Consider the following 123,128-nt stretch of genomic DNA (forward strand, 5'->3'; position numbering starts at 1 on the left):
CTCAATTTCAAGGGATTATGAGACCCATGCAAATCCAACCACAAAGAGGTATCAGCTCAAACCAGTCAGAATAAACATCAGAAGAAAGCTACAAACAATAAATGCTGAAGGGGTTGTGGAGAAGTGCATACCCTCAACTTTAAGTGGGACGTAACCTGGTAAGAGCCACGAATGAGAACAGAACGGACGTGCCTTTACGAGGCCAACATTGAGCTACCACATGATCCAGCAGGCCCACTCCTGGGCCTGTAACCTAAGAAGACAGAATTGGAAAGACACAGGGAGGCAAATCTGCATTGCAACAGTATTACAATAGGCAAGACATGAAAGCAACCAAGAAGTCCATCAACAGATGAGTGGACAAAGAAGAACTGGTATATGTACACACGGAATATTAGCCAAGGAAGAAAATGACACAATTCCATTTGCAGCACCATAGATGAGTCTAGAGGTAATCACACAACTTGTAGTAAGTCAGAAAGAGAAAGACACATGTCCTAGGATATCACTTATAGGTGTTACCTAAAAATGGATACCAGTGAAGATATTTCCACAGAGAAAGGCAATCACAGATTCATTCAACAAACTTATGGTTCACCAATGGAAAGGTGTGAGGATTGGATACATTAGGATATTGGGGTTAACAGACATATACAAACACATGTGAAATATATAATCACCAAAAACCTACGGCATACCAAGAGAAGGCTACTCAACATTGTGTCATAACCTACATGGGAAAAGGATCTGAAGAATATATATATGTGTGTGTGTGTGTGTGTGTGTGTGTGTGTGTGTAAAAGAGCCACATCTTGCACACCTAGAACAAGCAAAACATTGTAATCAAACTTGTTGTGATAAAAAAATAAAAATTAAATTAACAAAACGAACAAGAAGTAATGAGACATAATCTTAAGGGGCTTTTCCTGGCACATTTGGTTCTAATTTACAACCTACAACACAACTTCCATTATGGCTCTGTTGCCCTAGTAACCAGATTTGGTAAGGAGAAGTGCTGCTGCCTCCTGGCCATTTCACACAACAGTGCTAATGGTCACTTAATATTCAAAATAATTGCAGGCCTGTAAATGACACCTGCCATCACAAAAAATCCTGGGGTCGTAAATCGACCAGAAAATTCAAAAGACGTCAACATTTCAAGAAAACAATTTCAAGAGGCATATTTTATGCATATTTTGTCTTTTTTTTTCTTTAAAATGAAATGGAATTGAAAAATGCTCAACATCAGCAATTAATAAAGCCATGCAAATCCAATTAGAGAAATGTTCACCTCACAGCCGTCAGAATGTTCTTCAGCAAAAAGTCTACAAAGAGTAAATACTGAAGGGGTTTCAGAGAACTGTGTACCCTCTAGCTGCTGGGGGGTTGTAAACTGGTAACAGCCAGTAGTGAGAACATAATGGAGGTGCATTTAAGGGTAACAATTGAGCTACCATGTGATCTGGTAGGTCCTTGGATGCGCCTTTCACCTGAGCAGAGCAGAATGGAAAAGACACAGGCTGCCAAACCTGAACTGTAGGAACATTTAACATAGCAAAGACTTGGAAGAAACCAAAATGTCCATCAACAGAAAAATGCACAAAGAGGAAGTGGTCCATGTAAACAATGGAATGTTAGCCATGGAAAACAATGAAACAGTGCCACTGGCACCACCATGTAAGGACCTAGAGATAATCACCCAACTTGATGTAAGAAAGAAACTGAAAAACAGATATCCTATGACAACACTCCTAGGTGTTACCTAAAAATTGATACTCATGGACATATTTCCAAGAGAAGAAAAAGCATGGATTAAGAAAAAAATATTATGTTTAACCAAATGGAAAGGTGTAAGGAATGCATGAGTTAGGATATGGGGGTTAACAGACATGTATTAATACATACAAAATATATAATCACAAAATACCTATGGAATACCAAGAGAGGTCTACTCAACACTCTGTAATAACCTACACGGGAAAGGATCCAAAGATGAATAGACAGATACGTTGATATGATGAACCAGATTCTGTACACCTAGGAGAAACAACATTTTTATTCAATTTTCTCTGATACCTAATAAAAATTAAATTTATAAAGCAAACAAGTAAGGAGATATAAGCTCTTGGGGGTTTGCGCTGGCACATTCCACTCTAATTTGAAGCCTACTAACACGATTTCCAGGAAAGCTCTGTTGCCCCAAAACCCAGAATTGGAAATGTAGAAATGCTGCCGCCTTGTGGCCGTTTCCCGCAAGAGCTGCTTTAAACGCACAGCTAATGGTCACTTAGCATTCACAAGGACTCAGGGCTGTAAAGGACACGCCCTCAAATATTGTGCTGAGGGAGGGAATGGCGAAAAAATTCAAAACAGGCAAATGTTTCAAGAAGACAGTATGAAGACAAGTTTTACTCACTGTCTTTTAGAAAAAGGAAAATGGATAAAAGCTCAACCTCAGGAATTATTAGAATCATGCAAATCTAATCTACAAAAAGGTTTCAACTCACACCAGTCAAATGACCATCAGCAAAAAGTCTACAAACAATAAATATTGAAGGGGTTTTAGGGAACTGTGTACCCTCTCACTGCTGATGAGATGTAAAGTGGTAACAGCCAATAATGAGAACAGAAAGGAGCTGCGTTTAAAAGTAAAAATTGAGGTACCATTCAATCCAGCAATCACACCACTGGGCCTCTCACCTGAGAAGACCAGAATCGAGAAGACCCGGGCTGCAAAAGCTGCACTGCAGCCTTATTCACAATAGCCAAAACAGTAAAGCAACCAAAATGTCCATCAACAGATGAATGGTTAAAGAAAAAATGGTCCATATACACAATGGAATATTAGCCATGGAAAACAATGAAAGACTGCTATTTGAGGCACCATAGAGGAACTTGGAGATAAACACAGAACATGAGGTAAGTCAGAAAGCAAAAGACCTATATCCTATGATATCACTTATAGGCGTTATCTAATAACTAACACAAATGAACATACTTCCACAGAGAAAGATACTCACAGACTTAGAAATTAAGTATGCTTATCGAAAAGCAAAGGGCAGAACAGATAAATTAATATTAGTGTTACCGTATGTATACAAATACATATTATAAACATATATCAAAAAGACCGACCATATAGCAAGGGAGGTCTATGGAACACTCTGTAATATTTTACATGGGAAGAGGATCTGAACATGAATAGACATACATATTGTACAAATGAACCAGATTGTGTACACCTGGACAAACAATATTGTAATCATTACCCCAATTTAAAAAAAATTTAAAACCAAGAAGAAGTAATGAGACATAAACTTATGGGCGTTTCTCCTGGCACATTCCATTCTAACTTACAACTTAGGAACACAACTTCCAGAAAGGCTCTGCTGCCCTAGTACCCAGATTTGGGAATGGAGAAATGCTGCCTCCTTGTGGCCCTTTCCCACAGCAGCAGCTTTAAACCCAGTGCTAAAGGTCACTAAATATTCACCAAACTTGCAGTTCTGTAATGACAACTGCCCTCCAAAAAATCCTGGGGCCGAATATCGACCAAAAATTCAAAAGAGGTCAACATTCCAAGAAGACAATTTGAAGAGATATATTGTACTCACAGTTTTTCTTTTTAACATAAAAGAAAAAGGCGTGGAAAAATGATGAATTTTAGGAATTTTTAAAGACATGCAAACCAAAATTACAAAAACCTATCAGGTCACAGCAGTCAGAATGGCCATTAGCAAAAATGCTGCAAACAATAAATGCTGAAGGGATTGTGGAGAAATGCATACCCTCGGTTCTAAGGGGGATGTGGTAAGAGCCACTAATGAAAACACAATAGAGGTGCTTTGAAAAGGTAAACATTGAGCTACTAGTCAATCAGTCACACTCACTGCTGGGCCTATCACCTGAGAAAATGAGAATCAAAAAATCACAGGCTGGCAATCTTGCACTCCAGCAATATATAATATAGCCAACACTTGGAAGCAGCGAAAATGTCCATCAACAGAGGAATGCACAAAGAAGAAGTGGTCCATGTACACAATGGCATATGACTCCAATAAAAAATATAAATTCAGGGCTTCCCTGGTGGCGCAGTGGTTGAGAGTCCGCCTGCCGATGCAGGGGACATGGGTTCCTGCCCCGGTCCAGGAAGATCCCACATGCCGCGGAGCGGCCAGGCCTGTGAGCCATGGCTGCTGAGCCTGCACATCCGGAGCCTGTGCTCCGCAAAGGGAGAGGCCACAACAGTGAGAGGCCAGCGTATCGAAAAAAAAAAGAAAAAAAAATATATATATATATACACACACACACACACATATATATATAGTATATATATACATGTATATATATAAATTCAAATTAAAAAACAAACATAAGTAAGGAGACATCAGCTTTGGGGAGTTTATCCGGGCACATTCCACTCTAATTTATAATCGAGGAAGACCACTGGCCGGAAGGTCTGTTTCCCTAGTACCAGCATGGTGAACGAAGAAAGGCTGCTGCACTCTGGCCGTTACCTGCAAAAGCAACTTTAAAGCCTGTGCTAATGGTCACTTCATGTGAACACGTACTGCAGGGCTGTAAATGAAATCTGCCCTCAAAATGTCTTGAGAGAGGTAATGGCCAATACATTTCAAAATGTGACACATACTTTAAGAAAACACTTAGAAGAACTAAGCTGTAATCACAGTTTGAAAAATAAAAAGGACATGCCTTAAACCTCAATTTCAACGGATTATGAGTCACATGCAAATTCAACCACAAAGAAGTATCAGCTCACACCATTCAGAATATCCATCAGCAAGAAAACTACAAACAATAAATGCTGAAGGTGATGTGGAGAAATGCATACCCTCAACTTTAAGTGGGATGTAACCTGGAAATAGCCAGTAGTGAGAACAGATGCTTGGTGCCTTTAAAAGGTAAACCCTGACATACCATGTGATACAGGAGGCCCACTCCTGGGCCGATAACATAAGAAGACAGAATTGGAAAGACACAGGCAGGCAAACGTGCATTGCAGCAATATTACAATAGCCAAGACATGGAGGCAACCAAAAAGTTCATCAAGTGGTGAGTGGACAAAGAAGAACTGGTACATGTACACATGGAGTATTACCTAGGGAAAAAAATGAAACAATGCCGTTTGCAGCACCATAGATGATTCTAGAGGTCATCAGGCAAATTGTACTAAGTCAGACAGCAAAAGGCACATATCCTATAATATCACTTATAGGTGTTAGCTAAAAGTGATACCAATGAAGATATTTCCACAGAGAAAGGCAATCACAGATTCATTAAACAAACTTATGGTTCACCAAATGGAAAGGTGTGAGGATTAGATACATTAGGGTATTGGGGTTAACACAGACATAGAAACACGTATTAAATATATAATCACCAAAGACCTACGGAATACCAAGAGAAGACTACTCAACATTGTGTCATAACTTACATGAGAAAACGATCTGAAGAAGTATAGATACATGAATATGTGTAAAAGAACCAAGTCTTGCACACCTAGAACAAACAAAACATTTTAATCATATTTGCTCTGATAAAAAATAAAAATTAATTTAAAAAAAGAACAAGAAGTAATGAGACATAAACTTAAGGGGCTTTTTGCTGGCACATTGCATTCTACTTTACAACCAGAACACAACTTCCATTAAAGCTCTGTCATCACTAATAAAGTAGCTTTATAAGCAATGCTGAAGGTAGCTTAAAAGAAGTCTCACTAATTATTGATAGTAACAAGAAAACAAACAAAAGTAAAAATCACACTGCAAAAAGTATACATAAGAGTAAGGGTAGTAGATCAAACACTTATTCAACTTCTGTAAAGAATAAAAGACAACAGTAGTATGTTTTTTTAAAAAGAGCAAGCCCAAATAAATCAGAAATGAAAGAGATGATGTTACAACAGCCACCACAGAAATACAAAGTATCCTAAGATACACACAAAGTAACTCAGGGCTCAGACTGGACAGAGCTCACTCTCCATTCCCCTGTACATGACTTACAGGAGCCTCAGGAACTGAGGATGGGGTCCCTGAGGAGAGGCACAAGAAAGAAGATGTTAGGCATTAACATGACTGCATTCATCTTAAACATGCCTGAACTATATTCACAGGAGGTGATTTTGCCCTGTATGTACATCAGCACCTCTAGTCGGAACTGCAGATCTTTGGCTTCACCACCTCTACTGACAGCATTAGCTTCACCTGCTGTGGACCGTCTCTTATAGGATTTCTAGAACCACAAAGCATCGAAGCTTCACAGGACCCAGAGTCTGTGCGACTCCACTCCGACTCTCAGAGTCTCAACTGCACTCAGAGACTCAGAGTCTCAACAGAGACTCCACTCTTGGAGGGCACACACAAAGTAGTGTGCACATCAGGACCCAGGGGAAGGAGCAGTCACCCCATAGGCGAATGACCAGACCTACCTGCTAATTTTAGAGGGTCTCCTGCAGAGGTGGGGAGTGGCTGTAGCTCACCATGGGGACAACGACACTGGAAGCGGAAGTTCTGGGAAATCCTCCTTGGCGTGAGCCCTCCCAGAGTCCACCATTAGCCCCACCAAGAGCAAGGTAGCCTCCAGTGCTGGGTCGCCTCAGGCCAAACAAACAACAGGGAGGGAACCCAGCCCCATGCATCAGCAGACAAGCAGATTAAACTTTTTATTACATTTTATTTAATCCACAGACAAGCAGATTAAAGCTCTGCCCAGCAGAGCAACACCCAGCTCTACCCACCACCAGTCCCTCCCATAAGGAAGCTTGCACAAGCCTCTAAGATAGACTCAACCACCAGAGAGCAGACAGCAGAAGCAAGAACTACATTTCTGCAGCCTGTGGAAGGAAAACAACATTAACAGAAAGATAGAGAAAATGAAAAGGCAGAGGACTTTATACCAGATCAAGGAACGAGATAAATCCCCAGAAAAACAATGAAATGATGTGCGGATATGTAACCTTCCAGAAAAAGAATTCGGAATAATGATAGTGAAGATGATCCAAGACTTTGGAAAAAGAATGTAGGCAAAGATCGAGAAGATGCAAGAATTTTTTCATGTGCCAAGAAGCACATGAAAAGCTGCTCAACATCACTAATTATTAGAGAAATGCAAATCAAAACTACAATGGGGTATCACCTCACACCTGTTAGAATGGCCATCATCAGAAAATCTACAAACAACAAATGCTGGAGAGGGTGTGGAGAAAAGGAACCCTCTTCCACTATTGGTGGGAATGTAAATTGATACAGTCACTATGGAGAACAGTATGGAGGTTCCTTAAAAAACTAAAAATAGAACTACCATATGACCCAGCAATCCCACTACTGGGCATATACCCAGAGAAAACCATAAATCAAAAAGATACATTCACCACAATGTTCATTGCAGCACTATTTACAATAGCCAGGTAATGGAAGCAACCTGAATGCCCACAGACGAATGGATAAAGATGTAGTACATATATAAAATGGAATATTACTCAGCCATAAAAAGGAATGAAATTGGGTCATTTGTAGAGATGTCGATGGATCTAGAGACTGTCATACAGAGTGAAGTAAGTCAGAAAGAGAAAAACAAATATTGTATATTAATGCATATATGTGGCACCTAGAAAAATGGTACAGATGAACCAGTTTGCAGGGCAGAAATACAGACACAGATGTAGAGAACAAACGTATGGACACCAAGGGGGGAAAGCCATGGGGGTGTGGTGGTGGGATGAGTTGGGAGATTGGGATTGACATGTATACACTTACATGTATAAAATAGATAACCAATAAGAACCTGCTGTATAAAAAAATAAATACAATTAAATTAAAAAATTAAAAAAATAAAATAAAACAGAAAAAGTTCTTCCCTTCACATAGATGTATTTATATGAATGAATTATTTCCATGCTTATATCTATAAATACAAAAAAGAGGAAAAAAATCTACCTTGAACCAAAAATGAAAAAAAGAAAAAAAAAACAGAACCCACCAGTTACAAGGAAAACCCTATCAGGGCACTTGCTCCAGTGGTAAACAATTCTGAAGTTGGTCAGAGGTGGGGAAATCTCCCATGCAGCCAGCAGCCCCCCCCCCCACCGCAATAAGCGTCCTCATTGCAAAGCTGGGGGACCGTGCTGAGGCGTCTCTGAGTAAACGTGAGCTGAGGCCCACGTAGATGCTGCTGAACTGTTCCCACCCTTCCCAGGTAAAACACCTGAATGTGTACAAGGACTTGAAAGCCTAGAGGAAGGGCCGTGGAGCCACACCAGCGACAGCACGCCGGCCAACTTGGTGCCTGCAGGCCAGCCAGGATGGTCCTGGCCCCGGGCGCTCTTCTGGAAGCTTTCCATTTCCCTGAGGTACCCCTCCCGTCCCGGCTCCCACTGCTTTTTTCCTTCCTCACCTCTGCCCGGGGAGAAATTCCAGCGGCAGGTATGGGTGACACATCCTCTTCTTTAGGAGGTGGCAGCCTGGCAACTCCTGCAGAAAGTCCAGCAGAGCCCCACTCACACCAGGCCACCCAAAAAGCCATGGCCCCTCACCCCCTCCCACCAGCACAGCCCCGAGACTGCTGACGGAGCAGAGAATATGGCGTCAGGCACAGCTGCAGGGGCTCTTGCTGCCTGGAGCGGTGTTTATATTGACCTCAACCCAGGCACACCTGGGGAGGGCTGGCCGGCAGGGTCAGGCTGCCCAGGTCAGCCAATCCTCACCCTTCAGGGGCTCACAGTTGCCGAAAATGGACCTTGCTAAACTGGCCAGTTCCAAGGAACAGGTATGGGCTCCTGAGAGTCAGGATAGACAAGGGACTGCAGCTCCGGCTTGTTTTCTAATCATTTTATCTGACCCATGAGTGGAAGACAACTTCAAGAAGACCCTCTCCTAATGAGAGGAACCCAGGAGTCAGGGAGAGGAGGGGTGGTGGGTGGAGACAGAGGCCTGGTGCCCCGGCTGCAGTGGAAGTCTCTGGAACACCAGGCAGAGGGAGGCTGCACAGAGTGATGCCCAGGGTCACAGACCTGTCGGAGCTGCTGTTTGTTAGTTCAAGTTCTGCTCTGCGGTGCTCTTTGTCATCTCTGAGCGACAGGTGAGCTGGGGGTGCTCTGCAATGAGGGCTATGTGCACGGTTCCTGTGTGCCCAGCCCTGCCGGAGTACCTGCCCAGGGGAGCTCCGTATCCTGGGAGGGGCCTGACCACGAGAGCCCCATGGGCTGCTGGGTAGCTGCACAGGTGAGCTCCATACCCTGGGAGGGGCCTGAACGCGAGAGCCCTGTGGGCTGCTGGGGATCTGCCCAGGTGAGCCCCATATCCTGGGAGGGGCCTAACCACTAGAGCCCCGTGGGCTGCTGAGGACCTGCCCAGGTGAACCCAATATCCTGGGAGGGGCTTCACCATGAGAGCCCCATGGACTGCGGGGGACCTGCCCAGGTGAGCTCCATATCCTGGGATTGGCCTGACCACGAGAGCCCCGTGGGCTGCTGGGGATGTGGTAAAGGATGTCAGGACAGTCAGTGAAGCCACCGAGGATATACATCCAGTGGTTCCTAATTCCTACACCGTGCTGGTCATTCTACCATCCACCAGGACATGGTACTCTGTATTAGACTTAGATGATGCCTACTTCTGTATTCCATTAGTCCCAGAGTCACAAGAAATTTTGGCTTGTGAGTAGCAGGACTCAACATACAACAAAAACAATACTGCTGGCTGTCCTGCCCCAAGGTTCAAAAATTCCCACACCATCTTTGGGGAAACGTTAGCTAAAGACCTAAAAGTTCTACCTCTGGAAAAGGGAACCCTCCTTCAATATGCAGATGACATTCTGATCGCCAGCCCTACTAAGGAGGCCTCTGAACTACCCAGCCAATAAAGGATAGAAGGTGTCCAAGAAAAAGGCTCAAATATCACAGACTAAGGTGACCTGCCTGGACTTCATTCTCACAGAAGGTCGGAGAAGCCCATCCCAGGAAAGGGAAGAAGCCATTTGCAGCCTTACCCCTTCTAAAACTAGAAGACAGCTTAGGGGTTCCTGGGGAGGCCGGGGTTTGCTGCATCTGGATCCCTAACTACAGTCTAATAGCTGGGCCTCTATATGAAACACTGAAAGGAAAAGATGATGATCCTTTCAAAAAGAATCCAGAAGCGGCCTTTCAAGAATGGAAAGAGCAGTTAATTCAGATCCTTGCCCTGGAACTCCCGAATTTAGCTAAACCCTTTGACCTTTATATTCCGGGTCGAAGGTGAATCGCCCTTGGAGTATTAGTGTAAAAACTGGGACCACCTGAAATGGAACAATGCAAGAATGCCCTCCAGGTAGGATAAACTACGGTCATCAAGGGCTTGGCCCACTGCCCCATCTGGCCAGGATATTGGGGGTATCTAAAAACCTGGAAATCAGCAGCCCACAAGGCCAGCTCCCTCCTAAGGGAAAAGGACCCCACGTGGTGATCCTAACCATCCACCATGCCCTGAAGTTGCAGGGGTCACTCCGTGGGCACACTGACCTCGAGTGAGGAGGCTCTCTCATCAGGAAATACAGTTTCTACTTCCCTGTTTATTCTCCACATCCTGTAGTAAGTTAAGTTTCAATGAAAGATAAATCTACACGGCGAAAAAGAAAAGAAAACTTACATATGTTGATAAGATCATTCTGACAGGTTTTACCACATATGTCAGTGTTTCTGGCGATGGACACAAGCCAGAGCTCCCTACTCTGACATTTTCACTGATGTCATTCCCCTTGATCCTCAATTTGAAAGTGGAGAAAAATGTTTTCTATGTTTTCTTCTTTAAGAAATTAAATAAAGAATGCTTTCTAGACATGATCCTCTAATGATTTTCAGTCAGTGGTCATCAAGAGAGGAAAAGCACAGAATCTCATCCCCACAGAAGGGTGACATTCAGTCAGGTAAGAAAATTCTCCCCAAAATCAGAGCTTCATCTTTAACATGCAATCAGAGGCTTTCACAGGTCCTTCATCACTCTGCACTCAGCCCTACCATATGGGATTGGCTCTGAGAATCTCACATCAGATGACTGACAAACATGTCATAGTACACTGATCTAGTACCAGATCCTGCCTCTCTTAATGATCTCCCGCAGGGATATTGCAATATTCTAGGATATTTCCTGGAGCCTTCTACTCTATACAGGTACACTTCCAAGTAGAAACAGAAGCTTTGATTCTCACTGGGACCCCTGCTCTGTCCAACCAACCTCTCTAGAAATATGATGTTCTAATCTCTCCTGATTAGAACATTTCAAGGTCTCTCCCTGTGCTAATTTAGTAAAGGTAAAAGAGAAACAAGAAAGAGCAAACTATGCAGGGAGCAATATATAAGATTCTTTACTTAATGTATTTATCTGATATACCCAAATATTGAGAAATATAGATTCATTTCATAATGGTCAAGAAAAGAGGAGGAGGAACCTCCATGTCAACAGTATATATAAAATGCAATCAATATTGCATAAGCTCCAGCTTAAGCTTAGCTACGAGGTACTAACTCTTCTCATAAAGAAGCAATAGTTCTCCATCACTTGAAGCACACTGAGGACTCAGACATCTGGACACTGAGGGTGTAGTCTCCTTACTCGAATTCTGTACCTGCATCACAGAGCAATGGAATATTCCCAAAGAATTATTAAGGATGAGGTGGGGAGCCGAAATAAAAAAAGATGAATCCATAGTCTGCCCTACCATCTGTTCTGCTGGATATTACCCCCATCTTGGCCCAATATGATCTTCCCACTTTTCTCTGGGCCTCCCTACTTTCCACCTCCATCCTCTCATTATATCTTACCTACACTTGGAAACAACTCTAGTTTTTCCACTGATCTTTATCAACAAGCAATCCAAAGAGCAACTGTGTATATAACTCCTTAGAAACCTCAGGTCTGACTCAGGAATACATGACCTTCGAAATCCGAAGTTTTCCTAATTCCCTTTATTATTTTTTTTTTCTAATTTCCATGTAATTACACTCTCAGGACCTCCACTGTTCTCAGGTTCATCCTCCCAGCAAAATCTGTCAACCTAGACATAGACTTAAGTACCACCCTCTAATTATCTCCTAGGGAATCCAGTCTTTAAAAAAGCCTCAGCAAGCCTTATGGACTTTATTAAAGACTCTTTAAGATAACCCATGGGAGATAGCAGTACACCCACAGAGTAATTTTATTTTTCTTTTTTATAAAGTCTCTTCTGGCCATTGAAGACTCTCAGCTCTTCTTCTTCAACATCTGCAGTGTCTCACCCTTCTGATTACTCTCTGCTCTATCCCAGGGCCACTCCCTTTCCTGATATTACATTCTTTCCCAATTTTGTATGTTAGTAAAATCAAATAACATAAAATATAACATGCTAATGATTATAAAGTGCACCATTCAGTGATATTAAATACATTCATATTATTGGGCAATGAAAATCACCATTTATCTTTCTAATTCTTTTCTACATTTTAAAACTGTAACTCTATATCCTTTAAAGATAACTTTCCCTTTTGGTCCATAACCACATGAAAAGCATCACTACCCTGCCAATTTCTATGGTTTTGACTACACTAAGTATCCCATATAATTGAAATAAGTAGTTGTATAGTTATGACTCACTAAAAGCCACAAAAATGGCATTTTGGTAGCTAAATTTCCTCAAGATTCATCCATGTTGTAGCATATTCCTATATCTTTTCCTTCTTAACACTGAATAATATTGTATTATATGGGTATACCACACTTTGCTTATCCAGGAACTAGTGGATGAACACTTAGGTTGCTTTCATATTTTAGCTACTGTGATTATTACTGCTCTAAACACTGGAGTACAAATATTTCTTTAAGACCCTGATTTCAATTCCTTTGGATATACCTCATAGTAAAATTCCTGGATCATGCAGTAATTCTATTTTTCAATATCTGAAAAATTGCCATAATGTTTTTCAAAGCAGCTGCATCATTCTACATTCCCACTGACATAGCACAATGCTTCCAACTCCCTCACATCCTCACCAATACTTGTTTTCTGCTTGTGTATGTGTGTGTGTTCTTGTGTGTGTATGCATGCACACAAATATATAAACACGCATTTAGTGATATGGAGCATCTATTCAAGTGCTTAGTCATTTGTACATATTTTTGAAGAACCATCGATTCAAGTCTTTTATCCATTTTTGAATCAGTGTGTTTGCTTTTTGTTGAGTTGTAGGAGTTCTCTGTATATTCTGAATAGAAATATCTTGTCAGATAGATGGCTTTCAAATATTTTCTCCCATCTTGTGGGCTGCCATTTTATTCTGTTTACATTTCTTTGATACACATTTTTTAAAATTATGTACTGCAAATTGTTTATTTTTTTGTTAGCTGTACCTTTGTTGTTCCTTCGTTGCATATTGAGGAAAACACTGCCAAATCCAATGTCATGAAGCTCTTGTCCTGTGTCTTCTTCTAAGACTTTTTATTTTATTAGGTCTTATATTTAGTTTCTTGATACGTTTTCATTAATTTGTGCATATGATGTTAGGTAAGGGTCCATCTTCCTTCTTTTGCATGTTGACAACAAGACTTCTCAGCACCATTTGTTGAAAATACTATCCTTTCTACTTTGAAAAGTCGTGGAAACTTGTCAAAAATCATTTGGCCATATATCAGGGTTTATTTCTGGGTGTTCTATTCTATTCTATTCGTCTTGAATAAGGGAGAAAATAGTATAACCTATCCAGGTTGATGAAGAACATAAAGAAAGACCAGGACTGAGAATTAGGAGGGCAATATAAAACAGCAGGGAGTAAAAGACAGTGTGAGAGAAGATCTTGTATTTGCAAGTTCATGGAAATATGATCATGTTAAACCACTAAACGCCTGACTTTGAACAATACAGTAAATGTGCTAGCAAGAAACATAACAGTTACCCATCTCTGGGAAATACAGTATGGGCATAAAGATAAACTACACACAAATATATTAAAAAGGGAAGGGTTTTCATGGTGTGAGAATATTGTGGGATTTGAAATACAATTTATTTCTGTTCTACCATTGTCTCTAAAATTTATCAAAGTGTATATACAAGCAATTCCAATTCTGGTAATGTGCTTGACAGGTTTATATATGAACTTCAGCAGACCAGTAAATATACATTCATAGTAGGACTGTTCCCTAATCCAAAAAACAAAACACAAAAACTGGAAAGACTAGAGTTCACTTTGTCAACACACATACAGATGCAGTTATGGTTAACGGTCCAAAAACAGAAGGTGAGCATGGGTGCAAGAGGTTAATCCCCAGGCTGGGGTGGGGTGCAGAGTTTGAGGGTAACACAGGTAGAAAAGGCTTTTGTCCTATCCTTGATTTGTGAGGTATGGAAATTCACAGGTCACTACCTTCATTTCAAAATGAATGTATGCACTATTCAATTTTTTAAAACAGAAGAAGTAAACATGAGTGATAATAAATTTCAAACTGTCGCTAATCAAATAAGATACTAAGAAAAATTAAATAATATGATTTAAGAATCAAGTGGAGAGATTGTCCAAGACGGTAGCATTCAAAGACCCAGAGCTTGATGCCTCTCATGGGCACACCAAAGTCACAACTGTTTACAGAACAGCAATTGATGAAAAAGGCCGGGACCTACCATAAAAGATGTTTTACAGCTAAAGACATAAGGAAGGCACCTCGGCAAGACAGGAAGGAAGGGCAAAATCTCAATAGAGTCAAGACCCATAGCACCAGGTGGGTGGCCCACAAATGGGAGAATAATTACAGTTTCTGAGGTGCTCCCAGGTAGCAAGGGGTATGAACCCAACATCAGGCTCCCAAGCCCAGGGATCCCGTGCTGGAAAGAAGAGTTCCTAGAAAGTTGGGCTTTGAAGACCAGTAGTGCTTATTTTCCAGAGAGCCAGAGGGTTGTGGGAAGTAGAGATTCCACCTTAAAAGATGCTCACAGGGCTTCCCTGGTGGCGCAGTGGTTGAGAGTCCACCTGCCGATGCAGGGGACGCGGGTTCGTGCCCCGGTCTGGGAAGGTCCCACATGCCGCGAAGCGGCTGGGCCTGTGAGCCATGGCCGCTGAGCCTGCGCGTCTGGAGCCTGTGCTCCGCAACGGGAGAGGCCACAACGGTGAGAGGCCTGCGTATCGCAAAAAAAAAAAAAAAAAAGATGCTCACAAAATCCCACATGACCCAAGAATCAGAACAGAAGCAGTCATTTGAAAGGATTCTGTGTCACACCTACCTCCTGATCTTGGAGAGTCTCCCAGAGAGGCAAGGAGGCAACTACAGCACAGCCTCAGGGACATAGACACTGGCAGCAGCCATTTGGGGGAGCTCCTTCTACCACGTGGCCACAGGTACCAGCAAGCATAATTTCAGAATCCTCCCTCTATCTTTTTAGCGTCAGGACCTAGTCCTACCCATTTCCACCAGGCTATAGACACAAGTACTAGGATGCTGCAGGCCAAGCAACTAACTGAGCAGGGGCATAGCCCCATCCACCAGCAAACAGGCTGCCTTCAGACCCTCTCAATGCACACCTGCCCCTGTTCATGGGCCCAGCCACCAAAAGCCCCGGGACCAGCCTCCACACCTCAGTGGACAGGCACCAGCCCCAGAGTCCCTGGCCCCTCTGACAAGTGAGCCTGCTCTGGCCTTGGAATCAGCCTAACTGTCGGCAGGTGATTACTGCACAGGGACTGGATGGAGCTTGGACCTACCCAACAGCAAACCTGCTCTAGCAGTGGGATCAGCCTCATACACCAGCAGGCACACACCAGCTCCAGGAATACCACAGCCCAGCTGCCTGTGTGACCAGAACACTCACTTGCAGGCCAGAAGCAGCCATAGACTCAGCTGGGTCCTGACCCTGCCCATCAGAATGCCAACACAAGATTAGGGATACCCCAGACCCTGCAGATAGCTGTGTCAGGAACAGTGATCCAACACCAACTCTGCGACTCCTGGGCTCTGCAGCCAGAACTCAGGACCTGTGTCTTCCTCCCAGTAGCCAGCATAGCCCCAGAACCAGTGACTGCGCAGTAGCCCTGATATCACCTGGACTGCAATTCTACCCATAAGTAAACCAGCACTAGGTTTGGTGTCCCCGAGAGTTGTGCAGCCAGCTGCCTTATGATTTAGCCTCACCAAGCAGCACAGACAGCCTCCATACTAGGCAGAGCCTGGCAAACAAGCACTCGGAGGGCAGCCAAGCCTACCAGACTACCCACAGTAGTCAGCCCACCACAACAGAAGAGCCCAAGCAGCCCACATAGGGGGTACACCTAGAACATATAGCTCTGGTGACCAGGGGACAGTGGGCTGCTGGGACACATAGGACCCCTCCTACAAAAGGCCACTTCTCCAAGGTCAGGAAATGTAACGAGCCTACTACATACATAGCAATAAAAACAGCAAGTTAAGAAAAATGAGGTGACACAGAAACACGATCCAAATGAAGGAACAAGATAAGAACTCAGAAGAAGATCTAAGTGAAGTGGAGATAGCCCATCTCCTCAACAAAGAGTTCAAGGTAATGACTATAAAGATGATCAAAGAACTCAGGAGAAGAATCGACGACCAGAGCAAGAAGTTAGAATGTTTGAAAAAAGAGTTAGACCATTAAAGCACAACAAAACAGAGATGAGGAATACAATAACTGAAATGAAAAATACACTAAAAGGAAACTACCGTAGACTAAATGATACAGAGGAATGAATCAGAAAACTTAAGGACAGAGTACTGACAATCACTGAAGATGAACGGTAAAACAATCGATTAAAATGAAATGAGGAAAGTTGAACAGACTTGTGAAACAACATCAAGTGTACTAATGTTTGCATTATACTGGTCCCAGAAGCAAAAAGGAAAGCGAAAGCAGTGTAGAACATACCTGAAGACATAAGAGCTGAAAACTTCCATAACCTGGGAAAGAAAACAGACATCCAAGTCCAGTAAACACAGTAAGGCCAAAACAGGATCAACCCAAAGAGGACCACACCAAGACTCATTGTAATTAAAATGGCAAACAAATAAAGATAAAAAGACACTATTAAAAGGAGCAAAGGAAAAGCAACAAGTTACAAACATGGGAACTTGCATAAAGTTATCAGCTGACTTTTCAGGATAACCTCTGCATGCCAGAAGGGAGTGACATGGTATATTTAAAGTCATGAAAGGGAAAAGCCTATAACCAAAAATACTCTACCCAGCAAGGCTCTCCTTCAGATTTGACGGTGAGATCTAAAGTTTTACAGAGAAGCAAAACTAAAAGAGCTCAGCATCGCCAAACCAGCTTTATGAGAAATCTTAAAGGGGCTTCTCTAAGTGAAAAAGAAAAGGCCACGACTGAAACATAAAAATTAGGAAAGGAAACTTACTAAAGGAAAAATCTCATTGGATAAGGCAAATATTCAACAAAGGCAGTAAATCAACCATGTACATAGCTAATGAGAAGGATGAAAGAAAACAGTAATAAAATCATCTATATTCACAATAAGAAGTTCAGGGACACACAAAACAAGTAGATGTAAAATATAAGGTCAAATTCAGTAACTGTGGGGGAGCAGAGTAATAATGCAGGGTTGTTAGTGTCCACGTGAAATTAAGAGCTCAGCAACTTAAATAATCACACACACACACACACACACACACACACACACACAAAACTGAAAGAAATCCAAACATAATATTAAAGATAGTCCTCACATCACAGATGAAGGGAATAAAAGGGGAAGAAAGGAACACTGAAGAAATTAAAGAGGGATTCTAAAAATACCCAAGACAAATGAAAATGAACACACAATGATCCAAAATCTATGGGACACAGCCAACGCAGTTCACAGGGGGAAGCTATAGTGATACAAGCTTATTCTTAGGAAACAAGAAAAATATCAAATAAACAACCTAACGTTACACTTGAAGGAATTAGAAAAAGAAGAAAAAACAAAACTCAAAGCTGTCAGAAAGAAAAAAATTAAGAAAACAATACCATATGCAATCACACCGAAAAGAGTAAGATACCTAGGAACAAACACACCTAAGCAGGTAAAAGACTTGTACTCAGAAATCTATCAGCCATTGGTGAAAGAAGTTGAAGGCAATAGAAAAAGATGGGAAAATATAGCAGGTGCATGGACTGGAACAATTAATGCAGTTAAAATAAACATACTACCAAAGACAATCTACAGATTTAATGCAATCCCTATCAGAATACCAAAGCATTTTCACAGAACTTGAAAAAGTAATTTTAAAATTTGTATAGAAACACAAAGACCCCAAATAGCCAAAGAACCTTGAGAAAGAACAGACCTGGAGGCATCACGCGCCTTGACTTCAGATTATACTGCAAAGCGACAGTAATCAAAGAGAATCGTACCGGAGCAAAAACAGACACAAAGATCACTGGAATAGAATATAGATCCCAGAAATAAGCCCACACACTTGTATTTAATTGATTTATGACAAAGCAGGCAATACGGAAAAAAAACTGTCTCTTCAATAAGTGGTACTGGGAAAACTGGTCAGCTACATGGAAAAGAATAAAATTAGAGTATTTTAGTACACCATATATAAAATAAATGCAAAACTGAATAAAGACCTAAATGTAGGACCATAAAACCCCTAGAGGAAAATACAGAACATTCTTCAACATAAATGATAGCAACAGTTTTAGGTTCAGTCTACTAAGGCAAATGAAACAAAAGCAAAAATAAACAAATGGGACCTCACTAAACTTAAAAGATCTTGCACAGCAAAGGAAACCAAAGACAAAATGAAAAGACAACCTGCTGAAGGAGAGACAATATTTGCACATGATAAGAGGTTAACACCAAAAAGGTGACCAAGCAAGGGTTCATATCTAAACTACAGAAACAGCACATACAACTCAATATCAGGACAACACCCAAAATCTTTTTTAAAAAATTGAGAGGACCTAAATAGACATTTTTCCAAGGAAAAAATATAGATAGACAGCCAGAACTCACAAAGATGCTAGACATAGCTAATGAGCAATAAAATGCAAGTCATAACTATGAGATATATCACATCAGTCTTGTCAGAATGGCTGTCATCAAAAAGATCACAAATAACAAAGGTTAGTGAGGATGTGGAGAAAGGGAAACTCTTGTACATTCTTGATATGAATGTGAAGTAGTGCAGCTATTGTGGAAAGCAGAATGGAGGTTTCACAAAAAACTAAAAATAGAACTACCATAATATCCAGCAATTTCACTCTTGGGTATATCAGAAGAAAACAAAAACACTATTTCAAAAAAATAAATGCACACCAATGTTCATAACAGTGTATTTGCCATAGCCATGATATAGAGTCAAACTAAGTGTTCATCAATAGGTTAGGGGATAAAAAAGATTTTTTATGATGACTTCAGCAAAAAATGAAATTTTGCCATTTGCAAGAACATGGATGGACTTGGAGGGTATTATGCTTAGTAAAATAAGCCACAGAGAAAACAAGCATGGTAGGTTATCACTTACATGTGGCATCTAAAAAATTGAATACAAAAAAAAAATAGACTCACAGATTAAAGAACAGGCTAGTGGTTACCAGCAGGGAGAGACAGGGTGGAAGAGCAAAATAGTGGTAGGAGATTCTGAGGTATAATGCACTATGTATAAAATCAATAATCTACAGTGATGTACTGTATAGCATGGGGAATAGAGCCACTCTTTTATAATAAGTATAAATGGAGAAGAACCTAAACATTTATGAATCACTATGTTGTACCTCTGAAACTAATATAATAATGTAAATTAACTATAGATCAATCAAATATAAAGTAAGAAACAAAAAAGGGGAGACACCGATTATTAGATAGAAATCAATTAACACAAGTTTTGGAAATCAAGGAATTAAAAAACAACATGTAAGACACAACATTGGCATTTAAAGTGTACAATTCATTTAAAAGAAATCATTTAAGTGGTGAAAAATGGTACCCATTCTCACAATTTTGTATATCTAGGATAAATTATTATCTACAAAAATATGTTACAAATATTCACTCAAAAAGAAAGAGAAAATTTGGATTAACCCATTTTAGTATACAAATTTAATATCAAAGTCTCTATGTAAAATTGATTTGAATAAGTTCTGTTAGCCACTTCTAGTTTCTTTGTGATGTAAAATCTTTTAAAGCATAAAAATCAGCCTTTCTACATTATTCCATTAGACATACATAGAAGTTAAGAAATGAGAAGACAGAACAATCAACCAGGAAGGTGAATTTACTGAGAAACAGTCATTCCTTCTCCCTCCTTTTCTTTTCCTCCTTTTCCAGGTCTCTTTCGGTTCCAATCAAGAGAAGTCTTGAGAGTTCTGAGAATATTTCTTTGAGGGCTTCAAATCACCATACCTACATCCTCTGCCACAACTACACACACAGTAACAAAAATAAACCTCTGCTATCTACTCATGTACGAGGGATACATGCAAAATAAACTCCTACATAGAGACCAACAGGTGAATTTGTCCTTCCATTATAGTAAATTCCACACATTATGAGGCAGAAGCGGTTATGTGAGCTTTTCCTTGAAGGCAAAAAACTTGCATTCATTTCAAGTACCTGGTGATCATAGGGTACAGCCAGGGAAGGTGCCATCCCCCTTGGTGGCGGGGTGGGGGGGGCGGTGGCGGTGAATGGGTTCCCGCAACAATGCACCTCCTGATGTACAGATTCAGGAGAAACAAAGGGCGGTCACACCACAGTCAGCCTGTCAGACTGTCGGGCCACTGGGCAACCCGACCAGCCTGGAAGTGCCCAATCAGTTGCTGAAAGCAAACTCTGTGCCCCATGAGAAGCCAGGCAATTTGCGCGAGAGAGTCAGAGGAGACCGGTAATCAACTCCTCCTCTCTGCTCACCTCCTTGGGGTTACAGCAACCCCATCTCCAAACCCAAATCTGACCCTGGAGTGCCAAACTGGGAGTGGCAGGTGGTCTCTGCCGGTGCTTCAGCGCCCTCTGGAGGGCGTCTGCTCTAATGGCAACTCTCAGCCCTTCCTCCTCCTCCTTCCCTAGTCCTGGGGGCTGCCTTGGCCTCCTGCAGCTGCTGGCCTGATTTCATTCTTCTTTTTTCTCCAATTACAATGAGGCGTCTTACAGAGGTTTGGACTCTTGAAGAAGGAAGATCTTTTAGTCAATACACCTTAACAGTGAGAAGTTGGTTTCAAGAATGAACCCGAAATACTGTATTTTTCTCCTGATGATTCCAAGGAGAGACAGCTCAAGTTTTCTAAATCATAAGAAAAACCAAGGTAGATATGATATTCTGAGCCAGAGATGAAAAAGCAGTTTTTAGCACCCCCTCCTCATGTCATATGGCCGGGATTTAAATCAATCAACTGCCACTGGTTTTTAAAGCACATGACTCAACTTTAAATCAATCAGCTGCTTCCCTGTAACTCACATGACTTGGTTTTGAATAGTAAGGAATGCAGAGGCTTTAAAAATGATGCTCTGAACAATAAATGGAAAAACAACATTTTAGAAAATTTTTTTCTTTTCGAATGGACCATTCATTGCATACAGAATAAAGGATTCTCTTGTGGATTTCTTGAAATGTAAACACGTACAATGTCTCTGTTGGCTTGATTGACTTAGTTTTTTGGGGTTCTTTTTTGTTGTTGCTAACATCTTTATTGGAGTATAATTGCTTTAACATGTTGTGTTAGCTTCTGCTGTATAACAAAGTGAATCAGGTATTTGTATACATATATCCCCATATCCCCGCCCCCCCCCCCCCCCCCCCCCCTCCCCCCCCTCTTTTTGGGTTCCAAAAACCCAGCTGTTCTCCCTCTGCTTTATGCAGCTCCTTCCCACTAGCTATCTGTTTCACCTTTGGTAGCGTATATATGTCTATGCCACTCTCTCACTTCATCCCAGCTTACCCTTTCCCCTCCCTGTGTCCTCAAGTCTGTTCTCTACATCTGCGTCTTTATTCCTCTGCATCAACTCCTGCTAGGGATGGATACTTCCTTTTATGCTCAGGGAAATCCCCTAGTTTGAATATGATTTGAGTTTGATCCTGTGAAACCATCACAACTTCCCACCAGAGATAAATGAGGAGATTCTGGCTTTTATTAGTAGGCACGGTGAACACGGGTGTCCTGGCTGTACTTGTCAACCCTCCTGTTTAATCCACCTATTTTTAATCCACCTTCCTCCCTGTGAGTACCTTTGACCAACCCTGAGCTCAGACTCCTGACCTATTACAGTGACTTTGTCAGTCTTTCTTTAAAAATGGACAGGTAATAAAATGAATTTAACCTAGAAGCAGCAGCTCAGTAAGGGAAATAAAATCACCAGAAGTTATCTAATCACAGCCACAGCCATCCAGGGCTCTGTCTTATCTGCTGGGTCATAAGAATGAGACCTTCCTAAACTTGAAGGGCATCCAATCAAATAAGTAAAGGTGTTGCTCACCTCTGGCTCTTGGAGGGATTGCTAGGCAGTCTATCCAGTGTATACTAACTGAAAAACACTGTTATGGTTTTGAAACACCTATGTTCCAGGAAAGATTTTTGGGGTGCATGGGGAAGGTTTCTTTTTGACATCAAGCAAAATATAAATCACCAAGCTCTTTGAGCACAGGGGTTCTTAAGAGGGCAGTAGAAGGAAGGAATGGGCAGAAAAGACGATCTCCTCTGAAGTGAAGGTCACTTTTCCAAAAGAGTAGGATTTAGTCTCAGTTTATGGAAAACACTTTTAAATAGCTGGGACAGGTCCAAACTGCAGTTTAGGGAACGAGGGCTTCAAAAGAACAGTGCTTTAAAAGTCCTGGCAAGGCAGCAAGAGGATGAAGAGTTGGTTTTGCATAGTTTTGAACACAGGAGTAAAGAAGCAGAGGCATCTCTGACTAAAAGGCTCTGAGATCCTATGGCAGCAATGGGTCAGTTGCAGGGGGCAGGGGGTGTGGGGGGCGATATTTCTCTCTCAACGTCTCCCAGGGCATCCACCCTTCCCTACCCCACCCCCCTACTCCCTGCACCCTTCCACCCTCCACTGTTGGGTCCCCGGGGACAGCACTTCTTAAGCTGGAGCGCTCAGGCACCATCTCTGCAGTCTGGATTCTTCCTGGAGCCTAGCAAGTTCTGGGACAGGAAGCCAGGTCTGCAAGGCCGCTGGGGTACAGTTGGACCTGGAGGCCTGGAGGGGAACTGGAGCCCTGAAGCCCACCCACATCCTTGAAGCCGAGGGAGGAACACATCCTCCTAACAGTACTTCTCAGGGCTCAGTGTGTTCCCCACCCGACGGTGATCCATACTCACTTGAGGCAGCAAGGACTGCCTCTAACTGGCCCCCTCGATTCCGCCTTAAGGGTCCTCGCACATGTGTGATAGCACAAGCCCCGGATGTATTCAGTCAGCTGAGGCCAGTGCTGCCGGGGTCCCTCCAGTCCCATCCCCCAGCCCCTCCCTCTGGGACTGTATCTAATAGAAGAAAGAGCACAGAGGAATTGGCTGAATCAAGGGACCTGGGAGCCTGGGTATGAATTTGAAGACCGAGAACCTAAAGTGCAATTACATATTATTGGAAACTCTTGTGGGGTGTGTGGGGTGAGGTTAGGAGGCTGAGAGGCTGAGTCCCACCTGGTGAGTCCAGCCCCAGGATACCACACAGCCCCACCCCTTTCCCTGATATCAGACAAGGGGTGCCTCAACTACAGCCAGCATTCTGCACTTCCCCTCCCTGATTCTCCTCCAGAAGAGCAGGTGGCCCCCCTCTGAGGGCAGGGGCAAGACAACGGACCAAGTCCCCCTGCACTAAGGCGCTACTGGAAGCTCTTCCTGAACAGCAGTGCTGGCTTGGAACGAACCCGTGCACCGCCAAAGTTGGTCTTGTCCTGCAGCTGAGGGATGCAGGCTTTAAGTCAGCTGCCTTGGCTTTCAATCAATCAGCCCCCCCGCCGCTTTAAGTCAGGTGACCCGACTTTAAATCACTGTGTGCCCCTCAAGCCTGCAACTTCAAAAGTTGGGAACTTCACTTTAATTCCAGCACCAAACATAGCTGAATGCACACTGTAGTCACCCCCAAGCCTGGCTTAGAGGCAGGATATAAAGTAAGGGGATGGGCGTGCACACATGGTGATGAGGGTGTACTTCATGTACCAGAACGGTCTAGGCACTCTGGGGTACAGCAAGCAGTGCACGATACAGCAGCTCCCTGGCAAAGCTGGTGATGCACAGGGAGAGCAGGCACACGCAGGAGTGCAGAGGTTCCAGGGCGTGAGCTGGGGCACAGCCAGCCGGGAGGGTGTGAAAGCAGAGGATCTGAGCCTTCTTGAGACAGGCAGACACAGAGGATGGATGAGAAACAAAGACCAGATGAAATATGGATTTGAAAAACACACGCTGCTCTTCTAATTCGGGTGGGGGCACCCCAGATTTGAGTCTTCTTACTCCCCAGTACCTAGTGCTTTGGCATTTGCCCAATTACTTATAAAATTTACTGATAATATCTAACCCATAGAATACTGCATTTGTAGTGGTATTGCATGTTAATGTTTCTATAGTGGAATAAACTTTTCTACAAGAAAAATGTACACTATCTGAAATAAATTAAAACCCCTCTTTATAAAGTACTATATCGGACTTCCCTGGCACAGTGGTTAAGAATCTGCCTGCCAACGCAGGGGACATGGGTTTGAGCCCTGGTCAGGGAAGATCCCACATGCCGCGGAGCAGCTAAGCCCATGCGCCACAACTACTGAGCCTGCAGGCCACAATTACTGAAGCCCAAGCGCCTAGAGCTGGTGCTCCACAACAAGCACAGTAAGAGAAGCCACCGCAATGAGAAGCCTGCGCACTGCGACAAAGAGTAGACCCCACTCGCCGCAACTAGAGAAAGCCCGCACGTAGCAACGAAGACCCAACGCAGCCAAAAATAAATAAATAATATATTTTTTTAAGTACTATATCCTTCTGTACAACTTCTCTGGGAAGAACAAAGAGATGGCGTGGGAGAGTGAGAAAGACCAATATTTAGTGCACATCTCTCATGCAGGTGCTCTGCTGGCTCAGATAGATTTATCCCCACTTTACAAAGGAGGAAATAATCTCAGAGAGGTTTAGTAATTTACCCAAAGCCAAACAGCCATTGAGTGGCAGAACCAAGATCTGAACCAAGTGTGTTACCTTCAAAGCCTAAGTCCTCATCACAACAAAACTCAATTAATATTTACATTTATCAAATTATATTGCAACCTGGGGAGTTCTTGGCACAATCCTGAATAAGAGTGAGAAAGAAAGAAATAGCATTGTTCCTACAGTCAACCCAAATTTTTGGAGCGGTTGCTAGATGCCTGGCCCTTTTTGGGGTTCAGCAGTGATGAAGACAGGAAGAATCCTGCTTTCATGAACCATGTAATGGGGAGGAGAGACGGGTGCAACTTGGGTGAGGGATTTCAACTTGCTGGGCCTCTGTTTTCTCATCTGGAAAATGGGACAGGTGTTCCTCATTTTGTGGGATTGTCCAGCCCTCACATTCTGATTCCATAAGAAGCATTTGTTTTCCTGTTTCTTTAAAATTCATTCAGGCCATGAGCCGTGATGAATGTTGTTAGCTGCTCCCCAAATCACTCTATTCCCACCCTTTTCTTGTGATCAGGTCTTTCCCAAAACATGACTCACAATCAAATCAAGTCACAGAACCTAAGGGGCACCCAGGAGAAAAATTCCAACCCTTGCTTCCCAGGAGCTCTGCGGTCTACCTGCCAGGTAAACTTAACTCACCTGGCACAAGATGGCCATCCCTGGTTTCACATCAGCATGATCTCAGGCACAAACCTCCTTGTTTTTCCATTTTGTCTTTAAGTTACTTGTCGAAACAACTGCACAAATATGACAAAGATATAAAATCAGGCATCTTCTGCCCCCAGTGCCTACTAATAAGTGATTTTCTGCCACTTTAATGATAAAGGTAGAACATTTCAACATTCTGCTGCCCTTATTATTTGTCATTTTTGTTGATATTTCTATTGAATACATCTTTCAATATTTTAACAATGGAACATTTATTTAGGTTGTTCCAGACCCAGCCTTGAGTGGTAAAGGTTTTGTTGTTATATTTCTATTATGTTTCCTTTAAAAATCATTATCCTATTTAACTGGATTAAGACAATTCTATAGGCATTTATCTTATGATATTGATGAAATTAATACATAGAGGGCAGTAGTACAAGTTGATTGGACTTGAGAACCTCTATTAGCACAGTTAAGTATAAATATTATCTATATGTAAACCAAAGTACATGCTGAGTGAAATTCTCCGACTCTTTTTCACTGTCTGCCCCTCAAGCCTGTGAGAAATGGAATATTTCTTGCTATCTCAGTAAACAAAGGATGTCACAGTCATCAGCACTTGCAGCCCTCCAATGTGAGCCGGCGGGCCCTGAGGATCTCAGGTTATGCAAATACAGAATGCAGGCCCCAGAGAGCTGAGGTGCATATCAAAGGAAGTATTTCAGTGAGCCCAGACTCTTGCATCTTCCCATACAAAGAAAAGCGCTACATTCCTCACCTTGGGAGAGCTGGTTTTCCTTAGTTAACAATCACCTTTTGATGTTCCCCATTACCTGCGCCAGTCCCCTGCCCTGTCCCCTCTCCCCGGTACTTTAGCTCAGGGAGGAAGGAGCGCAGAGGGACTCGGCTGAATAAGGGACCTGCGATCCTCGGGAGGAGTTTTCAGCCGCTTTCTCCGCAGTCGGGAGGAGGGGCGCTGACGCTGCAGCCGGACCCTGCGCCTCCCTTGCCCCGTTTCCCCTCAGGACGCTCAGGCCGACCCCCTCCCCACGCCCCCCAGGCCCCACGAGCCAGGCCGAGGGCAGGGGCGAGAGGAGGGACCGAAGTTCCCCGGGATCAGACGCTGGGGGCCGCTCTTTCTACACAGCAGCGGCGGGTGGCAGCGAACCCCTTCCCCTCAGAAGCTGGTCTTGCGCTGCCGCCCGGGAACCGGACCAGGCGGAGGTTCGGCGCCCACTTACCCGGCCCGCCGTCCCCACGTCTGTCGCGGCTTCGGCCGCCGATCCGGGGCAGTTCCGTGACGGCGGAGGGAAGAGACTCCGAGCCGGGAGTTTCAGCTCTGCGGAAACGCGGGCTCCGTTCTGGGCGCAGGGGCTGGGACCGCTCTGCCCCGAGGCCTTCCGGGAGGGAGGGGGGCGCCGGGGGAGGGGGTCGCCAGGAGCGCAGGGCCCCGTCGGGGGTCCTGGAGGGGCGACCGGCCTGAGGGTCCTGCCCACTGTGGCCGCAGCCCAGGCCTTTTTCCTGGAATCCTACACAAAAAAAGTTAGAAAGATACACGGTCTATAATAAATATTCTCAGGTGATTGTTGCTGCTGTGCTTACTCTCCTATTAAAGGTGTAAAATCCATAAAACACTTTATGTTCAAAATTAAATATGAATTTTTACCTTTCTAATTATGTCTCTGCTATTCACAATTGTCGTTAATTAATCAGAGACTGTGGCATCACTAGTTAAAAATGAGCTTGTTAAAAAAATAGAACTCAGGCCCACCGGACCTACTGAATCACAATCTGCACCTTTACAATCTCCCCAGTGTACTTGTGTACCCATGAATAGTTGAAACGTACATTTCTACCTCGACATGTCTTTTCTGTCTGAGAAATACACACATTTTATCCAGTTTGATATAAATAAAACACTCAAAAATGCATATGCCTGTGTTGAAACCATCATTTTATCATTTCTTTTCCAGATAAGTATAGTCTCTATACTGGTTTTGTGGATCACATGCCATACTCTTTTCTTTTCTTTTTAATAAATTTCTTTATTTATTTTTGGCTGTGTTGGGTCTTCCTTTCTGTGAGAGGACTTTCTCTAGTTGCAGCGAGCAGGGGACACTCTTCTTCGTGGTGCGCGGGCCTCTCACTGTCGCGTTCTCTCTTGTTGCAGAGCACAGGCTCCAGACGCGCAGGCTCAGTAGTGGCTCACGGGCCCAGTTGCCCCGTGGCATGTGGGGTCTTCCCAGACCAGGTCTCGAAACCGTGTCCCCTTCATTGGCAGGCAGATTCTCAACCACTGCGCCACCAGGAAATCCCCATACTCTTTTCTTGTAGTTAGAAATAAGGTAGAGAAAGTTACTTTGTAAAAAAAAAATATATATATATATATATATATTACTGGATAATTGAAGACACTCTTCTAAATTAAAACCAGTTCTCTTAACTTGCTCTTTTCTTCTTGGGTCACATTATGAACTCTTCCCGTGGCCACGTGGCATGTGTACTTTTAATTTCAGGGACTGCTGACATTACAGGATATAGCCATAGATTTCTCTCAAGAGGAGTGACAATGCCTGGACCAAGATCATTGGGAATTGTACAGGGATGTGATGTTAGAGAAGTATAGGAACCTGCTCTCCTTGGGTGAGGATACCTTCCTTCCAGAATTCCTTATCCAACCACAGGGTTTAGAGTCCTTCATTTGTAGAATGTCTCCTGGAATCTTCTGCTTCCTACAATAGGGTTTCAGATTGCAACGTTTCAGGAAAGATTGGGAGTTTGTGGGTATAATTTATCTTATTCTTTTAAAATTGCAGCCTCCCTTTTAATATACTTTGTAACTGCTTGGGATGTGTCTATATGAACTGTGTACTATATGCTTCTGTTATAGTCCTTACAATATTTTATTGTCTTATTTTCTGTAACAATTTTCCATGGATTCTTTGGGCTTAAGGTATATTAAAAGGGAGACTGCGATTCTGGGACTTCCCTGGTGATGCAGTGGTTAAGAATTCGCCTGCCAATGCAACTAGAAAAAAGCCGCACGCAGCAACGAAGACCCAACACAGATTAAAAAATAAATAAATAGGTAGTAGGTTTCTCTTTTTTCCACACCCTCTGAAGCATTTCTTGTTCGTAGACATTGTGATGATGGCTATTCTGAGTGGTTCCAGGTGATACTTCTTTGTATATCTGATTTGCATTTGTCTAACATAAAGCAATGGTGGGCATCTCCATATATGTTTTTTTTTTTCCTTTGAACAGTGTGAGTAAAATTTACCCCTTGAAAAAGGGTTATTGAAAGGTCACCTGGTTTTGAAGTCTATTTCGATTATCTACCCCAGGACATTTTTTGAGAGCTGTTGTCATTTACAGCTCCCCAGGCATTGTGAATATGAAGTGCCTATAAGGTCCAGTTTTAGAGTTGTTGTCATGGGAAACAGAAGGTGGCAGGATTTCTACCGTCCCTCTCTGGTTACTGACACAACCTTAGATGTAGGGAAAGTCCTGTTCCTGGATTTTAAATTAGAGTGGAATGTGCCTGACCAAACATGTAAGGGCTTCTGTCCCATTCCTTCTTCCCCCTTACCCTTCATCCCCCGAACAAGTATAACCCCCTGCAAAATCACCTGTTGAGGGTGCTTTCTTGTAGAGTGGGATGACCCTAACGAAGGAGTCGGGAGGTTGGAACCCAAACACCAGGATATGTTGAGACCAGGTGATTTTGCAAATGTCCTCCAGCCCAGAGAGTCCACCATCCTTTGGGTGTCAGAGGGTTGGTTTAGTAGTATGAGGGCACACTTAGATCTGGAGATTGCGATCCCATGCAGGGGGACCAGGTACTACAAGTTCAAGGGGTCGAAGTAGCTGGCATATCCTCCCGAGGTCCTCAGGCCCACAACAGTCCAGCCTCGGGACTAAATTAGGTCTGTGTCCAGGGATGTGACACTAGCACATTCACCGTGACTAAATGAATTTAGTGATCATTTTTCTTTTCTGTAATTTAATTTTAAATTTATAATGGAGTATAGTTGATTTACCATGTTGTGTTCGTTTTTGATATACACCAACATGATTCATTTATAAAGAGATGACTATATATTCTTTTTAGAATTATTTTCCCATTGAGGTTACTAAAGGGTGTTGAGAAGAGTTCCAAGTGCTCTACAGCAGGTCCATGTTGATTACAAGTTTTCCCTCTGTAAATATGTGTATACTAACTCCAACCTCATGATTTATGTCTCCAACACAGCTTTCCAGTTTGGTAACCATAGGTTTGTGTTCTAAGTCTGGGACTCTGCTTCTGTGTTGTAAGATAGTACCTTTGTATCAATTGTTAGATTCCACTGATAAGTAATATCATATGATATTTATCATTGTCTGATTTATGACACTTAGTATGAATGTACCTAGGTCCTTCCGAGTGGCTGCAAATGGCCTTGTTTCATTCATTTCATGGCTGAGTAATATTCCATTGTACATATCTACCATAATTTCTTTAGCCAGTCTTCCTTCCAAGGACGTTTAGGTAGCTTCCAAGTAGAGGCTCTTGTAAACAGGGCTGCATAAATTTTGGAGTGCCTGGGTCCTGTCAATTTACGTTTTTTTGAAGATACAGGCCCAGGAGTGGAAGCGCCATATGCTCTGAATCTCTGTTTTCAGATTTTTAAGGAATCACTACCCACTTCTCCAGAGTAGCTGTTAGCAATTTACATTCCCACTATCAGCTTGTCAGGGTTCCCTTTTCTCCACACCCTGTCCTGCATTTCAGGTTTTACACTTGTGAGGTTGGCCATTCTGACTGGTGCGAAGTGATACCTCTTTGTAGTATAATTTACATTGCCCACCTGTTCTGTTGGGCAAATATGGAGTAAGGGTTTTTCCTGAATATATTAAGGAATAACGCATATGGCCTTTTTGGCCAACTGCATCATTGGCGATGTTCAGCAGCTTTGCATGTGCTTTAATGGCGAGTGCAAACTACCTCTTGAAATCCCTTTCCTGCAATTCTGCCTTGCTTGCAAGGCCTTTACGAATACTTGGCTCAAGAAATGACTCCATTAGAGGTGTCAATTACAACCCTGCATGTTTGTGAATTGCAGTGCCCCTGAGCACCAGTTTTCAACTTGTTGTTTAGGGAAGCAGCCACAAAGGAGCAGGATTTCTACCGACCCATTCCGGTTACTGGGGCACCTGAAGGATAGGGAAATTCTTCTTCCAGATTAGGAAACTAGAGTGGCATATGCCTGTCCAAACATCCAGGGCTTGTGTCTCATTCCATCCCCCACTTCCCCTTCTTCAGCCTTAAAATTCCAAGCTGTGCAAAACCGGCTGTTGAGTGTGCTGCCTTCCCAGAGTGGGGAGACTCTAAGGAAAGGAGCTGGAGGGGGGAACCCAAATACCAGGAGAAGTGGAGATGAGGTGACTTTTCGAAACTCTTCCCAAACAGACGGTGTAGCATCCTCTGGATGTCCCATTCATGTTTAAGCTGTAGGAAGGGTCCCCTGCACCTGGAGATATGGAACCCATGGGGACCAGGCAGTATTACTCTAAAAGTGCTGCATTTGCTGTCCCATCCCCACCAAGCCTCTCAGACCCACGAGTGTAGAGCCTTAGGTCCCATCCAGCTGTGTGGCTAGATGTCGTCAGTCCAGGTTGCATCACAGCCCTTGAACAAATTTTGTAAGAATTTCTCTCTCTCACACTGTCTTTTTGTTGTTGTTGTTATTTAATTTTATAATGGGGTATAGCTGATTTTCAATACTGTGTTTCTTCCTGCTCTACATCTATTCACTTGATTCACTTAAAGAGAGACATCAATAAATTCTTTTACAGATTCTTACCAGTCTTATATATCCTTTTCCGGTGACAACAGTGTGCTGAGTCCGGCTCTTTGAGCTATACAGTAGGTCCTGTCAATTACCTATTTTGTTTATGGAACAGTATCTATGCTAATTTCAACCTCCTCGATTATGCATCACCCTACCCCACCTTTCTCCTTTAGCAGCCAGAAGTGTGTCTTCTAAAAGTGTGACTCTGTTTCTGTTTTGTAATTGAGTTCATGTGTAGCCATTTTTAGATACCATCTATAAGTGATACCTTATGATAAGTCTCTTTTTATGTCTGACTTATGTCACTTAGAATGATCGTACCTAAGTCTCCAGAGTTGCTGCAACTGGCCTTATTTCATTGATTTAATGGCTGAGTAATATTCCATTGTACATAAGTACCACATCTTCTTTATCCATTTTTTCCTTCCAAGGACATGTAAGTTGTAGCAAAGTCGAGGAATTTCTAAACAGAGCAGCCCTAAACTTTGGGGTGCCTGTGTCCTGTCGATTTTTGTTTTTCCTAAGATATACACCCAGGACTGGAAGTGCCCTATGCTCTGTAGCTCTGTTTTTGTAGATGTTTTAGGAAACACCATACACTTCTCCAGAGTGGCCACTGGCAGTTTACATCCCGCCCATCAGGTAACAATGCTCCCTTTTCTCCATGGCCTGTCCTGCATTTCTGGTTTTTACACTTTTTCAGGATGGAACTTTTGACCGATTCGAAGTGAGACTTCTTTGTAGTGCTGATTTGATTGCCCACTTGTTTGGTTGGCCAAAAAGGGCGTATGTGTTTTTCCTGAATATATCCAGGAAAAAACGCATACGCCCTTTTTGGCCAACTGCATCATTGTCGAAGTTCTGCCGCTTTTCCTGTGCTTTAAAGGCGAGTCCCATCTACCTCTTGAAAACTGTTTCCTGCAATTCTGCATTGCTTTGAAATCCTCTTCGTTGCCCTACCTCAGTATATTTTTGCACGATAGTTATCTTTTATAACCCTGCAGGTTTGTGAATTGCAGTGCCCCTGAGCTCCATTTTTCAACTCGCTTTTTTGGGAGCTGGCCGCAAAACCGCAGGATTGCTTCAGGCCCTATTCTGGTTCTGAGGCGGCAGGCTGAGCCTTTGGTTAATTCTTCTTCCTGATGTGAAATTAGAGTGACATGTGCCTGTCCAAACACCTAGAGCTAGTCTCTCATTGGTTAAATAGCAAATTTTATTTAAAATTTAAATAGCAAATTTTCCTTAAAATAGCAATTTTACTTCATTATTTCTTAAGATTTCCTTGCTGTGGGGATCACCTCCTCGGAGCACTCCCCATCCACCCAACCTGCCACTGGGTGAAGAACTCATGCTTCACCCCAGGACTGGAGTGAGTGGCAGCATTTGGGGGAGGGGGTCCTTCCCCTGCCTCTCCCCCAGAGCTCTGCTTGCCTGACCCCTCTGGCCCTGGTGACACAAGGATGCTGAGTTCTGAACATCCTGGCTGGGAGTAAGAGAGGAAGAAGGCTTGTGATGCGTTTCTGACCACCAGTTACTGTAAGGGGCTTCTGGTCTCAATGCACAGGAGCACAGAGGTACACGCACACATACTCAGCATGCACGCCAACACACACCTTTAAAAAGAGGCCCCAGGAGCTTGTAGGGCTCCTTTAAGAGCTAGGGTACCAGATACTGGGCATTGGGGTGGGGTGCACCTCCGCTTTCCTAAGGCTGGGCCATTGCCTAGGATTTGGCTGAGGTGATGGTGGGCAGGCTGGAGGGATGGGGCGTGGTGGGGGAGAGACTGAGGGAGGGGTGCCTTGAGAGGGTGCTTTGGGTGAGGAGGGAAACCTGCTTGGCAGCGTCTGAGCTATGGGCAAATTTGGGGCGATTAGGATCTGTGGATTTTTTGGGTTTCCTTACTTATCTTATCTTTACTTATCTTACTTATCTTTAAAAGGTTTAAAAACTAACATCATAGATGTGGTAGAAGGGACAAAGCTTCTCTCTGTGATTGACAACAGGGGCTGATGGGGACCAGAAGCTCCAGGAAGGTTTTTTTTAATTATGCACATTTATATAGATGCCATTATTCATGAGTCCCAGAGAAGCAGGAAGCAGCAGCAGGAAGCAACTGGCACACAGAAACACACGTGTGTGCACCACACGCAGTCACTGCAGTTTCTTTCACTATGGAAGCAGCAGTCTCCACCCCATTCAAACCACTCCACCAAAAATAAAATGAAAAGGAACTTTCCTTCAGAATAAGGCCACCCAGTAATTTGTGACCTCTTAACTGGAAAAAAAACAAAAAAGATAACATCAGCTATAAGGCTGGCAGTGACCAATTTTTTTGTCCCCGCAGAGGCAGGACATGCTGTTTTGAACACTGAGGCAGGAGGGCCACATCACTGCCCCTCACAAACACTGCAGACGGTTGTCTTCAAGTCGGTGCAGTTCTCTGCCAGCTCCTACTTGGATACACAGATAGTAGTTGGGGTGGAAGGCATTCATCCCTCTCTTCCTCTAAGATGGCCTCTAGGCAGTGGGTTTAAGTAAGCCTGCAAAAATTCTGGAGCCAATCTCAGGTGGGGCTGAGCACCAGGTGGGACCTCAGGACCCAGGGTATCTGCTTTAATACTCCTGCCCCTAGAAATTATTGACCTCCAGAGATATTATTTTAACTCTAAGGAGAGGTACACTGTATATCCCCTTCCACTGGGATAAAGGGGTTCAAATTCCTAGCTACCCACCCCACACCCCAAACACATACACACACACACACACACCAACTAAAGCACAGCCACGGGCACAGGCATGCTTTGGCTGTGAGACCCCTCCGGAGGCCCAGGGTGTGAACAGCTGCACAGAGGGCTGTGTGATGTGGAGTCAGCACCTTAGGAGGTGGGAGGGGGGCGGTGGGCAGAGAAGGAAGAAGCTCAGGGTCCCGGTGCAAGGAAGGGGAAGAGGTAGTAGGGAAACAGGTAGAAAAGAAAACAAAGCACAACCAGAAAGAGACAGAGAGCAGAAAATGTAAAAAAGAAGAGAATGGAAAGCAAAAGAGGCAAAACAGAATGTGGGCAACCACACAAAACAGGAAGAAGACAGAGGAAAAGGAGGGAAGGAAACAGAAAAGAGAGTGAGATGATTGGGGAAGGATGTGAGCAGGGAGAGAGGGGACAGGATGAGGACATCTGAGGATGTCATGAAACTTCTGATGGTAATGAAACTTCTGTTAAGAAGAGGAATGGGCACTCATGGGCAGAGCCTCACCCTACAAAATACAAGGCCATGCACATGCTGTCAGCCACGTAAGCTAGCAGGTTCAAGGTGGTCAAGGTGGCCACAGCCAGTCGTTGGTCCCAGGTGCACAGTGTTGGGCAGAGCTCATCACTGCAGCTCACATCCCTGGACCACTTTGGCTGCCCGTCAAAATTCTCGTCAAACTGGTAAAGCGGCCAGAGGACCAGGCAGTACTGTAAAGGAGGACGGAGAGCACAGTCTGCTCCATCAGGAAACTGGGGTAGGGGATGGGCAGGATTTTTTCATTGTCGCAGTCACACCCGTTCACAATGAAGTTCACGGCCCCCAGGATGAAGCAGATAGAGTACACGGCCACATGCCATATCAGGGCTGGCTGGTGCATGTACAAGTCAGTGTTACTGATGAAGCCAAAGATGACAAAGTCCACATAGTTCTCCAGCCTCCTGATCACACCTCCCAAAGTGGGCAGAAATCAGTACATATCGCCAGGCTGGACACAGACCCAGGCCACTTCGGTGGCATGAAGCATAGATGCCATGCCTGAGAATGCAGTGGCGGTGATGGCATGATTTTGGGCAGGGCCCTGAGGCAAGTACTGGATTTAGGTGATGCCGAAAATGATGGAGGCTGAGAGGCAGATGAAGGGAAAGTAAAAGGCAAAGGAATGGAGAAAACCATCCCAACCGCCGGCGGAAGCGGGACTGGAATACACATAATTAATTATAAGGATGATGAGGGTCACGGTGAAGCAGAAGCATCAGACAAACATGGACCAGTTACCTATGTCCCCCTTAAGAGTGTCTTCACTGGCCACCAGCAAGAAGGGCACACAGGTGGAGAGCAGCTGCCCCAGGCAGAGGAAGAAGCCCATGATGGTCATGGAGCCCAGACCTGAGGACAAGCACATGGTCACTCAGGTCACCGTCACCAGTACAGCAGGGGTCTTCACTGAGAACCCACCAGAGAAAGATCCGGCTCCAGAAGCTGATTAAGTCAGACACCGGGAAACGGCTCAGGAGTGGCTGAGGCTCAGGATGTGTGGGGTTTGAACCACTGACTCAGACACTCGGGTAACAGCACAGCCACTCCAGAATGGTTTGCCTCACCTATCACCCTTGGCCTTGTCAGGAGACTTGTCTTACCCCAAACCTCATAGCTTGGTTGGGTCTGGCCTCAAACCATGAACATTTTAGGTCCTCTGTGCTGTGTGCCATTATCTACAGAGACACAGGGTAGGATGGTCCTTATCTATAACCCCAAAGCTTCAAGGCTCTGAAATGGAAAAAGAACTTTAAAAAAATTCATTTGGTAAGAAAATTTGACCTGAACAGACATGAGACAATTTATGGTCTGTACTTATTTCACTTAGTGTGAATGTTCAAAAGTTCAGTTGCAGAAATACTAACGTGTTTGATTAAAAGGAGCTTTCAGGCCCCGGTGGGGTGTTATGTCCTACAGAGTAGTTGCACCATGTTACATGATTGAAGCTGAAAAATTCTGAATTCTGGATCATATCTGACCTGAAATGTTTCAGAAAACGGATTGTGGATTGTACTGCTGACCCCATTTTACAGATAAGAAAACTGACTCTTGGGGTATCAAGTGCCTTCCCTAAGGTTGCATGGCTAGAAAGTGGGAACTCCAGATAAAAATGCCAAAGCTGTGGGTTTGAATGTTTTCTCTAAGCCCAGCATTTAAGCAGCACACATGGGTGGTAGCCCAGGACCAAAGCTCCGGGCTCTGGGACCCAGGACACACCTTCAGAGCCATGGGTTCCATCCACAGCAACCTGAAGAGACACATGTCCTGGCCTTTCCTCCCTGCAGCCATCACTAGAAGGAGCTGCCATCTGAGGTGACCCAGCCCCACCCAGAGGAGGGCAGCTTCAGAGGTGAACAGGGGTAAGCCATGGGGTGAAAGCAAGGCAGTGGGGACAAGATGATATGTGAAGTAGGAACTGTTTTGAATCCCCTCCCCCCAAAATTTTGCCTTAACATGTGACTCTTCCCTATTTGGGAGAAGACACCAACCCAGCATTACTACAAGAAGGAGCATCACGGGGGAACCAAACAACAAAATAATATGTTTGGCTGTTAAGTACCAAAGCTGCCATCCAGGTGTGCGTCTGGAAAGATCTAGGAGTAGTACTGCCTGAGCGAGGATTTTTCTGGCCTGGGAGACTGGTTAGCAGCTTTCAAGGTGGGAAGGAGGGATTGGAAATGAACAAGGATGTTGTGTCTGGATGCTGATGTGGAGCCTTTCAGGGCATCCTAGGGAGGGGATGGAGCATGGACAGATGATAGGCCCCCTTTTAAGGGCAGGAGCTGAAAGAGGAGGCACCTGCTGGCCCTCTGGCAGGTGACAGCCCTGAGGATGCACTTGGGACTGGGGCGGGGGCGGCAGAGTGGAGATGAGCTGGGGAGGATTCCGGGGTCCGAGTGGCCCCGAGGCAGCCAAGTAGGTGTCTTCTGACCCAGAAGGGATGCAGGCATGGAGCCAACCTTCCCCATGGAGGAGGGGCCGCCTGGAATGGAACTGAGAGAGGGAGGACGGAGGCCTAAAAGGGTTTCAGGGTTGGGACAGGGGACACGTGGCGAGCATGGTAGGGACCATGGAGACCAGGGAATCGGCCAGGTCACCTGCCCAAGACGGTCCCGCCAGCAGGGCTGCAGTCCTGCCTCACACAGGGCCTCCTGCAAGGGTCCCATGGTGTGGGGGACTGAGAGCTCCTCCCCGGCCCACTCCCTCCTCAGGGACAGCTGCCCTGTTTCAAAGGGACTCTTTGCCAAGAGGCGCCCCCAGGGCTTAAGGGCCAGCACCCTGAGCCCGCAGCCAGCTTCCTGCCATCAGGGGCCTTGTCACCTTTGCTGATAATAAACCCTGGGAAAAGCTGAGGCTGGAAAGAGAAACACAGAGCAAACCCCGAGAACCTACCTGGACTCACAAGGCTCCTTCAGCCCCAGTTGCCAGTGGAGCCCTGGAGCCTGCTGGCCTTCCAGTTGGCACTGCCAGGGGTGGGGTGTGGGCAAGAGGCACTGGATTTAAGGGAGGCTGGGGGTGTCACTCTGACTGTCCCCGAGTTTGTTCCCAACTTACTTCCCAAACTGACCCTACGATTTACACCTAAGGCTAAATGACAGATTTGGATGCATTTAACGCCACAGAGGGAGGGCTTGGAGAAGGAGAGGCATGGGGGTTCCAGCTGTGTGGCCCTGGGTAAGGCATGTGCCCTCTCTGGGCCTCAGTTCCCCCACGGGTGAAGCAACAGGTTTGCCTGAATTTCCCCCGAAGCCCCTCCTCCAATATAATCTGTTAGCGTGGAAATGGTGCCCCAGTCAGAGCACATCCAAGATGTGGCTGAGCCCTGCCTGCCCAACAGCCTGGCATGCTGGACTCGAAAGACAGTGAGACGGGTAAGTCATGGCTGGAGGAAAGGAAGGAAGGAGGAGGGGAGATGGACACTCAGAGTTACAGGGAGGCTGTGGGGCATGGAGGAGACACTTCATAGCTGGATGATCCTGGGCAAGTTACTTAACAAAGTCTCAGTTTCCCCATCTGTGCAGTTGGCTTAATACCTACTTTGTGTCAATTAAGTGTCTGAAAGAATGTGAAGGGCTTATCAGAGGGCCTGGCACATGGCCCACTCAGTTCATGCCAGCTGCCTGTTCCCCTCAAACAGGACCCAGAAGGCCCTGACCCCACTCTGGACATTAGCACATGCAAGCTTGATTTGCTTCAGATCAGGGGTTGCAAGCCAGTTTGTACTAGAGGTGGTCCGGGGATGTGTTTGGTTTTCCTTCACAGTGTTTTCAGGAAGAGATGGTGTAAAATCGGTATTATTTCTTCTCTAAGTGTTTGGTAGCTGCAGGTTTTAATTTCACATGAAAATCCAGATTTTCAGCTCCTTTTGAAGCGTCAGGAGATCTGGTGTCACTGCGCTGCGCTCCTTAGAAGGGGGGGTCAGTTAGAGCTGAGCAGCTTCTATGCCCTTTACGTTATAATGTTTTTCATTCTTCATCTCTGTTTAGTATTTTCTATATTTTCTTATTCTCATGTATACGTGACATAAAGCAGGACCCTGATCATATCTCATGTGCCCAGTTTCCCCTCTTCAGCGTGGCCAGGCTTCCTGCCTGCTCACAGGCGTGTCCACACCCCCATCCAGGGAGCATCCATGTCCTCAACCTCAGATGCAACCTTCAACACATTTCACGTGCTCTGAAACCATATTTAGACATGTGCGTACATATATGCATACGTTTGTAGGGCGTATCTGTAGATTTCTTTTCCCCCAATTATAATCATGAAACCATGTCATGCACACTGCATTGTGCTTTTCTACCATCCCCCAACAGATGCAGCTGGTCCTCTCCACTGGGCCTTGGTCCTCTCCATCTCCTTTACTTATCTCCTTCCCTCCCAGCTCCTGTGGACTGACCACCCTTCTCTAATCAGGGAATAATACTCTGCGAGTCTCAGACACTGGGGGACCACAGGATTATGACAAGGGGTCCCTTGGATCAATGTGCCCATATGCTCTAGAGCAGGAGGTCGGCAAGCTTTTCTGGAAACTTTTAAAAAATATGACAAAGATTATATTTTTCATTTCTGGAAATTAATCTTTTTCTCCTAGGGCTACTGCAACAAATTATCAAAAGCCTGGTGGCTTAAAACAACAGAAATGTATTCTCTCACAGCTTTGGAGGCCAGACTTTTGAAATCAAGTTGTCAGCAGGGCTTTGCTCTCTCTGACACCCCAGGGGAAGGTCCTTCCTTTCCTCTTTTAGCTTCTGGAGGCCCCTTAGCTTGTGGCACTGTTACTGAACTCAGGCTCAGCTGCTCATCAATCAAGAAGTCAAATACTGAGAGACAAGTGTTGGGCTTTGTCTAGAACAAGGTGCCGTTCATCGCTGTCAACATAATCGTCACCAACGCCTGTGAAACAGCCCGTGTTTGGCAGTGAGTTGAAAAAACTACTAATGAACGTCTCCACCATTTTTTGTGGATCATCTCAGTATGGAGGATTGGCGTTTTTACAGTTTAGTAGGTCTAAGGTGGAAAACGGAGTATAAGACCAATAACAGCCAACTGGCTGTCCTTGTGCATTCAGACCTCCTGCAAGGAACTGTCTTAGCGGAAATCCACCCCCCTACCCCTCCGCCTCCCCCTGTAGGGGACACACTGTGGCCAAACTGATCTCCCTGTGGGGTCTTAAAGGGACAGACTACTTCAGACCTCATTTCCTCCTCATGCTGTGAGGGCACTGAGGCTCTGCTCTGTGCACTAGAACTCTTCCTCCTTCCAGAGACCGGGGTTTTGGGGGGGGACCCTGGGTAGCCCCTGCTTCAGGCATCAGGAGAAGAACCACATCAGCTGGGGTGGATTCAATTCCCTAAGAAGCTGACCCCCTCTTCTTCCTCCCTTGCCTGAAAAGACCCATCTGTAAAGGGGGTGGACTTTTCACAGTGTAGTTTCCCTTTTTAAGGACCATTTTCCCTTTTTTTTTTAGGGCATTAAATTAGTGCCCTTGTTGGAAGAACCCTTATTATGGAGTAACAGGAAGGCCTGCACATGGAATTTCCTCCCATTTACCAGATATTTGACAAAACAGTTCTAACTACAAAATAGTGGAGTAATTTAGAGACCCATTCAGGGGCCACCATTCTTCAGAATCGAAAACATACATGGGCCAGGCTGCATTAAAATTAAAAAAATTAAAAATAACATTTTATTTTTCTCGGTTATAAGGTCATAGCTACAGTTTTGCCAGGCTGCCAAGATACATCCTAGTGGACTTCTAGAAGGGACGGATGTAGACCCCACTTCACTGGCTCCCCAGAACAGATTTCAAAACAAACAAACAAATTTTCCCTCGGGGAGATGCTGGTGCAGAGTCATAAACAAGCCATTACCCACTCCCGCGGTGTCCAAACTGATCCCAAAGTCCCAAAGGGCAAAGAATATGCCCAAACGGGTGGGAAGGGGGCTCCGGGGCGCACACCCCTGCACTCGCTCAAGAACTCGGCTGCTCCTTCAGAGGCCAGTTTCCTTCTCTCAACAGAAAGCAGAAGCAGGCTGTCGGCAAGGAGTGGGGAAAGACAGAGAAAGTTCCGGAAACGAACAAGTTCGGCAGCTGCTGACATGGCTGTAGATCCTGGCCAGAAGCAGCTGTCGCCCCGACATTCCCAGCTGAACTCCCCTCCTCACCCCAGGACAAGGTGGAGGGGCCGGAGCCTCGGGGACCTGACGCCTGCCTGGCTGCAAGACATTTGTCACCCAGCTCAGGCTTGGCTGTCGCTGGAGAAGCCAACACTGAGAGGTAAGTGTTGGGTAGAAGAAAAGTAGCTTTATCTTAAGGAAGCCGGCAGCCAGGGGAGAAGGAGGTTTACTGCACAAAAGAACCAACTCCTTACATGCAAGTTTTAGCCGGATTTATACAAGAAGGGAAGCAGGAAATGGCTGCAGGCTGCGTGCTGGGGGTGCCCTGCTCTTCTCTTTTGGAGACCTTTACATTAACCACGAGGTGCCTTGCTGGCTTTTAAACTTGAGTCTGGTCCTTACATTGTCCAGATCAGAGGGTCAGTGTTCTAGGGGTCAGTGGTCATATATTTCTGGAGAAAGAAGAACAAAGACAGAGCAAAGCAGGCAAAGCAAAATAGGAACCAGTCTATCAAACCCCAGAGCTGTGTTTAACTATTCACAAGGCTTTGGTTGTAAAACAAGCAAGGTTACAACACCAGTGATGGTAACCTGCCTGATCATCACCATTACTGTGTGCTCATCCTCAGACCTGGGCTCTGTGCCCATCGTGGGCTTCTTCCTCCACCTGCTGCAGCTGCTCTCCACTTGCGTGCCCTTCTTGCTGGTGGCCAGTGAGGACACTCTGAAGGGTGACGTAATTAACTGGTGCATGTTCATCGGTGCTTCTGCTTCACTGTGTACCACATCATCTTCATGGTGGGGTTTTGTGGGCTCCAGTCCTGCCTCCCTTGCTCCTGGGACGGCTTCTCTATTCCCACGCCATTTACTTTGCCGTCGTCTGCCTCTCAGCCTCCATCATCTTCCGCATCACCTACATCCACTTCTTGTCTCCAGGCCCCACCAAGAACCACGCCATCACCACCACTACATTCGCCTGCATGGCTGCTGTGCTTTACGCCACTGAAGTGGCCTGGGTCTGGGTCTGGCCTGGCGATGTATCTAACTGTGTGCCCACGTTGCCAGGCATGCTCAGGAGGCTGGAGAACTATGTGGCCTGTGTCATTTTCATCTTTATCAGCAGCCCCTACCTGTACCAGTACCAGCTGGCACTGGTGTGGTACGTGGCCAGGTACTCCATCTGCTTCATCCTGGGGGCCATGAACTTCATGGTGAAGGGGTCTGACTGCGACGAAGATAAAAAGCTGCCTGTCCGCTTTCCACGTTTCCTGTCGGGGCAGACTGTGCTCTCCATCTTCTTCTACATCACTGCCTGGTCCTCTGGCCTCTCTACAAGTTCAGTAAGAAGTTTGGTGTCCAGCCCCAGCGGTCCAGCAATGGGAGCTGCAGAGACAGACTCACCTCCTTGGTGTGCATCTGGGACCAACGACTGGCTGTGACCGTAATGACAGCCATCAACCTGCTGATTTATGGAGCCGATATGGCATACTTGGCCCAAGATGCTTTTGTAGGGACTAAGGATCAACCCAGGGGCTCCAGATTCCTATTCTAACTGGAAGTTTCTACACGGAGTTCTGATGTCCTCTTCCTGTCCCCTCTCTCCCTGCTCACATCCTTCCCCAACCATCTCGCTCTCTTTTCTGCTCCCTTCCCTCCTTCTGCTCTGTCTCCTTCCTGTTTTGTGTGATTGCCCAGATCCTGTTTTGCCTCTTTCTCTTTTCACTCTCTTATTTTCTACATTTTCTGCTTTTTGGCCCTTTTCTGGTCATTTTTGTGTTCTTGTCTCCTGTGTCCTGACCGCCTCTTCCTCTTTTCCTTCTTCTGATCCACCGGGACCCTGAGCTTCTTCCTCCTCTGCCCACCACTCCCCTCCCACCTCCTAAGGTGCTGACTCCACATCACACAGCCCTCTGTGCAGCTGTTCACACCCTGGGCCTCCGGAGGGGCCTCACAGCCAAAGCATGCCTGTGCCCCTGGCTGTGCCTTCGTTGGGGTGTGTGTGTGCGGGTTTGGGGTGTGGGGTGGGTAGCTAGGCACTGGGCCTCCGTTCTTCCAGTGGAGGGGGGTGTACAGTGCACCTCCCCTTTAAGTTAAAAAAAAAAAACTCTGGATGTCAGTAATTTCCAGTGGGCAGGAGGATTAAAGCCTCTAGATTCTAAGGCCCCACCTGGTGCTCAGCCACACCTGAGACTGGCTCTAGAATTTTTCCAGGCTTACAAAAACCCACTGCCTAGAGGCCACCTTAAAGGTAGTTGGTATGCCTTCCAACCCAGCTACTCTCTGGGGAATCAAAAAAAAGGACCTGGCAAAAAATCACAGGGTCTTGGAGACAACCTTCTGCAGTGTTTGTGAGGGGCAGTGATGTGGCCCTCCTGCCTCGGTGTTCAAAACAGCATGTCCTGCCTCTGCGGGGAGACAAAAACGGCCACTGCCAGCCTTAACGGTGATATTAGCCTGGGTGTTTTATTTTTGTTTTCTTTTTTCAGAAAAATGGTGAAGATAACACTATTTACTTATGACCTGATTAACGTCACAGGCTCTACTATTAGTACTCGGCCTTTTTTACAAGATTATTGTTTCTTGCATTAACAAATGTGTGACTGAGCCTCCGATAAAAGTAATGATGACCAGGAGGGCAAATGATGGTCAGGAGGGCAAAAATTACTGGGTGATCCTTTTTGTAACGGGGAAGCTTCTTTTCAAATTTTCTTGGGCAGGTGGCTTGGGGTGGGTGGGCCTTGCTGCCGCCACAGTCAAACTGCACTGCTTAAATGTGTTTCTCTGTGCCTCTTGCTTTCTGCTGCTGTTTCCTGCTTCTCTGGGACTCATGAATAATGTGACCTATAAAATGTATATAATTTTTTAAAAATTCCCCAGAACTTCTGTTTCCCATCAGCTCCTTCTTGCAGTAATAGAAAAAAAAAGCTTGTCCCTTATCCCAAATCCATAATGTTCTTTTTTTTTTTTACCATTTAAAGAAAAAGAAAGAAAAAACACAAACCCCACAAAATCATCAAATCCTATTTGCCTCAAATTTGCCTAGAGCTCAGAGGCAGCCCACCTGATTTCCCTCCTCACCCAAACTGCCCTTTCTGTGCCACCATTCCACCATCTCCTGCCCTCACCTCAGCCAGAGCCTATGGAGTGTCCCAGCCTTAGGAAAGGAGAGGTTGAGCCCCACCCGAATGTCCAATATCCTGTCCCCTAGCTCTTAAAGGGGCCCTGCCAGCTCCTGGATGCCTCTGTTTAAAGGTGTGTGTCTGTGTGCATGCTGTGTGTGTGTGGGCACACGTGCGTGTGTCTGTGTGCATTGAGACCAGCAGGCCTTTGCAGTAACTGGTGACCTGGAAGTCACACCAAGACTTCTTCCTCGATTAAGCGCATCCACAGAGGCTCAGAGCCCAGCATCCTTGTGTCACCAGGGCCAGAGGGGCCTGGGGGAGAGACAGGGGAAGGACCCTCACTGCTGCCACTCACTCCAGTCCTGGGGTGAAGCATGTGATCTTCACCCAGTGGCAGGTTAGGTGGAGGGGGAGTGCTCCCAGGAGGGGATAACTGCGGCAGAAAAATCTTAAGAAGCAATGAAATAAAATTCATATTTTAAGGCAAGACAAGAAAAATTTCAACATAAAAATTTTCTCTGCCCATTTGGGCCTCCTCCCTCCCTTCTGGTGTGCATTGTGCATCTGCATTGTGCCTTAACCAGACCTCCCCAAGGGCAGAAATACCTGCTCCACCATAAAGATGAATTTTTCTTTTTCTGGACCCAGCCATGTAACTCCTTAGAAGATAATACTACTTCCTTATGACCTGATTAATGTCACAGGCTATATTATTTGTACTCTGCTTTTTTTACAAGATTATTTTTTCTCGCATTAACAAATATGTGACTGAGTCTCCGATAAAAATAGTGATGACCAGGTGAGTTGAAACAATTGACCTGATGTATAGTCTATAAGAGCCATGACTGTAATAGTGTGATTCTAGATATGGGAAGAAGCAACAGGAGGGAACCATTTCCTGGAGCTGACAGACTAGTAAGACACGTGGTCCAGAGGCACTTGGCTACTGTTACCAGGACTAGATGAGTAATAGCACATTGACTGGTCTATCAGTGAAATCCTCAGCTGACCTGGGAATCAGCATTCCTGGGACAAAATGGTCAGGAAATGCCTCGCAAACCTTGGTCGAAATTAAGACCAAAATGGAGGGGATTGTGTAATAAAGTATGTTGCCCACCAAATGTAAATTGATACAGCCACTATGGAGAACACTATGGAGGTCCCTTAAAAAACTAAAAATAGAATTACCATATGACCCACCAATCCCACTACTGGGCATATACCCAGAGAAAACCATAATTCAAAAAGACACATGCACCCCAATGTTCATTGCAGCACTATTTACAATAGCCAGGTCATGGAAGCAACCTAAATGCCCACCGACAGATGAATGGATAAAGAAGATGTGGTACATATATACAATGGAATATTATTCAGCCATAAAAAGGAACGAAATTGGGTCATTTGTAGTGACGTGGATGGACCTAGAGACTGTCATACAGAGTGAAGTAAGTCAGAAAGAGAAAAACAAATATCATATATTACCGAATATATGTGGAATCTAGAAAAATGGTACAGATGAACTGGTTTGCAAGGCAGAAATAGAGACACAGATGTAGAGAACAAATGTATGGACACTAAGGGGGGAAAGCAGAGGAGGGGTGGTGGTGGTGGAATGAATTGGGAGGTTAGGATTGACATATACACACTAATATGTATAAAATTGATAACTAATAAGAACCTGCTGTATAAAAAATAAATTAATTAAATTTAAAAAAGAAGGAATGTTGCCCACCACCCAGCTCTAGAAGAATCAAGTCATTAGCCACTGCAGTCACTGCCCTACAAACCACCCTGAAAGGAATTCAGGACAAAGATCAGATTCAGACACTTTGTGATCTGGGAAAACTGGCAGAACTGGCCCTCAGATAGTTAGACATTTTCAGCAGAAATTTTTATGAACCTAGTTTCTTGCATCTTCTCATACTTAGAAAAACACTAAAACCGTTAACTAAGATATCTGCTCCTTGCAAACAACAGTAACCTTCTACCAAGCTGTGTGCTTAGTTGCATGTAACCCTTCCCCCAAGTCACATACATACTGGCCTCCCCCCTTACCTCTTCAGAACAGTTCTCAGAGCTTCCTGAGAGACTGTCTCCCCATTTACAATCCTCAGGTTAGCTAGAATAAAATTTTCCATTTCTTTCTTAGGTTGACTATTGACTAATTTTTAATCCACAAAAGCAAGTATGCATTGACTTCACCAAGTCTGGGTACAAGAATCTCATATTCCTATATTTTCCTGAATGAAATTGAACTCAACCCTGGGAGCTCATTTCCCAGGAGGTTAGCAATGCCTCTGTGGTTCAGTAAAAGAATTGCCAAGGAAAGGGCTCACTTGAGGTGCCCATTACTCAAGCCTCATGGTTCATGAGGGTGGCTACTCCATCCTTCCCTTTTGGTGGAGGTTAAGGGTCATTTGTCACAGTTCCAAGACAAGGTCTAGTCCACTCACTTTGGCATTCAAAAGAAAGCTTAAAGGTCCTCTGCTTAGTCCAACCCTCTTGCCATAGAGGAGGTGCGGCTGGACCCCAGGGAGAGGGCAGGACTTGTCCAGAGTCACCCTGTGTCTGGCAGAATCAAAGACAGGACACAGGTTTCCTGGTTCCCAGGCCAGCTGCTTTTCCACTGCCCCACGTTGCTTGTTACAAGTGTGGCAGCAGCATCCTCCAGGCTGGGCTTATGCCCCATCTACCCTAGTTCTGCCACAAACCTGCTATGTCACCCTGAGGAGGTCACTCACTGCTGGGTGAGTCAGTTTCCTCATCTACAAGATGTGGGGGGAGGGCCAGAGACCCCTGGTCCCCTCCTCACCCTGCCTCTTCCCTGAGCTCTTTCCTGCTGGGAGTACAAAGGGGCTGATTCCAAATAATGAAAGAGGAATTGGAAGGCCAGAGCGAGAGAGAGGCAGATCTGGAGTTCGTTCACAGCTGGGTCCGCAGTCACATCTGCTCTGACTCCAGTCAGGTGGCGCCACTGCCCTGGTCTGGTCCCCCAGGGGATGAACCGTGAGTAGTCTGGAGAGCGGAGCCCAAGAGATCTGGTTTCTAGTTCAATTCTTCCCCAGGGTAACTCGTGACCACATGAGTCTAGTCCCTGCTCTGAGCCTCAGTTTCCTACTCATAAGGTGAGCAGATTGGTCTAAAATTGTGGTCTGGAGCGCTAGGGTTCTGGTGAGGCAGTGGGGTAGCAAGTAGGGTGTTGGCCTCACCCAGCACCTTCTCTACCCCGAGCAGCCTGGCGTGAATCAAACTCCATCCAAGATCTCATTTCAAAATAAGATTGGACACAACCACTGCTCATCTTTATGATGCTGGTTCATAAACCAAGGTACAGACAGAAGAGGGAGTACTATACAGCTGGAAAAAATGAGGATGCTCTCCAAATATTGATAAGGAAATATCTCCAGGATATATTTACTCAAAACAGTAAGATACAAAACGATGCCTAGTATGCTATTTTTAAGTAATAAAAGGGGGAGAAATAAAAATAAATATACCTGTATATTGCTTGATTTGCATCAGGAGCACGGGAAGGACTCCCATGAGTGCAGTGGAGGAGTTACCTGGTCCTGGGTGGGGAGGGGAGCTGAGGAGAGAATGGATGGAGCCCCAGGCAGAGGCCAGGTTTCTCAATGTGTGGCTTTTTAGGACATTTTAATTTTGAGCCACGTAAATATATTACCATTATAAGAAAATTAAATTTAAGTTTGAAAAATATACCACTAGGAGAAGAAGGGTCAGGGGAAGGAGAGTTGGCCAGTTGGTCTCCACATTCCCTGCAACCTTGATGGACAGGCTGGGGGAGGAGCTAAGAGATGCCCGCACATGCCTATCTCCAAAGGCAGGGGGATGGGAGGTGACTTGGGCCCAGGGGTCTGGGGAGGGGGTTCTGTGGCCCCCAAGCCCATATGCTGAGTGGCCAGGGCCTCCCACTGCCTTTTAGCATACACAGTTGTTGGAGAAGCCCCCCTGTGCCCAAGCCTCAAGCCCTTTCCTTGCACCCTGCCTGGCCTGGGCTTTCTGTCTCCAGGGGCAGCGGCCAGAGGCAGCCCTCATCAGCTGGCCAGCTATAACCTCCTCCATGCTGGGATGACTCCAGCTGACGCCAGCCCCAGACTGAGGCCTGAGGTGCTGAACAGAACCGGGGTGGAGAGGTTCCCATTCTCTGGCTCTGGAACAGCTTCTTGGAAAAATCACGGAGCTGGCTTTCCTCAATCCACCTCTGAGTGGAGAGAAGAGGGTCTGTTCTGTCCTGTGGCCTTGGGCTACTGGCTGCCCTCCTCAGGACCAGCTGCTGACTGCCAATCCATGTCGCCCTGTCTATGCGGCTGGCTTCTGTCCGAAGGTGCTTGTAGAGATGCAGGTGGTCACAGGAGAGTCGGCAAGGCTTCATCAGCCTGTCTAAGGACTCCACACTCTCTCTGGAGTTTTCTGGCTGGCTTGCCAACAGGAAGTGTTCTGGCTGAGATGGGAGCGCTGCTGCAGGACCTCTGGGTGGGGCACTGCAGCCAGACCAGGACACACAGGAGCCAGGAGATGACTCCTGGACCCAAGAGAAGAGGGAAAGGGCTCAGCATTTACTGAGGTTTTATTATGTGCTGAGATTTGTAGTGAGACAGACTTGTATTCAAATCCAGGCTCTGTCAGGTGTTGCTCTGTGACCATGAGCAAACTACACAATGTAGTCTCTGAGTCTCAGTTTCATCATCTATAAAATGTGAATGACAATAATAATATCCCTGAAGATGAAATGAAATTAGCTATTAAATCACATGGTAAGATAGCTGGTGCTGAAACAATATTGGCTGCTCTCTTCTTCTTGGGTATAAGGTACAAAGTTAATACCAAGCAGGGTTTAAGAGCCTGAAGCCACATGCCTGGGTTCAAATCCCAGCTCGATCACTTACTACATGTGTGATCTTGGGCCAGCTAACCTCTCCGTGCCTGTGAAAATGGGGACAGTGAGTACATAGTTCACAGGGCTGCTGGGAAGAAAAAATGAATCCAGAGCGGTGCTTGACCTGCAGTGAGCACGACACGTGTGACCTCTTATAATTGTTGTGTCAACGACAGCCCAGCTGCAGCCCAAGCCCTCATGGAGACTTTCTTAGCTGACAAAATGTGCGAGCTGTAATCTGAGGTCTCTTCTGGAGCCAGGCTGGGCTGGTGAGGGTTTGTCCTAGTTGGTCTTTTCTGGGTCTACTTCTGACCAGGGGTGGTGAGATGGGGGGGTGGCAGATGCTCAGCTCAAGCCCATCCCCTCACCTCCGCTCCAACCAGCATCTGTTTCCCATAAATCCCTCCAGTGCTTTGCCTGGAAGGAGAATGATCTTCCTCAGGAAACAAAGTTCTCCAAAACCACCCATCTGGGCAACCAGGCTGCTCATGGCGTGGGAGTGTCCGTCTGGGCCTCCTTCCCTCCCTACATTGTCCCTAACAAATCTTAGAACCAATGACACCCTTTTAGCACTACTGACAAGGGAAGTCACTCCCCTTGTCCCAGCTGCAGGACGCCTGTCCCTCGGGCTCCCGACTGCCCACTGCTGCCAGCAACATGCCATCTCTCAGGTCACATGGTGACCACAGTGGTCCAAGTCCGTGCTGATCTGGGGCCAGCTGCCCATCAGCCCAGACCACTGCCCCCAGGAACACATTGTTGCTAGTCTGGGATTATTCCTTATTCAAATCCCTTAAAAGAAAGCCCGTGGTTCTTTCTGCTGCAGCTGACAGAAGGAGGTGCTTCCAGAATATTCTGTTCCTGGACCCTGGCAGAGGCTGGCAGGGCCCCAGGTCCTTCCATCATCTCTCTCACTCTCTGCCTCCCTCCCACAGGGCCCTGGCACCCCAACTTTCTCTTCTCCCCTCCCATACACTCGTTTGAAGTTTTGCTCTTGGTGTCACCCAGAACGTGCTCAGATATAGACACATAAAGACACAGTTTTCTGTATCTTCAGGCAAATGGGCAGCACAGCCAGTAGCCCATTAGTAGGAAGCCATTACTATCGTATTGAAACAAACCCTGATATGTTATGGGTACATTATTATGTCCGTGTTACAAAATAAAATGCAAAACTCTACATTCACTTTCAAGTGAAACATGAGGCTTCAACGATAAACACTAGAATACAGATCCACCAAGCAGAGGTATCTTCTTCTTTGTTCACTGATATATTCCCAGTGCTGAGAAGAGGGCCCAGCACATTGAGATGTTTGCTTAATGAACATTACACGAGCTTACAGTCTCAAGATCCAGGCTGGACTGCCTGACCTGGATACATTCCATCCCTTCTGCCTTTAGGGGAAATATTTGAGAGTCACTGGGTCATGTTATATACCATTTACTCCCCCTAACACTCCATGGCCTTATGTGATGGACACCTCCATTGAGCGGAACCATTGAGAACCTGAACTTCCCACTATATTTGAAGATGTCCCCACCGTGTGAGTCTTGGTGAGAGACTGGGCCTAACCCTCAATAAGAAACTTAAAAGGCCAGGTAAATATTTGACCTGCCACACAAGCGGGACCTGGACACACACCTAAGGAGCAAGTGATAGACAGACACCAGGTCAGATCAGAATTCCTTCTGCTGGGGCCCGCAGTAGCATCCAGTGTGTGCTTCCAATGGCCACGGTGCCTGAATCAGCTGCCCTTGGCTGTGCCCTGGCTGCCCAACACCTTTCCTTCCTGTTCTGAGCCTGTTCTGAGCCTGGTCCCTCCCTAATAATTTTTCAAGCTACTCAGCATCCTTCTCATACAGTTGTTCTCTGCATAAGTTACCAGAGATGTTTTCTGCAGCGTGAAATCAAGAACCTTCATGTCTGAACATTGATGCTATTATCTCCATTTTCTGGATGAGGAATCTGAGGTCTAGAGTGACATTGACTGAGCAGAGTACTACCATGTGCCAGGCTGTTCTCTGGTCTCAGTTCAGGGATGGGAAGCAGGTTAGGCATGTAAGGGGAAAGGCCCTGAGATGACAAAGAGGAATTGGAAGAGCTCTCAGTGGCTGGAGGGAGGGAAGTGATTAGGCTGTAGAGGTAGAAAGGGCTCAGAGTTGGCAGGGCTTTGGCGATGATGCTTTGGAGTTTGTGTTTCATCCTAAGAGAAGCCGTCCAAGCTATCTTAGATTGAGTTCATTCCAAAGCAGACATTGCGGGAAAGGATGGAAATAGAGGAATCAGCTAGAAGCTTATGGCAGGAGTGCAAGTGAGGGGATGGATGGATCTGGACCAGGTGGCGGCTCTAGAGAGGAAGAAGAGTGGGTGGATTCACAAGTATGCTGTGAAGAGCATCTGTGAAAGTGGTGCTACTGACCGAGATGGAAAGATGAGGAAGGATCAGTGTGTGTTGTCGGGGGCAGGGCGATTCAAGAGATGGGATTGGACATGGTGAGTGTGAGGTGTCCTGAGACATCCAGGGGGAGAGATCAGGAGGCAGTTGGATATGACTCTGGATCTCAGTAGAAATCAGCTCTGGAAGCACAAATAAGGGAACTGCCATCATACTCACTTCATTCAGTATCTTCTTAAATGTCACATCAATAGAGCAGCCTGCCCTGCCCACCCACATAAATAGCAACCTTGCCCACCCTCCACACTCCAATAACTCTCTCTTCACCTGTTTCCCCTTTTTCATGGCATTTATCACACAGAGACCTGATATAATATATATGGTTTGCATATTCTCCATCTCCTGTACTAGAGTGTAAGCTCCATGAGGGCAGAACTATTGGTTCTGTTCTGCTGTCTGTCCAGTGCCTAGAACAGTGCCTGGCACACACTCGGCACACAATAATATTTGTCGACTGAGTGGAATCTTAAAGCCATCGGACTAGATGAGCACAAGAAGGCACACAAAGAAGAGGTGGTCTAGGCCCAAGTCCTGAGGACCTGAGACACTCAGACGATGGGAGAGGAGGAGAAGGAGGGGGAGAAAGACGGAGGAGAGGCTGAGCAGCAGGAGGAAAGTCACTCCAGAGAAGGGCTTCCTGACTCAGGTGAATTATGCTGAGAGGTCTAGTGATGAGAAGGTAAATACACCTTGAGTTGCCAACATGGTGCTCACTGGTGACCTGGTGAGAACAGTTCCCATGGAGAGGTGGGAACAGAAGTCAGAGCCGGGGTTAGAGCATAGAAGCTCTTTTCTCCATTCGGGCTGGGCTGTGGGCGGAGGAGGGAGGGAAGGAGGGAAGGCTACGGGGTTTGAGAGGGGCGGGCGCTCTTTCCAATCCCTTCCTCATTCCAGCTGCAAACAGGTCTGAGTCAGAGGTGACCCAGGTGAGCTCAGAGAGGCAGGGCCACTTTAGACTGTCCTTTCCAAACGCCCCCGATTCCCCTTGATGCCTTCAGGGTGAGGGGGCAGGAGATGATCACGTCCCTGTGTCGTAGTTCATTCTGCCAGAGCCCCGTGAACGTACAGGTCTTTCCAAAGCCAGCCTTGGGCTGGAGGACGCTGCTGGTTCCCTGGGCTCAACTGAGTCCTGGTGTCTATTTGACTCATTTGTTAAGCATCCACTGAGAATGGGGCTGGAGAATTGGGCAAAGAAGGGACGGAGAGGCCAGTTTTGGGGTGGGTGGAGGGGCAGAGGGGAAATTGGTCAGGCTCCACATAAGGGAAGACATTGAAGAAATTGGGAATGTTTAACCTGGAAAGTCGGAGACTCAGGGTTGAGAAGGGAGATATGAAGATGATGTGAAGATGGGTGACAGGTCACCATGTAGAGGTGACACTGGATTTATCCTGGTTGGAAGCTTCAGTGGGGAAGCCCTGTGTGTATAGATCAGGGACCTCAACCCTCCCTCTGAGCAGAGCTTAGGAGACAGTGAATCATCTGTCCTTGGACATATCCAGGCCAAGGGTCCATGGTCCCTAGGTGAAAGGAGTCAGGTGGTAGGGGGGAGGTGGAGTAGGGCTCAGGCCTCAACCTGGTGGCCTGTGGTCCAGAGACAGCCCTGAAGATGTTCCCATGGGCCAGGGTTTCTGCACAGCCAAGGTCAGCTGGGCCGAGTGGCAACTGCCCAGTGCAGCCGGGCCTGCATTCCTAGTTCTGACAAATATCAGGCCTGGGTCACTCACTTGTTCCCAGATGGGCCCCTTAGGCATTTGGGTTGTGAGCCCTGACCACACTCATCAGGCTCCGCCTCTCTAGGTTCACCCACAGGCCCACCTGGGGCAGGAGGGGAAGCGGCAGGACCTTCCCACGGGCTCAGGTGGGAGCACATGGCACGAGTGCCCGGCCATGACTGTGATGCCAGACGGACCCCACCTGGCTCGAGACCCCCCACTGCCCTCTCCTCCTCCCCGTCCACACGCTGCCACGCTGCCAGGGTCTATCATTGTCTCAGGGATGGGTTGTTTCCACCCAGGGAGCAGACTCACACATGGGGCCTCCTGCCCTGGAGCAGAGACAGTCCCCAGGGCAGGTGCTCTGTGAGCTGAGATGAGGGACAACATAAGGACGTGTGCCCTCCCCCTGGCCCAGGAGGACGGCCCAGGGCAGGATGCCGGCAGCAGTGGGGGAGATGGAAGGTGACCGGTGGACTAGGGGGCAAAGGGGACTGGACACTAACCTGGGGAAGCACAGTGGGGCAGCTAAAGGGATTGGGAAGAAGAGACCGGAAGGCAAGGTGGTGCTGAGAAGCCCAGCTCTCCCTTCTCCCTCTTGCCTGGGATGGACCCTGACCTACTCTTTTCAGATCTGAGGGCAGAAGACCAGGAGGGAGTGGTCTTCATGGGGAGGAGATTCCAGCTGATGCCTGACCAGACTGGGGCAGATTTCACCGTGGCCCCATTTGTTTCCATGATGGCTACAGGAGTTGGGACTAATATTCCCATTTTACAGAGGAGGAGACTGAAGTGAGACTTGCCCAGGGATGAGTAGAGCCACTAGGTAACAGCAGGGCTCCTGGGTGTGTCCCAGGTCTGCTCTCTGAGGAACTGCTCTGGGCCACCAGGAGCAGGTCTGCTGGGGAGGACAGAGCTTGGGCTCAGGAGCCAGGCTTGGTTTCCTAAAGGTAATATGGGAAATAAACTAGCCCCAGGCAGGGTCACTGGAGGACAGTGTAAGGTGATGTGTTTGAAGCACCTATCACAGAACTAGTCACAAACATCACCTTCCCTGCTTCCCTCCTTCACAACCTCGGTGAATAAACCCAGCATTTGCAGGCATCAACCCCAGGTGGGTGGGGACCCAGGTAGGTCAGCAACCTAGAGGGGCAGCAGGAGTAGCTCTTCCTTTTATTAGGATCAGTGGTGATGCTGCTGTTTATGGGTCCCCACTAACTCCAGCCTGGGGCTGGACACCCTGCCTATGGGATCTCAGTCCCCTTCTCAGCCCCTTTGATGGCCAGCGTCCCTGAGCTCAGAGGGAGACACTCAAGCCAGGTCTGCTGACTGAAACTGGAGTCTCTCTAGAGCATCAACCCATGTGCTTTGCACGTGACTGTGCTTCCCTCCACTGAGAAGCTGGCTGGGCAGGAGGCAGGGAGCCCTGGAGAGGGGCCGGGGCCACAGCACATGCTGCCCTCTGGGGACTGACCCTCACCTCGGGGCCCACCCGGGAGGTAGGGGGGCCTCCCCATCTTTTCTCTCCCCTGGGGGCATCCAAACCCCAGAGCCAGAAGAAGGAGGTCTGGTTAGAGATTTCCTTTGGGAAAGCTTTTCCTCTGGGAATCCTTGTTCCTCTCCTTTCAAGGAAGCCTGAAGCCCTGGAAGGAACCTTGGGCTGGGAGTCAGGGAGCCTGGGCTCACCTTCCAGGCCAGGCTGTACCACTGTACTAGCCCCCTCTGAGCCTCAGCTCAGTGGCTGAGCGAGGGCATCTAGAGGGTCCCTGGAGCAGCCGCCAGCCATGTTAAAGACCCAGCCCCTCACACCACCTGCCAGTGTCCGCCCCTCCGGTTCTGACTGCAAGGCAGCCTGGGGCGAGACGGCCCAAGGGCTCCACTTGGTGGCCACGCACAGCCAAACATGCAGCCACACCCAGCAGCTTCCAGTGTTCATTAATTAATCTTAAGAGCAGAGGTCATGACCCTAAAACATGGGAGACAGGGCAAGAGAAAACCCAGAGAGATCAAGGTGCACCTCCCCAACCCTTCCCAGACCAGGCTTTCAGAGTCAGTGGTGCAAATGGAAGGTACCGCCATTGTAAATCTGTCTGAGTGTAAAGCACTGGAGTTTGGGGTCGGATGGGCCTGGACTTTAATCCCTGGGGTTCTTAACCTCACCTCGAGTCCCTCACCCATGCAGTGGGCTATTTAGGGCACATCCTGCAGGACTATGGCCCTTTCTCTGCATGAGCAGGCAGCCAAGGGAGATGGCAGGGTCAAGGCTGGATCCATGACAGGTGTCCACCTGGTGGTGCTCAGCCCTTAGGCCAGTGGCTCATCCATGGCTGCACATCAAAATCACCTGCCGCTTGGGCAGTGCTTCTCAAAGCATGGTCCCCGGACCAGCAGCAGAACATCAACAGGGTACTTGTTGGGAATGCAGATTCCTGGGTTCCACCCCAGACCTTCTGAAACAGAAACTCTGGGATGGGGCTCAGCAGGCTCCAGGTGATGCTGGTGCTTGGTCCAGTGTGAGAACACAGTGCTTAGCTACTGGGGGGTGCTGAGAAAGCTCTTCATGTGATTCAGATGTCTTAGGATTCAAAATCACCTGTGAAGGTCAAAATACTAACAGGTGCCTGCCTCACCCCCACTCCCCCACCCTAACTTCCACCCCTAGGGAGTCTGGTTCAGTGGAGCCAAAGCAGGACCCAGTCAGGGATTAAAATAACAACTCTGCAGCTGATTCTACTGCACAGTCACTGCTCTGGTTTGGATCCTTCTCTCCATACCCTACTCATGCCCTTCTTTTAGAGAGCCAGGCCCTGCAGCAGAGGGCAGCAGTTCTCCTAGAACGCCAGGTTGTGTACAGGATAATCATCAGTTATCGAATTTGGAGGCTGCTTGAGCTGTGACAGGCATGGTCCTGGACACTTTGTTACAGCATCTCACAAGAACCCTATGAATTGTTAGAAGTTCCTGCTTTACAGATGGAGAAACTGAGGCACAGAGAGGTTAAGTAATTGGCCCTAGGTCACACAGCTACTAAATGGCAGAACCCAAATTTCAACCTAGTTCCCACAGACTCCAGAGTCCACCACGTTTGCTTCCTTATTTTACAAATGAGAGGTGGGATGACTTGCTGAAGGTCACCAGGGGTGGCACCCATCACTCCTCCTGTACCTTTGCCTGGAAGCTCACCAGTGCCCTGGAACCAATTTCAAGATGGGATGAATGGACCTCTGAGTGGGTGTCACCCCCAGGAAATAATGCCACGCTCCCAGGAATAAATGCAACTGGAAAAGGGAGGTGGAGGCAGGGTATTTGGTTTTTTTTGTTTTAAGTTTTATTTATTTATTTTTGGCTGCATTGGGTCTTTGTTGCTGTGCACAGGCTTTCTCTAGTTGCGGTGAGGGGGGCTTCTCTTTGTTGAGGCGCGCGGGCCTCTCATTGCAGTGGCTCCTCTTGCTGCGGAGCATGGGCTCTAGGAGCAGGGGCTTCAGTAGTTGTGGCACGTGGGCTCAATAGTTGTGGCATGTGGGCTCAATAGTTGTGGCTCGTGGGCTCTAGAGCACAGGCTCAGTAGTTGTAGTGCATGGGTCCGCGGCATGTGGGATTTTCCCGGACCAGGGCTCGAACCCGTGTCCCCTGCATCAGCAGGCGGATGCTCAACCACCACGCCACCAGGGAAGCCCTGAGGCAGGGGTATTAATTAAGTCACAGGAACTTCTTCCTGGACCCACAGGATTCAAGACGTTAAGGAAATTGACACTTGTCCCTATCCTGGCTCAAGTGTTCGTTGTCTTCTCAGTGCTAGGTGGTGTCCACCAACACCCGGCTCAGAGAGAAGAAAGAAAAAGACAAGAGGAGAAGCCGAGGGAGTAGAGAAAATATAGAGTCATTTTATTGCTAAAAATATTTTTCCAAAAACAAGGGCATTTTTGTTTTGAAGACACGAAGGTCTGTAGTCCTTGGGGAGGGGGCTGAATACCACCAGACGGGCAGTCCTCATAGTTCTCGAATTCTCCTGGAGATTCGGTAGAGCTCCATTGTTGCCCTGGCATCTTCCACCGAGTTGTGTCCCGACACGCTGTCCTGCAGACACAGGTACAGAGTGGGGACTTGGGGTGCGGCTGAATCCAGGCGCCCATGTGACCCAGGCCTTCCCTGCTCACACCCTGACTTCCGGGGCTGAAGTGGGTCAGTGGGTGAGTCTCCCCAGGCCTCTGACACCCTGGACTCAGCAGGTGGCTGGAGCAGGCCTGGCTTCACCCATTAGCACTAGACCCAGGCATGGCCAGGCACAGAATCCAGCATCCTGAGGGCCAGGCTGTGCCCTCCAGGCGCTTACAATCCGCTGGGTGTGGGCCAGGCACTGCAGACTTGGCCTCAGACCCAGAGGGGCTGAAGCAGTTCTCACAGGGAGCCCCAGGGCAGCGAGGAATGTGGACACAGATGTTTCTAAGGGGCTCCTTGCTCAGCACGTGAACAGGGCTCTTCAGTGAATCCACGTGCTGACACTCTGTCCTCGGTCCCTGGCACCACAAGCCCAACAGAGGGGCCCGACCTCAGGCCCATCCCCTGTCTCCTACATGTTCCTGCTCCCCAGCCAAGCCGCCCCCCACTCCTCAGGCTGGGGCTCGGTCTCTCCCCTCCCCGGCGCCCCCTCTCTTGCCTCCTCCACTAAGACGCCCCCGTCACACTCCACTCAGACCTGGTGTCCTGCCTGCCCCCTGTCTTCCGTCCCTGCTCCAGGACACCTGCCCTCCCCTCTGTGGACACGCCCCACAGATGTGCTGATGCTCAGGTCTCGGGCCACCCTCCGTTCAACCACGAGTTTCTCAAGGATGGGCTGGGCCTCGCTCACCCGGGTGCTCAGCCTCTGGTCCAGCCTGGCCCAGGGCAGGTGCTTCATAAACATCCGCTGTGCTGGAAGGGCCCACGTGTGGCCGCAGCTCCTAGTGTCCAGCCCGCCTCCCTGGGCCCTTCCACCTCGGTGAGCTCCCAGGCCCCAGCACACGCCTGCCGGCTCCTGGAGACTGCTTTGCCTGTGGGTTTGAGCTCAGGGTCCCTCTCTCACTTTTGGAACCCCCCTCGTTGGATATTTGCCGCTTTCCTATCTGGGGGGGCAATTCCAGAGGCTTCTGCCTGGGGCTCTGGGGGGGCCTGCTCTGTCTGTGGCTGCAAGTGCTGAGGAATTAGGGCCCCGGGAGCAGCATCAGTTCCTGCCTAAAGGGAGGTGTGTGTAAATAGTGCGGCTCCCTGGATACATCTGCGCTCTGTGCTCTACACCATTTCGCAGAGTTAGGCAGGGGGATTAAGCTTCAGTTACCCACAGGGAAACTGGCATGGTTTTGAAAACACACAAAAACGCCTTGACTGGGTGCCTTCCCTTCCCTGCTGCTCATCCTCATTCTACCAGGGCTTCCTGGGTCAGCTCTCACATAAATGCCCTGCCCTCCTGGAGAAACCCCTACCCTCTCACACAGCCTCTCAGGACTAAGGGGAGGCTGAGCATCCTTGGGGCCAAATATTTGCTCCGCAGCTACTGGGAGACTTTACAGTCCTAGCGGGAAGGGCCAGGCCCCCAGAGCTGGCAATCCGGCCCCAGGCTGGGAAAGGGGTGGTCCTCACCTGGATGCGCCATCCAAGGAGGCGCTGGCTCAGCACGCGGAGCGAGACACGCCGGCAGTACAGCAGGCCGGCCTCACGCCAAAGAAGCTTGTCCGCGGTCGTGTCGTAGATGGCATAGTTCCTCATGTTCTCCTTCAGCGCCTTGAAGTCGTGCTTCAGGTCGTGACCCACCACCAGCTTGCCTTTCAGGAGCTGCAGGATCTGGCCAGGAAGACATGCACCCTACACGTCACGCAGGGCACTTCAGGTGGGTCTGGGGCAACTTGGTGCCATCACGGGGGGCTGGCCTGAGCTGTGTGACTATGAGCAAAGTCCTCCTGGACTTGCTGTGTGACTATGAGCAAATCACCATCCCTCTCTGGGCTTGGAACATATATACCATAGATAAAATGAGGAGACTGGACCAGGCCCCTTCACCCTCAACAGTTTAGTGATGCCGGATGGCCCATCCCAACTCCTTCCGTGGTTTCTGTGTGATAGCAATGGCCACGAGCCAGGCATTCGTTGTGCATCACATACATTATGTCGTTTAATCCTTTTAACAGCCCTCCTGTGGCAGGCGGGTTGACCTCCCAGAGATGCCCACTCCCTAATCCCCAGGCCCTGTGAACATGTTACACGGCAAGGGAAAATTAAAGTTGCAGATGGACTTGAGGTTGCTAATCAAATGACCTTAAAATAAGGAGAGTTTCTGGATGATCCAGGTGGGCCCAGCATAATCCCAAGGTCCTTATATGTGGAGGTCAGAGAGATCTGACATGTGAACTGGACAGGCTGCCTCTGGCTGTGGAGGTGGAGGAAGGGGCTGAGAGTTCGGAACAGGGGTGGCCATAGAAGCAGGCAAGGGCAAGGAAACAGATCCCCCTCCAAAGGCTCCAGAAATGAACACGGCCCTACTGACACCTTGATCTCAGCCCAGTGAGACCCACATCGGACTCCTGAACCACAGAAGCGTAAGACAATAAATTTTCGTTCTTTTAAACCACCCGGTCTGCAGTTCTGTTACAGCAGCCATAGAAAACCCATACAGCTATGAGGGAGGATTGTGTTTAACTGAATTTTGCAGTTGAAAAAACTAAAGTGCTAAGAAGTGGAGTCATTTACTCAAGGTGACTCTGATGAATTTAAAATATTTGCAGATTCCTTGACACTCCTCACAGAAAAGATGGAGTCTAATTCCCCTCACCTTGAATATGGGCCGGGCTGTGTGACATCTGATCTCTCTGTGGGGCCAGTGTCCCGGGAGCCCTGAGTTACCCTGAAGCCACCATGCTGGGGAGACCACCCTGACGTAGGGAGATGTGCCCAAGGCCCCCAGCACCAGCCACAGCACAGGTGGGTGAGCGAACCATTCTGTGATTCTAATCCTGGGCCTGCCAGGTGCCTCAGCCAACCAGCTGTCCCCGTCTGCCGAGCCCTGCCCAGATTGCGGATGCCTGAGCGACATAAATATTGACATTGTTTGGAGCACTACGTTTTGGGGTGACGTGCTAAGCGTCATTAGATAACTGAGACAAGTCACACGGTTAGTTCGTGGCAGGGCCAGCCCTCAAAGCCAGCTTATCACCACCACATTATGCTGAAAAAGCCGCCTGCTCCAGGCCTCCGCCAGCCCAGCTGCCAAGCTGCAGAGGGCAGCCCTCAGGGTGCCCCAGTCCTGTGCCCTGCACGTATGCCCAGGCCTCCGTTCTCACCTCCTCTCCCACGGTGGCCCTATGGAGAGCCTCAATCATTGGCCACACAGGTGGGTCACCTTTCCTTCCCTTGGCTGCCACTGGGGAGGACGGAAGGGGGACCTTGGAGCGAGCTGTACCAGGCGCCAGCTGAAGGGCAGCTCATGGGCATCTCAGGCCCCCCTAGGACAGCTCTCCGGCAGCCTTCATCTCTTCCTCTGTGCCCGAGGAAGGAGCCCTCTGGATGGCTAACACCGTCCGGTGTCCTGCTTCTGCTTCTAGTGGCTTCCCCAGACATCCCATGGGGTGTTTGACTTGCTCCCCCTTGTGGCCACTTTGCAGAAAGAAGCTAAGGCTCCAAGAAGTGAGGTGACCTGTCCACGGTCACAGCACTGGAGGCAGAGCCGGTCCATCCACCGTCAACAGGTAATGTCACAAGCCTGCCCCACTGGTACCATGGTTTTCTTGGGGTCCTCCTCTGGACAGACCCTCACCCAACCTAGGGACTGGAGAAAGCACTCAAAGAATAAAGCTGGGCCACTCCTGAGGGACACCAGTTCTTGTCACACTTGGGCTTAGGAATCCCCTGGTTTATCTCACCAAAATCTGGATTCGGATGTGGGATTCTACATTTCTAACAGGTGGTGCTGATTCTGCTGGTCTGTGGGTCACGCTGAGTAGTAAGGGCACACAACCTCAGAGCAGCAGCTCGAGGGGAATCCTACGTGTGGAGGAAAGGGCTCGGGCAGCACACAGGGGATAGGTAGAGGCCCAGGGCCAGTGGATGTGGCTGTGCTGGGCAACTGTAGGTCACACGCCTTTCCTTGCTGACATCCTTTATGTTTCTGAACAATGGGGCCTGTTTTCCTGTCTATGAGCTGACTCAGGGCCAGTTCACACAAAGCTCTGAGGGGACTGTGCCACCCTAGAGTCAGCCACAGCAGCCGGTCCCAGGTGTAAGAGGGCCAAGTCATTGTGAGGCAGATTCCTGGGAAATTCATCACTTCCTGAGCCCCAGGGTCCCGGTGGTGGCGGGGGGAGAGGGGTACATTCAGGACCATGAGACTCATCATGAGACAAATAAAATAAGAGGTGGACAAGCAGAAGGAAGGAAGAAGTAGGGAAAGGAGGAGAACAGTCTGTTTAGCAGAGAGATGCCAACTCTTCAGGACAAAGATGCCGGGCACCGGGTAGGGAAAGGCTGCTGCAACTCGCTATGTGGTCTCAGGGAGGTTGAAGATGGTCTCTGGGCTTCAGTTTCCCCATTTGTAAGGTGAGGGCCTGGCGACGTGAGGCTCCACGGACTTTCTGTGGCAGGGCTGGGAGGGAAACCCAGGGTGGTGTGGAGGTGCCAGCTGGAGGGGCCTCAGGGCTGTGTGACCTGCTGGCTTCGGACCTGCCCTGAATCAGTGTCATGAGGCGGGTGTGTCAAACACAGGGGAGGGAGGCTCAAATTCCTGGAAAGAACTGGAGTGGGTGGGGAAAGGGACATGCATCGATCTGTTCTCATTGCCTGGCACTAGGCCAGGTACTTTCCTCACCTCATCATGGGGCCTCTCAACAAGAGTGTGTCATTTTATAGTGAAGTGTCTTAGTGTCATTTTATAGTGAAGGGGGTTGTGGATCAGAGAGGGTAAGAGGCTTGCACAGGTCACACAGCTGGTGAGTTGATTGCTGAGATGCAGTGTCCGGATCTGCCTGACCCTGTCACTATTATCACAGTTGTTATTATTAATACTTACTGAGAACATAGGGATTATATTAGCGTTATTAATTTCAGGGTGGAAATTAATAATTTCTACTGCTGGGCCCATGACGGCACTCACTGAAGATTTCTTGAATCATGAATATGGCCCCTATGAGGTGGGGATTGTCATACCATCTTACCAACAGGGAAAAGGCGGTGCCAGTGGTGTGTACCCATGTCACATGCAGAGGAGTGACAGGCCCTGGTGTTTGCCTGAATTCTCTTTCCACTGTGTTTTCCCTGTAGTCCAGGTATTTCCCAGGCCTGATCAAAAAAATCACCCGAGACCCTTGTTAGAAATCCAGAGGGCAGGGCGCTACTCCAGACCTGCGGAATCAACATCGCCAGGGGAGGGGCATTAGCAAATGTTCCAGGGTATTCTTCCCATCTGCCAAGTTTGGAAATCCCGGCACGGATGCCTGTCCAGCCCCTTAGAGCCCGCTGCTCCCATCATGCATCCATTCTTCCATCTGCCCGTTCATTCATTCCTGGCTGCCAGGAGATGTGATTATAAGGGACTCTGAAGAATGTTGCCCTTGTGGAGGCCCAGGTCCCCTACTGGCATCTTCAGGAGTGACCCTGGTCCCCCTCTTTCCTTCTGTCCCCTGCCAAGCTCTCTGGGTACCCCTGCCCCCAGCTTCTGTCTGCTTACCCGGGGTAAACCTGGATGACGAAATCATCCTCCTCCATCTGGCTGAGCCCCAGAGAGACCTGCCAGGTGGCAGGGCCCCGACAGGGCACTCCAACACAGGCAAGGGCTACAGCACTGGTACAGCTGAAACCAGTCCCTGTTCACAAGCTACTGTGGCTTCCTTTCTGTTTCCCACCTAAACCACGATGCCACACAAGATTTAGTTTCTTTATCTGCAAACTAAGAGTGTCATTATCATTCCCCAATCCCAGTCATGGGCTGGGTGCTACTCAGCATACCAGGTTAACATTAAAAGAGCATTTACTTACAAAAATGAGTTACAGTCTACGGACAATTACCGTTAGATTAAAAAATGAATTAAAAGAGCATTGACCTGTCAGGTGAGAGCCCTGCATCTGAGCACTGAGTTGTAGCCCAGCTTGCTGTGTGTCCTTAGCAAGTCACTGCCCCTCTCTGGACCTTGGTCTCCTCGCAGGTTCCTTCCTGTGCTGACAGTCTGATTTGTGGGGCTCTCTGTAGAACAGGGTTCTCAGCCTTGGGACAACTAACATTTGGGGCCAGATACTCCTTTGGTGTGAGTGTGTGTCCTGTACATTGTAGGATGTTCATTCAGTACCATCCCTGGCCTCAAGCCACTGGATGTCAGTAGCAGCCTTCCGCACCTCACTTATGACAATCAGAAGTGCCTCCAAATCCTCCTGCACTGTTGGTGGGAATGTAAATTGATACAGCCACCATGGAGAACAGTATGGAGGTTCCTTAAAAAACTACAATAGAACTAACATACGACCCAGCAATGCCACTACTGGGCATATACCCTGAGAAAACCATAATTCAAAAAGAGTCATGTACCAAAATTTTCATTGCAGCTCTATGTACAATAGCCAGGACATGGAAGCAACCTAGGTGTACATCAATAGATGAATGGATAAAGAAGATGTGACACATATATACAATGGAATATTACTCAACCATAGAAAGGAACGAAACTGAGTTATTTGTAGTGAGGTGGATGGACCTAGAGACTGTCATGCAGAGTGAAGTAAGTCAGAAAGAGAAAAACAAATACCATATGCTAACACATATATATGGAATCTAAAAAAAAAAAAAGAAAGAAAAAAATGGTCAGAAGAACCTAGGGGCAAGACAGGAATAAAAATGCAGACCTACTAGAGAATGGACTTGAGGATACGGGGAGGGGGAAGGGTAAGCTGGGACAAAGTGAGACAGTGGCATGGACATATATACACTACCAAATGTAAAATAGATAGCTAGTGGGAAGCAGCCGCATAGTACAGGGAGAGCTCGGTGCTTTGTGACCGCCTGGAGGGGTGGGATAGGGAGGGTGGGAGGGAGGGAGATGCAAGAGATATGGGGACATATGCATATGTATAACTGATTCACTTTGTTATAAAGCAGAAAATAGCACACCATGGTAAAGCAATTATACTCCAATAAAGATGTTAAAAATAAAAAAAATAAAATAAGGGCTTCCCTGGTGGTGCAGTGGTTGAGAGTCCGCCTGCCAATGCAGGGGACACGGGTTCGTGCCCTGGTCCAGGAAGATCCCACATGCCGCGGAGCGGCTGGGCCCGTGAGTCATTGGCCGCTGAGCCTGCGCGTCCGGAGCCTGTGCTCCGCAACGGAAGAGGCCACAACAGTGAGAGGCCTGTGTACCGCAAAAAAAAATAATAATAAAATAAAATAAAAATATCTGATCTTACTGTAAAAAAAAAAAAAAGAAAAGAAATGCCTCCAGATATTGCTAAATGCTTCCAGATATCGCCTCCGGATTTGCCCTTGTGGGCAAAATCACAGTGCACTGAGAACCACCGTTCTGGATGACAGTGAGACCTATAGGCATCAGAAGATAACAAGGCAGTTACCTTGCATTATAAAAGCAATGTCATCCTATTACAAAAAGTAAAAAACAGAAAAGGGGTGAGGGGAGCCCCCTCAAAATCCTAGTGCCTCGTGGCTGCATGGGCCCTGGGTGGACTGGGGGCCTCAGTGGCTCCCTGGAGCCAGCCTGGCTTCTATGGCCTGGTCTATGGCTCACTGCTAGCCGGGTCCACTTGCAGGAAGAGACAGGCTGGCGAGCCACCTTTGAAAAAGGACTGCAAGAAACCAATGCCTGGTGAGCTGGTGGCTTAGCTGAGAGGTGTCGCCTGGACTTGTGGGGTCTGATAAATGGCTAATAGGCTTCTGCCCTTTGGGGGCTCCCCAGCATAGCTTGGGATCTGTGAGCCTGGTCTTTGGGATTAAACTACTGTGGGTGATGAGTGAGGTCAAGGTGCCTCAGCGTCCTCGTTCATGAAAACAGATGATGGTGGTTGCCTCATACCACAGCTTCACTCCAATGCTGCTCCGACACTACCTGTTCATACATCAGGCACTTAGCATTCACAGCCCGCGTTTACACACTTTGATCACAGGATCAGAACATCACAAAGCAAGCCCTCAGGCCAGAAATTGAGTCTCTGCTCCACCCCTTTCTTGGACAATTTGCTCAACCTTGTGCCTAAGTTTGCTCATCTGTGAAATGGGGTGATGATACTAGTTAACTACCTCCCGGGGTTGTGGTGGGGCGTAAAGGTAGTGGGGGTATGAAAAGTGCTTAGAACAGGGCCCGGACATGATGCTGGATACACCTGTGCTGCTTCATCACCCCTGTGTTACAGAGGATCCTACTGAGGGGCACAGAGAGGTTTAGCAACAAGCCGGAGGACACAGGGCAATCAGGTGGCAGAGCTGGGATTGGACCCACATCCAGCCAAGTCTAAAGACAGTTTGCTAAAAGTCCGCATGCCCCAACTAAAGATCCCGCATGCCACAATGAAGATCCAGCGCAGCCAAAATAAATAATAAATAATAAAATAAATAGATAGATAATTATAAAAAATAAATCAAGACAGTGCTTGCTCCCTGCCCCCTGGGCTGTACGTGTATTACTGTATCTTGACAGCAAAGGCCAACACGAGGGCAGAGGCAATTCTCTTCCACGCAGCTGCCAGAACTCTTGTATTATGAAAATCAATTCAACTCCAATCCCACAAACATTCTCAGGGCACCTTCTATGTTCAAAGCACAATATCCAACCTGGGGCAGATAAAGTACATGGCAGGAGCTGTGGAGCTAGACAGACCCGTGTGTGTGGCTAGGCAAGCTCTAAAGCGTGTGGGCTATGGGAATTCCCTGGAGGTCCAGTGGTTAGGACTCAGTGCTTCCACTGCAGGGGGCACGGGTTCTATCCCTGGTTGGGGAACTAAGATCCCGAAAGCCAGGCAGCACGGCCAAAGAAAGAAAGGAAGTGTGTGGGCTATAGCAAGGAGGGTGAGACCCCCAGGGGGTTAGAGTAGTGGGTGGGGAGGGTGAGGGGGTCAGGCAGGGCCTCACACAGGACTCCTCTGGCCTGGGCCTGCCAGAATGGCAGTATTTCTAGGGAAAGGGATGGGGGATGGGAGAGAGTAGGGTTGGGTCTGAAGCACAGTGGGCGATGGCTGAGCTGAGAGAGAAGGCAGAAAATGTAGGTATGTGGTACTTAGAGGACCATGGACGTTGGGTTGCCGGACCTTAGGCAATGGGAGCCTTGGAGGTACTTGAACCAGGGGGTGGGGATGGGAGCGGGGGCTATGATCTGAGCCAGGCCTGGGGAAGTGTCTCTGGCAGCAGGGTAGAAGACAGGGGCAGGGAGCATACATTGTGCAGCAGGCAGAAAACGAGGGCCAGAATCTAAGACCGAGGTTCTCAAGGGAAGCTGGAGAGGGGATGGGTTGTAAAATCTGACTTTCTGCCTTGTTCTCTCCACAGGCACGTTGATGACCTTCAGCCATGAGCCAGGCACTGTGCTTAGGGATACAGACGACATCACTACACCCAACCTACACAAGGCCAGGAAGGAGGCATTAGTACTCCCCATTCACTGATGAGAAAACTCAGGCTCAGAAAGTTTCAGTAACTTGCCAAAGGTCACACAAACCAGTAAGTGATGGAGCAGGAAATGTGAACCGCAGATGTGGTTCCAAAGAGCTGCCCGGTCTTTAGATCCCCGCCTCCCTCCTCGAATGGCTGTTAAGTGCCTACTCTGGACGGCACTCCGTGTTACACACTGGAAGGGCCCGGCATAATCTCCAACTGAGAAACAAAAGCATTTTGGCACCAAGTCTGGATGAGGACCAAGGTGTCCTGACTCCCAGGCCAGTGCTGGAGGGCGTCCAGGGAATCGCATTTCTCTTCTGCCCTTTCTGCTGCTGGGATGGGGAGGGAGGCCGGGGAGGAGAAGGGATGGGGCCAAGCCGCCCACCTGACTGCTCCGTGGGGCTCTGAGTGTGGGCAGCTCCATGTAGTATCCCTGGGTCTCCCATCGGCACCTAAAGCACGCCACCTTTCTTCGTGTTGCCCTCCCCTTCTCGGTGACTCACCTTTGTTCTCCTCTGTCCTAATGTTTCCTTCTTTCCGATCTTCTGGATGCTACTGATGACTAAGACACTGCTCCCTGGGGTCTCTAACTCTTCTCTCTGCTGCCATCTCTTTCCTCACTCCCATCCGTCTCCCCAGCACCCCCATTCAGGTTTTCTTGACAGTGGTTTTCCTGCCATGCTATTGCTCAAGAATCTTCAGTGGCTCTCTATGGCCCACTGAGTTGCATACACAGACTCCTCCCTCCCCTTTGGCAAATAGCACCAGCCTCATGGAGCCTTTCCAGGACCACCCTGATGTACTCTGTCCCCTCCTCAGGGCTCCTTAGTACCCTCTTAGTACCTCTAGAACAGTGCTGTCCAATAGAAAGAAACATAACGTGAGCCACATATGTAATTTTAAATCATCACCAGCCATATTTTAAAAGGTAAAGAGAAATAGGTGAAATTAGTGTTACTGTTTTATTTAACCTAATATATAAAAATATATAAAATACTACCATTCTACATATAATCTATATTTTTAAATTATTGAAGTACTTTATGGTTCTTTTTTCATTCAAGTCTTTGAAATCCAGCGCATATTTTACACTTACAGCACATCTCAGTTCAGACAGACCAGCCACTTTTCAGGTGCTCACCTGTCACCCGTAACTGGTGGGACCCTACTGGACACACAGCTCTAGAGGTTTTGAGCCTTCCACATTCTAGTTATCTGAACTTGTGCGAGTTGCTTAGTGTTATGGGTTGAATTGCGTTCCCCCTCAAATTCATTTGTTGAAATCCTAACCCCAACCACCTCAAAATGTGACTTATTTGGAAATAGGGTCATTGCAGCCGTTATTGTTAGGATGTCATAATGGAATAGGTTGAGTCCCTAACAAATACAACCGATATCCTTATAAAAAGGGGAAATTTGTGAGACATGCACTCAGGGAGAATGCCATGTGAATATGAAGGCGAAGATTGGGGTGACATTTCTCCAAGCCAAGGAACATCAAAGATGGCCAGCAAATTGTCAGAAGCTAAGAGAGAGACAGAGAACAGGTTTTCCCTTGCAGCCTTCAGAAGGAACCAGCCCTGCTGACACCTAGATCTGGGACTTCTAGAACTAGTCTCTAGAACTGTGAGAGAAGACATTTCTATTGTTTAAGCCACCCACTTTTTGGTACTTTGTTTCAGCAGCTCTACCAAATCACTGTTTAGTTCAAGAGAGCCTCAGTTTTCCTCATCTGTAATATGGGGACAACAAGGAAAGAAACCTAACAGCTAACAGTTTTTTAGTACTTATATAGGCACTCTCTCCAGGCCCTTTTCCAATCCTCACAATAATCCTGTGAGATTGCTGCTGTCATCACCCCCATTTTCTTTTCCAGATGGTGAAATGGGGTACAGAGAGGGTGAGGAACTTGCTCAAGGTAACTTAGCAGGTAAGGAACAAAGCCAGGATTCAAACTTGGCCCTCTTAGCTCTGAGCTAACAGCTCCTGAAGACACTTTTGGCAGACTGTTTTGTGAGGCATGAGCTCCTGGATGGAGCTCAGGAGAGCATCCAGTGAGTAGCCAGTGCTCAGAAAACAGGGGCTATTGTTGTGGGCTTATCTCCGGCACCTGGAGCCTGGCACATGTGCAGTATGTGGGACTGAGGTGAACCTCAGTTCTTTGTGTTCTTCATGAACTTCCCCAGGGTGAGTTCACCTTCCCATGAATGACCAACCCTGGTGCTGAGTGGCTGAGTTTCGTTTTCTTCTAGTGATTCAGAGAAACAGAAAGTAGACTGGAGATGTCACAACAAGTTGAAGGGGAAGAGAATGGGAGATTTTGGTGTGCCACACCCATCTCTATGAGTGGATGGCCTGTGGTGGGTCTGGGAGCAAGCTCTCCCTGAGCTCCGTGGACTCTGGCTGGCCTGTCCTTCAGGACCAGGAGGGCGCCCTGCCGAGCGCCCAGCCAGTGAGGGCCTCCACCCAGGACCCGTCCCCCATTTCCCCCACAGGGCTCCCCAGAGGTAGCTGGTATAGAGGAAAGAAGGAGGAATCTAGCCCCCAAATCAGTATGCAGGGAACAGCAGGCAGGACTCAGCTTCCCCATCGTAAGACCAGCAAGGTGTACCAGATGCCCCGAAGGCTGCTCCCAGACACGAGTCTAAGGTTGTCTGATGGCAGGAAGCCTCCTCAGGGATGTGATGGACACACCAACGTGTTTCTCATGCTCTGGTGCTCCCCACGCATGGGTGGCAGGGAATCTGACATGGCTGGGGTCACAGGTCACAGCTCCGGCAACCAGGGGAGGTGCTGGGGAAGTGTGTATGTGTGTGTGTGTGGGGGGGGTATATGTGTGTTGGCCTGGATGGCATATGGCCCTTCTCTTACCTCCAGCCTGGCCACGGCAAACGGGGTGGCCCCCTCCATGTTCTGAGCCGTGATCCCACTGACGGGGGTTCTGTAGTCGGTGATCTCGCCCTCAGGTCGGATGAACTTGTCGTAGAGCACGGTGCCATGGTAGTCTACGAGACTGCAGCGAGCCAAGCCACTCTCCCTGAAGGGCCCCAGCCCCACCATCTCGCAGTCCATGGCCACCACATCTGTGCCTCTTGCCATGTTCCACCGGGACCCTCAGATGTGCTGGAGAGGGGGCGGCAGGAGGGGCATCACATGAGGGCCAGCTGAGACCCCAGGCGTCCTCAGCCACCTCCCAGCCAGCCTACACCCTCTGCCCTGCCCTTTGTCACAAACACCACCTGGCACAGACGGAAGTTGGCCTCTTGCCACCCCAACTGGCTTCTTCAGCCGGCAGTCCCAGGGCCTCTCTCTGGTCCCGTCCGGCAGCCTCAAGACCAGGATATCCCCTCCCAGCACCTCCCCTGGCTGCTACCCCGGAGAAATGCCTTGAACCCACCACCCTGTCTCCCACTCTTACCGGCCTGCCTCTCTGGTGCCCCTTCTCAGCTACTGCAGTTGCTCTTAGCAGTGACTCATCTCTGACTTCAAGCCGGGAATCCTGACCCTGTTTCAGTTTCTGGTTTGGTATCAAGTGAAATCAGGGGCGGGAGGCGGGGCACGTGGACTGGGCTGCTTCATCTCCTCGGCCGGCTCGGGAGCTCAGTGTCCTGAGTCAGAATTGACCAAGCTTGCCGGCTCCTTGTCCGTGTGTCCCATCTTTGCCCCTGCCCTCCACCTAATCGCTCAAGCCCTCCCCCTCCTCGGATGACGCAGCTGATGTGGATGGAGTGGATTGCAACATCTGTCTTTCATTTCTCACCCTCTGCCTGGGGAATAAACATCCCCAGGACTGGAGCCCAGGGAATGTCCCACAACTTCCGGGGCCACCACCAATCTGACAACTCTGTGAGGTCTTTTTTTTTTTTTTTTAAATATTTATTTATTTATTCGGCTGCACCAGGTCTTTGTTGTGGTATGTAGGCTCTTAGTTGTGGCATGCGGGATCTAGTTCCCTGACCAGGGATCGAACCCGAGACCCCTGCATTGGGCGCATGGAGTCTTAACCAATGGACCACCAGGGAAGTCCCCCTGTGAGGTCTTTTATGGGGGCAGGGAGAGCTGGCTCTTGGGACACTGAGGTTATTGATTGGGAAGGGCAGGAGAAGGTTGGGGTGCAAGAGGGGCTAGCCCCCACTGCCGACCCAGTAAAGCCCTACGGCCTCTATTGGCTCAGGGATGCCTCAGAAAGGGTCATTGGTCTGCCCTCGACGTGCTCTGCCTCCAGCTGGACTGACACTGTTTTGAGGACAAGGAGAAGCAGGCCTGGAGGGAGCCCCACCAGCCCGGCCATATTTCCCAGGGGCAACGCTCTCCCAAGCTAGAACTTTGACCCGTTAGAACAATGCCTAACACATAGGGAGCACTCAACATTTATTGAATAAATGAATGAGTTACATCCGGGACAAAAATAGAATCAGCTTTAATGAGGAAATTGTCCATTATATACTGTGGTGAGTTGAGCGCTCCCATCTTGCCTCCTACCCCAGATCCATATGGAACAAGCTTTGAGCTGTCGAGCTGAATCTGACAGCCCCCCGTTGCCACAAAGATTTGTGGCTTGGAAAGGAATTTCCCCAGGTTCTCGGTGTTTTCACCAAGTGACATCCAGCTTCATTTAACAGACCTCAAAAAGAAAACCAGATACTGACATACGTTTAAAGGATAAGTCATTGTTCCTGTTTGTCGCTCAACTGGTGGGAAGTTGAGTTAGAAGAGGTTATTTGGGGTTCCCATTCTGAATGAGCTACTTTTTCTTGAATTCAGGCTGTCTGGGAATTTTTTGTTTCTCAAATGCATAAAGGATTGTCACCCTGATTTAGCGGGAGATGAAGCAAAATTCCCGTTACTTTAAATGAACATGCATTGAAAAGGTAACCCCCTAAAGATCCAATTGGAGGTTTCTGTTTCTACAGTCCCCGTAGGACCCCATGCACCCTCTGGTGATCGGCCCACATCAACATCCCCACTACAGGCCTCACCCCCTCTCTTCCACTGGCCACCTCAGGACTCAGGCAGAACACGTACTCACCCCTGCGATTCTTTTCCCCACGGGTCCTAAACCTGCTCCGTGGTCAACTCCAAACCTGCATCTTCCAGTCTTCTCTGCATTTCTCCTTTTCTACCCACACCCTACCCCAGTCCTCACCTGCCCTACCTCCATCTTCACGCCCTGCTCTAAATTATCCTTCAAATCTTACCAGATTTAAGTTCTCCAAAATCGAATCTCTTACACTGTCATGGTACTTTGCTCAAGAACCTAGTGATTTCCTGCTGTCCAAAAAAAAATAAACCTCAACTCCCACGCAGTCCCCAAGACCCTCTTACATCTGTCCCACCTGCCTTTCCAATCTCATCTTGCACCACTATCCAATCTAAGACTCTTTTTTAGGTTTTGACCTAAATTGATGGCCTTCCGTGTGTTCACATGTTGACTCCTTCAGAAGAGATCAGTCATTCCATAATTCATTTATCACGTGCTAAGCCCTAGGGTTAGCAGGGGTATAATCAGGTCTGCACCTTCAGGTCTAGGAGATGTACAGTCGTGCTACAAGGTCAGCCCCTGTCCCACACCTTCAGTTAGCACCCCCTTCTCACCTCCTTCCTGCACACTGGCTTCTTCTCTGTCCCCAGAGCCTGGGCATTTGCTGTGCCAGTCTGGAAAGCTCTTCCTCCAGGTTATCTATCCAGTTTTCTCCCTTTCCCTCAGGTCTCCCACCAAGGCCTTTCTTGGCCTCTATTTAAATCTACACCCTCATCCCCTTCCCAGGTTTCTTCTATAAGAATTGATGCCATCTGAGATACCACATATTGGACTTGTTCACTTACTGTTCCCCCTCCCACTTGCACCTGGAACCCTGCCTGGATCACACTGAATTTTTTCAAATGTATTGTGCGCTCTGAGGTTGGACACAAACATTGGCGAGTAACAGCCTAGGAGAGGAATCCCTGACCCCAGCCAGGGGGATGGGATGGGGATTTCCTAGTGGGGATGCTTCCCAGGTTTAACTGGTGTCACTCATTGGCCAGACCAATCCACAAATTTCCTTGGGTAAGGGGGAAAGTGAGTCATTCAGGGCAAACCTCTCAGCCTTACAAGACACGCATCCTGCCAGTTGGCCCACCTGCAGTGCCTGTAGCAGGTTAAAGGCTGCCACTGTATGGCCTTCTCTGAACCCCCAGCATAGGACACAGGCCGAGTGGATGAATCATAACGGTGGGTCAGATACCTCTCCCTACAGGCAACCTGCCCTTTGAAATCCAGCTCAACTGTCTCCAACCTCAGCTGGTCACGTACCCCTAAAATGTGTATGTGAATTTCTAAATTATATACCACAGATGGAAACACCTCAGTCAAATATCGGCAATTTAATGTGGTTCAACTTAAAACATGTCAAACTGTGCTATGGAATACTGTTTTGTTTTGTTTTGTTTTGTTTTTGTGGCTGTGTCGGGTCTTAGTTGCAGCACACGGGATCTTAGATGAGGTGTGCGGGCTCAGTAGTGGCAGCGCGTGGGCTTAGTTGCCCTGCAGCATGTGGGATCTTAGTTCCCCAACCAGGGATTGAACCCGTGTCCCCTGCATTGGAAGGAGGATTCTTAACCACTGGACCACCAGGGAAGTCCCTGGGATACATTTTTTTTTTTTTTTTTTTTTGCGATACGCGGGCCTCTCACTGTTGTGGCCTCTCCCGTCGCGGAGCACAGGCTCCGGACGCACAGGCTCAGCGGCCATGGCTCACGGGCCCAGCCGCTCCGCAGCACGCGGGATCCTCCTGGACCGGGGCACGAACCCGTGTCCCCTGCATCGGCAGGCGGACTCTCAACCACTGAGCCACCAGGGAAGCCCTGGGATACATTTTTTAAAACATAAAAAAGAATGTGTTAAAAATAAACTATATACCAATAAATATGTGAAAAAAGATACTCAACATTACTAATCATCAGGGAAATGCAAATCAAAACCACAACGAGGTATATCACCTCACACCTGTCAGGATGACTATTATCAAAAAGACCACAAATAACAAGTGTCGGTGAGGATATGGAGAAATTAGAACCTTTGTGCACTGTTGGTGGGAATGTAAAATGGTGCAGCCACTGTGTAAAACAGTATAGAGATTCCTCAAAAAAATGAAACACAGGGAATTCCCTGGCAGTCCAGTGGTTAGGACTTGAGCTTTCACTATTGTGGGCCGGAGTTCAATCCCTGGTCGGGGGAAACTAAGATCCTGCAAGCCACGGTGCGGCCAAAAATAAATAAATAAACAAACACAATTACCATGGTCCAGCAATCCCACTTCTGGATGTATACCCAAAAGAATTGAAAGCAGGGTCCTGGAGAGACATAGCAGCATTACTCACAATAACCAAGAGGGAGAAGTAACCCAAATGTCTGTTGATGTATGGATGGATGAATGAACAAAAGGTGTCATATACATACAAATGAATTATTATTTAGCCTTAAAATGGAAGGAAATTCTGACACATACTACAACCTCGGGGACAAACTCTGAGGACATTATGTTAAGTGAAATAAGCCAGACACAAAAAGGCAAATACTGTAGGATTCCACTTACATGAGGTACCTAATCAAATTCATAAAAACAGAAAGAACGGTAGTTGCCGTTGGAAGAAGGAGGGAATGAGGAGCTATTGTTTAATGAGTATAGAGTTTCAGTTTTGCAAAATAATACAGTTCTGGAGGCAGGTTGTACAACATTGTGAATATATTTAACACTAACTCTACCCTTAAAAATGGCTAAGATGGTAAATTTTATATTGTGTATTTTATATTTAAAACTAAAAAAAGTTTTTAAAAATAAAAAAAGTGAGTATGTACCTTCAAAGAGAAAGAAGTTTAATAAACTTGTGCTCTATACTAGGGCAGTTATAAGATTTTCAAAAATAAACTATAGTGGGAAGCAGCCACATAGCACAGGGAGATCAGCTCCGTGCTTTGTGACCACCTAGAGGGGTGGGATAGGGAGGGTGGCAGGGAGACGCAAGAGGAAGGAGATATGGGGATATATGTATATGTGTAGCTGATTCACTTTGTTATAAAGCAGAAACTAACACACCATTGTAAAGCAATTATACTCCAATAAAGATGTTAAAAAAAATAAAGGAAAAAAATAATAAACTATAAATTCTGTAGTATTTTCTTGCTACATCCCAAAGCATCATCTTGAAAGCCGCCCACCTCAAAGGTCAAAGCAGCCAGCAAGACTCAGCGCCCCAGCATCACCACCATCCCTCCCCCAAGCCACCCTCCCACCCTAGCTGAAGAATTCAAAGAAAAGGCCACTTCACCCACTTTCTAATTGAGTTTTTTTCCAGGTTTTACAACAAAGCTGATTTTAAACCCAGTACATCTCCCCACTGCTAGCAGTTCCATCCTTCCTCAACCCACAGACCAAAGAACCAAAGCTACTTCTCAACTGTGAGTGTGGCGTCAGCTACAGATGTTTAAGGAACCTAGAACAAAGTCCTGGAGCCAGGCGAGGCGTGGTCAGTGACTCAGCCAGCTCCCAGAGCAATCTGCGGCCCTGCTTTTGCAGTTGCGTGGTTTCAGTGTCTCTCCCTTCCTGGCCCTGCTGCTTTGCTCAGACTGACGTGAAATCCAAGCATCACGGGGAACGGTGAGAGCCCGGAACCTCTGAGTTGTCCTCAGCAGCCTGTGCCCCACCTGCTGGAACAGCCACGAGGACAGTCCTGTCTGGGTCAAAGCCACTCAACCTGAGGGCGTGTTCAGGTGTTACCCGGAAAGCCCAACACTGATCCTTAAAGAAAACACAGCCGGTCCAGCTTACTAGGCGCCAGGCACTGGGCCAAGCACTCAGCACTTCATCCTCCTAACAACCTGTGAGGTAGGTGGTGTTATTATCCCCATTTTACAGATGAGGGAACAGACTCAAGAGTGAAGTCACACACTTGCCTGAGTCTCAAAGCTATTGAGTAGTGAACAAAGATGGGGCTCAAAGGTTCTGTGTGACCTGAGCTCCGGGTTACCCCAATACCCCCAAACTGCCCCTTAGGAAACAAGGAAAGAGGGGTAGGGGATGAATCCTGACACAGAACATTTTTAGAAATCTGGAGAAAACCCAACCACCAGTGATTGGGGACACCCACCCGAGTGCAACAGCTGCACAGCTGTCAATGCCTGGCCCGGCCCCAGTGGACCCGCCCTCTGCTCCCCTACAGACCCGTGGCCTTGCTCTCAATAAATAAAGATCCCTGTGGGCAATTCTGCACAGGGGTCCCAGAATTCAAACCGCTGTCTTGTTTCTCAGACTTTTGCTTAAGAGAGCCTAGCGCTGGGTGGGCAGGAGGAATGCCTGACTTGGGTCAAAATACATATGCGAGTCTCCACCCAAAGCTCATCTGCCTTCCCTCCTCCCAGAATAGTGCCTGGTGAGTTCTGGTGGCGAGCAAGTGAAGACCCAGCTCCCCACGAGCTGAGGTCTCTGCTATTCCATTGTAGCCTGGCAGCTCCTACGATGGCTACAGCCAGGCTTCCAGTTCTGAGAGAAAGGGACAAAATGACCCTTGAGTGGCCTTAACTCTGTAGCTTCAGGGCGTAGTTATTCTCCTGAAAATGACTGTGGAGGAAGAGGTAGATGGTGACAACAGGAAGAGAGCTTTACCCCAGGTCACTGGGGCGAGACAAGGGAATTCTTGAATAGGGACACCCACCCCACCCACCCCCAAGGAGGGAGAGATCATCCCTTTAGAGAGCACAGCCTGGGGGTGGGGAGTCTGCCGGCGCATCCCCTACTACTGCTAGGCTCAAGCAGCTATAGCCCACCTGCCATTTTCATGGTGCCTATAAAGTGCCATCAGCAAAACCACAGAATCGGGGACTGTGCTGTGGGCAGATGGTCCCAACACTTTAGGCCCTGGGGGACACTGGTGGCATCCGGCCCCAGCCACTCTCCTGGTCCCCGCTCTCCAGTGGAGCTTCCCCTCCCTCACTCCGTTCTGCCCGGTGCCTCTCCTGTTCCTCTGCTGGTGCCCTGGGCCAGGTCCTCCGGCCAGTACTGGTCCTCCATATACTGCTCCATGTCTGTGCTGCTGTCGGGCTCTCTGTCCTCAGGGTGGGGTTGGAGGCTGCTGGCCTCCTGCTGTTCCCACTTCACCTCCACCAGCCGGTAGAGCTCCATGGCCGTCACGGCGTCTTCCACCGATGAGTGCCCGTGCTGGCCCACCTGCGGACGAGAGCCCACGCATCACTGCCTGCAGTCCTGGTGGGAGCCCAGCGGCCCGGGCTGGGTCCTGGCCCAGAGATGCATACTCTCAGAATGCGGGTGTACAGCCTGGTACAGCGAGAAGGGCATGGGTCCTAGTCACACAGACAAGCGCTAGAATCCCAGCTGTACCACAAGCCTAGCTTCTTGAAGCCTGTTTCCTCAAATAGAAAACCCGGTTAAAAATCCCGGCTTCAGGGCTTCCCTGGTGGCACAGTGGTTAAGAATCCGCCTGCTAACACAGGGAACACGGGTTCAAGCCCTGGTCAGGGAAGATTCCCACATGCCGCGGAGCAACTAAGCCCGTGCGCCACAACTACTGAGCCTGAGCTCTAGATCCCGCGAGCCACAACTACTGAGCCTGTGTGCCACAACTACTGAAGCCTGTGTGCCTAGAGCCTGTGCTCCACAAGAGAAGCCACCGCGATGAGAAGCCCGCGCACCGCAACGAAGAGTAGCCCCTGCTCTCTGCAGCTAGAGAAAGCCTGCGCCCAGCAACGAAGACTCAATGCAGCCTAAAATAAATAAATAAAATAAGTAAATTTATTTAAAAAAAAAAAATCCCTGCTTCAAAGCCTTGAGGAGCAGATGGAATTATGAATGTGAAGCACAGCAGGAGCAAGAGTGATCAGCTGCCCCTGACCGAAGGCTGCAGGAGATGGGGTTCTACATGCAAGCGTGGGGACAGAGCCAGGAACTAGGTGGGAGACAGATCTGAAAGACAGCAGCCCGGAGGGTGTGGCTGGCTGTCACAAAGCACTGGGGAAGGAGGGCGACAGAGAGAAAAAACCCAGGGCTGTGTGGACATGCGGGAGCCCCAGGACTGGGACTGGCAGGCTAGAGGCACAGCCCATGGCCTGTCCGTGGCCAGGCCAGCATGGAGGCCAGGCCCTCTCACTCCCCCAGCCCCCCTGCACCACGCACCTGGATTTTCTTGTGCAGCAGCTGCAGGGCCAGGTCCTTAAGAGAGACGCGGGTCCGGGCGTGGAGGCTGGGCTGGCTGAGGAGGCTGGGGACATAAGTGGTGTCCCGGGTCTGGCCCCGAGGGTGGATGTACTTGAGGGCCTGGAAGTCATTGTGCAGGGCGTGCCCCACCAACACCTTGCCCTTCAGGAGCTTGAGGATCTGTGAACAGAGGAGGAGTCGGGAAGGCCCCACTGTCAGGCGGGGACCCCTCTGGAGTGAGGCAGCGCAGAGAGGCGACCACGGGCTCCACTGTCAACCAAGTTGCCCCGAGCTTGAATCCAGACCCTCTACTCACTACTTGCTATAATCAGGGGGCCGTTTAAGCTTCCTGCACATCTGCAAAACAGGAAAGCTGGCAACGGCATTGGTGGGGTGGTAGTGAGCAGTAAGGGGCTCTTGGATGGGTAAGTGACCCCATACAAGCACTCTTTCCTGCCAGCACAGGCTCTTCTCTCTCAGCCCGGAAGACCTCGCCAGCCCCCCGGCACCCCCCACCCCCACCAACTCCTCTCATGGCAGGTCTCAGCTTACACATCAGCAGGCCTCCCCCAACGCCATCAGGACCCCCGCTGTTCTCTCCTTCGGGGGATTCACCACATTTTCTAAGCACACATTCAGCTCCGCGTGGCCTGTCCAGCTGCCCCCCACTGTGAGCTCATGGTAACACGCAGGAACCATGTCTGCCTGGACTAGTGATGCTCTGTGCCAGCTCAGCACACAGGAGGGTGTCAGGGTGAAGTCCCAGAACTGTGCCAGGCACTGGAGACGTATCACCAATGGCAGCTTTTACAGCATTAATGGAACGGTCCTTATCTTCAGGATTCTATCCCTTTGCCCCTCTGCTGTACAGGACTCCCACTTCTCACCCTCAAAACATGCTCTCTGGCTCAGCTCTCACCAGCTACACAATGCGTGCTTCTCTTTCCTGCCTCCCGCCGTCCTCAGGCCCTAGGGAGGCCATGTCCGGGGCCATGGACATCTCCTTATCACCCGCCACCAGCCTCCCACAGCTGCCTCTGCTGGTGACGCATGGTTTATCGCTAAACTCAGCCTTCACGGCATATGGATAAGGTGCATTTAGACTTTAGTGGTAGGGACGGGCCACCCCACTCTAGTCACCACCCCCCCATAACACACACACACACACACACACACACACCCCCCAACACAAGCCACGTGGTGGGAAGGCACCCAGCACGCTCCACACTGGCTCCAAGTCCAGGCAGATCCAATGTGGTCCAGCTCTTGGCAGGCTGAGGGAAGCAACAGGGAGCTGGAGGGTTCACCACCTACCTCCCTTCCTGCTGCTTCTATTCCTGATCAACCTGCTTGATTAATAACCTTTTGAAAGAAATCCTTAGCGTCTATCTTATGTGAAAAAGGAAGACACAAGATGACTTATATTAGTATTTCCTAAATGCACCTCATCCCAAGAATAAACCAGAAATGTTAAGTAGTTCTGCTACAACGCTTGGTTTGAAAATGAAAAATGTTCCAACACGGTTGATATATTAGGATGTGACTTGAGAATAATGCAAATTTCGCCCTTGAGAAACAGAAGGACGAAAGTGAATGCAGAAACCTCACCTAGCTGAGCAGAGCCACTGGGGAATCCAGAAAGCACCCACGCCTTGCAAGTCTACCAGCCAGCACAGTTTACCAGCGTGCTGCCCGCACCTGGCTTCCCACTTCCTGACTTCAGGTAATTCTCTCAACCCCTCCCACAGTGAGAGCCGCCACCCCCCTGACACCCACTTCCCCGAGCGCCCCAGGTCTTTCAAGGCAGAGTGCTGTACTTACGCATTTCTCAACCACTCAACCTGTGCAAAACTGTGCTCCCACTGTTATTAGGTTTCTATCTTTTTATTTTTGGGGTGTCATTAATGAAGTTTTTTGGGTATTGTGTCCCTAACCCCTTTTCCCCATCAGCTCTGGGGTTTTTATCGTGCAAGTTTACACAGCATGACAGTTTTTAGGAACACACACATCAGAGCCCTCCCAAGGCCTAGAGACCTGCAGGATCAGAATCTCTATGGAGGGATCCGAGGACAAGGATTCAAGATCATTAATAAGGATTAAGGTGTTTCCTATGCTCGAGGACGTTTAGGAATTCCTGGCATGTCAGTGTGGTCCCAACACTAATTTTTTTCAAAGCAATGAAAAACTAACATTAAAAAAATACCAAAACATTTAACACCTGAAGGTGACAGCACTGTGGGCCTTACAAATTTTAGGCAGACACATAGTGCTTTCATAACAGAAAAGAAGCTGTTTCGCATCTTACAGCTGGCGCGGCCTCTCCATAAACACTATCACGTGGGACACCCCAGCACCCCTTCCACGCAGGTAGGGAAGGATTTCTATTCACCCTTTTCTATGGAGAGGAAACCCACTGTTTGGAGAAGTTAAGTAACTTCCCAATGGTCTCTCGCTTCTAGTGGCTAAGTGTTGACTCAGGCCCGGGGCTGCTCTTCCCAGCCCATCACACTGCCCCCAAGCCCCCAGCCCTGCCCTCACCTCTTTCTGGGCCACCTGGAAGGGGATGGCCTTGCGCATGTGCTGCCTGGTGATGCCGCTCCAGCGAGTGCGGTAGTCCACGATGGGCATCTCAGGCTGGATGTACTTGTCGTAGAGGACCTCGCCGTGGTAACTCACCACGGAGCAGCGGGCCAGCTCACTCACCCGCCCTCGCGGTCCCGTGCCCACCATCTCACAGTCGATAGCCACGCACTTGCTGGGCAAGGGCCCAGCAGATTCTCTGGGGGTGGGCTTTCTGCTGCCTTGGGCACCTCCAGATTCAGCCCTTGGACGCTGCCTCACACTGCTGGCGGCTTCGGTGCCTGGGGAGGATCCTGGCTCCAGGGGTGTGGTCCGCAACCCATACTCCTGCAGCAAGGCCTTCCGGGCCATAAACCGCTGGTGCTGTCGGCTCTTCCTCTTGTGTTTCCTCCGAAGCACATCCTTGGCATTCAGGCTGGCCAGGGAAGGGCACAGGCACTGGGCAGACTCAGAAGCTTCCCGGGCCACCATCCCAATCAGCTCACCACTCAGGGCAAGGGAGGTCTGGGAGGTAATCTGCCTACAGGGTAGCAGCCTGGGGAGAGAACACATAGGGCAGAGGGGCTGGGTGAGGAGTGTCCCAGGCCAGCCCTGCCCCTCCATCTCTCTTCCTCCCTCCCTGCAGTGCTCTACTGCCAGGCCGCCCCAGAGCCCTACACTTTGTCTCAGCATCCCAGGTGGAGTCAAGGACCTATGTTAATAGTAATTACACTCATACAATCGATACCACCTGCAAAACCACTGTTTTAAGTACTTTACATGGAATCACTCAATCTTCCCAACAACTTGAACAAAGCATTATTATCCTCATATTACAGGTACAAAAACTGAGGCATAGAGGTTAAGTAACTTGCCCGATTAATACATAGACAAAGGCTGATGTGAACCCAGAATCCATGCTCTCAACCTCCAAGCCATAGCTTACCTCCAATACCATTAGCATCAAAACATTTTAGAGGTATGGCTATGAGAAAATAAAGGTTACAGAAATGGCATATATATGATATCCTATTTAAAACAAAAACAAAAACCTTATGAAATGTGAACGCAAGACCCACAGCAAAACCTGGAGAAAATATTTCACAGGAAGGCCACAATAGTTGTATTTTATTGGTATGGGTTAACTAAAATGATGTAATCTATTAAATGCCTTTCTTCTAATTCACTCATCACAACACTGTCTACAAACATTTAAATACAGTTGGACATGTAGTTTAATCACTGAAGCCTACAGGCACTGGTGTGCTGGTTAACCAGCTCAACTCTAAAAGAGAAACAGAAAAAGCCCTGACCTATAGTGCTGCAGATTCCTGTGGTACCTCCCACAAGCTCTCCATCCCTGAACGCTGGGTTGTAAAGAAATGCTGTCACACACCGCTGCCACAGGAAATATTTGTTGTTCACATGGGTTTGCAAATCCCATGCAATAAGTCCGGCATCTTCCCAACAGTGAAGGATGTAGCCTGGAAAACCTCATCTTGTTTGCTGTACTAAGTCAGCCAGTATGTTTTGAACACACCAGAAAACCAGCGCTTTGAAATAGACAGAGCAGGGTAACTCAGCTCTGTATAAGTTACCTAACTATTGAACTTCAGGTTCTTTGCGTGTAAAATGGCCCTACTACCCTTCCCTTGTGAAGAGAAAAAGGCACAATCCATGTGTGCTAGGATCTGCATATATTTTTTAAAATTATGCTTTATTTTTTTTTAATTCTATTGAAGTATAGTTTATTTACAATGTTGTTAATTTCTGCTGTACAGCAAAGGGACTCAGCTACATGTATATATACATTCTTTTTCAGTCTTTTCCATTATGGTTTATCACAGGAAATTGAATATCGTTCCCTGTGCTATACAGTAGGACCTTGTTGTTTATCCATGCTATACAAAATAGTTTGCATCTACTAATCCCAAACTCCCAATCCTTCCCTCCCCCACCCTATTATTAAGAATACTAATTATTAGTCATTTGGTTCATTAATCTGTCTTTAGTCAAGACTATATACCTTGATGTAGCCTTTAAAATCTTTATAGGTGACCAATTTTAGTTGCATCTGTATTCATGAAAATGCTATTTCCTAGTACATCTGGATAAAATTTAGCTGCTCATCCTTAACTCCTGAATCAACTATTCTTAATAGGAACAAAGGGATTTTCTGTGGAGTCAGGAGTGTCATGTCCCAAGTTTCCCTTGGTTAGTGTATATTTGAATTGTGGCCAAATCCCCATTAAACTGCATATATTATATGCTCCCTGCATATACATATATATATATTTAAAGGACTTTATCTTTTTATTGTTTGCCTTTTATTTATTTATTTATTTTGGCTGAGCGGCATGTGGGATCTCAGTTCCCCAACCAGGGATCGAACCCGTACACCCCGCATTGGAAGCACGGAATCTTAACCACTGGACTGCCAGGGAAGTCCCTTTTGCCTTTTTAATAATTTGCTTTTTTATTTTATTTTATTTATTTATTCATTCATTCATTCACTCATTTTTGGTCATGTGGCTTACAGGACCTTAGTTCCCCAACCAGGGATTGAATCCGGGCCATCCATCCATCCATCCATCCATTCATTCATTTATGGCCACCTGGCTTGCAGGATCTTCGTTCCCCAACCAGGGATTGAACCCAGGCCACAGCAGTGGAAGCGCCGAGTCCTAACCACTGGACCACAGGGGAATTCCCTCCTGGCATGTATTATATGCTCCCTTTCCCCCAGAGGTGAAGACCCCTGCTCATGGTTGGTAACCAGTTCTTCCCAGGCCAGAGCTGCCTCAGCCTGGACTCCCAACCCACAGGCCTTCCTCCTGCCTCCCTTCCCACTCACATCCCCCCTACCCTTTCTACATCCTCCAGGAAGCCCTTCTGGAACAATCCTCCAGGTTGCACAGGCTAATGTCACACTGAGGCCTCTGGGTTCCCAATTGTGGCAAGAGCTGGGCAGAGAGTTACAAAGAAAGATCCTGGACTCCAAGAGTTGAGTCTCACTGCAGAGACAGAAACAGAGCAGAAGGCATGTGAAGGGCTGCGTGAGAAGTGCCAGGGAAGCAGGACAGGCTGAAGAGGTTAAGTCTGCATGAACGTGGAACAGTAGCCCTCCAGGTAGAAGTGAGAGGAATCAGTGGACATGTTAGGGGCAAAGGCCTGAAAAAAGTACCCCAGGGCTGAGGAGGAGGGGCCCACCTTCAGCCTGATGCCATTTGGGCGTAAGGCACAAGGTAGGCCTGGCTGGAGGAACTGCCCCTGTTCGCTTTTTACCACTCCACCTTCTGCCTGCACTCTGGGAAGCCCATCACACTCTGGTGGCTTTTCCTACCCCAAGGTGGTGTCCCTATACTGGTCTCGGCGGGTCAAGCGAGGGAGCCCCAAAGGCACCTAGGGAGGTCACTGAAACATGGCACAATAGCCCTGACCCCGGACAATTACAGTCTAACTGGGGAGCAAAGAAGTTCACCCCTCTCTGCTCTGGCAGCACAATCAGAGAATTTACTGCACTCTTCAAAGTCAACAGTTACATACAGCCTACCTCAGAGCACTATGAAGGCAGGTAGAGAGCTTTGTTTGTCTCTGTCCCTTCCCCTACAGCCAGCCCGGAACCTGGCATGGAGCGGATCCTCTCCAGAAGCTGACACCAGGCCTGCTATCTGCCAGACTGTGGGGACTACAGTGCTGGAAGTGACCACATCCTCAGGGAACTCTGGTTTGGTCGGAAGAGAGATAGTCAGGAACTTACAAGAGTGTGCTCAGGATGGGAGCAATGGACAAAGGACCCATGCCTGAGTCACCAGGCCAGGTATTTAAAAAGCAGAAGCGCTAGGTTAGAAAAGCCCTGGCAGTGGAGGGGACACTTTGAAGGGTTTCAGAAAGGTCTACCAGGGAGCCCAGGTAGGGAAGGGCATCCAGACAGAAAAAAACAGAGACACAAAGTCCAGGAGGCAAAGCACATCCATTGTGGGAAAGCAAGGAGTTTGGTGCAGCAATTGGAAAGCAAGGAGGTAAGGGGAGAGGAGACGGGTGCAGTGTGGACAGTGAGAAAGAACTGTTCCTGGAGAGTGGTGAAAGTTTGGCCTTAATCCAGAGGTGGATGGGAACCTATCTCCCTAGAGTTTTAGCGTGAGGGGGATCACAACTGCCATATAGGAAGAAACCTGGAGAACATACGAATCTGAGCAATAGCAGCAGAGGCTAAGAGAAATAGGAGGGGAGATGAACTGCCATTTGGGGATGCCTGGGCCAGGGGGAGGCACGGTGACCCATCCTGACTTATCCTCCCTCTGCTTGCTTAACCCTTCCCCAAGAAGTCTTCTCCTTTTTAAAAGGGCTCTTAACTGTAATCAACTTCCCCATATTGACAAGTCACATATTAAGGCTGACAAATACAGAACCTCAATTTGTCTCAGCCCAGTAATGGGGAGGCCTTAGACAGAGACCCATTAATAACTGACTTTTGTAGGGGAGGAGGGCCCTTTCCCTTCTCTGAGATGGCTAAGGACCCTACAGGTCAGGAGCTGAGGCCAGGACAAGGGTCGGTGGCCTCCCTAACACTGTTGGCAAGGTTTCAAAGAAGCCAGAAATTAGGATCCCTGAGAAAAAAGGTCTCTGTGGCCCTGGCCCTGTGCTGCAAGAGATGAAAGCAGTTCTCTACATGCCCTGACCTAGCTGACACGTCAGAACCAACAATTAATCATCAAGGGGACACCTTCCTCATCCTGGGCTCCCACATGGAGCTCAGGGAAGCTCAGGAGAAGTTTTGCTCAAATAAAAGTATTTCAGTGAGGCAAACAAATCTCTCTCCAGCCCAGAACCAGCACTTTGAATCAGCAGCCACCAGGCCTTTGGGCAAAGGCCCAAAGGAACCTCGAAGTCAGAATTCCCAGTGGCCTCAGGGCCACCAACCTGCTGGCTGATCAGGAAGGTGGGCAGTTCTAGACCCTGCTCTGGCCCTAAAGAGCTAGATCAACTGGACCAAGGCACTGTCTCCTAACTTAAAACGAGGGTTTATGAAATCCAGCACTGAACTAGGTTAGGGGCTTCCCCAACCTAGTCTGTTTCAAAGGCTGATTTCCAGGCCTACTCCCCACACCTTCGTAACTGCCATTTGGGGAAACGGGGCCTGGAATCTGTATTTCAAAGAGTGCGCGGCCTCACCCCCTTGCCATGATACTAATAATCGCCCTAATTTGAGAAAAGCTGGCTCGATAAGATCCCCTGTGCTACTAAAAAGTTCACAAGACGAGAACAGTCTGAGGAGAGCCCTGCACGATCTCCCCCGGCGCCGGCGTTCCGAGGAGTGACGTGTAGGAGCCCGGCCTCACCCAGGGAAGGACTGAGGCATTGGTCACTCACTGGTCGCGGCGGCCGGGCAGAGGCCCACCAGGCCGAGTCCCATCGCCCAGCGCCGCCCACTCAGGCCCGAGAACCCCGAGCAGGGCGGGATGGGGGCCAGGCGGCGCCCGGGGCCAGGCCTGCACTTTGGGGAGCCCGGGAGCCGGGCCGGCCAGGCCGGGCGTCCCCCGCCACAAGCCGGGGGCGGACACACCGCGCGGGGCCCTGCGGCCGGGGACACGTCGCGCCAGCCTACCCCACCCCGCGATCCCCAGCATGGTCCCCGAAATCACCTGAAAGCCCAGCGAGTCTTCTCACGCCAGCACGTGGCGTCCAGGGAACCTGCAGCTGCAACACGCCCGGGCAAGCCCTGCTCCGGCCGCCAGCCTGTTGGCTTGCTGAACCGCAGCGCCCGCCTAAGTCCTCTTCTGATTGGCCGGGAGCCTGGCTCGCTGCGGGTTGGCGCTTGGGAACGTAAGGGGCGGGGACTCCTAGAGGGGTGTGGTTTGTGCCCAAGGCTGGCCCAGCGCGCGGGAAATTTTCAAGCGGTTGGAGGGGATCGTGGCCTCCTATCGCCCACTTCTGCTCCCAATTTTGTCCAATCCATCCCGCTCCCTGGGTCGGGATGCGGGCTCCTATGAGCTCCATGCCACTAAAGGCAGGCTGACTTACAGAGTACACACCCACATTTGCGGAATAGGAATAACTCCTACCTCCTCGGGTGTCGAGGGGTTTCGGTGAAATAATATACACGATGGCCACTAAAAAAAAGATTTTTAAAAGTCAGGTTTGCTCCTTCGGCGCTACTTTTTCAGTTATCCTTTTGCGATACTTTACTCATAAGTAATAAGTTCCTACTATGGGCTCGGCATTGGGATACACAGAATAAGAACAATCGCTGGGGACTCTAGTTGTTCATGGTTTGGCGCAGTAACAGAGGTTAACAGATAACAGTGCAACGTGAATAATAAAAAACAATAACAATGAGTTTGCATTTATTATGTGAGCATTAACAGAGTGCCAGGCAATACACCCCTTTAATCTGACGAACCCTTTGAGATGTGTACTATTATTTCTGTTTTACGATTAAGGAAATTGACATTTCAAGAAATTAAGGGAAAACAGCGAAGGTCCAAACAAAGACCAACGCAGATTCCTTCTAGCTCCATTGTGCAAGCAGCAGTGGCATCGCAAATGTACTCAGAAGGCCAGGGGTACATGTTCCAAAAATTGGGTATTTCTGACCAGGCTACAGATTTGAGGGAAGCAGGACAAAGGAGAAGGCCACTAGAGGGATAAGGCTTTCTACTCAGATTCCTGAAGGCTTGGGGGAGCTGGAAGGAATTCAAACCAGAGCTGGTTCCAGCAGATTTGCGTTTGGGGAAGCTCACTCTGGCTGCAATAGGAAAGGAATGGACCAGGCCTGGAGGAAGAGACATGGGTGTTGGGGTGATTGTGGACATTCAGGTGGGATAAGATCCTGGTGGCCAGAGTGGTAGAGAGGATAAAGAGCTTGGGACAGATTCCAGAGCTCCTTCGGAGGCAACATTGAGAAGACAGAGAGCAGAAGGAAAGGGGATGCAGAGTAGCTGTTTTCAGACATGGAGACTCTGTCAGAGGCAACTCTCAGGCAAGAAGGATTTTAAGAGAGTCAGTAACCAGATCCTCAACTCCCATGGAACTACACCTGGGAATGGACCTGGAGTCTTTGGAGTCCAGCTTCCATCTCCCTTTTTATAGCCAGCTGTCTCCCACTTTACAAAGGAAAGTCACACACACACATTCTAAATCTTGCTCTGTGGCACTACCCTGGGAAATAAAAGTAGTCTCGGGAAGAAGAAAAATAATGATAGGGGTTGAGTAGGATAATCAAATAGTCAGCTTAGAAACCCCATTAGGGGATTGTAGATAGGGAACTTTAGGAGGCTCTGGGAGACCACAGTAAGATCAATGATCACTCAAGAAAGCAGGTTTACTTAACTACAAAACCAAGCAGGCTTGCCTAGCCACAAAACCACGTGACAGAAGCACGAGACATGCCCCAAAACAAACAATGGTGGCATGAGACCCACATCCTGCCCAGTGAGCTCAGTATGGAAAGGTGCTCATTGTACAGAGACCTGAAATAATTTTAAAGTCCTGGCTTGACCATGTAGGGACAAAAAACTCCCCTGCCCAACCTGGACGAGGAGTTGATGATGGAAGCATGACGTCTACTCAAGAATGAAGAAGAGGTGCTTCCCTGGTGGCACAGTGGTTGAGAGTCCGCCTGCCGATGCAGGGGACATGGGTTCGTGCCCTGGTCTGGGAAGATCCCACATGCAGCCGCGGAGCAGCTGGGCCCGTGAGCCATGGCCGCTGAGCCTGCGTGTCCGGAGCCTGTGCTCCACAATTGAAGAGGCCACAACAGTGAGAGGCCCGCGTACCGCAAAAAAAAAAAAAAAAAAAAAGAATGAAGAAGAAAGTGGTCTTTTCCCCCTCCCCCCTTTTCCTTTGATTATAAATGTAAGTTTCCACTAAGTTCTCAGGCGTGGCACCCTCTTGCCTGTCCGCTTGTAAGCCTCACAAGCATCCCATTCTAATAAATCACTTCTTATCTATCACTTTGCCTCTCGCTGAATTCTTTCTGCGCTGAGACATAAAGGGCCAGGCTTTTCGGAGCTCGCCTGAAATGACACCTATCAGTTTCAATAAGACTGCTCTAAATATGGGTTATTATTGAGGACTGGGCAAGAAACCCTTTCTACAAGTCTGGTGGGTTTCTGATTCTTTGCTTTCGTTACGATCTGAGGAAGATTTAATCATGTTGCCAGCTAATGGGTCATTAAAGAAATTTTTTTTGAGGCTACATAATTAACAGAAATGAAAAGAGATGACATTGTCAGAGAAAACTCCTTCCACTTCTATCTGCTTTTTATGTGAACAATGTTTTTAATCAGTGTTTACCTCCATAAAAACAAAACAGAAGGCCCAACTTTTTCCCATTCTTGCAAAAAGTGATATTCATCCCCAGATTTATAAACTTAATGAAAAATAACTGGCTCCATCTATCTCCTAAAGAGACATGTTTCCAATGGCATTTCTAATTAAAACTCACTTTTTATGTGTAAAGATTATTGCTCATATAATGAAATGCTGTATATTTATCATTTGCTCACTTGTAATAGAAATAATAGCAACAATGTCTCAATCCAGAAGGAAAAAAAATAACACGTGGAACCTCATGGGTCACAGGACATTTTTCTAGAGTTAACAAGTTCAAATTGGTATACATAATTTTGTGACAATTAAGTATGATCAGGTTCTCCAGAAAATATTGCCAAGCATGAAAATAGATTATGTTAGGATAAATCTCCATAGTGGAAGTTGAATGGAAGTGTAAGTTGAAGAAGAAAAAAGAATGTTGCATGTAATAAAAAATAAATCCAGATTTAGGAAGGAGAGACTTTATTTGAAAGGATTAGGGGGGTGGGTGTTTGGGAGGGGATATTTATTGCAATAGAGAAAATGCTCTGCTAGTTCTCAAGGGTAGGCAAAAAGGGTTTTCCTTTATAGGGAGGAGTAAAGGGAGCTAGAAAGAACAGGATATGGAGCTGGCAGTGACCAGATCCCAGATCCTATTAGGTTAGTAAATTGATATTAGATACGGAGATTGTTTTACCCTGAGGCCAGCCTATTCCCTGGAGGGGTCATTAAGGAGGGATTGTAAACTGGCTCTGGCTGAGGGTGGGCCATAGTTCAGGGACCTAGAGGAAGAAAAGAAGCTTAACCAAAGTTTGGTTAATGAGCGTTTTATTCCAATTGATCCATGGGTCCAGCAGTTCAGCTAATCATCAATGAGGCAAAGAATGGGAATTTGGAGTGTGCGTGCCAGGACTCGTCATAGGTAAACAATGGGGGAATCCTGGAGTCTTTTCACAATCATATGGGGCAGGATGTTTCTTTGCAGTAACTAGTTTCTGGAACACAGAAGGATGGGAGAAATTTCTTCACCATTGCTGCTTTCCAGGAGCATAGGACTCAGATAAAATTTAACATTGATGGTAAGAGTTTTTTCATGTATTTTTAAAATGGTTAATGTTAGTATCAAATTGCTCTGATAGATATGTGTCCACTACATTCATTTACAGACACAGTTTTTAAAAAGATGTCAATATTTACGATACGTCATTTGTAACTACCACAACTTACAATAGAAAATATTATCAAGCAAAAAATTTGAAGGTCCACAAGTATACAATATGGATGGCCCAATACTGGCATCTTGACTGTGAATGGCAGTACCTCCAACCCCAACCTTTAGGGACTTCACCTTCCCGTTCCTGAAATGAAACTATCTCCTCCTTCCACAAAGACTGGGGCTCCTCTATAACAGACCCTTTTGAGTTGGGGCTTGGTGGGGGAAAGCCCATGATCCAAGCCCTGCCCCCAGGGACCCCACACTATTCCCCCCCAACCCTGTCAATCCAGAAGCACTTGAGACATCGGACTTGACCTGTGTTTTGTGCTTACAAATCATTATGGCACACTCGAAGCACCATTCTGCCTTCCTTGCATGCCTGCTTTGAGGACTATTTGGGATGCTATGGGGATTCCCATGTTGCTGGAGCAGGTGCAGACCTGAAGGCAGGTGTCGATCTGGCCATTTTTTGTAGCAGCGATTCTCTAAGTGTGGTCCTAAACCAGTAGCCTAGGCATCACTTGGAAATTTGTTGGACCCACTGACTCAGAAATTCAGGGGTGGGTGTGGCCCAGCGATCTGTGTTTTAACAAGCAGATTAGCAGCTTCCTCATGCATGCTCAAGTTTAAAATCCGATGTGTTAGAGGGTATGAAGCGGACACAACCTGGGAGCCAATGTAAATAACTTATTTTATTCAAGCACATTCCCGCTCTACTAGCACTCTTGATCCAACAGTGACTTTGAACCTACCTGGACACAGCCTGTCATCAAGACAATTACAGTATTTTATACCTTCTCCCAACTCCTGAGATTTTCCAGGATTTTTAGAACCATGTCAAGTCTCATATGACTGACTTTTTGTGGAAAACTGGCAAGATTTGATCCAGGGGAATTTTATTCTCCACCGTTAACTTTTTCCATTCTACACTACAATTTCTTCACATATAAAATTAATCTGTAATTATTGCTCAATCTTGGCTGAACATTAAAATTGCCTGCGGAGCTTTAAAAAATATTGACACTTGGGTGACACCCCAAGATTCTGATGTAACAGGTCTGCAATGTGACCTGAATATGGAGATTTTTAAAACTTATCAGGTGATTCTAGCTTGCAGCCAAGATTGAGACTGGGCGCTAAGGCGCAGCTACCTACAAGATCCATCAGAGGGCGCTGCCTCCCCGCTCATCCCTGGAAACGCGCCCGCGGATGGGGCTGCTGGCTGCATAAACCCGGGCGATGCAGTTGAGGTAAGGGGACTCCAGATGCCTGACCCTTGGATCACCAACCATTTTGTGTTCTGAGACTCCTAGAAAGTTACTTTAAGAAGTAGTAAGCTGTCTATTTTGCCGAGTGACTTAGAGGTAAATCATACAACCTAAGTGTTGGTTTCTGCATTTTTAAAACGGAGAAGTGTGGGGAGGGAAGAGGAGGGGGGTGGGGGCGGGGACACTTGGTCTATAATCATTCTTTAAATATATATTGAGCCTCCTGAAGTGGACAAGATACTGATCTGGGGAGGGGAAGGATAAACGTTTAAATGGGATAAAACTTCTATGCGATGTGGGAGACTAATAGAGAGATGGTGGTTCTCATTTGTTGCTACTTCAGGAAAGGGGACTTGTGGGTACCCCAGATCCTGGAAAAGAAAAACTATGAAAGAGGAGGCAAAAGAGACTACTGTTGAGTATTTACATATGCCATTATATATTATTGGCACTTCTCTTGATTAATTAACATATAACCTAGCAAGGTAGATGTGATCAATTTCATTTTACAATTAAAGAATCTGAGGCTCAGAGATGTTAAGTGACTGCCTCAATGTCACACAGCTAGTAAGTGGTGCAGCCAGGATTGGAACTGGGGTGTGTCTGACTTTGAAGCCAGGACTCCCTCCCCACCCCCCCAGGGAGTACCTTGCTCCCTCTATTTTGTACCTTGCTACATATCAACAGGGGCACTCTTGTCCATCTCTCAAATCAGGAGTGCACCCCACTACCCTCTCTAGATGCTTGTTTCGCTGAGGCAGGATCTCTCTCCCTTCTGTCTCCATAGCAGCCCTGGATACTGAGGACTGCCTGGGAGAGATTTCACTCCCCTCCTCCCCTGTTCCCCACCTCTGCCCCCTTCTGCCCAATCCAGGCCCCTTTCCTCCAGTGAAGGGCAGGCACCTGCTGACACCAATTTGCAGCCTTCTCAAGTGTGAATGAGATTTCTAATAGGACTGGCTGCCCACTGGTTTCAGGCAGGATTGGAGTAAAGAGAATTTAAGAGGCAGGAAATGGAGAAGGAGAGAGCCAGTTTGGAGGAGCTGAGACACTGATAGCAGCAGCCTCTGTGTGGAAGTGAAGGACTGATTGGTTCAGAGAGGTTAAGTGTCTTGCCAAAGGTCACACAGCTGGCAAGTGGCAGAGGCAGGGTAAGCTCAACAATGGTTGCATTTTTAGGGTTCCCTAAAGGAGTACAACTCCCAACCCAATTTAAATTGGTAAGATGTGTTAGTGTTCTAAAACAAACAAACACTTTCCCAGTCTTTTTTTTGCCTCCCGAGGCTGCTGACCAACACTTCCTTTCTCTGGCCCAAGGGCCCCAGGAGTGCCTCCTTCTCCAGGGTGGAGGAGGAGGGTGGGAATATACTTAGAAAGGACTGGGGAGGGCATTTGAGTTTGCTGCTTGAAAAATTTGTCCCACTGAGAGTCTCACCATTGGAACTTGGCGACCATCTGAGGGTAAGGTGCCCCCCACACGGAGGCATGGACAAAGGATGGGAAATGGTTTGTATGATCACTGCTTCTGCCATAGTGGGGGACTGGTTTCCAGGCTCAGATGTGGGACTGGGCTTTCTCACCTCAGTTTTCCCTTGGCGACACCTCTGGGCCCAGCAGCACGGAGGCAGATTCTGGGGCCAAGAAGAAGTTCTATACGCACAAGTCCACTCTCTCCTCCCTGGGTAGGCAAAGTGAGGTCCGGGCCGGCCAGGGTCAGGCGTGTCCTCCAGGTGGCTGCCAGGGCACCAACATCGCAGGCACCCTGGTCATAAGTACATGCCGCTTTGTGCCTGCACACGCTCTGGCTCTCTCCTGCCAGAGACAACTAGACGCCTGGGCCCCTGCGGGGGGATTCTCTCTCCCTGCCCTTGTCAGTGATGTGGAAGCAGCTCGCCGCTCCCGGAGGACTGTGACCCTGTCCATCCCTCCCACCCTCATGCTTCCCCGCACCCCACCACACACACTCACACACACACACACACACACACACACACACACACACTGTAGTCTGTCCTTGTTTCTGGAAGAGTCCGCCTGAGGTGTGCTGCCCAAGGTGGTGCTCAGGGTAGTTTCCAGAGGTGCTTTCTAGGAGACAGAGAAGGCACAGAAAGAACACACGGAGGAAGAGCCACAAAGTGCGCGGCCCGCCCCAGGCCCCAGCGCACCGCCCCCCTCCCCCCCGCTGCGGCGGCCGGCACCATGCGGCAGACTGGGACTTGTTGTTGAGCGCAGGGAGACAACAACAAAATCACTAGTCTTCCAGATGGGGCTGGCTGGTCCACGGCCGCACCCGCCGCTCGGGCCAGGCGTTCAGCCAGCCCGACACTCCCGCCGGGCCAGCTTGTGTCCCCGCCCCCGCCCCCAAGGTCACCTCCTCCTACCAGCCCACCACCCCTCGCCCACCCCAGAGTTCTCCGGAGCCTCTGATGGAGATGGGGGGATGGGGGGATGGGGGGATGGGGGTGGGGGGGTGGGGAGGGGATTGTTTTATTATTTTCTTTTTCTTTGGAATGTTTCATTTTCTCTAATGAACGTATTTCCTTTAATAATAGGGGGATCTTATTTTTAAAGGGAGACAGCGGGCGGCTCATTTCTCTACCTTTTTCTGGGAATCACAAAGCGCTGTACTATCACGGAGAAGGGAAAAGTGAAGAGCTCCAGGTCACGGTGACCCCTCTCTACCAGCCTCCCCCTTCCCATCTCCGCCCTAGTCCACGGTGAAGGCCCAGGGTGACAATCCACCCAGTGCTTACTGAACCACGGCTCCGAATGAAGTGGGGATGGGGGCTGGGCCTAGCAGAATAGGCAGGAGAGGAAAAGGGACAACGGTTGTGGGCCTGCGCCCCCGCCTCCACCCAGCCAGTCCCGGCACTGGGCTCCGGGCTGAATTTCCCCAGGCCTGGGCACTGATGGAGGAGAGGCCAGGCCCCCGGTGCCTGGCCGGCCTCTAATTGTGCTGCCAGGGCATATCCGCTTCATAATTAGCAAAAGCCACAGTATCCTGGCGGCTCAGAGAGCACGGCCCTAATTGTATTTCTGCAGCAGCTGAAGGGTAATTACCCTTCCCTTTTGGTGCTGCTTTTAATTCTTTCTCTCTCTTTTTTTTTTTTGTTTGCGGTACGCGGGCCTCTCACTGTTGTGGTCTCTCACTGTTGTGGCCTCTCCCGCTGCGGAGCACAGGCCCCGGATGCGCAGGCTCAGCGGCCATGGCTCACGGGCCCCGCCGCTCCACGGCATGTGGGATCCTCCGGGACCGGGGCACGAACCCGCGTCCCCTGCATCGGCAGGCGGACTCTCAACCACTGCTCCACCAGGAAAGCCCAATTCTTTCTCTTTTTAATTACAACTCTTCCTCTGTAGCCCAGCCCGCCATCCTTGGGCTTGTTCTGTGCACCCGGAGTGGGGAAGGGCTGGCCCAGAGAAACTGAAGGTTAGAGGGGGGACATGGAGAAGACTGGCAGAACCGAGCTCGGAGGCCCAGCCCCCCAGCTCTCAGCTGGATGTAAGAGAGGGGTATCCCTCCCCAGGAGGTTAAGACCCCCCCATCTCTCCACTCCCCAGTGAGGTGCTAACTGTCCAACTCCAAGCTGCAGGGAGCTGAGGACTCCCACCCCCGCAGCTAACCCATCAAGGAAGAAAGAGGGACTTGTTGCCTTTAATTTTTTGTAAAATGATAATGATAATAATAATAGGGACTTCCCTGGTGGTTCGGTGGTTAAGACTCCGCACTTCCATTGCAGGGGGTGTGGGTTCAATCCCTGGTCAGGGAACTAAGATCCTGCACACTGCGTGGTGAAGTCAAAAAATTTAAAAAAAAAAAAACAAAAAAAACCCCTGTGTCTCTTTGGCACTGTTGAGAGAGGACTAGTTCATCATCCTTGGTGTATAGTTTCAGAGACAAGGGCCTGAGTGCTAATATCAGAGGGCAAGCCTAACCAAGGTGCAAGGTGTTCACTGGAGAGGCTAGAGCCCTAGGTATTCCCAGGAAAAACAGGCCTTTCTCAGTGACCTCTCAGGTAAACTTCAGGTGGTAATAGATAAGCTAATAGGTATTACAAAAAGAGTTTGGAGAGACTCCTGACAGCCCTCTGTACACTGCCATGCAGGACTGTCCAATCCAGCCCATGTGAGCAACCCTGGCCCTAGAGCCACCAAGTGGCTGTCCTGCTATCAGTTCACCATGAGAGCAGGGACTGTTTTGCTGATGATTATTTTCCAGTGCCCAGCACAGTGCCTGGCTCATAACATACAAAACTGATTGGCAAAGAGGCAAAGTTCAGAAATGAGTATAATCATGAGGTGTGAACACAATAACTCCATTTTCATTGGCTTTTCCCTTGCAGGACCAATAAAGATGGACTTGAGCCTGACAGTGGCCCCAGTTTTCTAAAATTTTTTAACTCTGGGTTCTGTCTGGGTTGGGGGAGGATGCAAGAAGTGAAAGAGGCTGCTCTAGCCTCAGAGAAATGTACCTTGAAAAACAACCTGCCCTTGAGCCCACCAACTCCCTCTCCCCACTTCTAGTTTCTTTCCTCTGAATTTAGAGCCATCCCCTTAGCAACGCTTGTTTCCATGGTTTCCTCTGTGACAAAGATCCCAAACCCCTCCTCTCTTTTTCCTTCAGACAGTAAGGGTGATAGGGATCCTCAGTGTGGCCACTTCCATGTAACCATGGAAACAATTAACGGAGCCTTCATTTATCTTTTGTGAAGACAGCTAGGGAATAGAAGCTTTTGGAAGAGATGGGTGGGGGATGGTGCAGGGCTAGAGCTGCCACTGTCATAAAAAGGAAGTTGAGGGACTTGTCCTAACAGTAGCCTGTAGGATTCAGTTCAAATATTTGCTGGGCCCCTACTTTAAGCATGACTAAGCTCCAGGGAATCAAAGGTGTACATGACATAGCCCCTAATATTGAAGGGCTTATACTCTGGTCATGGTCCCACTCAAACCCTGGCACAGATTGGGTCACTAAAGGAGATGGCTCTTGATAGCATCCTCATGGTCAAGCATCTGTCCATTCCCAGCATCCCCTCCAGCCAAAAACAAGAAAAGATCGACCAAGGGGGTCTGTACTTACGTTAAGATTTCTCAGGCTGTTGTCAGACGGTTTCTGTCTTGGAAGGGAAGGAACTTTGATGCCCCCTTCCTTTTAGAGAAGTGGAGACTAATGCCAGCATCCTTAAATAGGGCTGTTTGGTGGAGGGAGAAAGAAAAAAATAGACCTGCCCAACTCCAGTGCCATGACAGACTGGGGTAATCTCCAGTTCCAGGGATCTCCACCACCTACCTGCCACAGCCTTCCTGGGAAGTTATGTCTTCTCTTACACCTAATTAGAGGGTCATTGTCTCCATCCATCCAGTTTTTCTATTTGTCACTGAAAATGCAGGCCAGCAGGGCAGCTGTGAAGAATTAAAATAGAAAAACAAAAAATAAAACTACCAGGGACACCAAAGTTGGACAGAATGAATCCAAAAGCTGAGATATCTGTTCATCATAAGTAACAAAGCTCTTCTCTCTTCTGACTTCCCATCCTCATCCTCCCAGATTTTCACCAAATCCCTAAGGGTGGGGACCAATTCTACACTTCTAAGGGAAATCAGAAAGATCCCTGGACCACTGGTGTGCTGATACCAATAATCTGCACTGACTTGGAAAGATGATCATAATATATTTTAAAATGGAAAAAAAAGAATCATAGAATAACGTGTAATCCAGCTGTGTTCAAGTAAGCTAAAAATAACTAGGTAGTGAATTCATCATTGCAAGTCAAATGCAATCTGGATTAGTCAAAACTAATAGCAGATCCTGGGTCTCAGAACTCTGAGTTCCAACCTTTGCTACTGGATGGTACTAACACAGATTCAATCATTTTGGGTACTCTGCTCACTTAGCTAGTCAGAAAAGGATAAATGGCATCCTCTGATTGGTTAACAAGGCAATACACACCAACAAATGAAAGAATGCTTCTTCTTTTCTGGCCAATAAGATCTCAGTTCTCTTCTTGAAAGGAAAGTAAAACCTTTGTCCATAAAGAAAATGAGCAGAAAGGGAATAATAATTTTAAAAAAAGAAAAAAGAAACCACTGTTGCTATGGGACATTATTGATGTGATCAATGATAGCTGCCCCAGAGAATTCATAAAGGAAGGCACTTCTTTGGGAAGAAAAGTACAAAAAGCAGACCAGCTGTCTAGTCTGGACTAAAAAGAAGTTTCTATAGTAACATGTGAAGGAGAAGCATTTTAATGCAAATGTCCCCAAAACTATATCTAGCCAGCCCATGGAGGATAATTTTGGCCTTCAACATAGTCTGAAATTATAATGATTTTTTTAAAATTTTACATTAGCAATGAGTGAAGAAAAAGTGAAAAGGAAAGATATGTGTGTTTGTGATGCAGGGCAACAAAGATGAAGATATGACAGTTACTGCCTGGAATAGAGATTTCCTCCATTCCTGGATTGTCAGGTGATAGCTCAGTTTAAAACAAGCTTTTGTTGTGAAAAGACAAAGTTCGTGGCTCTTAAGAAGTGTTCTAGATGAAGTAGTGCACAGAACACAGGTTGTTCTATTAACTTACTAGTGATTTCCCCTTAAATCATTCTGAGAATGTTACAGCTGCCTTGGGAAAATTATGGATAAAATGATTTTCTACCCAGATACTACAAATGAATGCAGGCAGACAAGTCTGACAGATAAAAAGTGGAATCAATGTTTGTCAATCCAGGGAAATGAAAAAGATCAGAGTATTAGAAGCTTTAAGTGCTGCATTCCCTAATTATGAAGGCAGAGCTGAAGAGGAAGAAAAGAGAATTTTGAGGAATCTGAGGCTGGTGATGCTAGTGGCTTTTTCTAAGGGAGTCCCGTTTCTACCTATCTGTGCTTTCTGTGTGGTCTGCGGGAAGAGGTGAAAAGAGGTGATGATCTAGAATTCACCCCTTCCAGCATGAGAGAGGTGCTGAGGGAGGGAGGAACCACTGCCAAACCCAGGAGAAAGCTGCTCTCCCTCCAGTTCATCCATGAAAAACAAATGCGTCTTTCTCATTTAAAGGGGGAAAAGCAAAGCGTGCGGGGTCAGGGTGGGGGAAGCCCTTGCGTCTAAAGAACCACATGAAAAAAATAAAAGCCCTAATTGTAAATCCCAGAGAAAGGACAGAGTAGGATATGCTCACCTCTCTGAAGGGGGCAAGGGAGAGGATGTGAAGGACTGCGGTGGTGGAAAGGTAGCTGCTTCACCAGGCACCTTGACTTCAAAGGAAAAATTTGCCTTCCAGGATTTCCTCTTAACCCCCAGGGATTTTACGGGGGCGGTTGTTGACTCACATCCACACGGGGGAAAACAGGGGCTCCCAGCAGATATTTTTAAGAATAAAGGTGCTCACGGATAATCAACGGCCAAAGCCCCTCCACTCACTGTAACCAAGGCAACAAGAGGCTGGGGCTGGTTGCCTGGTAACCACACTCTAGTGCCGGGGTCCTGTCCCCTTCTCCTCCTCCCCCCACCTCTGTTAGCCCTTTTGTGATAACGTCTTCCCCTCTGCGGCTTTTTTCCTTCCTGGCTGAACAGTCATTCAGCTCCTCATACAAAGGGCACATTGGGCGCCTTTGGCTAAAAATGCAGACCTTGATGTTCAATTAGGACAGATTTCGTCTACACCGAGCTATGGCAACCCCGAAAAAATGTGCTTTTAACCTCGACCTCAATATCTTCTCCCACCATCCCACGCTTTTCCCTTCATTCACCGGCGTTAAGGTGTATGGAAGTTGTAGGGAGAGAGGCTGGGCGGGGGTCGAGGTGGGGGGAAGAGGTAGAGAGAACATGACTTGAATGTGGCGACCTTTCACAGTACACCAGTGCCTGGGGTTCCCAGTAGAACCACTTTCCCGCTTGTGCGTAACTAAGCTCACCACTTCCAGGCGCGCCTCTTTTCTCTTCGGGCATCCTGCCTGCATTTAGCACCAAGTTATTCCAGCTGCTCTTAGCGGAGGGGAGATAGAATGCCCTCCTAGAATCCGATACCTAAGCTCCTGGAGTAACGGGGAACATGAGTACCCCCCGCCTCATCCATTTCTCGGTGAACCCTGTCTCGCCTCCTTGCCTCCTCCGAGTGGGATCTGAGAGACTGCGAGCGGCGACGAGCTAGGAAGCGGAGTAGCCCGCAGGAACCCACCCTTGGGCGCAATTCGGCGGGGCGCTGTCCAGCGTCTGGTGCTGAAGCTGGAGCTTCGGACTCGCCGTGGAGGGGCTCTGGGGACCTTGAGCAGCTCGGTTCTAACCCCGAGGCAGGGAGCTGAAGTGCAGGCGCTCCGTCCGCCGGGGCCAAAGGCGAGACTCGGACGTGTCTGCACCAGGTGCGCTTTTTCAGCGGACCCAACTCCCTCCCGGGCTCAATCCCCCGCGCCTCTCCGTTTCCCTCTCCGGGTTAGTGGGATTATTTGCCGCAATCGCAGCGGGTACGAAGAGCCCTTTGCAGTGGGATGGCTACAGTTGCCTCCCGGCAGTTCTCCCCTTTTCTCTTTCAGCACTGGGCTCTCTGGGAGTCTGCAGGCAAAGTTCTGGGACTCCCGGCCCTCAGATCTTGTGGCGGGCGGTGGCGGGCAAGGCAGGGAGGAGAGGCCTGGAACACCTCACCACGCCGCTTTTCTGCACGCAACAGGTCCGCTGCATCCGGAATCTGAAGGGCGAGCAGCGCTGGAGACCAGGCGGCGGCGGTGGGCTTGGGGAGGCTGGGGCCGGAGAGCGCCCACTCCAGAGGCTGTGGTGCTGCCCATCTCCGACGGGGTGCCGGACCGAGCCAGACAAACGGCAAACCGGGTTTCGGCGCGCGCCGAGAGTGGGTCCGAGAACTAGATGTCCCCACAACTCGAGCTGGTCGAGCACCCCGTCAGGAGCGCTCGGGTGCCGGGCTTAGGAGCCGCTTCCCGCTTTCCAGGCGCCCTCACCGTCTTCCCTCCTCTTCGTGAATTTGGCGGCGGGCTCGGCACCTTTAGCAGATGCCAAGCCCGATTGCCCCCTCCTCCGGCCTTCCGAAGCAGCCCCAGACTCAGCCTCGCGAACCTCACTCAGTTCCAGTCGGCTGTTCTTCCAATCCCGAGCCCTCGACCTGGGACAGAGAATCGGACGGGGGACCCTGGTCGGGACTTTACCTGGCATGGGTCTCCACGGCCAGGGAGAAAGACCGCTGCTCTCCACTTCTTTCTGTAAGAAAGCCCCTCAGCCACCACGCCGCCGCTGGCTCGTCCCTTCTCCCCCCAAGAGCTGCAGATCAGGGGCAAGAGGGAGGGGCGGAGAGGCGGTTGGGCTTCGAGGAAGATAATTTGTGAAGCATCCCTTGAATACTTGCCTCTCTCGGGTAATCAGTGCTGTCCGGAGCAGTGGCCGCTCCGCCAGGACGAGAGGCAGGTCCAGAGTCCCGGCATAGTCCTCTTGGTGATGACACAAGTCGCTGCGGCTGCGGGGGCCGGTGGAGAACAGCTGCTTTAAAGCGAGACCAACCCACAGGTGGCCTGTCAGGGCCGCGGGCGTCCATGACGTCATCCAGAAGGCAGGCAGAGAAGGTAAGTGGAGCGGGGGTCACCGCACTTCACATCAAAAGTCCCCTGTGGCCATAGCAACAGCTCGTGGAGGGCGGCGGGCCAGGAGTTCACCGCCTTTCCTGTCTCCTCCGGAGCGGTTGGGCTCCGGGATCCCGAGCCCCTCCGGGGTTGAATGCTGGAGTAGCGTCCCGCATAAGTGCCCAAGCCAGCTTTACACTCACGGGACAGGCACTAGAGCTAGACCCGGGTCCACCTGTCTGTCCTGGTCCTTGTCCCACTGCCCCAGCTGAGCAGGGCAGGAGAGGGGCCCTCGAACTCCAAGGATACTCCCAAAGGGCGATCCCGCAGAAAGCTTCATTTCCACAGGGACAATTCCTATAGCCCCACTTCCCCCAAATCGCCGCGCCTTGGCAGATCAAACCCAGATCGCCTGACCACACGCAGACTAGTTCTCCCCGAATTCAAGTATGCAAACGCTCACCCTTCTCACCAACTCTTCAGGCACGCGCATCCCTGCGCGAGCGCACCCAGGCAGCGCCGACACAGAACCACCTGCCCCAATCCTCGCCTGTACACGAGGGTAAACCGAGACTCCAACTTTACCCTTTTGCTTCAGAAAACAGCCAAACCAACGGAGAAAAACCCATGGATCTAGGGTTCGCGAAATGGTGGCCGAGGGTGCCAGATGGGGCACAAAAGTGTTTACTGGGCTCTTACGGAATTTAAAATATTTGAAGTACTTGTCTTCAAGATCGAAAATGTTTGCACAGAAATCTGGGATTTCTGTGTCTCTTGAACATGGGAGCTGGCATTGTGCACGCCAAAAAGCACTGACCCCATAGGAAGGGCTGGGGTCCCGTCCAACCTAGGCCCACCTCTCATTTTTGTCAGTGTCACCAAGGCCATTTATCACCAACCTTATCTTTTTTTTTTTAGTAGTAGAGAGGAAAGTGAAATATTTTTGTCCCCACCTCACCTGCTTACTTCGTTACTGTCATCTGTCAGGCCCTGCACTCATGTGAGTTTTCTGCCCTCCTGTGTTTGACAGGAACTGATAATGGCTTCACTCAAGCTGAAATTTTTGCTTCACTACTGGCTGGCTGGTGCCCTGCAGGTCCAGAGATTTGACTGACACACAGACATCTGTGCTACCTGCAACCAGACCACACAGAGCAGCATATTTCCTGCTAATAAGGCTGTTTTCACCCCCCTTCCATTTTCACATTTCAAAACATGCAGGTATCTGGAAACACTTTAAAAATCATGTTTTTCATTGATCACCCAGATATTTGCTCACACAGAACATTCTTTACATTTCTAAATCTAAGGACTAAAATATCTCATTAATGAAAATACAGAAAAATAGGGAGAAGAAAAAAAATTTTATCACTCACCACCTAAACATAACAATGTTTTACATTTTCTGACTGGCAGTTTAAATGTAGCTGTAAAAAAAAAAAATTCTCGTGAACACAATCAACATACAAACAAACCAGCAAAACCCACCACCATCAACAACGGAGCCATATATCAGTAGCTGTGCCTCAGGTATTCACATTTATACAGCCACACTTACTGGGACAGTCATTAAGTGTGCATTTTGAATATATGCAACAGTTGGGAAGGGCAATTATCTTTTCTCCCCCTTAGCAGTAGAATTCCCCCTAAGGAGAAAGAGGTTTCTATTTATATGTACTTGCTCTCCTATCCAAGTGTCTGGAAATTTTCGTTGAAAGCCAAGGTAACTTTGTACTAGATCAACTCCGAATCTTGCCCAATATGGATTACTTTTAGCTTATTCAGGAAAATTAGGTAGGAGAAAAGATTCTGCATCTGTCTCTTGGTGGGAACCTGGTAGGTTTCTGGATAGTACATGGTGTCCTCCAACATCTCGTCATTTGGCCTGATTTTGCCCCTTCATCCAGCATATTTTTCTTAGAGCCATTCTCTTTGTGAATCTTAGAACTCTAGGCTGTCAATGAATTGAGAGTAATAATATTAATTCTCTATTCATTACCTTTCTAAAATGTTTGAGAGTTCACCAAGCATTTCACATGGTGTATATCTCTTGATTCTAGAAACTGCCCGTTTTATAGATTAAGAAGCAGAGGTCAAACTGGTTAATTCACCTTGAGTTATCAGTGCTCTTTCTGCCGGAAAGACCCAATTGTCTCCCTTATGTGAATCATCAAAATTATTTATTCAGTGGTTAAGAGGATTAAACAGACAATTTACAAAAGTGGAAAAACAACGAATATACTAACATTTGGAAAAAATTTCTGCTTTATTTAATATACAAATGTAAATTTTTTTCTTTGACCCCAAATTTATTCAATTTATTTGCACCTAAAATAGTAACCTTTCAGTGTTGTGTGTGTATGTGTGCACACACACATGCTCTCAAGTGGCTAGTACACATGTGTAACTATGTCCTGCTACTCTCTTCTGGCTTGCAGAGTTTCTGCTGAAAGATCAGCTGTTAACCTTATGGGGATTCCCTTGTTGTTATTTGTTGTTTTTCCCTTGCTGCTTTTAATTTTTTTTCTTTGTATTTAATTTTTGATAGTTCGATTAATATGTGTCTTGGTGTGTTTCTCCTTGTTTATCCTGTATGGGACTCTCTGTGTTTCCTGGACTTGATTGACTATTTCCTTTCCCATATTAGGGAAGTGTTCAACTATAATCTCTTCAAATATTTTCTCAGTCCCTTTCTTTTTCTCTTCGTCTTCTGGGACTCCTATAATTCGAATGTTGGTCTATTTAATGTTGTCCCAGAGGTCTCTGAGACTGTCATCAATTCTTTTCATTCTTTTTTCTTTATTCTGGCCTGCGGTAGCTATTTCCACTCTTTTATCTTCCAGGTCACTTATCTATTCTTCTGCCTCAGTTATTCTGCTATTGATTCCTTCTAGAGAATTTTTAATTTCACTTATTGTGTTGTTCATCATTGTTTGTTTGCTCTTTAGTTCTTGTAGGTCCTTGTTAAACGTTTCTTATATTTTCTCCATTCTATTTCCAAGATTTTGGATCATCTCTACTATCATTACTCTGAATTCTTTTTCAGATAGAGTGCGTATTTCCTCTTCATTTGTTTGGTCTGGTGGGTTTTTACCTTGCCCCCTCATCTGCTGTGTGTTTCTCTGTCTTCTCATTTTTCTTAGCTTACTGTGTTTGGGGTCTCCTTTTCGCAGGCTGCAGGTTCGTAGTTCCCGTTGTTTTTGGTGTCTGCCCCCAGTGGCTAAGGTTGGTTCAGTGGGTTGTGTAGGTTTCCTGGTGGAGGGGACTGGTGCCTGTGCTCTGGTGGATGAGGCTGAATCTTGTCTTTCTGCTGGGCAGGACCACGTCCAGTGGTGTGTTTTGGGGTGTCTGTTACCTTATTATGATTTTTTTTTTTTTTTTTTTTTGTGGTACGTGCACCTCTCCCGTTGCGGAGCACAGGCTCCGGACGTGCAGGCTCAGCGGCCATCATGGCTCACGGGCCCAGCCGCTCCGCGGCATGTGGGATCCTCCCGGACCAGGGCACGAACCTGCGTCCCCTGCATCGGCAGGCAGACTCTCAACCACTGCGCCACCAGGGAAGCCCCCTTATTATGATTTTAAGCAGCCTCTCTGCTAATGTGTGGGGTTGTGTTCCTGTCTTGCTAGTTGTTTGGCATAGGGTGTCCAGCACTGGAGCTTGCTGGTCATTGAGGGGAGCTGGGTCTTAGCGTTGAGATGGAGATCTCTGGGAGAGCTTTTGCCATTTGATATTATGTAGAGCTGTAGGGTCTCTGGTAGACCAGTGTCCTGAACTCAGCTCTCCCACCTCAGAGGCACAGGCCTGACACCCGGCCGGAGCACCAAGACCTTGTCAGCCACACGGCTGGTTAGTTGTCCTTGGGCAGCAGGGCCCTCCAAACCTGTGGAGCTAGGTTCAGGCTCCAAACACCAGTAGAGTCTCCATGGTGGAGGCCACCAACACCCCAAAAATCATTCTGAGGCTGCAGCTGCAAGCTGACAACTGACAGTCCTCATTTAGACCTGCTGCCAGATCCGGGCTGGGGCTTCTAGAAATGTAAATTTTGAAAATGTGGGATACCATTTTTCACATATGATGTTAACAAAAAATTAAAATGTCTACTTCCCAATGCTGGAGAGTGTATGGTGAAATGAGCACTAATAACTTGTGAAGATTTTAAGTTGGTTAAATTCATGGGAATGTAATTTTGCAACTTGTATCAAGATCCATAAACATATTCACTCCCTTTGGGCCAGGAATTTTTCTGTGGATCTATTCTAATAAAATAATCTTAATTACAGGAAAATCTAAATGCATAAAATTGTCCATTATAGCATTACATACTTTTTTAAAAATGGAGGTGACAAGGGCTTCCCTGGTGGCACAGTGGTTGAGAGTCCGCCTGCCGAGTCAGGGGACACGGGTTCATGCCCCGGTCCGGGAAGATCCCACATGCTGCGGAGCGGCTAGGCCCGTGAGCCATGGCCACTGAGCCTGCGCGTCTGGAGCCTGTGCTCCCGCAACGGGAGAGGGCACAACAGTGAGAGGCCCGCGTACTGCAAAAAAAAAAAAAGAAAGGAATTTCCTCAAACTGATAAAAGGTGTCTTAAAACAAAAGAAAAAAACAAAAAACCTCATAGCTAACCTCACACTTAATGGTGAAAGACAGAGTTTTCCTCCTTAGATCAGGAACAAGATGAAGATGTAAGGTCTCACCACTTATATTCTATATTGTACTGGAATTTCTATTCAGGGCTATTCAGCAAGACAAAGAAATAAAAGGATTAGAAAGGGAGAAGTAAACTTCTCTATTTGCAGATAACATGGTCTTTTATATGAAAAATTATTAAGGAATCCACAAAAATCAATTAAAACTAATAAACAAACTCAGCAAGTTTGCAGGCTAGCAATATACAAAATCAGTTCTATTTCTAGCAATGAACAATCTAAAAGTGAAATTAAGGAAACAATTCCACTTGCAATAGCATCAAAAGTAATAGAATGTGAGGAATAAATTTAATGAAAGATGTGTGAGACTTGTACCTCAAAAACTAGAAATCATTGCTGCAAGAAATTTAAACATCTAAATCAGTGGGAAAATATCCCATATTCATGTATTGGAAGACTTAATATTGTTAAAATGACAATATACATAAATTGATCTACAGATGCAACACAATCCGTATCAAAATTCCAGCTGCTCTTTTTTGTTGCTGTGTTTGCAGAAATTGACATGCTGTTCCTAAAATTCACATTGGAATTCAAGGGACCCAGAATAACCAAAACACTCTTGAAAAAGAAGAACAAAGTTGGAGGATTAACACTTCACAATTTCAAAACTTACTGCAAAACTACCCTAATTAAGACTACATGGTACTGGCATAAGGATAAACATAGATCAGTGGAATAAAGTTGAGGTCCAGAAATAAATCCATACGTCTATGGTCAATTGATTTTCAACAACAGTGCAAGATAATTCAATGGTGAAAAGAAGAGTCTCTTTAATAAATGGTAGTGGAACAACTGGATATCTATATGCAAAAGTGTGATTTTGAACTTGTAACCTCACACAGTATACAAAAATTTACCCAAAATGGATCAAAGACGAAAAGGTAAGAGCTAAAACTACAAAACATTGGTATAAGTCTGTGAACTTAAATCCATGTGGCTTAGGCAAATGTTTCTAAAATATGACACTTAAAGCTCAAGCAACCAAAGGAAAAATAGATAAATTGAACTTAATCAAAATTAAAAACGCTTGTGTTGCAAAGGACACTACCAAGAAATGGAAAGATAATCCACAGAATGGAGGAAAATATTTGCAGATCACATATGTGATAAGGGTCTAGGATCCTTAAAGAATTTTTATAACCCAATAATAAAAACACAACTCAATTAAAAAATGGGCAGAAGATTTGAATATACAGCTCTCCAAAGAAGATATATAAATGTCCAACAAGCACACAAAAAGATATGCAACATCATTAGCCATTAGGGAAATGCAAATCAAAGCCACAATGAGATATACCCCCTAGGATGGCTATAATTTTAAAAGCGTTTGAGAACAAGAGCGGGCAAGGATGTGGAGATTTTGGAGCCCTCATACATTGTTAGTGGGAGTGTAAAATGGTGCAGCTGCTTTGGAAAACAGTTTGGCAGTTCTTCAAAATGTTAACTCGATTTACCATATGACCCAACATTTCCACGTTTAGGTACATACACAAGGTAATTGAAAACATGTTCACATAAAAACTTGTAAACAAAATGTTCATAGCAGCATTATTCATAACAGCAAAAAAGTGGAAGCAACCCAAATGTCCATCAACTGCTAAATGAATAAACAAATGTGGTCTATCCAAATAGTGGAATATTATTTGAAGTCCTGATACATGCTACAGCATGGACGGATCTGGAAAACACTATGCTAAGTGAAAGAAGCCAGATGCAAAAGGCCACATACTGTATGATTATATTAATATGAACTTATTTCCAGAGGAGGTAAGTCCATAGAGACAAAAAACAGATTAGCGGCTGCCAGGGACTAAGGGGAGTGGGAAATGTGGAGTGACTGCTAATGGTGCAGTGTTTCTTTCTGCGGTGACGAAAATATTCTGGAATTGCAAAACCTTGTGAATATGCTAAAAACTGCTGAATTGTACATCTTAAAAGGGTGAATTTTATGGTGTGTGAACTATTTCTCAATTAAAAAAAAATCAATAGCATTCCTGAGCAACACCTTACTCAAAAAGGTAATTTAATAAATGAAGTTATTCAGAATAACAAGAAAAATTCTTAGGTACCTAGGAATAAATCTAATAATTATGTGTTACTTATTGAGGATATTCTAAAATTTTATTTTATTTTATTTTTTAATCATTTGGCTGTGCTGCACGGCATGTGGGATCTTAATTCCCTGACCAGGGATCAAACCCTTGCCCCCTGCAGTGGAAGCGTGGAGTCCCAACCAGTGGACCGCCAGGGAAGTCCCTATTCTAAAATTTTATTGTCATAAAAGAAGACCTAAATAAATGTAGAGACATGGCATATTTGTGGATTATGACAATAACATTACAATGTTAATTTTTCTTAGTTTATAAATTTATGACAGTTCTAATAAAAAGGGGATTTCTTGTGTGAACTTAACAAACTGATCTTAAAATTTATATAAAGACAAAAAGCCAAGAATACTGAATAGAATTATGAGGATTAAGGAGGGAGACTTCCCTATGAAATATCAAAGTTTATCATAAAACTATTCCATCCAGTAATTAGTACTAGATGGAATAGCCATAGAGAAGTTAAAATATGCTGACAGACTTGACTAGAGAGCCCAGAAACAGACCCATGAATAATACAGGAAACTGATCTATGGGTGTTTGACAATTGAAACATTTATATGAAAACATTTATAAGGAAAATAAAATAAAATTAGTTTCTAACCTCATATCATATCCAAAAATAATTTACATTTAGGATTAAAAACAAAATTGTGAAAAACTTATAGAAAAAAAAGGAAAACGTACAGGAGAATGACCTTAGAACAGTGAATGATTTCTTAAACAAGATACAAAAAGTACAAATAAAAAGATAAATTCAATAACATTAAACTTTAAAACTTCAGTGGAGGCAAATGACATAAACTAAGCTAAAATCAAGCTAGAAACTGGGAAAAGATGTTTGGAAAGCATATCATCAACAAAGAATTGGTATCTAGAATCCCTGAAGAACTTGTATACATCAACTCAAAAAGATAAAAATATTGAAAATTGAGTAAAAGGTATAACCAGGCAATTCACAGAAAAGGACACTCTGATGGCCAATAAACTTAGGATAGATGCCCAAATTGACTAGTCATGAAGGCAATGAAGTTAAAACAATTATAACAATCAATCACACCCATCAATTTGGAAAATTAACCAGACTAATAATAGTCTGGTTAATAACAGTCTGGTTATAATAGTCTGTCTAAGAATTCCTGTTTCCCCATATCTTCACCAACACTTTAGGATAGCAATGACTTCTAGCAAGAAAGAGAGGAAGTGGGGAAGTGGGGTGGTGATAACTGTATCTGTATCATTTTATTTCTTCTTTAAAAGGATCTGAAGGAAATACGTTAACAGCTGTTAAAACTGGGAGATAGATAACGTGGCTTTTATATTTTCTATATTTTACATATCTTTGAAATATTTAATAATTTATCTTTACAAGTAGACACAATCCTTGCACAAGGTTGTTTGATGGTAGAAATTGATATTTGACCTTGGGGAGCCCTTTAACCTCTGTGTCACAGGTTCTCTTTACTCAGATAGAACTGGTGACCTTTCTTTTTCTCTCTAATAGCATTTTAGTGAGCATCAAATACACTTACACGCAAGAGAGCACTTTGAAAACTATAAATTCTGCTTAATGCTGATATTAGTGTTATAAAATGAAATGGCAAAAACATAATGAGCTAAGAACAGCTTAATCTGAGATTTACAACTAGAGCACACACTAATTTTGAATTAGGTTATAGATGAAGAGATGGTACTCAATTTCCCCTTCATGTTTCCCCAGGGTGTTCTAAGTAGTGCAGATAAAGGCGTTTTCCCCAGGGAGAGGGTGAGAAGGTCCTGGGTTTAACGTGAGCGTAAATCACTCCTTTGGCAGTCTGCTGGGCTATCCATCAGGGGAGCCTCTTAGTGGAAAATGCCAGAGGCGACAACCGAAAGCAGCGCGTAGAAGTGATCAGTTAGCTGTCTAGGAGGCAAATCATTTGAGAGAGGATACCAGTGAGTTCTTAGCATTCTTGAGATAGGAAGGTCCGCAAGACTTGCCTCTGAGCCGCTCATCTTCTCCTGCCCTTGGGAAGGACATTGATGAGTTAACTAACAGGCACAGGAGATGCCAGCACTGGCTGACTGACTGCTGCTGCTGCTCACGATTATTACTAAAATGATCTCAGCCTTTCAGCTAGATGGGGAGAAACCCGTTTCCTGGGGAAATCTCAATAAAATCATTGTTTTCCTATCATCAGGTAGAAATCTTATTAAGTGCTCCAACGACCTTGGTTTTATCGGTTTGTGTTCCATAGCCCCTGGCAGCCTTGGCTAGGATTTCATTCTAAAATAACATTTCCTCTTGGTAAAAAATGTCTTGTTACTCCAGGCTTGGTGGCTCAATGACCTTTGTGAGTTTTTGACTCCAGGAGACGCAGGGGTGAACTGAAGGTTTGCAATTTATGTCAAACACACACACATACCCTCCTAGTTGGCCTACAAAAAGAAGTGAGGACTCCTTCTGTGACTATCAAGACAGGAGAGATACTGAGTTCTTCTCAGTGTGTCATATCAGGGGGTACAAGGTGGTGTTATCTTATTACTGGCGATGTTAACCTTGATCACTTCATTAAAGTGGTGTCTGCCAGGTTTCTCCACTATCAAGTTATTCTTCCCTTTGTAATTGATAAATATCTTTAGAGCGATCCTTTGAGATGATGTTAATATCTGTTTCTCCTCAAACTTTTGTCCCCTGATTTTAGCCTCTATCTTGTCTGCAACAAATATTACTGCAGGCACATTATTTCTCTCTTTTTTAAAAAAATTAATTAATTAATTTATTTTTGGCTGTGTTGGGTCTTCGTTTCTGTGTGCGGGCTTTCTCTAGTTGCGGTGAGCGGGGGCCACTCTTCATCGCGGTGCGCGGGCCTCTCACTGTCGCGGCCTCTCTTGTTGCAGAGCACAGGCTCCAGACACGCAGGCTCAGTAGTTGTGGCTCACGGGCTTTGTTGCTCCGCGGCATGTGGGATCCTCCCAGACCAGGGCTTGAACCCGCGTCCCCTGCATTGGCAGGCGGACTCTCAACCACGGCACGACCAGGGAAGCCCCATATTATTTCTTAAAACAATCTTTTAAAAATTATACTTTTAATGCATGAATATATTCAGTTTACAGAGTATAACTTTAAAAGTTCCCCTTTATCGTTGCCACTCAGTACCACTTCCAACCCAGAGGGAACGTCTGTTCAATGGTGTTTGTCCAGGCCTTTTTCTATGTATATCAAGAAAAATCTCCATCCTGTTCCTGTTCCTCAGCCATCAAATGCTCTCTGAAGGCAACAAATGTTATCAGTTCCTTGACTATCCGTCCAGGGATATTTATGTATATATGAGCACTGTTTATATCCTTCCCCCATTTTTTACCCAAATGGTAGTATACCTTCCATAAAGTTCTGCACCTTAATTTATATTTTTACTTAATATACACCTCAGAGATCATTCCATCTTAGTACATAAGATGTCTCCTCATTAGAGCTAATGGTGGCAGAGCATTTCATTGTCAGTTTTCCATTATAAGGACTATTTAATTAATTCCCTAATGATGGATGTTTAGGTAGCTTTCGATCTTTTGATCTCTCAATGACATGGCAATGCATTATATATTCATATAGGTGCAAGTATTATTTGTAAGGTAAATTTCTGGAGGTGGAAATGCTAGGTAGAGGGCATGGGCATTAATAATTTCCACAGATACTAATGATAAGTTATCTCCCTATCAAGGTGCTATCAATTTGCACTCCCGTTAGCAATATATGAGGGAGTTCCCTTTTCCACACTCTTATTAACACAGAGATCAAATGATTTGATCTTTGCCAACTTCCAGGTGAAAAATTATATCAATGTGGTATTTTAAAATAAATTTTATTGACATTTAACATACATGCAGAAATGTGTACAAATCAGCTCCACCAATTTTCACAAAGTGAATTCATCTGCAAAATAGCACCCAGATCAACAAATAGAATTTCATGAGCCCTTTCAAATCCCTGGCTCCATACCCCTCAAGATAACCACTACCCTAATCTTTAACATCTTTGATTAGTTTTACCTGTTTTTGAATTTTATATAAATGTAATTATCCAGTATGTCTTCTTCTTTAACTCAATATCTTGATGTAGTCTGATTTTGCAATTAATTTTATTGTAAGTGGAATGAAATACCACATCACATGGTTTAAGAGTCATTTCTTTTTAAAAAAATTTTATTTATTTATTTTTGGCTGTGTTGGATCTTCATTGTTGTGCGTGGACTTTCTCTAGTTGTGACCAGGAGGGACTACTCTTCAATGCGGTGCACGGGCTTCTCATGGCAGTGACTTCTCTTGTTGCAGAGCACGGGCTCTAGGTGTGTGGGCTCCAGTAGTTGTGGCACGTGAGCTCAGTAGTTGTGGCGCACAGGCTTAGTGGCTCTGCAGCACATGGGATCTTCCCGGGCCAGGGCTCAAACATGTGTCCCCTGCATTAGCAGGCAGATTCTTAACCACTGTGCCACCAGGGAAGTCCCTAAGAGTCATTTCTTAAATTCCCTTTTCTGTGAACTCTTGGTACATATCTTTTGGCCATTTTTCTCTTGGGCTGTTGGTCTTCATTCTTTTTTTTTTTTTAATTGAGGTATACTTGATTTATGTTAGTTTTTATTCTTAACAGTTTATAGGAGAACTTTACAAATAAGGAAACTCTTCCTTTGTCTGTGATATAGGTTGCAAATATTTTTTCCCAGTTTATCATTTGCTTTTGCCTATGGTGGCTTTTGCCACACATGATTTTTTTTTTAATTCTACAGTGGCTGAATATATTAGTCTTTTGGGGTATCTGAAGTTTGTGTCATATTTAGAAAGACCTTTCCTATGCCAAGATTATTTTTTTAATTAACCATAGTTTATCTAGTTTTTGTTTACATTTAAATCTTCAATCCAATTGGTTGTCTTTCATTTCTAAATAAATTATAATTTGATTTCTTTTCTTAACCTAAGAATTATTTAGGAGAATATTTAAATAATTTTTCTAGGCAGATTAATATTTTGGTTATCCCTTTAGAATTCTTAATCTTGAATATGATTTCATTGTGTTCAGAGATTGTGTACTGTTTATGATTTTTGATTTTTAGAATTTGTCCAGTTTTCCTTTGTAGCCTAAGGCAGAGTCAATTTTTTGAGACTGTTCTCTATATGCTGTGTATTGTGTGTCTTTTTATTGAATTTTGTGTGTACCTATGTATATATATACATGTATAATACATTTATATATGATCAAATTTAATTATGTTATCAAATCTCTTATTTTTACCCAGTATCTGATAAATACAGTCAAAATCTTCCACCATGTGGATTTATTGATTTCACTTTATTTTTCTATCCATTTTTGCTCTATGTATTTCAAAGTCATGCTTGTAAGTGCATAAGGAATCATGATTTTTATTTACTTTAATTTTACACACAAGTTAGTACACGAATGCATCCTCGTTGTTAAAATGAAAACAATATAGAAATAGAAGTGAAAGATCACTACTCAGTGTTAACATATATTAAAGATTGGGATTGACATATATACACTAATATGTATAAAATGGATAACTAATAAGAACCTGCTATATAACGTTTTTTGTTTTGCAGTACACGGGCCTCTCACTGTTGTGGCCTCTCCCGTTGCAGAGCACAGGCTCTGGACGCACAGGCTCAGCGGCCATGGCTCACGGGCCTAGCCTCTCCGTGGCATGTGGGATCTTCCCAGACTGGGGCACGAATCCGTGTCCCCTGCATCAGCAGGTGGATTCTCAACCACTGCACCACCAGGGAAGCCCAAGAACCTGCTATATAAAAATAAAATAAAATAAAATTCAAAAAAAGAATAAAACAAACAAACAAAACCAGCAACAATGAGATGCCATTTTCCCAGTAATAGGTTGGGAAATAGATTGGCAAAACTTTTAAAGATTAGTAACGTTCTCTGATGGCAAGTGTGTGGGACACATACATAGTCTCATGTATTGCTGGTGAGAGTGTAACTAGGAGAGTCCTTAGAGCCTTGCCTGGCATGTATTAAAGGTACAATGAATGTGACCTCTTATTACAAGTGAAATTACTGGGTGTGATACCACCAAGTTGCCCACCTAAAAAGCTTTAATTGCTCTACATCAAACCCACTCTGCTCAGAGTCCCCATCTGGCCTCAGTGTGAAGGAAATGCAGTCTAAGTCATTGTTTCCTCTCCCACCATCAGGGTTGTGCAAAGGTTCCGGGTCATTGGAGATGCTAAGGTATTGAAGTGGCCGCTCTGCACCTCTCCAGCTCACACGGGTTTGCCTGAAGCCATGCATTGCCGGCTGCCTGTGTGGTTACTTCTCATCATGAGGTGCTGAGCTACACGTGGGTTAAGGAACCCTTTGGTGCGGTTGGGAGCTCAGGTGCCTGGACTCACCTGAAATTGAAACCAAACAGGACCCTGCTGGGCCTTCCCAGGGACAGACACTACCACCCGCCCCCGCCCCTTCTGAGACTCCTCACATTATCCCTTGTTCTGTGGGTTAATATTTTACCAGAGGGGAAAGGTCTTTGCCTATCAGCTGTTTCTGCTTTCTGTCCTCTTCTGATTAAGTAATTACAAGTCCTGCTCAGTTACTAGAATTGAGGAGGCAGGAAGGAAAATTAAAGTGTACACAGATAAAGTGTGATATTTCATAAATTATCCTGCCATGGTATCCTTTATTGTGATTCCATCTTAAAGACTAACACTCTTTTATTCTTTCCCAGCTCCCTTTGCATATGCACCCCCAACACACACACACACACACACGCACACACACACACACACACACACTACATATAAAAAGACAGCTGGAGCAATGGGAACCAATGCCAGCCAGGCCTTTCTTGCACCTCTCAGTGGAGCAGAGGCTCATGTTCAATAGCTGCTAACTAGGCTCTCTGGCCCTGTCGCTCTCTCGAGTTTGTCTTTCTGTAGGAGCATCAAGGTTGCCTGGCAACCACAGCCGGTCGGCCTATCACATGGTTTCCTTAAAGAAAATGGCAAAGCACTCGTTCCTGTCACAGTCTGAGCAAGGCCTAATTAGTGTGAACCAGGAATCAATCATAGAGGAGGCTGGGGGGACGGTGCAGGATGGTAAAAAGGGTGTAAAGAGCACACAGGAGGGTCTGTGATGGGCACTTGGGAGCTGGAGTGAAAATAGGCATCATTTCTTAATTTTACCCCTTACTGCCTCCATGATGGAACCTGGGCAGGGCATAGAGCAAGGGGGTTCATAGCAAGGCTCATGTCTGAGCTACTGTTGAAGGAATAGGGCATGTTTAATCTGGAGATTCCTTTTGAGAATTGGAGACATGGTTGTCTTTAAATATCTGGAATCTGAGAGTGCAAATAAGGGATTAGTCTGGTTCTAGGTGGCATGAAAGGGAAACAAATGTGGGTCCATTATGGGGGAGTGGTTTTGAAAATCACGTGGTTTGTAGAGGGAGAGGTTAGTCTTGGGGAGGCAATGACTTCTCTGCAGCATAGGCATGCTTGCTGGGGACGGATGTGCACAGATGGACAGTAATGCCCTCGATGTGTCCATGCACATCCATGACACCTCACTTTGGAGAGGTCTGCACTCCTGAGTGGCTACAAGTAGCTCAGTGTGTGGGCATTGATTCTGTCCCACCCACACCCTGGGTCCCAAGAATCGGACACCCTCTGGTCTCCATTGGCAAGTGCTGGGTATGCTGTTGACCTCCTTCTCATCCACCACAGGAATCCCAGCCCAAGGTCTCTTGAACCCACAGGTAGGGTTGGAGCCACAGCTGATGTGGCCAGGGCTGCTGCTGGGGACATTGAGCACAGCAGTGGGGTTTGGGTGGTCTCTCAGATGGACAGTAGAAAAGATTAACCCACTCTTGCTGGAGCAGGTGGCAGTATGAGCAGGGGATGGGTCAAGGGTTATAAGCAGGACTTCTACAGTTGGAATAGGCACCAGAAAGTCATGGAGTGCATGAGAGGAGGTGGAGACAGAGAAGGTGGTGCCAACTGACATCAAAGATCCTTTCAGGACTTCCCTGGTGGTGCAGTGGTTAAGAATCCGCCTGTCAGTGCGGGTGACACGGGTTTGAGCTCTGGTCCGGGAAGATCCCACATGCTGTGGAGCAACTAAGCCCTCGAGTCACAACTACTGAGCCCACGTGCCACAACTACCGAACCCGCGCGCCTAGAGCCCGTGCCCTGCAACAAGAGAAGCCACCGCAATGAGAAGCCCGCGCACCGCAACAAGAGTAGCCCCACTCGCTGCAACTAGAGAAAGCCCGCACACAGCAATGAAGACCCAACACAGCCAAAAAAAGAAGTTCCTTTCAGATGTTGGGTGTGTCAACCTAAGAACAGGTAAACGGGAGAAGCAGGCTCCTGAGGGACCAACTGTTACACTGTGACTAGCGCTACCATTGAGCGCGCATCTACTGTGTGCCAGGTGCTTTCCATTTAATGGTCTTTGAACATCACAACAACTGATAATGCAAGCAATGTTATCCCCACTTTACAGGTGAGGAAACTGAGGCACAGAGGGGCCAAGTGACTTGTCCAGAGTGACTTACGAAACAGCGGAGTCAAGATGCAAATACGGATATGCCCCCTCCAAATTTCACCTCTTTCCACCCTGCTGCTGACCACCCTGCCCCCCACTGCCCACCCCTCACCAGCAGGCAGAGATCCAAGCACTGAGGCTCCAGTTGTGCACGCACAGCCTGGGCTCCTTGGCTGTGGGGTGGGGGTGTTAAACCTAAGAGTTTAGCATCATTCAGCTGTGCATCCCTTCTTTTTGTTTGTTTGTTTGCGGTACGCGGGCCTCTCACTGTTGTGGCCTCTCCCTTTGCAGAGCACAGGCTCCAGATGCACAGGCTCAGCGGCCATGGCTCACAGGCCCAGCCACTCCACGGCATGTGGGATCTTCCCAGACTGGGGTATGAACCCGCATCCCCTGCATCGGCAGGCGGACTCTCAACCCCTGCGCCACCAGGGAAGCCCCATCCCTTCTTTTTAAATAGATTTTTTTCTTTTAAATTTTTAAGCAGAGGGATAATATATAGAGAGTACATGAATAAAGGGTATTTAGGCATACAGCTGGATGACACTTTACATATGTATACAACTGTATAATCATCACCCAGACAGCATACAGAATATTTCCAGCAGCTCCAATTGTGTTTTTCTTAACACATATCAGAACTCTATTGGAACAGCTAAGTATATACATTAATGGGTCATGTGCCACTAGCTAGAGCCTAATAAGATTTGCTAACATAGGTACTGTGTTTTCTCCCCAAATGCTATGGTTTCCAGAGCCCAGGAGAGGTGGGAATGAGGCAATTGTACAGCAGATAAGATCCTGAAGCCCAGGATATGAGATGATTAATGGGCCCTTAGCTGCAGCTCCCATTTAGTCTGATATGGAGAGAAGGCAGCCTTGTTTAAATTCTCCCTTTTCCAGACGCTGTAACCATGCTGCTCTGTTATCTCAGCAAGGTCAGAATTAACCTGTGTTTAAACTACCAGGAGCCTCAGAGAGGGCACATCATTGCTAAAAAAAACCCCATCTCTTAACGAAGTTAAAGAAGTATTCCTGAAGTGTTACCTGAGAACCCAGAGTGCTGCCTTACAGCCCTCGGGGCTTTGGGGGTTTCATTCTCCCTGGCAGGTGTTTGGGACCCCTGCAGCCCACTGGCCTCGAGAAGGTGAGCAAGGACGCCCGAGTGGCCCTGTCTGGAGGATGAAAGTGCCAGATGGCGGGCCAGGTGTTCCAGCTGACTTAACAACCTTATCAGATGCTCCGAGGGGCCCAGCCCCCAGCAGACAGTAGTGTTTTGTGAAGGCGGCAGGGAAAAGTGTCCCCACTCTTCCCTCCCCCTCCTCCCATCTCTTCAACCTGCCCCATTTGGTCAGAAGGCCATCCAGTGGTCCTTAGCTGCTGGCTGTCATTCTGTCCCCATCGTACCAGATCCCTGCAAGGCTGCTGGCCAGGTCCTTAGAATGACTTTGGCTGTCTCTCAAACTCACTATTTATGGACTGGCAGGGGGATGGGCTGCAAAAATCCCTCCCTGGCTGGCTATATGAGGAGATTCCTGTTGGAGTAGAGGGTGGCTGATCTTACTCTGGTCACGTTGGTAGGCTTGGGCATCACCAGATGTCATACTCTGACTGCTCTGCCCTCCTGAGCTGGGACTGGGCTTCTAGCCTTTAGTTTTGTCGATGGGTTGGAGGGGAGAAGAGAGCAACTCTGGGTGGCCTCGTCCATGGACGGGGTGACCTACTTCACATCCAACTACTGTGGTTATTGGTTACAGATTGCAAGTGTCTGTTTCCAGTTCCAAATGCACACCCCAGCATCTTGGAACAGAACCCAGCTTCTTTATGCATATACCTAAAGTGGTGTCCTTTTCCTGTATTCAACCACTGGGGACCGGGGAGGCTGGATGCCCCGAGGGCCACAATCCTTCCCCTCACGTCTGCTCCCATAAAAGACAAAAGGAGCCTCCAGGCCAGAGTGGCTCCCTGCACACATGTGCTTTCCTCCTGCCTTCTCTAAATCCCGTGGTGAAGGCAGTGATGGACAGAAGGAAATAGATGCATAATGATGAGGAAAACAGGAAGAGGGATCAACAGCGGATTAAGTGACGAACAAATTTCTGCAAGGCAGAAAGTCATGGGTAATACTGAGCAAAAGTAGCTGAATATTCTCAACGCCACTGAAGACACAGTTGTCACTTCCCCAGAAAACCTCCCAAACCAGAGTCTGATAAAGACAGTGGTCTGCTGCTTGACATCTATTCCGGGAGGAGGTGGGAGAACTTGTCTGGGGACAGACCCGTGAGGCTCCTGCTGTGTTCGATGATGCTCTGAAGCAGTGGCTCTCAAACTCCACTGTACTTTAAAATCCTCTGAAAGCTCTGAAATATCCCCATACCCAGGCTGCACCCTGGATCAGTTAAATCAGAATACTTGGGGATGGGACCCAGGGCTCAGCATTTCTAAAGCTCCCCAGTTGTGTTCATCGGGCAGCCGTGGTTGAGGACTGCTGGTCTAGAGGACACTCTTCTTTTGGGCACTGGGGAGGGGGTGATTCAGCTTGTTCCCTGCTTGCAATCCTAAAGAGAAGCCCGCCGGTCAATAAGGGGGGGCTCCCTGGATACACCCCTTGGCCTGAGCTCTCATCACCTGGAAGGATGGCCCAGCCTCTTCCATCACCTGTCCCCACCCTCCCTGTCTGTCCTCCCACAGCTCCCCGAATGATCTTCTTAAGGATCATGCTAATCCTGTCACCCCCCTTGCCCTTCTCTCCGCAGACCAAGTCCAGGCAGTGGAGACCCTCCAAAGACCTCCATGCTTTTCCTTCTAACCGAATTTCCTCCCCCAGCCCTATACCCTAGTCACAGTGAGGATGGGCTCATCTTGTTCTTCTTGTTGCCTTCCCATGCCCCCCACCCTCAATGCCTAGCCAGGCACTGTACAGAAAGATGCTCATGTAAAGAGCTCATCAAGCTGAATTTTTAAAAAATTTTTTATTGAAATATAGTTGATTTACAATGTTGTGTTATTTTCAGGTGTACAGCAAAGTAATTCATATATATATATACCTTTTCAGATTCTTTTTCATTATAGTTATTAAAAGATATTGAGTATAGTTCCCTGTACTATATACAGTAGGTTCTTGTTGATTATTTTATATATAGTAATGTGTATGTTTTAATCCCAAACTCCTGATTTATCCCCTCCTCCAAGCTGAATTGAGCTTAGCAGAAGGCAGTGTCTCTGGGCTGTAGAATGAAGGAAACATAATTTGTCTTCTCTGAGATGCTCTGGCCACAGATGACATTGTTCTGAGGGTAAAAGGGGGGATTATAAGCAGCTTGAAAACCCAGCATTTTTCTCAACCTACGTTTTTTTTTTTTTTGCGTTTTACTTTAAATACCTTAAGTATAAACATCTGTACTGAATTTGCTGATTATTAAAACAAAACATGCTCAGTATAAATCAAAAACAAAGATGTGTATAAAGTAGAAAGTGAATCTCTCCCCATTATGCCTCCCAGGAATAACCATTGTCAGCAGATAAGTGTATAAACTTGCTAACTTTTTATCATCCATGTAAACTTTTCCCCCTTTAATGGGGGAAAGCATCTACACACTGCTTTCCTCGCTTAACGGCAGTCACAAGTATTCTTTCTGGCCAACACTCATCCCAGACCTTTTAATCACTGCTTAATATTCCACCGTTCTTTGTTTAACCAGCCTCCTCTTGGTACACTGTTCTCACCCTTACCTATAATGTTTTCAGTTTGTGAAAATACAGTGAAAAATGTAAATCATAAAAATAATAGAAGGTATCTCTTGCCTTGTGCTTTCTCACCTACTGTCCCCTTCTGCTGCCTTCTCCCCGACAGCCGTGCACCAGACCTAGTTAGAGATCACTTCTTTCCTAACTAAGGGACAGTGGGACTAACGACTAACTGTGTGTATCTAACTGCCTGCTGTGTGTATCCTCATGGCCCGGTGCTTCCCTAACCAGCACTTTCCGCACCCCATCTTCAGTTTTACTGTGTGAGTTACTCACTCAGATCCTCAGTGGGTGAAAGGGAGGACAAGAGAGGGAAAGGGAGGGACAGGATGCCTGTTCATCCCCCACAGATTGCTCCTTGGTTCCTCCCAGCCCCTCTGGTGGCCTGTGGTCTACAAGCTGATGGAAGGTCAGTCCTGGCTTAGCCACCCCTGTTAGCCTTCTGCCCCCAAGCAGGTCCCAGCTCACGATTCGTGGGCTCCCAGACCCCAGGCATGGGGTGGTGGCTGGGGGGAGGCTCGTGCCTTGTGGGTGGCCAGGCCACCTATGTCCTCCACCTGTCCCAGCTGCCCCCGTTACAGGACAGCGCCGGTGCGGGGCCAGGAAGGACTGTTTGTTCAATCGTCACAACAGAGGGGCGATTACCAGGTGCTGGAGGGGAGGACCAGCTCTTCCACCTCTGAATCCAGTCCTGGCCCCCCTTACCTGCTAGCCACCCTAGGTTTTCTCGAATCTCTGTGTCGCACAATTACCTCTAATTTCATTGCCTTCATGGGAAGAAGAGTGCTTTCCCCTGCAGCTAAGATTTTTTTATGTTCCCTGGGCTTTGCCTCCTCGGCTGTCCAGCCTCTTTCTTTCATTTCCAGCAAGTAACTTGAGCAATTGTTTTCCAGTAGCTCTGCCTGCACATCTCCACCCCCAAACTCACACCTCAGCCATCCTCCCCTGTCCTGCCCCCTGAGAAGGTGGAACAGGGTGGCCCTGGGGTACCCCCAGGGCCCCCGGTTTGAGGGCTCTGCTCAGTGGTTGAAGCAGCTGCTTCCACAGGAAAGGGAAGGGGCTGATGTGTTTCCCATTTCTCCTGCCTCTCCAGAGACCTTCCTCCACCCCCCTATCTCAGGTACATCTAGAAGGAGGAGAGAACTAGACTTTAGCTTTGGCTTAACTCATTCATTCATTCACTCATTCAACAAATATTCATTAGGTCTCTAATATGTGCTAGGCGCTAGACAATCAAAAACATCTTACTGGGCTTCCCTGGTGGCGCAGTGGTTGAGAGTCTGCCTGCCGATGCAGGGGACATGGGTTCGTGCCCCGGTCCAAGAAGATCCCACATGCCGTGGAGCGGCTGGGCTCGTGGCAGGGGACACGGGTTCGTGCCCCGGTCTGAGAAGATCCCACATGCCGTGGAGCGGTTGGGCCCGTGAGCCATGGCTGCTGGGTCTGCACGTCCGGAGCCTGTGCTCCGCAACGGGAGAGGCCACAACAGTGAGAGGCCCGCATACCGCAAAAAAACAAAAAGTCTTATTTAAATCAGACTTTATTCTCAGCACAGTGCCCAGGTGAGGTGTAGCCCTAGCCATGATTTTAAGACAAAGTAACCGCCTTTGGGAAGTTTCAAATCTGCTTGGCCACGTAAGCGGAAGCGATTGTTGATTGAATACCTAACTGGATCTAGTATTACCTGTTGGAGGTAATACTCTTACCTCGGTTTTAGAGATTAGAAAAGTGAGCCTCAGGGCCTTTAGCCCTCTCTCCTATCCCGATCCCTGCCTACCTTACCCTTTCTGCTTCAGTAACGCCCAACTGCGCTTTGGTGCCTGCAGACACGATGGTATTTTGCATCTTATACCTTTGCCCCTGTGGTCCCTACTGCCTGGAGTGCCATCCCCACCTCTCCTTCAGCATCTTCTGTAGCATCTACCCTTGGAGTCCTGGGTTAGGTGTCCATCCACCTACCCTGCACAGACCTCTAACTGAGTGCTCACGATATCATATCGAAATTAGCTGTTTGTGAGTGTCTTTCCGACTAAACTGCAGGCTTCTCTGAAGCAAGAAGCATGACTTATTCACCTTGGTCCTGCCACACCCAGAACAGCACCTGGCACAGAGCCAGTGTTCCAGAAAGGTTAGCTGAACAGGAACAGATTGGTGAAGTCGCTTGTCTAAAGTCACACTGAGGGCATAGGGTAAAAATGAGATTTGAACCATGGTTGCTGCTACCATAAGGCATCTTTGTGTGAATTAGGACAAGGCTCCCTCTCTGAGCAGGTTGATTGTAAAAAAGGCAAGTCCTCTGGGAGGACCAGAGAGAAAAAGACACTCCTTTCCCAGCTGCTGATGCAGCCCTGTGCCGAGGTCCCTGGGCCTGAGGGTCTCAGAGCTTGGCTGAGCCAGTAAGAACTAGATTTTAGCCCCATTCTCGCTCCCCAGGGTCCCAGTCCAGACACAGCAAGGGACAGCCTGTTTAAACCGAGATCAATCTATTCTGAAGCCCATACTTTTCTTCTCTGCCATGTGAACGAGAGAGAGAGAGAGAGATTGATTTTTGGTAAGAAATGGGTAAAATAGTGAAAGCTCCAAACAGCAGCCGCCATGTTCCTCTTGACCCAAATCTGGAAGTTATTCTCCCCCCCCAACCCCAAACCGAGCAGAACAAAATTCATCCAGTTTCCTGAGCACTAAGTCATAAGTGCAAGAGGCAGTGGGAAGATGCCTGAGAAAGATCGAAGGCTGCAGCCTCACTGAAGATTAAAAAAAAAAAAAAAAGCCCAAACCTATTCGTGGGTCAGGGAGCATTCAGCCGAGAGCACAGGGGGAAGGTACGTCTTCAAACAGTTGGTAAGAACTTGGATTTGAAATCTGAAGGCTGAGGAACGGTAAGCAGAAACTGAGCACTTCTTGCAAATATCAATAAAGGACATATGAAGAAGTGAGCCTTGTAAAGCAAGAATTGGGTGGGGTTTCCACAAGAGGGTCAAGTGAAACTTAGTCTCGGTTTCTGCACCCGTAAAGTGGGGTTAATACCTAACACACAGGGTTACCCAGGGGAGTAAATGAGATCGCCTAAGGGAAATGACTGGTATAGGGTCTGGCGTACAGTAAATATGTACTAAATGACAATTACATTTTTT

The 123,128-nt window shown here is 47.4% G+C and overlaps 3 protein-coding genes, 1 long non-coding RNA gene and 1 pseudogene across 4 annotated transcripts; 2 read left to right on the plus strand and 3 right to left on the minus strand.

Annotated features, from left to right (window-relative positions):
- Nucleotides 1–34,831: 34,831 nt before the first annotated feature.
- Nucleotides 34,832–37,534, minus strand: LOC113607622 (myeloid-associated differentiation marker-like; annotated as a pseudogene).
- Nucleotides 37,535–40,833: 3,299 nt separating this feature from the next.
- On the plus strand, nt 40,834–43,921 carry LOC113607607 (myeloid-associated differentiation marker-like). Its single transcript, XM_027083100.1, has 2 exons — nt 40,834–41,145; nt 41,877–43,921. The coding sequence occupies exons 1-2, from the start codon at nt 40,968–40,970 to the stop codon at nt 42,422–42,424; spliced, it is 726 nt and encodes a 241-aa protein (XP_026938901.1). The 5' UTR covers nt 40,834–40,967; the 3' UTR covers nt 42,425–43,921.
- A 13,116-nt stretch (nt 43,922–57,037) lies between these two features.
- Nucleotides 57,038–70,466, minus strand: ISG20 (interferon stimulated exonuclease gene 20). The gene is made up of 4 exons (XM_027083101.1): nt 70,201–70,466; nt 69,654–69,905; nt 58,793–58,993; nt 57,038–57,253 (listed from the first exon to the last, which is right to left on the minus strand). The coding sequence occupies exons 2-4, from the start codon at nt 69,879–69,881 to the stop codon at nt 57,167–57,169; spliced, it is 516 nt and encodes a 171-aa protein (XP_026938902.1). The 5' UTR covers nt 69,882–69,905; nt 70,201–70,466; the 3' UTR covers nt 57,038–57,166.
- LOC113607609 (uncharacterized) lies at nt 59,646–67,014 on the plus strand. Its single transcript, XR_003428003.1, has 3 exons — nt 59,646–60,127; nt 60,808–60,891; nt 66,675–67,014. It is a non-coding gene; the product is annotated as an uncharacterized LOC113607609 (long non-coding RNA).
- Nucleotides 70,467–74,875: 4,409 nt separating the features above from the next.
- Nucleotides 74,876–86,263, minus strand: AEN (apoptosis enhancing nuclease). Its single transcript, XM_027083103.1, has 4 exons — nt 86,176–86,263; nt 80,510–81,086; nt 77,951–78,151; nt 74,876–76,987 (listed from the first exon to the last, which is right to left on the minus strand). The coding sequence occupies exons 2-4, from the start codon at nt 81,020–81,022 to the stop codon at nt 76,751–76,753; spliced, it is 951 nt and encodes a 316-aa protein (XP_026938904.1). The 5' UTR covers nt 81,023–81,086; nt 86,176–86,263; the 3' UTR covers nt 74,876–76,750.
- Nucleotides 86,264–123,128: the final 36,865 nt, after the last annotated feature.

This window comes from Aethalodelphis obliquidens, unplaced genomic scaffold, assembly GCF_003676395.1.
Source record: "Aethalodelphis obliquidens isolate GAN/ISIS:26980383/991018 unplaced genomic scaffold, ASM367639v1 scaffold49, whole genome shotgun sequence".
Classification (NCBI taxonomy): domain Eukaryota; kingdom Metazoa; phylum Chordata; class Mammalia; order Artiodactyla; family Delphinidae; genus Aethalodelphis; species Aethalodelphis obliquidens.

Excerpts from the sequence above, each read along its gene's own strand:
- LOC113607607 (XM_027083100.1), top strand. The coding sequence starts at position 40,968 with ATGGCTGTAGATCCTGGCCAGAAGCAGCTGTCGCCCCGACATTCCCAG. Across the intron at positions 41,146-41,876 it reads GGAGAAGCCAACACTGAGAG|CCTCCATCATCTTCCGCATC; the intron begins GTAAGTGTTGGG and ends TCTGCCTCTCAG.
- ISG20 (XM_027083101.1), bottom strand. The coding sequence starts at position 69,881 with ATGGCAAGAGGCACAGATGTGGTGGCCATGGACTGCGAGATGGTGGGG. Across the intron at positions 58,994-69,653 it reads TTGCCGTGGCCAGGCTGGAG|ATCCTGCAGCTCCTGAAAGG; the intron begins GTAAGAGAAGGG and ends CTTCCTGGCCAG. Across the intron at positions 57,254-58,792 it reads TCCTTGGATGGCGCATCCAG|GACAGCGTGTCGGGACACAA; the intron begins GTGAGGACCACC and ends CTGTGTCTGCAG.
- AEN (XM_027083103.1), bottom strand. The coding sequence starts at position 81,022 with ATGGTGGCCCGGGAAGCTTCTGAGTCTGCCCAGTGCCTGTGCCCTTCC. Across the intron at positions 78,152-80,509 it reads TCCAGGTGGCCCAGAAAGAG|ATCCTCAAGCTCCTGAAGGG; the intron begins GTGAGGGCAGGG and ends CTCTGTTCACAG. Across the intron at positions 76,988-77,950 it reads TGCTGCACAAGAAAATCCAG|GTGGGCCAGCACGGGCACTC; the intron begins GTGCGTGGTGCA and ends TCTCGTCCGCAG.